General features: G+C 40.5%; 1 protein-coding gene and 1 long non-coding RNA gene across 5 annotated transcripts; one reads left to right on the top strand and one right to left on the bottom strand.

The window, feature by feature from the left end:
• Positions 1 to 38757: 38757 nt before the first annotated feature.
• On the bottom strand, positions 38758 to 118274 carry RB1CC1 (RB1 inducible coiled-coil 1). 4 transcript variants are annotated; one of them, XM_077352421.1, is made up of 25 exons: positions 117979 to 118274; positions 106900 to 107021; positions 105409 to 105583; positions 103732 to 103861; positions 102927 to 103053; positions 102679 to 102849; positions 101159 to 101361; positions 97417 to 97852; positions 92897 to 93067; positions 87949 to 88133; positions 84954 to 85140; positions 84752 to 84833; positions 84383 to 84444; positions 83278 to 83381; positions 82391 to 82517; positions 72511 to 74414; positions 62744 to 62897; positions 61313 to 61421; positions 60979 to 61219; positions 59058 to 59112; positions 54663 to 54710; positions 47800 to 47858; positions 43562 to 43698; positions 40821 to 40891; positions 38758 to 39987 (listed from the first exon to the last, which is right to left on the bottom strand). In XM_077352421.1, exons 4-25 carry the CDS (start codon positions 103800 to 103802, stop codon positions 39910 to 39912), a joined length of 4782 nt encoding a protein of 1593 aa, XP_077208536.1. In that variant the 5' UTR covers positions 103803 to 103861; positions 105409 to 105583; positions 106900 to 107021; positions 117979 to 118274; the 3' UTR covers positions 38758 to 39909. The 4 variants fall into 4 exon arrangements, with proteins under 4 accessions (XP_077208536.1, XP_077208537.1, XP_077208538.1 ...); XM_077352422.1 differs by having other exon boundaries at positions 105526 to 105583; XM_077352423.1 differs by having other exon boundaries at positions 43571 to 43698; positions 117979 to 118273.
• Positions 118181 to 126664, top strand: LOC143844787 (uncharacterized). The gene is made up of 2 exons (XR_013234131.1): positions 118181 to 118306; positions 118864 to 126664. It is a non-coding gene; the product is annotated as an uncharacterized LOC143844787 (long non-coding RNA).
• Positions 126665 to 139735: the final 13071 nt, after the last annotated feature.

Below are 139735 nucleotides of genomic sequence, written 5' to 3'. Positions count from 1 at the left end.
GCCGCTGCCTGCTTAGCAGACTTAGTCTTCTTTGGTAGTTTTCCCATTCAAGTACCAACCCTGCTTAGCTTCTGACAAAATCAGACTAGTCTGGCTTATTAGGATTCTTCCTATTTACTACCTATTCATTCATGTATACCAATATGACAAAGATAGTGAGATTTTGCTGGAAACAAAATATACTCTAGATCCGTCTAAAAATGTAAAGTGATGCGATAGCTGCAGCCAATCCTAGAATGACAAGAATTTACTAAGGAAAACACTATGGAGCCTAAGACTCCACTTTAAATAACTTTTGCTATGTTTTTAATAGCCCCAAGAGCTAAAGAGATTTTTGAAATTTATTTTCTGTTATTGTACAAAGCTTATCTCTGCTTAGAGCATTTTGGTATATGTCTTCTGAAGGTATTTCAAGAAGTGACACATAGACATCACTTGGGAAAAGGAGGCCGCTTTCTTAATCCCACCCAGTCCTGACAAGATGAAATCCTATTCTAGGGCACACCAACAGGTCCTATCTGGAAGAAGTCACAAAGGACTTCCCCATTAATCTTTAAAAAAAGAAAAAATCCCCTAGCAACCATCCCTGCAAAAGGCTTTGAAAGAGCAACAAAGACAGAGAGTCTTAATCTCACCAATTTATGCTCCCCTTTAGTTAGGAAATAAGAAAAGTACATAGACATACGGTGTTCATAACTCATTTGATACATTTAGTAGTCATCAGATGATGTGTCAGAGAATTAACAACAAAAAACACTTGACATGGGTTTAGTTACTTTATTGACAATATTTGCAGTGGGCCTTTTTTCTTTTTGCACATTGGCATCCATTCATATGTTACTCGATATCATATATGTCAATTTCTGCATCGTTTTACCTTCTAGGTTGCTGATGTCAGTAATCATACTGTGATTTCTAAGATCCTAAGAGAGGCTAAATTCCCTTGTAACTATCACAAGGGTAAATCCAGCTCATTCTCCACACTACCACCAGCACACTCCAGCCCAGGGGTCATCGGGTCATCAAGCTGAAGGGATTTGGTGGCAAAACCATATGGAATCAAGACAGTGTAAAGAACCATCAGTTACTCGAGTCCTGTGCAGAAAGCTAGCCAGTCCCTAGGCATAACTCTATGTACTGGACCCCACAAATTAACCCAATGCCCTTCTCTCTTACTGGAAAATAAAGTTGTATCTTCAGAATCCCAGTCAAGCCCAGTATCCTTTACTACTCCCAAAGTATGTTCAGGAAAAAGTCCAAGACATCAGTAAACTTGTTAAGATCAAGACAACTGATTGGGAACATTATTACTTTCAGACCAGTCATAATCAGAACCATCTGCTTTCTCAGCAAGCACTCCTGTCGAACTATCTGGTTGGGATCACAACTCATGCAGACAGATCACCAGTCATTAGGCTCATCACGAGGATGTGTTGCAAGCTCAGGGAGCCCACTGATTAGGACAGCAAAGCAAATCTCCCAGGATGACTGAACACAATTAGATGGTTGCAGGATTTCACCTCCAATTGAGCATAAGGTGGAATTTAGGTCTTGATTGAAGTCCACTTTTGAAAAACAAATGAATAATTACCAGTTGGTTTCTAGTAGATTAATCTAGACCTAGAGACATTGGAGTGCATGGGATTTTACATATAAGATTGCTCGGACATGAGTGGAGTTGCTTTATGAAAGTATGGGTCTAAATTTGTATGATTATTTTTTTTCTTGCAGTAGCTGACACTGAGACAACCCACAGAGCTCTAGTCCCTCTCCCATCATCATGAATATGAATTATTGTAGATCGAGTGCAAAGAGCTACATATACTAGTCTTTTTAAAGGTGTTGAACATCACATCAAACAGTATAATTATGTCTTGTTGGTTCTCATACATTGCAATTCCTCAACTGTTTTAATAGTGTTATAGCTTTAATCCCATCAACTCTCTTTCATATCCAGTGTTTCAGTTCATACACCAAGGAGGAAAAACTAAGCTATATTCACTTCACATTTCCAACATGCTTTTTACATTTTTATTTTGCCTGAGTGGAAAGCTGTGGAAAGGTTCCGGAAAATCCCTCTTGACACATGATTTGTCCTGTTTCATAACTCTCCATGTTCCCTAGTCTCCATTGCCAACTTGAATAAAGTTATGAGGAAGTTGGGGAAGGAAAAAATGCTAAAATTTAACTCTTTAAAATCTGCTCCTACTGTTATTTCAAGTCCAGCTAAATCACATTCATGTTAATTTGTTTAACAAAGCCCTGGGGTGAATTTTAAGGAACATAGAGCATAGACTTCCTTCTTGACACTATGGTTAAAATCTGTTTCTTGGCTGGGCCACTTCTGGGACCAACTACAAGATATGCTGGAGATCAATAAGTGGATCTCTTTCTGTGTTTGTTGTTATACATAAATAGGTTTTTTTGGCGGGTGATCTTAAGGTTGCCAGGCCCCCCATAACTGCCAGCAGGGCATGGGGGTATGTATTCCAGGAGGGGGGAGGAGTGCCACAAATTAATGTGATGTGAAGGAAGAGATGTTGTGACGTTGTCACCTCAGTGACATTGGGGGCAATGCTCTGGTTTTGGGACAGAAACTGTGGTAGAATCAGCTTACCATAGAGTTTTGTCCATCCTTCTTCTGACATCACCAACATCACTTTCAGGTGATGTCAGCATATTGTATTAATTTGTGGCATTCTTACAGTTTGAAAGGGGTTTGGGAGGTTATGGGGGGAGAGATGCATCCTAAAACTAGGTGATCCCCACGCAGACCAGGGGATCTGGCAACCCTAGGTGATCTGGATCAGGCTCACAGCACTAGGAAAATGGATTCTATACCTTCCCCCTGGTTGCAGGTCTTTGTTGTTGTTGTTTTTGGCCTAATTGGAGGAACTGTTCAAGAGAATTTGGTAAGAAAAACAGAATGGAGAGAAAGTGGGCCACAGGCATCCAAGATCAGCTAAAATCAAGCCCCAGAACCCCCACCTGTAATGCTGGGGTCATTTGGCTCTGATCCTTGAGTGGCAGTAAAGATCAGTGTCAGCTGCCTTTTCCTGCTCTGCCACCAGATGGGTCCACGCAGTGGCCACTGCGGAACACACCTGAGCTGAGAGGCCCTTAGAATGTTGGTCCACATCACCACAGGGGCTGCTCCGTTGGTTTGCTCCTGGGCTATTTATTGCTGCTGCCCTGTAGTGCTTCCCCAAACAGAAATTGGTCTCCCCTTCCCTGTTGCTGCTACCCCCAATAAGGAAACTGAATGTAGGGGTTTTTTTGTGTGGCCTAATTGGAGGAACTGTTCAAGGGGAAGGGAGGATTTGGTAAGAAAAACAAAAAGGGGAGAAAGGGTTAAATCCCTTTGGCCAGCACAATGGATCAAGACAACACCCTCCAGCTGCTTTTAAATAAAAACATTGCGTGTGTGTGGGGGGGGGGGGACAATGATGAATTTTTAGTGTCCTGTCTATTCAGCCTGATTGAAAGATCTTCCAAACCATAAAACAGATGTCAAGAAAAAGTGTACTAGCTTTCTCCGCATAATGTTACTTTTCTGTGTATGGGGAACATCTAAGTTACGTGAGCCTAGCTAGCACATGATGTGATTCAGATCAGGCAACAGGTTTACGACCAAATTGATGACAAGGTCTATAAATGACTGGGATGTTGTGTATTCTTTTGGGAGGCTCCTGAAAACCTTCTGGAGAAACAGGGAAAGCAACATTAATATGGGTTACTGTTTCCCATTTATTCATTTATTACATTTTCATCCAAGCCTTCTTTTAAGGAGCTTGAAAACAAAATGTATTTTCCCACCTTCCTTTTATCTTCATAACAACTCTAGTATGTGAGGGTTATAAATGAATGGCCAAGAGTTATACAGTGAACTGTGTAGCCGAATGGTTCCTCATTTCCTGCATGCTAGCCAGGACACCAAACTGGCTCTGATGGACAATGACTTTGATTAGTAGCTCTATCTTCTGTAATCCTACACATTCATTCTTTGATTCCCCTTCCCCTCCCACACACCAGTTTCAGCTTAGGTGGATCAAGCTCTGCTGATGGTAAGAAGGTGTTTCAGTTGTTCTTTTCTTATCTCACTATGCTCGCTGATTTTTACACATGAGAGTCCCAACATAGCACCAATACTGATTTTAATGTATATTGCTTGCATGCTCACTAAAGACTAGTGCACTGAATATCATCTCTGATATCTGATCACCATAATTAAATATTAAATATATGCCATAATTGCATGCTAGGATGATATGCATTCAGATGCCAACAAATCAAGTAATTAGATGTAGGTCTTTTAAAAAGTCATTGTATCTGATCTGAACAATGGAATGGATATTTAATAATCCTGTCCTTTTTGAGATCTGCCTGTTATTCTGGTACCTGGTTGTTCACAGAGGTCAGAAGAATGGTAGGAAAGAGAGAATTGACAGGCAACGGCCCAACAAGATGGGTCTTGCAAACTTTTCAATTTGCCCCCTTTCATTGTACTCCCCAAATTGTGTGGGACCCTCAAGAACAATATAGGAGGCCCAATGGGAGGGAGGTCAGTAGGAGGATGAATTGGTAGGAATCACACTTAAATAGTGAAGACTAGTGCTAAAGTAGAAAATGCCAAAGCAGGATTAAAGGTAAACATCAAGAAGACAAAAGTAATTATTACTGGGGAATTACACAAATTTGATGATGAAGAAACTGAAATTGGATTTTCTATTCCTTGGTTCCATCTTCAGCCATGAGCGCAGCTGCAGTTAAGAAATGAAAAGGAGACAGACTGGCAAGAGCAGCCATGTAGGATCTAGGAAAACATTCTTACATGTAAGCATTCCCTGTTACTATTTATGGGTATGAAAGATGGAGAATGAAGAAAGCTGACAGGAAGAAATTGGGTTCATTTTAAGTGTGGTACTGGAGAGGAATTTTACAGGTATTGCGGACCACCAAAAATTAAAGAAGTGGATTGTAGATCAAATCAAACTTGAACTTTACATGGCCTGGGTCCTACTTATCTGCAAGACCACTTATCTGATTATGCCCCCCCCCCAGGGCTCTTTGCTTTGTAGGTATGAATTTACTGGTTATCCTGAGCCTCCGGGACATACGCCTAACCTTGGCCAAGGCCAGGGCTTTTTCGGACCTGGCCCCAACCTGGTGGAATGAGCTCCCAGAAGAGCTAAGGGCCCGGTCAGAGTTGTCAGCTTTCCGCAGGGCCTGCAAGACGGAGCTCTTCCACCAGGCATATGGTTGAGGCCAGAGTGGGACCCGGTGCTGTCAGCTAAGAATCTGTAGCTGAAGCCAACTAAGTTTCTTACTCCCAGATAGAGGGTGATAGACCCATGCTGAATGGAGAGGAGAGTGGGTGTGTATTTTATTGTATGCCATCTTGATATTATGTTATTGTTATAATTGTTTAATGGGGGGTTTTAGGGATATTTTCTTGTTTTATGGATTTGGTAACCAAATCCATAGTTTTGGTAACCTCCGCGAGATATTTGAGAGTGGTGGTATATAAACAAACAAACAAACTCTCTCCAGAAGCTAAATGAGAACACTGAGGCTATCATACTTTGGTCTCATTATGAGAAAAGTTACTGGAAAAGACATTAAAGCTAGGAAAAGTTGAAGGCAGCAGAACTAAAGGAAGCTCAAACATGAGATGGATTGATTCAATAAAGGAATCCATGACCTCGTTTGCAAAACATGAGAATGGCTGTTAACAATAGGATGTTTTAGAGGTTATTCATTCACAGAGTCACCATAAGTCAGAAGTAAATTGACAGCACTTAATCCACACACTTCCTTTTAAAGTTGGAAGCACCCTTCCTTCTTCAAAATGTGGCAGGATACTATGTAACGACAATGGCACTTTCCAATCAGGAGTTACACAGATGAAGATTGCACTACAAAGTCTGCCTTTCCCAAGTGACTACACCAATAATATTGTTAGCTAAGTGCTCTGCGGAGGACTTTGTTTCCATATAAGCAGTGAATTTACTGTTTAATTAAATTATACTATTCTGTGATACAACATATTAAACACAGGAAGACAAGCGGTACTGAAGATGGGAGGGGAGCAAAAAGCAGATTTTTGTCCTTTCAGATGACAAGTAGTTCTGTAGGGTGCTCAAACACCCAACAGTTCAACTTATATCCAGTTCACTGGTCGTGAACTGGGAGCTGATTTTTCACTGGCAGGTTTAATGTTCATAGACTCAATTTTGGCTGTTCAGCAGGTTGTTTCACTCTATTCCTTCCTGTGGGGTTTTTTTTGTTGTCCTTTTAGCATCACTGCGCTACTCATCAGGCAATTCTTTAATTCAGGGACCCCTTTGAGCCTTTGGACTCCTTGGAGATCCTGACAATTCTCCTTGGGTACAGTCATCTAATAGCTGCTGCAGCAGGTTGTGTTAGAACTTGTGTGCCTTTCTGTTCAACTTGATCAGGAAAACCTTCCATTTTTAAAAAGTTTGCTTCCCTTCTCAGTTTATTGGGGAAATGCATGCATTCAACCAGTCCTTTTCATTGATATGGATGAGGAAACCTCATAGCACATATCAGGTTCAGACACATACATACAACTAGTGCAAAATCCTAACCAGAAAATAGCAGTGGATAAATCTACCTTACCCCATCTAGCAATCACTTTACCCTGAAAAAATAAGAGGGTGATTCTGGTTTTGAATGTACTGTAACTCACTTTTTATGAAAGTATGCAATTTAATGAGATTTGTTCAAATATGAGATTTGTTCAAATATAAATTGGTTCCATGCCTGTAATTGGATTCATTAATAAGTAACTTGGCTTAAGCTAAGCATGAAAGGAAAAGCCATCTTGGTATGAAGGAACATAATAATTCTGAGATACAAGGCCACAATTTATACAGCTTTGCATTGGATGCAATACTGTATATACTATCTACCAATAGATGGCAGTGATCCTCCAGTTTGCTGCAATCTAAGCAGAAGTCAGGTATGCTCAAGTGGTCCATTGCATGACTTGCAGTCAAGATGTTTTTCTTACCAATAATTTCATGTATTTATGCATTTCTGCACATATTGGTAGACTCATTCTTTGCAGATACAGAAAAACAACCTAATACCAGGCCTTAGATGGATGTAACCTTCAGTTTAAAATTTGATGGCTTGGAATGTTTCATGCTTCACTTCTGCACTGAATTAGTTGAACAATGCAATCACATCACCCTTTCCAGGACACCTATGCATTTTTTAATGTTATCTCTTATCCACCTCTTCCAGCAATGGAATGAACAGACCTATAGAGCAACTACAGAAGAAAGGCAGGAGTTTACATCATGGCCATGCAGTTGAATAACAAGTGGATACTGTATTTAGGCTGACTTATTGTACATATAAAGTCTTCATAATAGCATATATGGTTCAGAAACAGCCTGCAGAAAAATGGTATGGATTTCCAGCTTTCTGTCTCACATCCATATATAATTAATTTAAAGCTTGTACTTGTAATATTCTGTTCAACAGCCAGAATACCTTTGTATAGCTCAATCCCATCAGAGCTGGGTAGCTAATTATGGTACTTGGATGGGAGACCACCAAGTGAGAGCAAGGCAGTAGCAACTCACCGCTGCCAATCTTGAAAATCCCATGGTTCCCGTGAGTTTGTTGTCACTTGACAACACACAATTATTATTAATATATTCTGTCTACTTCATTCTTTGTATAGATGCTGACTCATAAATAGACCCACTAACTTCATTATTAAAACACTACAAGCATAACAATAAGTAAGGAGGAGAAAGTCTATCTTTAATTGTCTACCAAACAATACAAGGTGTCAGAAGTTAAGCAATTTTGATGAAATAGTTAACTTACCCAAAGCATTGATGGAGCCACTGAAAGAATGAAGCATGCAGTATGGATGGGCTTCTTTCAAGAAGATTATGAAATCTTATACAGTGCAAAGGAAATGGCCCTTGACCTGGGAAATTGATGGTGTGTAATCTGGGAATTCCAGTCATCTGAAGAATTGTGAAAGAAGTGATTGTGTACAACCTATCAGGGGTGATGCACTTATGATAAGTCAAAACTGCAAATACATGTGAGGGTAAAATATTTGCAAGAGCAAGTGTCATCAGCTATGCTGGGCAAACAATGAGTTTCAACTGTCTAGATTGTTAGTGCCCTAACTTTGCCCTCTGAGATACCATAAAAAGATACCACATGGGATGACTGTAATTAAGGATGTCCACAGTGGAGAGGCTGGTCAGTTATTTAAATCCATAAATATAAATAAATAATAAATAAAATAAACTCAGCCCTATATCTGAGTTCAGACTTACTATTGTGATATTACAGTGCAAAGCTTGTTCTGCTTCAGAAAGTGGTGGGGAGCTCAGTTTTATCTGCAGTTTTCTTCCTACAGTTCCACCCAGGCTTTTGGGGAGGCTCAGAAGACTGAAGAGGGGAGGAGGAGGTAAAAATTATGTTCATGAACTCACTGATATTCTAAGATTTATGAATAAAAATTGCTTCAAACACTTTTTTTCAGCATGACTCAAAAAGAGTCTATGTTTCTACTAGTGGACTTCATTAAAAATATTAGTATGACAATTATTCTTTGAGCAGCAGTTTTATGATTACAGATAGTCTTATCTGTAGTTATTTCCAAGAGCTCATTCCTTTGAATATAGTAATTCATGACTGAAAAGTTTTCTCCAAAGATCATTCACTACGTAATTGGACCATTTGCATCCAAAGTCTTGGAGAGTATCAGAACATTCCTATCTCTAGGTATGAGAAATGAGAGTGGGGAAACATTAGTCAAATGTCTGCTAGTAATTTTAAATTCCAGTAATCTGATGTTTCAGTGCCAGATGGGTACAGGAACCTATATGTGTGTGCAGAAGTATGCAAATCCCACTTCTGCTGGAGGATTTTTTTTCTGATTGGAGACTGTAGAATCTTGGAGAGGCCCATAAAATCTGTGTGGGACCTGTTGAGCCAGTGTAATTGGTCAGTAAAGGTATGTGTCTTACCTAGCAATTAGCAGCAATCCAGGGAATTAAGAAGGATCTCTTCCACTAATTGAAAACATGACGTGGGGTATTTCAGAGAACAGTATACCTACAGGTGGTATTTCTGTTCTTACATATTGTTGAACAAAACAATGGAATGATGTCATCTTGGGTTAGGGTTGTCAACTTCCAGGTCATAGCTAGAGTTCTCAAAAAATTACAACCAATCTCCAGACTACAAAGATCAGTTTCCCTGGAGAAATGGCAGCTTTGGAGGGTGGACGCTATTGGCAACATTTCCTGCTGAGCTCAAAACTGCCTTCTCCAAACTCCACCTCCCAATTTCCAGAAAACTCCCAACCCAGAATTGGCAACTCTATTTGGAGTGTTAAATTTGTGTGTACAATATAATTCTCTGTTCAATACTGGCTGCACCCATCAGAAATGGTGTTTGTTTTCCAGCTATTTTTTTTCAGCTCGGATACACCAAATGTGCATACCTAGTGCACATAAGGGTTATCTCCTTGAATGGGAGACCTCTCTTTGTCTTAACCTGGGTGCTGCCCCTTGACCATTTCTTTCTCTCAGTACTCTTGGTTCTATACCAGTGGTCCCCAACCTTTTTATCACCAGGGACCGGTCAACGCTTGACAATTTTACTGAGACCCGGGGGGGGGGTAGTCTTTTGCCAAGGGACATCACCACTGCCGCCTGAGCCCCTGCTCCACTTGCTTTCCTGCCGGTGCCCCTGACTTCCTGCCGCCCACTGAGCGGCACTGAATTCTTCTCATTAGTATCATAAATTCCAGGAATCTCTGATCTAGAAACACTAGATGATTATGTTGCTTAAAGATTTTTGTTGCTATATGAAGAAAAGTTGGTTCTTATATGCCACTTTTCTCTACCCAATGGAGTCTCAAAGCAGCTTACAATCACCCTCACTTTCCTCTCCCCACAACAGACACCCTATGAGGTGGGTGAGGCTGAGAGACCCCTGATATTACAGCTTAGTCAGAACAGCTTTATCAGTGCTGTGGTGAAGCCAAGGTCACCCAGCTGGTTGCATGTGGGGGAGCACAGAATCAAACCAGGCTTGCCAGATTATAAGTCCGCACTCCTAACCACTACACCAAGGTGTCAAAATTGTGACACTTTTGAGGTAACAGTTTGATTTTATCCTTGCAGTTTTTTTCAAAACTATATATCATGTGCATTCAGTTACAGATGAATACTCATCAAGCAGCATTTGAAATCTGAATGCAGAATGCAGCAGAAGTTGTAATGAAACAATCACAGGTGACAGGTCAGAGGAATTAACTAGGTTATTTAGGTTTAACTGTATTGCCTAAAGGCAAGAATTAATTTCTGTGACTAATTTTAATTATTCCATCATGAGTAAAGTGGTTTAAAGCTGTCAGCAACATATATCTGGCATGTTAAAATTATATACAGCTTCAAATAATATAAACCTATTAACAGAAAACACACAAAATAATCATTAATGTCAGTATTACAAGCATATAATCTCATTCTGACATTTAAAAATATATGAGTGTCATTATAAACTCAGCTGACAGCTGAGTCAGGTGGTACATCAAGAAAACCATAATTTAAGCTTTTATTTCCCACTGACCCATCATATCTTGATGAAATTTAAGATGTTATTTTGTATTTGAAATTCTCAAATAACTCTGAAATGGCAATAAATCATGTCTCTTTTCTCCTTCAATATGAATGGGAGTTTTTAACCTAAAAGTTTTCCACAAAGCTGTCTCTGAAAGATGTCAATCTGTCAGGAACGCTTCTACTTTAATAATTGTATAATGCACAACCCAAAGTTTACAGTTTTCCATCTGAAAAGAAGTATGATAAAACCTGTGGTCTTTGATCAGGTGCAATAATTGATGTGTTTTGGAATTGATCAGTTTTATTTGCTAGAGAAGAAAGAAACTTAGTTTTCAAAGATTAAAAATTACCTTGACTATGAGATAAAACTTGCATAGAATATATTTGGGTGTATCCCATGTGTATATGTTAATTGTCATCAAGTCACTTCTGACTTATGGGAATCCTATGACTTAATGTCCTCCAAAATGTTCCATCATGTTAACAGTCTTGCTGAGATCAACAGCTTCCTTTATAGTCAATCCATCTCAAGTTGGATTTTCTTTTTTCCTGCTGCCTTCAACTTTCTTAGAATTATTATCTTTCTTCTCATGTTCCATGTATTGGAATATGCAAGATCTGTCCATGATTAAACAGAATATGAAGAATATTCTACAGGGCACATTGGAGAAGATGTATACTTGGCATATTTAGACTATGCATTTTCTTGGTATTTTCAAATAACTTCCTTCTATGTCTTGATTGGCTCCGTTGGAAATTTCCTGTTCCTTTGAACATACTTTCTCCCTGTTTGCTTTCAGATAAAGAACTAAATTATTCCATTAGACAGTTAGGAATCTTTCTCTCCTCTCTGATTTACGAAGTTGTTTGTCATCTTTAAGTAGCTACACCATTGCATATTTAAACTCTGTCAACAGGGCTATGGTCCCAGCATGTGTATTCACAATAAAGATAGGAAAAGAAAAGAAGAATCTGAAAATGGCAGTTTCCTGCAACATTCAGCATAATTACCAACTGCATAGGCCTACTGAAGGCAATTATCTAAGCTGGAAGAAGAGAATTAAAAGTCATCTACAGGACTGCAGCATGTTGTTAGAAACCCCAACTGGGAGATGACTGGCAGTCAACACAAAGGATGTGGGATTCTGATAACGAGAAGCTAAGAGGAGTCCTAATCAAAGGTTTGACCAATAGAGACATTTTTAGGGTCATTCAAATACAAACAGCAAGAGCAGTATGGTCTAAGTTGGTGGTCCCCAACCACTGGGCCGCAGCTCCCTCTCCCCGCCCCCGCAAAAGCGGCCAATTATCTTGCGGCCTGGCAAACTTCGTTTTGTGGGAGAGGGGGGGGGAGAGGGAAGCAGGGCCGCGTGTGCATGTTTGTGGCCACGCATGCCACAAACGTGCATGTACAGACCTGCCGTGCATATGTGGCATGCGCGGCCGCGTGATCGCCCTCCCCACCACTGCCGGTCCGCAGCCTTAGAAAGGTTGAGGACCACTGGTCTAAGTTACAGAGGCTATATGTTCATCCCTCTCTTAAAAGCGTCTAGTATGCTGGGGGGCTATTCTACTGGGTCATGAATCTCATAAACTGAACCAGTTTGTCTGAGCCCTAAAAATTAGTGATGGTCCATGATTCATGAACTAGGCAGACCATGAACCACAAACTAAATTGAACTGCATTTTCCTGGTTTGAGCCCATTCCTACTCCTGACTGTTGAAGCTCAATAATTCTATTTGAATCCTCTATCACTCAAGGTTCTCAGATCATGTTAAAATATTAACCATTTACTTTCTATCACACCACATTTCCCCCCAACCTCTTAAAAAAAACAAACTACCTCTTCATTCTATGGGAGCAAAACCAAGGATGGGATGGACTGAACAATGCTGTGCAATATCAATTCTGGTTGTACCCAGAAACAAGATTGTGACACTTTAAGAATACCTTGATCTCTTCGGTGAAAATCATAGGGATCTGTGTAACTTTCCCCATTTTTTGCTCGCACTGAAGTGAAGAGCATCTGCTAGGGCTGGGGGTTTGTCATGGCAGGCAATCTGCTAAGACTATAAAAGAGGAAGGGTCAAAACCATGACTAAGTCGGGTAACTAAGCAGGAATGGACTTACACACAGTCATACTTTGTTGTTATATGTTCTACGTGTTCAATGTAAGTGCAAATCTGAATGTCTGATTTGTCTAGAAATTGCTTTGCCCTTCACAGATATCCTGCCAAGAAGCATTGGAGCTGAAGAGTCAACCATAAATTTCTGTAATACAGGATCTTTTTCACCAGTCACACCTACTGTAAGGCATAGAGTCTATATTCTAATGGAAATAGGAGGCTGCAAAGAATAAAGATGAATAATCTTCAATAGTAGTCTTATCTTATCCTCAACATTCATCACAGTGAGTACTACTTGTCTATGAGAGTTCACACTGCAATATATCTATTTGCTTAGATGGAATCATTTTGACTATGGTGTAGGTGCAAAGCCTCTGCAAGGCAAGGAAATGAAATGAAAACTCACCTCCACAGTTGTTGAATACTGCAATAGTTTTCAAGATGGATGGCAAGCAGGCAAAGAGCCTGGACCTTCAGCTCACAGCTAACTTCAAATATGATCTGTTTTCCTATATTTACCATGACATGGCATCTCTACCACTAAATGTTCTTTGCCTACTAACAGTATAGTTAATCTAACCCATCTAACAGTACAATACTGAGTTGTAAGTCTGTTGAAGTCAAGGATTCAAGAGTGTGACCCACTTTAGGATTGCACTGTAATACAGCTCCCCTTTTGGAAATCATTTCTGCTCTGTGAGACTAAATTGTTGGCTGTTGTAGTCTGTTGAAGGTGCTGCTTCAAATTTTCACATATGTTTTTTATGCACCAAAGCCTTTTTTTCTGAGAATACATGGGAAAAATCTGGAAGTTGACCGTGGTTTAGTAAACACATAGGCTGCCCATAAAATATTTGTGATTTCACTCACAATGTTTGAATATTTCTAATATTGTTATGAAAAATGTTGGTTGCCAACAAACATTCCTTCTTATAAACTTATTTGTAGAAACATTCATAAGAGCCACATTCAACTAAAGAATGAGAATTAACTCAAAAACAAACTTACTTCAGAATGACGTAACATTGATCTCCCCTACTCTACTATCCCCTTAACAGCCACTTTGTGAGGGAGGTTAGGTTGAGAGATTGTGACAAGGATCACTGAGAGAGCCTCCCAGGCACAGCAGGGATTCAAACCCAACTGTCCCAGGTCCCAATCCAACACTTTAACTGCTACATCATGCTGGCACTTTGACAGAGTATCAATATTCATGCATTCAGTCACTGGCCCAGTGATGCTGCATTTATATTCATTAGGATTTATTACAAACCATGACAGCCCCCACCTGTTTATTTTTCTCATAGGTAAGAGTTTCCCTTAATTTTTCTTTCCCTTTTGTAACTGAGCCACCCTAGTTATTTGTTTTCTTCTTTCCTGAAGAATTCTGGCTGTCTTACCCTGTCACAGTGTAATTTTTTGGCTCTTTGCTCAGCCCAGGAAAATGAGAAATGGAATGGGAGCCTCCTTTAACTTAGGTGACTTAAATGGTACTCAAGAAGTTTTTATATTCCAAATCAACAAAATATTTTATTCAGCACAGAGGGGGGAAGTCAGGTGCAAACAATGGTAAAATTTCTAACGTTACTTAATATACATAAAATCAGTACCTAAATAGACGTTTAGTTCTTATAGTCCAGGCTAATAAGAGTTTCTTAAGTTATTCAGCTGAGAGACTTTTGTTCCAGTTTTTCCCAAACACTCCAGCACATTTTCTTTAGTATTCTCTAACTCTTGGTTTCCAGAAGGCTGGTACACTCTTTCCAGTATATTAAACCCTTCTCTTGAAAAACCAGTACTTGCTTTTGATTCCTACCATGTTATAGATACTTGCTAGCTGACCTTGGTCCAGTCACACACATCTCCCAGGATTTTTGAAGATGAAATGGAGAAAATGAGAATAATGTGAGCTACTTTGGATCTTAATTGAGGAGAAAGGTGGAGTATAAATGAAGTAGATAATACAATGCATACTTATTTAATATTTGATCAAATTTTTCTTCTCTACTTTTGGGATAGACAAGACACCCAGTGAGGGTGTGTAAACAGAACAGCAGGGGGCAAAACCAAATAACCGTGAAGGGAAGGGAAGCAAATTAAGAGCTTTCACTTTTGGAAATGAATGAGTCACAAGACTCACCAAGTTAAGGACGGAGGCACCAAGACCTAGCACAAGATAGGAATCAAGTGGAAGACAATGATGAGCAGTTTCACAGACAACACAAAGGTCAAGCAGTATGAGGACAGAATAGACAGTAAGGATATCTCATTGATTTTTGTTCACAAGCCCTTGTACAGGCAGTGAAATGATGCTCTATGGTGCGATGGAATCCAGAACACACTCCCTGAGTACAGCAATGAAACACAGCAATTCTCTTTGGTGGCCAGATCCATGATGCACACTGCCTTTATGTGCCAACTCACAATCCTTCCTCTGTCCCTGTTGAACTGAAACTACATCAACACACCTCTAAATGTTGTTAGTTGCGAAGTTGTGTATGACCCATTGTGACCCTATGGATAATGATCCTCTAGGCCTACTGTCCTCTACCATTCCCCAGAGTCCATTTAAGTTTGCACCGACTGCTTCAATGACTCCATCCAGCCACTCATTCTCTGTCGTCCCCTTCTTCTTTTGCCCTCAATTGTTCCCAGCATTAGGCTCTTCTCCAGGGAGTCCTTCCTTCTCATGAGGTGGCCAAAATATTTGAGCTTCATCTTCAGGATCTGGCCTTCTAAAGAGCAGTCAGGGTTGATCTCCTCTAGGACTGACCGGTTTGTTCGCCTTGCAGTCCAAGGGACTCGCAAGAGTCTTCTCCAGCACCAGAGTTCAAAAGCCTCAATTCTTCAATGCTCAGCCTTCCTTATGGTCCAACTTTCACAGCCATACATTGCAACTGGGAAGACCATAGCCTTGACTAGACGCACTTTAGTTGGCAGGGTGATGTCTCTGCTTTTTAGGATGCTGTCTAGATTTGCCATAGCTTTCCTCCCCAGGAGCAAGCATCTTTTAATTTCTTTGCTGCAGTCCCCATCTGCAGTGATCTTGGAGCCCAGGAAAATAAAACTCTGTCACTATCTCCATTTCTTCCCCATCTATTTGCCAGGAATTGAGAGGGTCAGATGCCATGATCTTAGTTTTCTTGATGTTGAGTTTCAAGCCAACTTTCAAAGGCTTTAGCATAGTTAATGAAGCAGAAATAGATATTTTTCTGGAACTCCTTAGCTTTCTCCATGATCCAGCGTATGTTGGCAATTTTATCTCTGCCTCTTCGAAATCCTGCTGTACTTCTGGAAGTTCTTGGTCCACATATTGCTGGAGCCTAGCTTGTAGGATTTTGAGCATAACTTTGCTAGCATGGGAAATATGGAGGAGTAATTATTTGCCTTCAATATATTCAAATATGGTTACTTCTCCAGTATGGGTTAACTATTGTCATTATTTTAAAGATCAAGATCCTTAAAATTTGAATTGTGATTACCTGGAGTGGGCTGTGGCAGCAGGGCTGGCTAAATAGGTGACAGGTGAACCACAGAGAAGAGCCTACTTTCCAGATCCTTCTGGGTGCTCTGCCCCTCTACCCTCAGCTGACCCCAGGCACCTGATTGGCTGACCTGGGCTGCTGCCTGAGCCAGCCCACTTGGCTTCTTACTGCAGCTTGCTCCTCATCCCATGGCCATGAAAGTGGCCCCAGGTCAGTCTGGGGCTGTAATTTCTAAGGACATGTACATTCTATAAGTTTTGTTCTGTTTAAATAGTTCGATTCCAGATATATTCTAGATCATTTGGTTTAACTATGGTGCTTCAGCAGTCTAACCTGATGGGCTTGGAGTTTTGGCAGCAGTGAGAGTGGGTGTGGGTGGGTGGGGGAGGGAGGGAATAGGAAGCTTACACTTTTTTACATAAAACCCATTTCAAACTGAGATGAAGTATTTGCTGGACTGACATTACATATATTACTGTACCAATTGTAAACACAAACACACCCACTCATATCATTTTATGTGCCCCAGGAAATCTAGTAGAATCAATACAAGTAAGAGAGATGCTTTGGCAGCCCAGTACTTAGCATGGTGACAGCAGCAAATAGAATAGTAGCTTAATATAAGTCACTCTACATCTGACATTTGATATCCAGGTTGGATCTAGGAGCTCAACTGGAACAGCAGCCGGTAAAGGACACTTGACTGCATCTCCACAGCAGTTTGTCTTTCATCCCATTTCACGCAAAGCCTCAATTGAATGCAGAGCTTCATTTGCACATGAAACATTGTTTGTATGGATATGAGCACTACCATTCGGTCTCACACATAAGCAGCCTGACCCAAAAACCACAATGATGGAGAAACGTTCAAACCCTTTTAATGCCTACCATATGCATAGCTTAGTTAGACTATTCAGTTCCAGGAGTTAAATTGTTGTTATATGCTATGAAATCCATAAAGCAGAGCTGCCCAGGATCTCACATTACTGGATCATAAGAATAAAAGGAAGAAAATAACCCTTGCCTAAAGCTAATGGTGGAGAGTGCCCTCATGTTGCTACTGACTTAGGGCAACCTCACAGGGTTTCAAGACCAGAGGCATTTAGGGGATGATTTGCCACCTGCCTTTGTGTTGTGACCCCAGCATTTTTTTTTTGTAGTCTTCCATTCAAATACTAACCAGGGCCAACTCTGCTTAGCTTCCAAGATCTCGGGGGGGGGGGTGTACCCGAAGGTTCCACTGCTACACCCAGCCTGGCCTCGCCCTACACTGAAGTCAGTGTCCATGGGCAGCACCCACCACCGTCTTCTACCTCCCACTGCTTATTTGATGACGAGAAGCCACAATCAACCTGCTCTGCTCCACACCTGCAGCAGCTCCAGGTCAAAATTTAAGCCCAACCCAACCAGCTTTGGGTTTTGCATTGTTGCAGCCTTCCAATGGCCTGTCAGGGACCAACACTTTTTGGCTGGGAGGGTGGGCGGCTGCTTGCCTCTCCACCCTGTGCATCTCTTCTACCAGCTGGTCAGCCCACCTTGCATGTCTCCTCCACCAGTCAGCCACTGAGGGACCTGAGGAAGGGCCAATGGCCAACTTGAGTCCTCCTGCAGCCCTCAAGTGTTGCTAGGATATGCTACCATATCAAATTAGACCTTTCAAATTGAGGTTAGAAATTCTTTCAGAATAGTCCTCATCCAAATGCCTGCTTGAACTTGGAAGTTCTTGATTACCTGGCCTTTTTCAAAAGTAGGACCTAGTGAACTAGAAATCCTTCAATCTGGATTGAGGCCATGGTGTAGCACGAGGAGGAAAATTTCAGAAGAACCTGGGGGAATATTGTTTGACCTTTGGGGGGGACAGTCTCAGAGAGAGTAAATATCACTCATCCCTTGGCTCTTTCAGGTTGGGAAAATAGTGTGAGTCAAGGCTGAAGCCTCTTCCATATGTACCATGCTCCCAATTTGAATCACGCTGTTATGATGCTGCTTTGGAATGGAGTTTCTGTAGGACCTCACAACCACCCTATGTCTACATGTCCCAACAGTGATCACAGGTTACATGTACTGTGTAGTTCAGGCCTGAACATAAACATTTAAGAGGATTTGAAAATTCAGAAGTTTTACAATGTACTTTTTTTAGATATTTTAAGACTACATTTCTGAATTGCTTCTGAAAACACTCAACCACTTTCTGTCAAATCAAGGTAGACCAATATATATTTAATTCTTTGAAGTTAACTTCAAAAGAATGAAAGTCCAGTGGACTGGTACTATGATCTATCTGTTCAGGAATATTCCTGTTTTAAAAACAACCAGCCCATTTTTAACTTTTCACCAGACATTTTCAGTTGTCTTTCTACAACTACCTGATAATTTTCTCATTCAAACCTGTGGTTACAAAATTACAGCCATTGAATGTATTTTACATAATAAGGTTCACTAGACCATGGCATATTGGGTCAACTATTGTATGGGGGGGAGGAGAGATTGTTTTATTTATTTTCTGCATAGTGAAGATGTGAGTTGTGCTTTTATTTCATGCATTCAAGGCAAACAAATAATATATTCAAATTGTAGGAATCCTGCAGCTGACTTGCTGAGTTATGTAAGATTTGTCATTTTGTGAACTTGGCACATAGAATAAAGCCCCAGACGATTTATAAAGACATGTCAAAATAGTGACGTTTTACCTTTGAAGGACTATTAACATCCCATGGAGGAATCTATGGGATACTGGCAGTTCTGCTGGGACAGTGTTGTTTCTATAGAAAGAAAATTAATTGAGAGGAAAACATCTGCTTTGGTGCGAGCCTTTTACAGCTGTTTGGTGTGTTATTTTATCTCATGGCAGTTTCTGGGTCAAAAGGGTTTGTGCCTTCCTTTGCGACTTCTTCTTGTACTAGAGAGCCAAAAGACCAGGATGAAAGAAGGCTGCTTTGCAATTTGGATCTGCTTGAAGTGCAAAAGAAAATCCTGATTTGGCTGAGCTGCCACAACAGGTGCCGGCATTGTCTGGAATCCCACAATGTCCTATGAGAGCAGCGGATATTCTTCCGTCTCAGCCGTTCCATCCAGGCATGGAGCAGAGCCAAGCAGCAGCTTAATTTAGATCCACTAGAGATGACAATTTACACATATTCAAAACAGCTCCCCTCCCTTTTGCCATGAAGATTTTGTATAAGAAATTTTGGAAATGAAATTCAAATTTGTGTTTGGAATATAGCATTTTGTACCTCAAAAGTAAAATGTGTATACGCTGTAATGTGATTGTTTTGATTTTGGCAGGCTTGAAATAGGGTTTTGTTAACTCTCAATAGCTGACTACCATTTACTTATTGCCCACAGTTCCTCCATGGAGCTCAAGGCAGCATTTATAGTGCTCCCCTCCACCATTTTATGTGCATAACAGTGGTGTAAGGAAGGTTAGGTTGACAGACCTGCTGATTCTTTAGTGTCAAATGCAGTACATGATTTTTCAAAGAGTCTTCTGGGGAACCCCAAATTAATTGGGAGTTTACCTGCAGTTCCTCAATGAAAAGACAAGCTTCCCCAAAGGACAGTTTGCTTCCTGATTTTCCATTTCACAAGTGAATGATGGATGCCTTCTAGTGACAGGTGTCTTCACTACTGAACTACACAACTGAACTGTTGCTGAGGATCCATGTTTGGATTGCCAGATTTGTATTGGAGCCATAGTGCAGGAAAGGGGTTGTTAATACTCCCTCCTCCATTGGAAATATCTTATCCTGGACTTCAGTCAAGCATACTGTGGATATCTCATTTCCCTCCCCCGCCCTTGGTTCTTCCTAGGTTTAAGACAACTTACAAGAGGTCTTGTCAATTGGAAAACCAACACAGAGGAAGAGGCGCTAAATCTCAACCTTTCCTAGCACCATAATCCTAATCCATTTTACACATATCATAGCTACTTTTGGTAACTTAATCATCCATCTGGTAATTTTGGAACATCAATACCCAGCATAATGTGGGGTTTGTCATTCAGTTCACAGTTGGTAAAATATATGAAGCAGGGGCTAGCAGACTTTTCTTCTGCTTCTGACTAATAAAATATTTCAAATTACCTCTTAGCAACCAGCAGGAATTGAGGGGACTTGCAAGGAGAGAGGAAACAGGACACCTTGCCAACATTGCATAGAAAGTGAAGTCATTATGCTGTGATGTCCAGGTGATGTTCTGATGTTTGAGCTAAAACTCGATGGTAAAACATCTTCTACCATAGAAATTTTGCCTAAATACCAGAAGACCACCTGGATGTTGCTGGCATGATGAAGTCACTTCCTGTGTGACATCAGCTACATGGTCTCCCATTAGCCAACTGAGCGGTGACAGGGGTTGGGGCTTGGCAGCAGGGGAACCCTGCCTCTACCAGTGAGGCTGGCAACCCTACCGTGGTATATTATCAAATTTTATTCCATCCTACAAATAGAACATGGATTAGGAAAAGCACCAGTATTGAAGCTATTAAGCAAGCAGCACAGAGACAAATCTTAAGAAATATAGTTGATTGATTCATTGAGCAATGTAACGTACCTTTGGTTTATTGTCTGATCATATCATTGAAAGCAGAAAAAGAAAAGGGTTATGAACCATTTCATTACTGGTTTCACAGATGTATAGAAATATAAATAAGAGTGTGCATTTATGATTCTATTTACAAAACATTGAAATGTGTACAATGCATATCAACAGTATACATACGCACAAAGAAAAAAAAGCTTCAAAATGAAAGCCTGAACTAGATATGTTTGTATTATTTCCACACGTTTTCTAAGGTAGGAAAGAACAGAGTCTGAAAAACAGCATAGTGGTTAAGAGCAGTAGACTCTAATATGGGGGAACCAGGTTTGCTTCTCTACTCTACCACATGCAGCCAGCTGGGTGACCTTGGGCTTGCCACAGCACTGATAATAAAGCTGTTCTGACAGAGCAGTAATATCAGGACTCTCTCTGCCTCACCTCCCTCACAGGGTTTCTGTTGTGGAGAGAGGAAAGGGAAGGCAATTGTAAACCACTTTGAGACTCCTTTGGGTAGAGAAAAGGGGCATATAAGAACCAACTCTTTCTTCCTCTTCCTCTTCCTCTTCCTCTTCCTCTTCCTCTTCCTCTTCCTCTTCCTCTTCCTCTTCCTCTTCCTCTTCCTCTTCTTGTGGGGAGAGAAAAGGAAGGGGATTGTAAATTGCTTTGAGACTCCTTAAGGTAAAGAAAAGTGGGGCATAAAAACCAACTCTCCTGCCTGTGAAGACCTGGAAGTGATGGCAAAGCCACAATGCAGTGCTCTAGGAATCCTACAAATCTCTCAAAATTAGGGGCATTTCATCTGCATTGCAATGTGGCTATGACATCACCCCCATATTTCACAAAAGCAATGTTTCAATGCAAGCAACATTGTTTCCTTCCCCCATTTCCATCCTGCTGCTTGGCTGAAAGCAGTGTGTTTTTTTTTTTGGGGTGGGGGGGAGTCCCCACTGCCAAAGCAGAACATGTGCACTGAAAAAGTAGCAACTATTGAAAAAGGCAACTGAATGAATGAACAAATAGCAGAAATCATCTTCATTGCCACAGGATTGGGGCTGAAGCAAAGAAAAAGAACAATAGTGAAACATCAGCAACGAAACAATCATTATCAGTAGCCAAGTTTAGGGGTCTTGGGTGAATGGTAAGTCCCTGGCCCTCTGTGTGTAGATAAAATGAAAACATAATTTGTTTGTAAAGAAACATGCTTGGAAGCGGTCATCAAATGTTCCTATGAAGGGGTGAAAGGGATTGAGTTTGTGACATTTGCAATTAATGGAATGCTGATCATGAAAGTTGTCTACCCTAGCTTTTGGAGAACTTCTTTTGTGAAATTAAACACTGTCTGGCTACACGGACCAATTGCCTGACTCACTTGGAAGCAGAGGACATCTTTGTGCTCAGCAGTTAAAATGCCCCTGATTATAAAACAAGACTCCCACAAGCTGCCTTCAACAGAAATTGGACAAGCAACTGGTCCAGCTGTTTCAAGATTATCTTTGGCTGTCTTAGCTGAAATAGGAATGATGTGTGTCCAACAAAGAACCTCAATAGTACCAAGGTTGTATATCACAGTTGTCTTGTTCACTACTGGATTATACAAATTTAGCTATGTGGATGCCTAAATCTAGGCTTCCTAATAAACACAACTGAATAAATACATTTCTAGCTGAAACCTTCAAAGGGGTGTCTTTCAGTGATGAACCTTTCTAATCAAATGGAAACAGCTGGATCTTCTTATCACTTGAGATTGTGTTATCAAGTAATTCACCTCCTAGTTTTCTGTGGAGAGGTGATTGATTACAGCAGCATAATGGCCAATAACTTGTGTATGGATCCTAACAGACTGTTGGAAAAGGTACCCTGTAAAAGTTCCTAAGAGCCAAATCCTGGGACATACTCTCTGCAAGCTGGGACTGTGGCTTACTTTCTTCACTTGATGGTCCTTCCATATCTCCACAAGGGCCCTCAAAGAAAATGAATTGAAAACAGTGATTTCTTATAACTACCACATTTCTATAGACAAGCCCAAGTGTCTATGAAATGTTCGCTTCAGAAATGTACAAGCTAAATAAGAGTAGTTCTTGAATTCAGAAGCTCAATATTTGAAAATTGTCTTTAAATAAATAATGGCCATCTTCCTTTTTACTGTTGCAAAGCATCATGCTATATTTTCAGAACTGAAGGGTGTGTGCGTGCGTGTGTGTGTGTGTGGGGGGGTATTTGCTTAAGTAGCAAGGTGATAGTGTCCTTGAAAAATCTATTGAGGGGATCTTGGAAGGCCATTGCAGAATGCATTCAAATGGGTAGCCATGTTGGTCTGAAGTAGTGCTTGCACTCAAAAGCTCACACCCTGAATAAATCTTTGTAGGTCTTATAGGTGCTACTGGACTCTGATTATATTGCAGAATGTGTTAAACAGATAAGAACCCATGTTACTTTTGATGCAGGCAAGGGCTTTTGCAGATTTTCCTAACCACAAATATTTCTGTTGGAAGAAACAGCTACCGCTTTCTACATGGAAATGCTGCAAATTTAGAAGTCTGATTTAAAACAAAACACAAAATGAGTATTCTAAGTGGGGAAGTATACCTGGTCAATGACCTTGCTGCAGATATTGGTCCCACAGACTGTAGTACCCATTAAGCCTAAAAGATAGCCTTACAAAATTGGACCGCTTTTGGAACAATTCCAAATTCATTTGGTTTTTACTTTTGGGTCATGTTGGATATTTAATCAGGAAGAGAAAGTCAGTTTACAAGTTGGACATAACATTAGATTAGACAAAGATTAGACATAAATATTGCTATTTATAGAAAAATGATATAACTTTAATTTAGATGCTTTTTTCAAATGTATACCATATGTTCAGATAAATTGCTAATATTAATAAACTTATGGGCTTTAAAGGAACCTCTTAATCCTTCAGTTTATGTCTCTTTGGCTCATTGGACTGTATGGATTTTCTGCACATTCCCTATAGATGAAATCTTGTTGGTCTTCAAGGCACTTTTAGGTCCCATTACATATGCACATATTACTGCAGTTTTTCAGAGCAGTAAAACTTTAATCTGGACTTCAGATTCTGTGCCACCTTTATGCAGCATTCATCCTCCTCTGGTGTATTTATTCTGCAACTACAGTTTTTAAAATGCACTTTTCTAAATCAGGGTGGAACTTCACTTGTGACATGTGAGGTGGTATCGAATTTTTTTAAAAATTTACATATGCAATGAAAGTGAGGAAAAACACCCATGCATCATAGGCCTAGATTTGAATCTAGATGTTCACAAACAAGGCGACAGAAAATAAAAATTACTGTGCTCTCATTGATGGTTTATATCACATCCCAAGAAATCACACTAGTTTATAATTTAACATGTGTACTATTTCAAGTGTCTCTGATGTGCACTGATGTCTGTATTTTAGTTAGTCACTACCTAAACACTCAGCTTTCTCTTTCTGCCATCAAACCTATCAAATTAACAAAAGCTTATATTCTTGGCTTTCCATCTTTGTCTTTAAAAGCATAAATATAAATGCCAGAAAGAAACTAGTTTGTGCAGCTTTAGTTACTAAGGGTGAAGCGCCACATGTGACACTGGGTCTATAATTTAATTCCAATAAACAGTTCATAGAGCCTCTTGTGGCGCAGAGTGGTAAGGCAGCAGACATGTATTCTGAAGCTATGTCCATGAGGCTGGGAGTTCAATCCCAGAAGCTGGCTCAAGGTTGACTCAGCCTTCCATCCTTCTGAGGTCGGTAAAATGAGTACCCAGCTTGCTGGGGGGTAAACGGTAATGACTGGGGAAGGCACTGGCAAACCACCCCGTATTGAGTCTGCCATGAAAACGCTAGAGGGCATCACCCCAAGGGTCAGACCTTTAAACAGTTCATATAAATTAAGCTAAGAGTAAGGGGTGTTTTAGCTCATGCCATTTCACTGACTGAGTTTGAGTTAGGTCCAGGCTCAATGGAGAGATAGCCATTTCCTCTTCTGATGATGTGCACCATTTACATTGGGAACAATACAATTTTTTTAGAACATTGAACCTATAAACTGTAAATGGGGATGTCCAGGGAACTTAACTATTCCTTACCCTCCTGAATCTTCCTGTGTGTGCCTCACACCTCTAAACTTGTGATGAGAGTTAGGCAAGTTCCTTCTCTTGCAAGTTCCTTCTCTTGCAAGTTCCTTCTCTTGTTACATCTTCCTTTTTCCATACCTATCTTCCTTACACGATCTCTCATCCTTGGACCCCAATTGCAACCTTCAAAGGACTTTTTTTGTGGCCTATTTGACTTTATAATCCTTTATTTAAGGTTTTCTCTGAAAGTACTGGTATTCCCAACATATTCTTATGAGAACACATCCAAACTCCTTTCTCTAACCTTGTTGCAACTCACTGCCTGATCTTAACAAGATTATTTAGTGGCAGGCATAATGCCTTTCTAATGCTAGACTGGATGGCCTTTTAAAATCACAATTCAAAAGGCAGTAATACTTGAAAGGTAAATCAGACATTCTTATGTCTTGTTGAAATAATTGACCAGTGCTTTGAAAGAACAAAAAGGCACCACAGCACTGAAGCAGCACCTGGACTGGCCACAAGGACTGTTCCAGGTATGGTGGATGGGATTCATTGTACAAAGAACCTTAAAATCTGTGTCATTTTGAGTAGGCTCTTCAAAGGCTGTCACTTGTACATCTTCTCCCAGATACCTGACCTGCATAGCACTACTTCACTGCTTATGTCTTCCTAGTCACCAGTCTATTTTCTGTCCATTTTTCTTTTTCCTTTCTCCACTCTGATTTATTAACACATACTAGCTTCTTTTCATCTTAAGTCATAGCAGCTCCAAATGCATCAGAAGGACTAATATTCACTTGCTCATCTTCTAACACTGTATATGGTATTAAATGCCAACAATGCCCCTCAGTTTTCTACATAGGACAAACAGGTCAAACTCTCTGCCAAAGAATTAATGGACATCAGTCTGACATCAAAAACTACAGGACTAAAAAACCTGCAGGGGAACACTTCCAAGACATTCAATAAGGGACCTCAGAATAGCTGTTTTATAGCAAAGGAAATTCAAGAATTAGACCTATCGGCGGCCTTTGACATCGTGGACCACGAACTGTTGGTCCATCGCCTGGCCGGTACGGGGATATGGGGCACAGCCTTGTGCTGGATACGCTCCTTCCTCCAGAACCGGTCCCAGAGGGTTGCTGTGGGGGAAGAGCTCTCGCGGCCCTATAGACTCCCTTGCGGGGTCCCTCAGGGTGCGGTCCTCTCCCCCACATTGTTTAACATCTTTATGCGCCCTCTGGCCCAGCTGGTACGGAGCTTTGGGCTGGGTTGCCATCAGTACGCTGATGACACCCAGCTCTATCTCCTAATGGACGGTCACCCGAACTCCCCCCCGGAACCATTTGCCAGATGTTTGGAAGCAGTGACAGAATGGTTCGAGCAGAGTCGCCTGAAACTCAACCCCTCCAAGACGGAGGTCCTGTGGCTGGGGGGAAGGGGGCAGGAACAGATAGCGCGTTTACCCACCCTAGCAGGGGTGCAACTTACCATCGTGCCCCAAGCTAGGAATTTGGGTGTGACCATTGATGCCTCCCTGACTATGGAGGCTCAGGTCAAGAGAGTAGCGGGCCAGGCATTTTTCTACCTTCGCCAGGCCTGGCTACTAGCGCCCTACCTGTCCCCTGACCACTTGGCCACAGTGATCCATGCGACAGTCACCTCCAGAATAGATTTCTGTAACTCGCTCTACGCAGGCCTACCCTTGTCCCTGATCCGGAAACTACAGCTGGTACAAAATGCAGCTGCCAGGGTCCTCACTGGAACATCTTGGAGGGCCCACATCCAGCCGGTGCTGAGGCAGCTGCATTGGCTGCCAATTGCTGCCCGGATCCGGTTCAAGGTTTTGGTTTTAACCTTCAAGGCCATACGCGGGTTGGGACCCACATACCTGAGGGACCGCCTACCGCTCTATGCCCCCCGCAGGGCCTTACACTCTGCGGGTGAGAACCTGTTGGTCATCCCCGGCCCGAAGGAAGCGCGCCTAGCCTCGACCAGGGCCAGGGCTTTTTCAGTCCTGGCCCCTACCTGGTGGAATGAGCTCCCGGGTGATCTGCGGGCCCTGCGGGATTTGTCACCTTTCCGCAGGGCTTGTAAAACGGAGCTCTTCCACCAGGTCTATGGTTGAGGCTGGGGTCAGCAAATCAGGGACATCGCTCCCCCCCTAGGAGTTGGAGTGTACGCTACTCCCCTATCCTTTCCTCTTCACCTCTTAATAATTGGGGGAGGGATGGGATTTTTAGCCGCCATGTTAGTAGAGTGATGTTTTAATGGGAATTTTAATGGGATTAGTTGTTGTGACCCGCCTCGAGCCTATCGGGAGAGGTGGGAAATAAATCTAATAATAATAATAATAATAATAATAATAAAAAGAACAGACTAGAAAGAAATAACTTGCAGAAATGCAAGTTATCATAACACTCAAAACAATGGCATACCCTGGACTCAACAAGGACATAGATTTTTTATCTCACTATGCATGCTAACCTCACACAACTCTTATATCCACATTTCTTACAATCCCCTTCATTTATTTTATTTTGGATAATGTGACTGTAATGTGATGTTAGTAATATGTAATGTAATTTGGAATTTAATTCTCTGGTCTCAGGAAAAAAATAACTTGCCAGCACAGCTTGTCAGTTGCTGGAATGCTTCCATGCTTGGATGGAGACGGATGGGGCAAGCAACTAGTCTCTTTAATTATTTCTTTTCACAACTGGGGAAGTATCTGCCATTAATTACTAACATGGACAGTTTTATTTCTCCAATGTTTTTTGTGAACTATAACTGAACTCAAAAGGACTGATTAGCTGTTTTAGCAAAGAATTATCATATGGCATAATATGGCTTAATTTGGATATTATGACAGAGTTTACTAATTTGCCACAATTTACTTATATCTGTACTTTATATCTGTACTAGGGGCAAAGCCCGTTGTCTCCAAGAATACAATGGGCGCTAGAGTTTGGCAGTGGGAAGAGGAAGGGGAGGAGTTGACCAGTCTGTAAGGGCATGGGGTTGTCATGTGTGTTGTGTGGGAGGTTGTGGTGGCATGGTGGCAAATGAGGCCATGGGTGTGGAGATATGGGTGTCAAGAACCTGTGGTGTGGAATGTTCGTTGATTGTGGGAGAGGACTGACCATTGGGAATTGTGGCACAGTGGTTACAGATGAGCTTTCCAGAGCCATGTCCTCAGATATGTGAAGGGAAAATCAGACTGGAGACTCTTCTTAGGGGAAGATTACATGGCAACCAATTCCCCCCAGTTCTGCGTCATTTCCCTTCTTGTGTGAATTAGGCCACATTCACCAAAATGCCCCTCTGCCCTAATACACATAGGGTAGTCACAGTACACAGGTGTCCACCCTGTTCCTTCTGTCTCCCATATTTTCACTGTTGGTAAAATGTTATGTGCCCACATGCTTCTTTCATGGTTGCTCCTTAGAAGAACGGATTTTTGTACCCTATTGCTTACTACCCAAAGGAGTCTCAAAGCGGTTTACAAACACCTTTTCCATTTGTGTCTCCACAATAGTCAACCTGTGAGGTATGTAGGGTTGTGAGAGATCTGAGAGAACTGGGAATGGGTCGTAGTGACCCAGCAGGCCTCAGGTGTCTCAAAGCATTTTCCAATCGTCTTCCCCTTCTCTCCCCATAGCAGACTCCCCATGAGGGAGGTGGGGTAGCGAGCCTCACAGGGAAGCTGGCAACCCTAAGAGGAAGACTGTCTGTGTACAGCAGTCGTGACCTTAGTAAGTTTTTTAATACTGTGTTTTTATTTGCCAGGCCAAGGTTATTTGCCAGTTACTATTTCAGTTACGATGTGTCTCCAGACATTTACTTGTTCTCTATTTAGTTTCAGGCTGTAAATATTTATTTAGATCTTCCTGCACTTTCCAGACTCACAGGACTGATGCTGGTCTTCCTGTCTGCACCCCAGAATACAAACAGTTGCTGGTAAGGGCTGGCCATAACCCATAGGCCAGGAGGGACACACCTGCACCACTCCCTACCAACTGCAGGGAAAAATGGCTCATTTGAAGGCTGGACTCTGAGGCATTGTACGATTTTGAAGTGCCACCTCCAAACCTCCAGGAATATTTCCAACCCAGGGGTAGCCAACCTACAGGTGTGGCCTGGAGAGCTCCTGGAATTACAGCTCACCTGCAGAGTATAAAGATCAGCTCCCCAGGCAGAAAGGGCTACTTTGGACAGGGTTGTGGTAGAGAAGAAACATTTAAGGCTTCTCACACAGGTTGTTGTTGAATTGAAAGACTTGAGGCCTACTGCACAGGGTTGTTGTGCAGATGAAACAGGAGACAAAAGAGCCAGCTTCCTCTGCAGAATAACGCTGTGTAGTGGCCTCAAATCTGCAGAGTATTGCAAAGAAGAAAGACACATGGCTTGGCTGTGTCTAACCCCTGGTCAGAGTACTATTTTAAGTGAGAAGGGGCTTTTCTGTGGCCTCCCTGTCAGCCAACTCTTTGGCAGAAGGGGAAAGTTCCCCCCCCCCTCAAAAGGAAGGCCCTCAGGCTCCCCTGCGTTGCTCTAGGAAAGGCCTCCATCCCTCAGTCAGGGCGTGTCAGAGGCTCCTTCGCAGCAGGCCTGAATTGGGGGGGGGGGAGGGGGAGCACTCTGCAGCCTCCGGCCAGCTCTGTCAGGGTTCTGAGGCAATTCACAGTTGGACATGACAGTTAGGACAGCCTTGGGGTGAAAAGGGCTGGCGCAGCCTGTCCAAGCCTTTGTTCTCATCCCCCTTGACAGCCCTACTGACCTCCTCTCCCTTTGGTGGTCAGGAGCAGACTGGCAGCCAGACTGGGCTGGTTGAATGGAATTTTGGTCTGTCCTGGTGAGGGGCCAATAGGAAGGCACTTTACGCGCCTCCCCATTGGCTGCTTGGCCCTGGATGGACACTCGGAGGGCCCAATCAGGAGCCGCTTTGCGGCTCCTGATTGGGCCCTCTGAGTTTTTATCCTGGACAGGGTCCGCCCTAACTCCTCCCCAGGTGGCCTTACTCTTTTATTTAATAGGACCCTGTCCTATTTAAAGATGCTTTTGATCTTTGTTCCATTTAGTCTGAGGAAGAATCATTGCCCCTTCCTTCTCATCCATGTAGAAATAATACTGTCCAGCACAGCATGGAATGTATTAAAGACTTTGTGGATCTGGGGGGAAAGGTAAAGGACCTGGGAGTGCAGGTTGTGTTTTCATCAGTTCTTCCTGTAAGTGGCCATGGCTTAGGAAGAGAGAGAAAAATCATGCAAGCAACTGACTGGCTACATCAATGGTGTTGTCGGGGAAGGTTTGGATTTCTGGATCATGGTCTATGATGCCAATATGAGGGGTTACTATCAGGAGATGGTGTGTACCTCACAAGGGAATTAAAAAGCATTTTTGGGAGAACCCTTGCACACCTGGTGAGGAGGGCTTTAAACTAAATCCAAAGGGGGAGTGAGACATAAATGGCAAAAACTGAAGATGAGAAGATTGCAAATCTACAAGGAATGGCACACAACCAGGGAACTACTAACAAGGAAATTCAAAAACCAAAACTATAGGGCACACAAAGGATGGATTATGATGTCTCTACACTAATGCACGGAGTATGGGAAACAAGCAGAAGGAACTAGTAGTCCTAATAGAGGAAGGAGACTATGACCTAATAGGAGTAACATAAACTTGGTGGTATAATACTCACTATTGGAATACTGAGGTGTACAATCTATTCAAAAGGGACAGACAAGTAAAGAAGGGGGGAGGTGTAGCAATATATGTTAAGAATCTTTATACTTGTGAATACAGGTACCTGAGTATGAAAGTTCAGTTGAGTATTTGGGTAAATATAAAAGTAGGAAATGAGAATGATATTATTGTGGGGTCTGCTATAGACCACCAAGTCAGGACTTGGATGATATACTCCTAGACAAAATTACACAATTCTCACAACAGAGGGGATGGGAATGGTGGCCTAGGATCACTATCGGATCTATAAACATCTAGTTTCTTTAAATTTAACAAATTTTTCTGGGCTAGATGAATTGCATCAAAGGGTACTAAAAGAAATTGCAGATGTCATCTCTGAACCTATGTCCATTATTTTTGACATTTCTTGGAGAACAGGTGAGGTGCCAGATGATTGGAGGTGGATGAATGTTGTCCCCACCTTCAAGAAAAGGAAAAAGGAGGATCCGAGTAACTACCGACCTGTCAGCCTGACATCTGTAACTGGCAAAAGTTTGGAACAAATAATCAAACACTCGGTCCTAGAGCAGCTGGAACAGAGAGCTGTGATTTCTAAGACTCAGCACAGGTTTCTCAAGAACAAGTCACCTCTTTTTCTGAGAAAGTGACTACCTTGCTGGATCAGGGGAATGCTGTGGGCATAGTTTATCTGGATTTCAGTAAAGCTTTTGATAAAGTTCCACATGATATTATTGTTGACAAGTTGGTAAAATGTGGTATGGATCCTAATTCTGTCAGGTGGATTGATAACTGGTTCACAGAGCATACCCAAAGGGTACATGTTAATGGCGCAGCATTCTCTTAGAGAGTGACAAGTGGGATGCTTCAGGGATCTGTGCTGGGGCCTGTGTTGTTCAACATATTTATAAATGATTTGGATGAGGGATTAGAAGGGATACTTATTAAATTTGTGGACAATACTGAACTGGGAGGGGTAGCAAACACAACAGAAGACAGAATCAGTATACAGGATTTTGATAGGCTTAAGAAGTGGGCTAAACAGAATAAAATGAAATTCAATATGGACAAATATAAAGTTCTGCATTTAGGTAGGAAAAATCATATATACCAATATAGGATGGGGAGACTTGCCTTGGCAGTAGTATGTGCAAAAAGGATCTTAGTAGACCATACATTGACCGTGAGTCAGCAGCGTGACTCCGTGGCTAAAAAAGCAAATGGGATTTGGGGTTGTATCAAACGGAGTATCATGTCCACATCACGGGAGGTGATGGTACCACTTTGCTCTGCTCTGGTTTGGCCTCATTTGAAATATTGTGTTCAGTTTTGGGCACCACAGTTGAAGAGGGATGTAGACAAACTGGGGTGTGTCCAGAGGAGGGCAACAAAGAGGGTGAGGGATTTGGACTCCAAGAGGCATAAGGAAAGGTGGGGGAGCTTGGTCTGTTTAGCATGGAGAGGAGACAACTGAGAGGAGATCTGATAAGCATCTTTAAAAGGCTGCCATGTAGAGGATGGAGCAGAGTTGTTCTCTCTTGCCCGGAAAGATGGACCAGAGCCAATGGGATGAAATTATTTAGAAGGATGTAATTCTGCTTAGAATGAAACATCAGGAAGTAGCAGTTAGTATTTTAATGAACCCCTCAAACTTTTTTTTAAAAAAACTTCACTACATAAGGTATTCCATCTACAAGGGCTCAGACAAATAGCTGGAAAATCAGTACTCTGTCTATAAAAGGCGTGTGTTCATGGAATGTGAACAAGGTGCCATTGACAAAGAAAAATAAAACTCTCAATAAAACAAACATGGAGTGGAAAGAAAGTTGCTTTTATTATGACATTTGGACAGCTGTTGCGTGTCAAGGAAATGCATTTTGTCAGTAAGCAGAACCATGCTATAAGCTAATTCTGTCACAAGTAATTTTAGCTATGTACTGCCAAAAATAGGAAGCACTTGTAAGAGGACTGATCCTTTGTATCAAGAAGAACCCATAGGGCTACTGGCTGCCATAAGAAATACCATATTTTAATATCAGAAACTTTGAGCAACGCTTAAAAAAAAATGGCCCAAACAGGCACACAGCATTTACTACTACATTAAAATTAAAATGTGTGTGCCAATAAAGTTTACGTTCCTTTTTCTAAAGAGTCTTGCTGGTGGCCTGAAAACAGTCACTTTAGTCTGCACAGTGGTTTTCATACTGTTTTATGATTTCTTTAATGAAATGACCACTACAGGTAGACAAATTTTCTGAAACGCTTCTTATATTATTGATGGTAGTGGTGTGTTCTAGGGAAGAGTTTACCAAGGACTATAGTTAGGACAACAAGCTAGATCAATGTCCCACAGGAACAAAGAAAACACTTGATAACTTTCCCCTATCATTTTCCCCTTTCAAAATGCTTTTTACATTGCCATCAACTTTCAACACTTTGAAGACACATATGGAGTTAACCAGAACTCAAACCTTTCCCAATAAACTAGTGAGATTTCAAAGCATTTCACTTGGGCAGCCTCACACCTGTAGTTATTTCCCACTCTCTTGTTTTCAGGCCACTTCTGGAGAAACTCAATAAAAAAGCTAACAATAATAAATGGTTGATATTTTCATTTTCTTCCCTATTCACAGCAGAAGCATTTCTTGACATGTTGATAAGGATCAGAAATGTATCATACTCATGTATATGACAATCACAACTGCTGTACAAAATGCATAGTCCTAGTTCAGATGCTTTGAAGAACAAGTTTACTCCATGCAGTTAGAACCTGCTTTACAGAACAGCTGAAGACTGTTACATGAAAAAAGAACTTGTCTAAAGGCAGAAGGACAGTCGTTGATTAGCAGCATATATAGCAGCAATTAAATCAGTAACATGAAAAAACAAAACAGAACTGGTATAAATAAAGGTGGACATTTGCAGCCACACCTGCAGTCGATATGCATTAACTTTTTCTTTCCATTTGGTCAGGTACTGAATGATTCAGTTACCCTGAAGTGACTAAACCCACCACAGGGCCTTTTGGTCACGTGTATGATCACCCCACTGTATTCTGGGCTTACTGTCTAGTAGGACAACTGTTTTGGGGTATTCTGAATTTAATGGTAAGAATATTGGCCTCAATGTATAGGTGCCCCATCATGGACCTAGTTCTGAGCAGATTGGATTAGTTTCAACCAAGTCCATAATACGTATTTTCTGTTTTTGTGTTCCATAAGATGCAGTTAAGCATGTTCTATATATAAAGATTCTGAAGAATAGTAACACATATTAGAAAATATCTGGGAGAATTCTGAAGTGCTCTTATGACAACACCTCATGTTTTGTTTTTTGTTTTTAACAAAGATTGTGTTCAGGTAACAAGTTGTCTATACAAAGGTATTAGAAAGAGTCACAACATCTATATTTAGGTTGCCCAAATCTTTGCTTTACAAAATGTCAGGAGGAATTTTGGAGAGCTCTCATGCCTATGCCTCTGATCCAATGCCCAAGGACAGATTGTACTCAGTGAATGAGCTGTGATATCAACGAGGCAAGAATTCCATGCAGAAGGAGGTGACATCTTGCACTAAGTTCACAACAAGGGGACAAGATCCTTCTAAAAACAGTGAGGTCCAGAAAAGACTACAGAGTATTTTCTTTTGTGAATTTCTACTTTGTGAGTCATGAAGTATGATGCACAGACACACGACTACTAGCTGTGCTTGAGAATCAAGGGGTACAAAAATACAAAAATTAGTTTCAAAGCCAGATAAGCCCTGGCTTTGCCAAAGCACACCACCCACTCTTAGTTCTTTGGTCTGCAAAGCCTGATTTGGCTGTGGTAAAGATTAATAGGGTAAAGCACTCAATAAATCTGGTAACAAAAGAAATTCGTATCACAGTTACCTCATAGTTAGCTCTCTACTCACTATTTTGAGTTAACCTTGAACAAAGATTTACCTTGTGTTATGGTCAGCAAAACTATATCAGAGTCATCATAACAAGGACTGAACCCTAGGGCTATTACGATGCATCATCGGTGATACTAATGTCACAGCAAATGCTTGCAATTTGAACCGGAAGAAAAAAGAGATCATAGAATGAAGAGGACTTGACCCTGTATCATGACCATGAAAGTTGTTTTTAGCACCAGCAACTAAAACCCTCAACAAGACCTCTACGATGAAGAGGTTTTTTTAACCTTTGATAGGATAGAAATAGGGATACAAAGACAATTGCCATGCATACTACACTTCTGTACTGCCTAAAACAAGAGGCAAGGGGCCCAGCAGAGTACTATCTATGGTCCAGAAGTTGTCACTTTGTTCAGTATTGCATTGTCATAAATGTGCACTCCTGCTTTTTTGAGAGGTGTTCCACAATGGAAGATGCTGTAAAAGTTGAAAAACAACACCTTAAGACACAAAAATTGACAGAAGACCAAAAACCCGAAGGTGATTATAAGGTAAGACATCATACAAGTTTAAGGGAGAAAAAGCCACATGCCAGAGGCAAAATGCAAGATATTGTATACACAGGGCACAAAAGAAAGGGTAGGCACTTCTTGGATGATAAGGCAAGTAGGATTGACCTCAGAAATAGAAGCAAGCACAGAGAGGAAGAAGAAACAAAAGAAAACGAAAGATTTCCTTAATAGAACTAAAACAGTAGATATGAGAAAGATGAATAATAGACTCCTCTCCTGAAACAAGGTCACTTTGGAAAGAGCACCTCAGCTGACAAAACAATGCTACTTCCGGAGGCCTATTGACACTCATGATCCAGAGATTACAGAAGACCAAGAGAAGTCTTTTCTTTGATTCTGATTAGACCTTGTAAAAAGGCAGGGGGCAGAGTTTTGGGAGGATTGGCTCTGTTCCATGTTCTTCATCAGATAAGGTCTTGTATGTTTAGTTGTTCCACTTAGAGAATCATCATCATCATCACTTCTAATAAAATATGACCTGGGGAGTCTAACTTGCCACAGCAGAACAATTGAAGGCTATGGCAAATTAGACTCCCTAGGCTGTGTGGAACAACTAATCACATCTTATCTGATGAGGAACATGAAACAGAGCCAATCTGTGGAAACTCTGTCCCCTACATTTTAAAAAGGTCTAACCAAAATAAGAGACTTTTCTGCAAGTTTTCTTTCATGAACTTTGTTTCATATTCAGTAATAGCACATATATGCACCAAACCTGCATTTTTGTCATAGCAGCTGAATCTCCAACCTGAAGACTAAAACTCACATTTCAATAGTTTCATTGCACGATGTGTTATCTGTCCAAGAAAATCTTATTATGCATAGTGGAGGTTATGTACATTTAGACCAGATGTTAAAAAATTATTAAATGATATACGTATATGCAAGCAGACAAACAGCTCTGAGCAAATAGCACTTTTGACTTCTGATGCATTTAAAATATGATTTGCGATTTAATAGGGGACCACTGCAGAAATGTGCATATGTGTGTGTATATCAACAAATCAATGCCTTCTAAGCTTCTTTAGAAAAACAAAACCTGTAAATTATTTTCACTTGCTCCTATGAAATTGGTAGATTGTGCCTTGCTTGCTTTCATACAACTTGCTTGTGGACTTTCTCCTAGATCTTATGAGAGTGCACACATAAAACATCTACACAAAACAGACATCTCCACTGGAACTGTTGGGAAGAATAGATCCTAATTTCTTTGTAGAGCAGTATTCAGATAGGAATGCTTGGTAGAGAATGGGTAGAGAACCCAATGTGATGAAATCAGCCTCACTCATTGGCTTACACTGCAAGGACAAGGTGATGTGGGACTGCTCTGAGCAAGACCAACCTTTGACAAACTCACACTGGAATGCTAGGAGGAAGGCAATCTTTCTCTCCATGATACTGGTCCAGAACATCATATTACTCTTTCCTGCTTTCCTCTTCCTGTGAAATCAAAACTGCCAAGAAGCAAACACCTCCTTTAGTATTCAAATATCTCATCCCATCTTGTAACCGGTTAGCTGGACTAGTGCACTGGAGCACACCATTGATCCGCCTAATGTAGATCATAAATGTGAAATGTGAATAAATTAATGTGACACGCTCCTCTTGCTTCGTCAGATAAAGAATTTAATTCAGTATAGTCACAAATAGGATGGGGGTGAACAAACAAAATGCCATGAAATTGCCCTGGCTGTGCTCCCCAAACTGAGGTCCCTCCCCTGGACCTTTCATTGACTTTTGTCCAGTTTGATTTGGAGTTCAGCTGGCAGCTGTTTTAGGGTGACAGGAGACGCATGTGAATGCCCTGTTGCCAGTTTACAGTGACTACAAGCCATTTCCACATGCTGGTTCACTTCTCTTGGAAGCAAAATGGACTGGCGCAAACTAAACTGGTTTATTTCAGGGGTTGGAGGGAGCATCAGGATACAGGGACACCCTGAACTGGAATTTTCCATTCTGTGCCCTAGTCACAAACTTCTGTCACATACCTCAGCATCAAAAGTTAGTTTCTAAGATTGTGGTACAGTGCACTGCTCTTTCAGCCTCTTAAAAGTAAATAAACATGCATATGGAGGATCGAGTGATATTTTAAAATAAAAATTTAACATTCATCTTAATTTACATTTTAGGAATCTTACCTCAAGTATTGCTGCTATCTCTTACTTCCAACCACCCAGTTATTATTGTGCAGCTATGGAAATATAATATAACCTCTAATCCCTTAGCCCTTCTTAAAGAAACAAACAAAAAAACTGAATGCTTGAGAAAACCACAGAGAATTAGCGAAAAGCCAGAAGATAATCTAAACAATTTAATCTCATAACAACACTAAATTTGACTGAGACAGGTTGGACCAACATCATCCAGTGAACTTTAATTACCATTTTTTGATATTTTGTTTTGAAGAGACTAATAAACTTGAGCTAATTAGCAACCAACTTTGTCCAAAGAGGAAAAAGTTACCAACTACTTTCAGACAAGTGACTGACAAGTATAAAACTGCACAGAAATGACATACTCAAAATGGAAAGTAGCTATTGGGCAGTTTAGTATATCTTCCGTCTTTGTGCGTGCACTGTTTATTCAAATTATGAAAATAACAGATCTGGTTTTGTTGTTGTGGAGCCTGATGAAATAAGGTGGCATTACATAGCAATCATACTTCCATAAGCTAGCCAGACTGCATATCTAGCAACTATGTAAACTAAATATTTTTCAGATGACTGTTCAGAATCATTACTGAATGTTAGGGTTTTGTTTGACAGAATTTCCATTTTAGATACACACCAAGGTTATAAAATGAAACAGATGACAGATATTCCTGAAAAACCAAGGCCATTATTAAATGTCTATTCTAAAAGTATGACTTAATGAGTTAATACTTAAACAGTTACTTCCTAAAGTTCTTCTGAGAGGTTGGTATAAGCAATGAACAAAGTTCCATAAGTGGCTGGCTTTTCAGTAGAGTTTAATTAGGAACACACAATCCATTTGAGAAAAAATTGGGACATGACGTTTAATAACTGGCTTCAGACGTTGTGAGAATTGCTCCCAAGTTGGATGTCCATGTGCTTTGAATTTTTGACTTTCAATTGCTATATACTTACACTTACAAGCCTTCCTGTTCAGACATCACAATGAACTTCCAAGCATACAACATTTGCTTTAAGCACTTGTCACACTACTGGAAACATGGCTTCACGTTCACTGTTGTACTTATTTTATCTCAGCGTTCTTCTGAATTGTGGCAGCACATCTGAACCATTATGTATCTGTTTACAGAACTGCTGAAAATTCCCCATCTTCCTTCAAGCACAGTACAGCATAGGGGGATGATTCCTCCACCCAATTCTTGTGAAGTATGCTAGAATGAGCGTGTAACTGACCTGAAGTCAACTGGAGAACAGAGATTCAAACAAGACCAAGTCCATCACTTCCAACTATTACATTATGCTGGTGCTTACAGCAAAAGAAATGCAACAACAGACGCAGATACTTTTTTATCTTTCCAACTCCAAGCACCATTCAGTTATAAACCTAAGCAGAAAAAAAGTATATCTGAAACTGACCCAAACTTTATCCGAGTACAAGATTCCTAGGAACAAGGGGAAACCAGTATACTCTCTAATAATTGTTCCATAACACAAAATAACAAGGTACAATTAGAATGACAGTTTCCAAGACAAGAAAAAATTTAGAACAGTCGTTTGCCTTGTCCCAAGTAATTTAAGCCATTTTATTTATATGTTTTGCTGTGCAAACATGAACTGTCATTGAAATTATTACCTCAACCATACACTGAAAACTATAGAATGCTGTTTCTTTTGGAATAATACAGGCATTTTATATTCATAAAAATTGTTATACATTTAAATTTTATATTTACAAGAACAGTCTTGAATAGAACTGCTGTCCAACACTGGTGTTTAAAAAGCATGCAGACCATTCAAACATTTACAGTTTCAAATCTTTATTGTTTTAAAATTCTACATGTCTTTTACAATACAATAATTTGTTACTTAAATGACCTTTTTATAGTTAATGTACAATGAATTTTTTTCCTCCTGAATCTTGGCCATGAAATACAATTTCATCAATATGATTTTTCTGAATAGATTAATACAAGACTTTTTCTGCGGTTTGGGGAAGGCCCTAATGCTTTATTGAAAGACAAGAGCACAGCTACTTCCCATCAAAATCTGTGATCAAATGTTCAAAAGTTATTTTGAAGACTGCAGATTTACATATGACTGATTCATTATCAGCCTATCAAATGAATTCTTCTTCTGTGTCTTTTATACTAAAGGGCTTTTTAATGCAATGAAGCAAGTGCAGTTGTTACCTTTCATTTACTGAGGCAAACTCATGTTGAAGAAAATTATGATTATCCACATGCAATGAACACTCCTCTTTAAATAACTGATGGATTTATACTTATTATAAAGAACTTGTTAAAGAGTGCAAGTACTTTGATAATGATTTCACCAAAGGACGAATGCTGGTAATAATGGTAGCTAACATTTAAACAGCTAATAAGAACTAATGTATATTTAACAGGCAATTAACATGGCTATTAAACAAGCCATGATAAAAAAAAAAAGATTTGCCCTTTCAGAAAAATGAACTCATTTGGTCCACATGTCTAAAGTTATCCGGGTAAAAAACTGGAACAGTTGGGCCAGACATTTTGATGAAATTCTTGCTTCTAAAAATAACACGTTAAAAAGGGGAGGGGGAATGCGTATTGGGAAGCATTGTCATGTGACCTCAGTATAAAAAGATGATGGCCTGCTACTTGGAGTGATAAATGAGCACTGAAGGCCAAGCCAGAAAAAATGGTGATGAGCTGAGTTTCCATCATGTGTTATACTTTCTTGTTCCATGGCACTGCTTTTACTCTGTAGAACTTTGTACCTAGTGGAACTTTAAATCTGTTTTGTGCCTGAGCAAAAAACAAAGAAACAAAAAGTGTTATTTAGAATGATGTAGCAGAACCAGACTTCAAAGATTACATAAATCTTTCCAAACCTTAGCTGCTGTTTTTGATGGCTTTGTTTGAAGCTGATCTCCTAGTCCAGTTATTCATGCACAAGAACATCTTCACTTTCTGTGCTACTTTGTACTAGCACAATGGTAGCTAACTATAAACCAAATGGCCTTGCACAGCCTCAGTGGCCAGTTATTCTGAGAAGCAAGTGAATTTGTGCATGCAAGGATAAAGACTGCTCTCTGGAGGTGCATACAGCTAGAGCCATCTAAAAGAAGGAGAAGTCTAAAGAAATGAAGTCCTAAAAAGGGAGAGATGGAAACCAGATAACTCTTTTTGAACAGCAACTGATGGAAATCACCATAGTTTTGTGATGCCTTGCTTCTTGATAAACATTAGGTGAGTAGCTATAGGCAAGATCCTCAATAAATTTTCCAGGTAGCTTCCTTGAGATAAAATAATATCCATCCATATTTATATAATGTATTTTTAGTCATCAAAGTTGTTCAAGAATGATTTCATTAATAAACAGCAGTAGAGGTGGCTAAACTGGACTATTTTATAAAATATGGAAGTGGAATAAGGAGAAAAATCAGAGCTGAACTGAAAGTGAAGTCTGAATTTATTAATTTCAGATTACTCTGTTACTCCTGCTCAATAGCACTGCAGCCACAAAAAATGGTCCCAAGTAAATCTGGAGCCACTGCTTACTCCTGCACCATGCTTTTAAAAAGGATTCAGATACAACTCAACAAGAAAAAAATCAATTTTCAGTGAATTTTCCTTACCTTTTTAGCCTGACAATATTCCTTTTCCATTACTTTTCCTAGCACCCATGGTCTTCTAGATGCACCTGAAGCTACATGAAAAATACCCATTACTTGTGGCATGATTAATGTGCAAAAAATACTTTAAAAGCAAGATGAAAATTGTCTGTGACAAGGTTAACAGCCTCTTTTAGATTTTGAAAAATATATATATAGTCTGAGATTAATGTTAAACCAGGAAAAACATGCACCCTTCACAGAAGTACATATTTTGCAGAACACAAAACTTCTCAGTCCTGGCCCTCACATGGTGGAATGAGCTCCCTGAAGAGATCACAGGCCCCTGCTCAAACTCCCATAATTACGCAGGGCCTGTAAAAGGGAGCTCCTCCATCAAGCATTTGCTTAAGGCCAACCGACCCCCCCCACTTAAGGGCTCTGTCTAAGTTACGTTTCCTGTTGAAATATTGTTCTAGTTGATATGTTATGATTGTTATATTTGTTATATTTGTTAATTAATTAATTAATTATTTAATAGTTGGATTTATATACTGCTGTTCGCTAAAAGGTCTCATGGCGGTTCACAATAAAATAAAATCAAAGTAAAATTACATAAAACCCCATAAATACCCCATTATTATAATAAAAAGATGTCATTCTATTCTATAACTCTCCCCACTTTCCCCGCTTGTTCAGAGAAAGGTTGGATGTTAATTCTGTAAGAAAGAGAGGAGAGAAAAACTTGCTTAGGGATCTTGGATGGAACCCAGGCTCTGCCCTGGCCTCAACCAAAGGCCTGGCAGAAGAGCTCTGTCTTACAGGCCCTGCGGAAAGATGGTAGTTCCGACAGGGCGCTTAGCTCCTCCGGGAGCTCATTCCACCAGGTTGCGGCCAGGACCAAAAAGGCCCTGGCCCTGGTCGAGGCCAGGCGAACGTCCCGGGTGCCCGGGACAGTCAGTAGATTCATACCCGCAGAGTGGAGAGCCCTGCAGGGGGCATAAGCAACCAAACGGTCCCGCAGGTAAGTAGGACCCAAGCCGCGTATGGCCTTAAATGGCCTTAAACACCTTAAACTTGACCCGGAAACAGATTGGTAACCAATGGAGATGACGGAGTACCGTCTGAATATGGGCCCTCCAAGGTGTCCTAGTGAGGACCCTAGCTGCCGCATTTTGTACTAGCTGTAACTTCCGGATCAAAGTCAAGGGTAGGCCTGCATAGAACGAGTTACAGTAGTCTAGTCTGGAAGTGACCGTTGCATGGATCACAGTGGCTAGGTGTTCTGAGGATAGGTAGGGCGCTAGTAGCCGGGACTGGCGAAGATGAAAAAAGGCCGTCTGGGCTACTTTCATAACTTGAGCCTCCATAGACAGGGAGGCGTCAAAAGTCACTCCCAAGTTTCTGACCACTGGTGTAGATGTTAATTGTACACCATTCAGGCATGGGAGGCGCACTTCCTGGTCCTACCCTCTTCTGCCCAGCCACAGGACCTCTGTCTTGGAGGGGTTGAGTTTCAGGAGACTCTGCCTGAGCCATCCAGCCACTGCTTCCAAACAACTGGAGAATGTATCTGGGGGGGGGGAGTCTGGCCATCCGTCCATTAGGAGATAGAGCTGGGTGTCATCCGCATATTGGTGGCACCCTAGCCCATAACCCCGAACCAACTGGGCCAGAGGGCACATGTAGATGTTGAACAACGTGCGGGAGATTACCGCCCCCTGTGGAACCTCACAAGGGAGCTCGCAGGGATCCGATATTTCATCCCCCACTGCCACCCTCTGCGTCCGGTTCCGGAGGAAGGAGGCCAGCCATTGCAGTGCAGTCCCCCTAAATCCGGTCCCGGCGAGGCGGTGAACAAATAGCTCGTGGACAACCACATCAAATGTGGCCGACAGATCTAATAACATGAGAATGGCGGACCCGCCTCAATCCAGCTGGTGTTGGATATCATCATTATGATGTGGCCATTATAATGTTCTATGTAATTTACCCTATGACGTTATATGTAAACCACCCAGAGCCATATGGAAGGGTGGTATAAAAATCTAAATAAATAAATACATAAATATAATAGCATGAGGCAATTATCTATGCTTGGAAGATCCCGCCCACCAAAAATATTTATTGCATTTATAGACTGCCTCTCCTCTACAACAGGGTTCAAGTGATCTTGCATCAATTTTAGTATATATTTAAAACAGCAAAAGTCAACAAATTAAAATAAAATCCAATCATAACTTAAATTGTTTAACAAGTGTTCACAGAACAGCACTAGAAGGTATTGGCTTTGAACGTGAATCTCTGGATTCAAACTTTTGTGTTCTAGGCCAGGGGTCCCCAACCTTTTTGAGGCTGGGGACCAGCGGCAGCAGGAAGAGTGATTTCCCTGCCGCGCACGCACCTTTTTTTTGGCCGTGCAAGCGCATTGTGTGTGTGCAGCCCTGCTTCCCTCTCCCCCCTCCCACAGTAAGAAGCTTGTCGGGCCGCAAGCTTGAGGCCTGGGAAGTTTCTTACTGCGGGGGAGGGGCGGAGAGAGGGAGCCGTGGCCCGGCACCGGTCCGCAGCCTGGTGGTTGGGGACCACTGTTCTAGGCTAACTTGGAATTACTTGCAGAATGTTATTCTGTTTTACAATTAAATATAACTTGAACAGTTTTTATTTACATATATATGCATACTCACACATAATAATTATGATATTAATAATTAAATCTTAAGAATATTCCAAATGCATGAGATCACATGTATTCGTATGACACTTACCACACTCACCTGGTTTGAGGTCCAGTGCAGCGAGAGATTCTGAGTGCAGGAAATACAAAGTTGGGCTAACAGTAAATAATACATAGTTGTCATGCCGTTCATCCAAAATAATGAGAACCAAATCGCCAACCTGAAAACTGGATAAAAAGCAAACACACAGAAATGATGTCTGAATCATTGGTTGTGCCATGGATATCCACTCTTGAGAAAAAACTTTGCTCATATGGTCTATCCAAACAGTTAATACTGTCTCTGGGTTTCAACCGAGCAAAGGAAACGATAAAACAAAGAATCCTAGATATCCATCGCCAACAGGATTTCAATCAAGTAAAAAATCCACTTTTTCCAATGCCTCCACTTAATAATTTGAGGCCATTACCTTATTTATCTAATCTTGTTTTCCCAGAACATAGGAGATCATTTACTCTCTTACAATATAACATGCTCCCATCCGCTTTTAGGGAAGGCTTATTAAAAAAAATACCCATCTATGATCGTTTATGCATCTGCCAGGATGGGAGCATTGAGACATCTGAACATGTATAACTACAATGTAGGCTATACGATCAATTCAGGGTCGAATTTATATCTTCCCTACAGAATAAGCCCAACTCAGAGGCAATCACAGACATGTTGTCAGACAAAAGCATAGAAATAACTTCTGTTGTGGCCAGATTTGCTTGGAGAGCAATCAAAACAAGGAAGAGCTGGTTGGATTCGGAGCAACTTAGGTAGAGATAGTCTGAATTGCTTGAGATAATGCTTGTGAGTTTTAAAACCAGAATGATTCTTATAACTGGAATGTTTTTATCTTTTATAATATTTAATTTATCAATGTTTCTTTTATCTTGTTAATGCCAGATGTTTTTATGTACCTTGTAATTTGACTACTGGTCTAGTACCGTAATAATAAAGAGAGACACACAAAAAGAGAATGCTTTGAGGGACTTATTGATTCACTTTTGGTGCAGTATTAAACAGATCTGCTTCATGACTGTCACAGAATCTTCTATCATTGTATCCTTAACACTATTTCACTCCCTTATATATTTGGGAAACAGCCTCCTGGGAGGAGACTGTCCAGGGCCTTGCCCATCCAGGTCCACCCTGACTGGCCCTCCCCCTCCAGCTCCCATCCTCCCTCCTTGCCTGCTAGAAGCCTTGTGGCTACAGCCTCCATTGTTGCCCACGAGGAGAGAGGCAGCAACAGATCTTTGCAGCCCGCAGGCATACTCCTGCAGGGAGGGAGCTGGGCGGGGGGATTTGCAGCCTCCCTACGGGTCACAAAGCCCTGTTGCCACCAGTGGGGGGGAGCTTTCTACTCACTTTAGGCCACTTTAGCCTCCCTCTCACGCCTCCCTGCCTGTCGCCCCTTTCAAAGCCCATTTTTAAAATGGGCTTTGATACTAGTCTATTATAAACAGACAGTTATACTGTGAACTGTAAACAGACAAGCTTTACTGCAAGATGAGAGTCACAAAAAAATTTAGGTTGGATGCTGCAGATCTGTTCTGCTATTGGATTTTGCTCTGATACCCAATACAAGCCCCCCCCCCCCCCAATTCAGGAACTTTTCTGTGAGGCTTTGCTGTGATGGGGATGGGGATAATATGAGAGTATTGAGGATAGTGTGATCTGTATTTTACAAGCAACCACCATCCTCAGACAGGCTGTGATTAAGCTTGAAGCAGAGGAGTAAAATGAGGTTTGGCATGATGTTGTATGCCTTGAATTCTCTGCTGTCTTGGTTATTAGTCTGGAAAACAAGAGGGAAGCCTGCAAGACTTGCAAGGAGCGAGAATCCCATCTCACTTGAATGTTCACTTGAACACTGAATGAAGAACTGCCTTGTCCACTTGAACCTCACATCTTGCTGGCAAATTCAAAGCTTAGTGATGTACAAACATGTTTGCTAACAACCCAGTGACATCTCTGCAGATCTTGGTCAAAGGCATTCCATCCAGGAAAGCGGCAAAATAAGCCATTGCCCTAGTGAAATGAGCATGAGTGTTCAATGGGTATGGCAATCTTGCCCTATTATAACACTCCATCATGGTCCTGACAATCCATCAAGTCTAAGATGACTTCTCCTACCTCTCTTGGGGCATCTAAAACCAACAAACCGGACTCTACCCCTGCAAAACTCCTGGGTTCTCTTGAAGTAAAATAATAATGCTCTCCTAACAACAAAATAATGCAACAAGCACTTCATTCTCAGAACCTGGTGCAAGAAAAAACATGGGAAACCAATATCTTGGGATAAATGGAACCCAGAAACTACTTTAGGAAGAAATTAAGACTACAGCATAGGATTACCCTTTCAGGAAAGAACTTCAAAAAGGAGGGACCTATCTAAAGAGCTGTTAGCTCACTGACTGTCCAGCATCTAAGAAACATAGTTTCATAGAAAGATCTGCCAAAGAACATGTAGTAAGACTTGAGGATTAACTGTGCTAACACAACAAACAGAGCAGTGGAATTGGCTTCCCAAGCAGGTGGTGAGCCCTTCCTCCCTGGAGGTTTTTTAAACTGTGACTGGACAGATACTTATCATGGATGCTTTTAGCTGATCCTGCATTGAGCATGGGGTTGGACTTGATGGCCTGTATGGCCCCTTCCAACTCTAGAATTCTATGAGACTACTAGAGTATTAAAGGATCACAGGGTGGGCTGAGATTACCTAGCTCCTTAAGAACCCACAAAGGATAGGAGAAAACTTATAGCAGCCTGATGAACCTTCAAAGAACAAAATTATGAGCCCTTATCTTTTCTGTGTAATACTAATCAAATATATCTTTCAAACATGTGCCACCAGGCAATATGTCCCTCTTATAACACCAAAGGGGAAATTGCCTCCATTTATACATATAGGATTTCTTAGTGTTAGGCTTGCATGACTGAACTCCTTAGAAAATATTAGGTCTCAGTCTGAAGCATCTAAACCAGTGGTTCTCAACCTGGGGGTCGGGAACAACCCTTTTACAGGGGTCGTGGCAGGGCGAGCAGCTTGGCGGGGGGGGGGGGGCTGCCACTGTTACCACTCCTTCTGAAGGCGCCCGCCAATTTATATACAATTTATAACCAATATAAATACAATCATGAACAATCTTCATGCCATTGGTCAGTTTCGTTTTAATTTCTGTGAAAGAACACTTGCATAATTTTCTGGTTGGGAATCACCACAACATGAGAAATTGTACTAAAGGGTTGCAGCATTAGGAAGGTTGAGAACCACTGATCTTAACCATCAGGACGTGGTTCAGACTGCAATGAATCACTTGATTGATGCTGATTAAATAAGGTTGGTTTGGTAGGGGAAGGAACTGGCCCCAGGATCGGAAATTATTTGATGAGCCCAAACGGGTTCTACCAGAATTATGTTTGATCTTTCCCTCCTGGCTTTCTCTATTTCCCTGATAAAGAGAGGGAACACAGGAAACACATAAAACAGGAATCACTGGACAAAATCTGCCCAACTGCAGCTGGAGATTTCTAATTTTCATTTATTACTGTTCCTCTCTCTACACACACACACACACACACACACACACACACACAATTAAACAAAGAATCCTGCCAATGAATAAGTTGATTTCAAATTTGGCTTCATTAAATTATACTATAAAACTTTTTAAAAGTCTCATGCAGGCAGACACATGTGACCTGCTCATTAATCCCACCACATAAATTCTCTGCCTATGTGAACCTGCTGTGTGCCTCTTTCTAAAGCAAATCTGCATTGCTCACTAGGTCATTTGAGTTGCTTCTTCCTGCTCTACAGCATATCCATCTGGTTTGTGAGCAAACAATTTAGGAATTTTCAGATATACCAACATCTTAAATGCTCAAGATGCTTTCCTTATAGCAGATATAGACTTCAGTATTTGGTTATATGCAATTTACAAGCAAATCTGAATGGCTTAATGTCTCTTAACATACTACAGGTAAGGAATTTTCCAACAAACACTTTAATCATACAATGTAGCTTCCACTCAATACTTTTAAAAAACAAAGCAAGCAACCAGAGGAAGATCTGTCAACTCTACTTTAATAATGTCATACAAGCTTAGATGAAACAAAAGGAAGAGTATGAATCTCATGAAAAGCTTTCAAACATGTTAAGAGAATAATATGAAATAGATATAGTGATTAATTCTTTTAAAAAGTACCCACAGACAAAGAAGAATCTAAACAGAATGAAACACTTTCATTTAACGTTCATCAAAATAAATACTTACTCTCTGATAGCTATTTTTTCAGAGTGTCTTAGTGACACTGAAGACATGCTTTGAGACATCTGTAAAAAGAAGAAAGCATACTTATTATCCTATTTTGTCTACATTAGCGTTTTAACATTGGTAAAGCGGGACACCATTACACACTCTACCCGCAAACTCTCAACTGAACAAAGTAACTTCAAGTTGTTCCCATGTTGTTTGCTTCATTCATATAAATATGTCTATTAATTCTGATTTCAGTAAGTATTTTTAAAGGCCAGGTCACACGCATGCATACGTATAATTTGATTATTTATGTCCTATCTGCATTTTTAAATCTGTCATGACACATTTTGTAGTGCCTCATAGGGACCATATCCAGCTTTGACTCATTTACATGGGCTTCCAATTTATCTCTGATCACAACTCAAGGTGCTGGGGTTGACTTCTAAAGTCTTATATCATTCTAGACCAGCATACCTTGAGGACTGCTTACTCCCACATGAACCTACCTGACTGCTACTGTCATCTTCTGAGGTCCTGTTTTGGGTGTCCTTGCTTTATAAAGTTAGGTGGGTGGGCAAACCATGTGAGGGCCTTCCCAGCCATGGCACCAAAACTACAACTCTTTAGGGATATTTTTGTCTGTCTTTCACTAGCAGATAATTTCACTAGTGATCTGCCTTCCTGTGTTATATTTTAATTACTGTTTTCCATGCTTTTATAAATATTTAGTTTAGTCCAAGTTTTAAATTGTTTTTATAATTCAAATGTGTTTTTATCATTCTTATTTTAGCTGTACAGGTGGCTCTGATATGGCAGAAAAATGGAACATCAATTTTATCGATCAATAATAAATACATATCACAGCACATGTGGGAACCAGTTCTAAATCCTTGCTTATTCTGAACAGATGAACGTTGGGGGATACTGATCATGGTTTAATTTGTGGTAACTCCATAGACAATTTTAACAAGTGCAAAACTTGGAAAGGGGATAGGAAACTGCACTGGATCCCATCATTTATCATTTAGACAACAACAGGCTGCCCTCACATTTTCCATTCACTGTGTAATTCCTGCCAGGTACCCTGAAATGCTTTGGGGGATTTCCCTATTTTCTTCTAACTTCCCCAGAGAAGTGTCAGAAAGTAATTCTATGCTTTCCTGGAAACATCTATTAAAATGTTAATTTATTATGACCTCATCTCTGACCAGGCAGTTATGAAATATTAGACCTCGTTAGCTAGTGCAATGTTGTGCAGGGATGGATTCCACAATCCATTTACAGATTATACTGATGGGTGCAGATCTTTCTGGCATTCCCCTATACCAGGCTTTCCTTTCCAGCCCTGGCAAAGTTTACTCCTGGGATAGTGGAATCCTCAGACTAACGGGCACATGCAGGAGGGAAGCTGCAGAGGGGAGGGCAAAAAGGACAAACTTGCCCCTTCTGCCATATTTGTCAGTAAAGTTTTCCTGAAAGAAGGGAGTGATTTTACTTCCTCCCCACTACATCCTCTAAACCTGAAGGTCTGTACAAGAAGTTCCTTTTTGGGCACTCTTTTTTTTAACAGTACAATCCCAATTTGAGTACATATGGTCTGAATGGCAGATAATGTTCTCTCGTCCAAAATGTTGGAAAGGGGAGCCTATAAATTAAAATAAGTTCTACACTGTATGACTGCTAGTACCACAAGATCATTTGTTTGGTGTCATTATCTCCTTTTCATCTTTTAAATATTCCCAAGAGCCAAGGGTGCTGCACATGAATGTCAATGTAAATGACACACAAGAACTTCCCCTATGGGAAGAGCCATTTCTAAAGAAACAGCGTAGTGAAAAAAGACAAACCAGCATCAGTAACACAGTTAAGAATCTATTCGCTCTTCATAAGCTAGTCCCTCAGGCTTTAAAAAGGCTTCATGTAGCCTTTTAAGTACAACAGATCCTGGATTACTGGTAGACAGGACTGAATGAAAATTCAAAATGGTGTTTAAATGTCTTTAAACTTTTTACTGGGGAGGAGCAGCGTTGCAGAACTCTCATGGGAAAGAAGGTGGCTTGATTTAATATTTTAGCAGGTATCTAATCATCACCTATTATAACATGAGGATGCTAGCATGCCTTTCAGAAGAACCAACGGGGAGTTCTCCAGACCTAATGTTTTCTTCCAGTATTGATCTGTCTTACAGAATATAGTTTTAGGATTATTGTACCCAAGAAAAATGACTCTAGAAGAAAAAAGCTTTTTTGGGGTACCCAAGTTTTTACTATGTGAAGGAGTCTCAAAACAGCTTACAATGACCTTCATTTCCTCTCCAAACAACAGCTCTGAAAGAGCTGTGACTGCCCAAGGTCATGCAGATGGCTGCATGTGGAGGAGGAGTGGGGAATCAAGCCCCGTTCCCCAGATTAGAGGCTGCCGCTTTTAACCATTACACCATGCAGGCTTTTTAGAGCGGTGGTTCTCAACCTGGGAGTCAGGACCCCTTTGGGGGTTGAACAACCCTTTCACATGGGTTGTGGCAGGGCAAGCAGTTTGGCCGGGAGGGGCACCATCCCCACAACAGCCTTGCGGGGTAGATGGAGATAGGGCATTCGGCCTGTCTGGAGCAGCGGAAAACAGCAAGATCAGCATGGTGGAACAAGAGGTTGAACTGAACTTAGAAACCCTGGGAAAAAACCAATTTATATGCAATCATGAACAATGGATCTTCATGCCATTGGTCAGTTTTAGTTTAATTTCTGTGAAAGAATGCTTGCATAATTTTATGGTTGGGGGTCACCACAACATGAGGAACTGTATTAAAGGATTGCGACATTAGGAAAGTTGAGAACTGAGTGATCAGTAAATGATAATGTTCTTTTAATCATATATGCAATAGTCCTTGACTTTAAAAACCTGGAGCGCTAAACAGCAAACAAAAGCTATTATGAAAATCAGACATTTTTCTGCATTCACTAGATCACAGCTGCACTTAATGCATTAACAATCTTGTCACTATATTTACAGTAATCAGCATCAATTAAAATTTACACTTCTGGCCATGTAAAGCAAAGAGCAGAAAAAGCTACCACTCCACCCTTCCTGTTTGTTAGGATAGGTCAATTAGAAAATATGATTTTCATGAAGTGACTGAGTTGATCCTAGATACTGTGAGCAGGTTTTTATAAAACTCAAACATGAATATGGTGCCTATATGACATTCCCCATTCTTTTTAGAATCACTGCCTTTATAGCAACTTATTTAGCATCTTCAGTGTTCAGTCATAAAGATCACATCACTGAAAAACTGAGCACAGGTGATTTGCCTGCTTATTGCACCAGATAGATAAGAATAGGCCCCTAAAATAGAATCTGATCAATGGAAAACTGAACCGAAATCCTCAGATTCACAATACATCTGGAGACTGAGCTGAGAACACACTTCACAACTCTTCCTTGTTATAAACATCTGACATATAATCAGAGCATTGTTGTTGTGACGTAAATAAAAGGTTTTACAGACAATATCTTGAATAGAGTTACCAGATGTCCTCTTTTTAGAGAATTTTTTTTCTCTTTTCCTGGCATCTATTTAACAAAATCTTTTAAACAAAATGAATAAAATGTCCTCTTTCTGGGTTGGAAAGTTAGGAATATTCCCCATCAGTAGCAATTAGGGATTAGCTGATCCAGAATACAGTGGCCAGGATCCTCACAGCCACACCATGGAGATCCCACGCCTGGCCCATTGTATATCAACTGCAATGGTTGCCAGTCGAATTCTAGATCAGGCTAAAGGTTCAGGTAATTAACTTCAAGGCCATACGTGGTCAGGGCCCAGTGTACCTGAGGGACCACCTCCCTGCCTATGCCCCCAAAAGAGCTCTATGCTTCAATGCCACCAACTGGCTAATGGTCCCTGGCCCTTAAGAAGTCCACCTGGCCTCAACCAGGGCCAGGGCCTTCTCTGTCCTGGCCCCCATCTGGTGGAACGAGCTCCCAGATGAGATCAGGGCCCTGACGGAGATAAAGCAGTTCCGCAGGGCCTGCAAAAGGGAGCTCCTCCACCAGACATTTGGCTGAGGCCAGACACAACCAATAAACGCCAGCAAGCCCCCCCCCCCTCCGAAATCCACCAAGATTCCTGGACCTATTGTATTATTACTATTTAATGTTATACAGTTACTTTGTTATTATCAGTTAATATTATTAATGTTATAATGTTATACTGTTATATTGTTATACTGTGATACTGTTATTAATTACTGTATGTTTTTAATGAAGACTGTTTCATGTATTGTTGATTAGTTTAATGTAAACCGCCCTGAGCCTTCGGGGAGGGCGGTATATAAATCTAATAAATAAATAAATAAATAAATAAATAAATAAATAACTAGATTAATTTGGTATATACCTGCAGGATCTCTGAATCAACAATTCGAATTTGATATTTAGATACATAATCCCTCCCTCTCTTCTGCTGTTATAAAGGTTACTAGAACGTAGCCATCTGTGATCTGGGTACCTGACCAACTTAGGTGAAAGCCTATTGTAAGCCTGTTAGCTTGGATCCTATGCCTTACTTCCCCTTGCACTGAGCCCTGTACATTCAAAGGATGGTTCATGGACATGTTCCTTGGTGCTCGGCAGTTTTGGCTCATGAAAGGACAGTGATCTTGCATTAGTGGAAACATTTAGTGCCCAAAGAACATGCTCTGGAACAGAGGACTGCCCTGCAATGACCCAAATTCCAACCCCTAGACTGCTTGTTGGGCGACCCTGGGCCCATCACTGTTTTGCAAAGAACTACTGTGATGATAAAACAGATGAGGGGAGAATCACAGATAGCACCTGAACTCCTTGGAGGAAGGTCTGGATAAAGATGCACTACATAAACAAACAAGCTCTAGGATCTGAACCCAAGCCCTTTGCTGGCTAGGATAAGATCATACAACCAATAATCTGCCATCCTTCTTTCCTTGCTTAAAAAAAATCTACTTTGGATGTTGATTCTCTGATCATCTATGCCTTAACTTTCTTGAAGATAGTTTATTATAAGCTGTTCATAGTAAGCTTAGGACATGGCAACATCCAAGATCCTTAAACGATTCTGGGATGTCCAAAAGAGTTGCATTTAGTCACCCCTTCTAGTTAATCTGCACATAGACTACTATGAATGTCCAAAAGATTATTTGTATATCATTATCAAAGGTAGATTGAAGTGGGTAGCCGTGTTGGTCTGGAGCAGCAGAACAAATTTTGAGTCCAGTGGCACCTTTAAGACCAACAAAATTTTATTCAAGTTATGAGCGCTTGTGTGCATGCACACTTTCTCAGAGATATTGGATCTGAGGAAACTCATAGCTTGAATAAAATTTTGTTGGTCTTAAAGGTGCTACCAGACTCTACATTCATTATCAAAGATATGCAGCAATTCTACTCTCAGAACAGCACAAAAGTCAAAGTAGCAACTGAGGGGGAAACCAACCATAGAACCTGGCAGACACCTAAATAAACACGAATCCTGTGGAAGTTTAAAATGCTAACAACTTTTTATTGTAGCTTAAACTTACATGAAATAAACTCCACTTTGTCAAATGTGTATAACAAACCTTCACTAGGCAGACATGTACATTCAATGTTATAAACAAAAAATGTAAACTTTAGGGTCGAAGAGCCTTGAAATGCAAGAAATACCAGTTGATATATATGTCATCAAGAATCTATAAGGTACTAATTGGTGATCATGTCTCCCTGGTTTTGCTAAGGTATGTCTGAGTTATTTCACGTCATTAGGAGATGGTGTTACACTTCCTGATGAACTCTTACTTGGTGGTTTCATGATGGAGCCTTCCTCCAAACCAGGGACAACTGGTTTAGCCAAATATGGCTGTGCTTGTTAAGTCCTATTGTTATATTCTCTGTTGATATTTTTTTACAGGGTGCAGTCCTTGGCTTTGTGCCTCTGCGGTTTTAGAAGCTATTCTAGGTTGGGAGATTTTTTTTTTTGGCTACTCTTCCCTGTCCAGCTCAGGACGGCTCACAACATGTTTAAAACAAGTTACATTCATAATACTTTATTAAACAGATTTTTCAATATATACGCTTACAGAGGTGGCTACTTGATGTTGAGAGGGTTTAGTAGATTGGATGTATTCTCAGGTAGGGAGGCCAGTATTTTAAGATGAACAGTTTTGAACAGTTGTCTGGAAGCAAGGAAAGGCTGGCCAAGACATGTGCGAGAAAGTCACTGGTGGCCTGTTGTCCCCTCTTTGGGGCACATCTTGAAGAAATTCATACAGTACTTCAAAAATAGCATAATAGCTTAGGAGCACAGCTTCCTGGAACTTTGGAAAAGAGTTGGAACTGCAAGTTTAACCCTTGCAGTAGGCATGCATGAAAACACCAGTTCTGCATGGCCCTCCATCTCTTGCTTTGCTCTCACCATTGAAAAGGTTAGTCAAGTATATGTACTAATTTGTGTGCTCTGTATGACTGATTGTTGTTCTGAAGCTTTAGCAAAGAGAAATATGGCTTAAAATTGAATTGATCAAATTATAAATTGCCTTATGAACAATGGATATGGCCAGAGCTATACTTCCTGAGAATTTGTCAAATCTAAATACTGGTACTTACATGCTAGTAGAAAATTTCAACAGAGATCAAATTCTTAAAACATGCTTCTTCCTGAAGTGATATAGAAAACTTAGGCCTATCTATACTCATGGAAACAAGTTTACCAGACAGAATTGTCCTAACATTCATTCTTCCTGGGAGAAATTTCTGCTCATCACCACATTTGTCAGGCAACATATTTTGAGGCTGCAAAGTGCTAGTTTCTATTTGACTATATTTTTGTTTTTGAACAGTGTTTATCATTACATAAATGTGCTTACCAATCTTTGATTAAGTCTCTTATTTTCCTCTTCTTTCAACTGCAGTGTCTAAAAATGGAAAGCACACAAAATCTTTAATTTTTAAAACCTTAAAAATGGTTCGCTATATATTAATACTATACCTGTTTACACAGGATTTCAATAAAGATACGTTTTTTAAATACCAGAAAATACCACATAGAAATTATGGCCTTAATCCACCATGCCAGATGAAAGCTTATAAACCCTACCACACTGAGTGAGAACTAGCTTCTGATATGTTAGTAACAATAAATGCATGGACAGTTTGGACCACCTATATATCAGGAACCCAATTTCCATAAGAATTTTTTCCACACCGGCTGGCAGAGCAGTCAACCATGGTAAGAAATCCTCAGAATTCTACATGTTTGCGGCCTCAAGAGCCATCTATATATGTGTACTATGATGGAACTGAATCTGAAGAACTTGTCATGTGAAATTGTCTCACAGTTGATGGCAGAAATCTGAGAACTGCATATAAAATGCCACATATCAAGTTGGTACTATGGGACAGCAGCCACTTGTGAGTATGCATGTTTGTCAGGAGGACAATTCCATCTTCTGCTCTTATTCTCAATTCTGAAGTCAGGCTCCCTATTTCTCTAAATCTGAGCTGAAAAACCTGCACCATGTATACTGGAAGTCAGTGCCTAAAATATGGATAAAATTATGTATCTATCCCAAAATAGGTATTTTCACACATTTTTTTAAAAAAAAGGAATATTAATGTAGTAACATCTGTGAGTTTCTATGGGGGAAAACCCCCTTCAAGGATCGCTGCCTTGTTGTGGCAAGGGGGCTTGCGTAGTTCAGTGAAGCTATGAGCTATGCCGTGCAGGGCCACCCAAGACGGACAGGTCATAGCTGAGGGCTCTGACAAAAGGTGATCCACTGGAGAAGGAAATGGCAAACCACTCCAGTATCTTTGCCATGAAAACTCTATGGACAGTTCCAATAGGCATAACGATATGACGCTGGAAGATGAGCCCCTCAGGTCGGAAGGTGTCCAATATGCTACTGGGGATGAGCAGACGGCTAGTACGAGTAGCGCCAGAATGAATGAAGCGGCTGGGCCAAAGCCGAAAGGACGCTCAGTTGTGGAAGTAACTGGTGGCAAAAAGACAGTCCGATGCTGTAAAGATTTTTATTCCATAGGAACCTGGAACGTCAGATCCATGAATCAAGGCAAGCTGGACGTGGTTAAACAAGAAATGACAAGACTGAACATCGACATTTTAGGAATCAGTGAACTAAAATGGACAGGAATGGGTGAATTTAATTCAGATGACCATCAGGTATACTACTGTGGACAAGAATCTCGCAGAAGAAATGGAGTAGCCTTCATAATCAATAAGCGAGTAGGAAAAGCAGTCTTGGGATACAATCCCCAAAATGACAGAATGATCTCAGTTCGAATCCAAGGCAAACCATTCAACATCACAGTGATCCAGGTCTACGCCCCAACCACTGCTGCTGAAGAGGATGAAGTTGATCAGTTCTATGAAGCCCTACAACACCTTCTAGAAGCAACGCCCAAAAATGATGTGCTTATCATCATGGGGGATTGGAATGCTAAAGTAGGAAGCCAAAAGATAACTGGGATAACAGGCAAGTTTGGTCTTGGAGTACAAAATGAAGCAGGGCACATGCTGGTAGAATTTTGTCAAGAGAATACAATGGTCATAGCAAACACTCTTTTCCAGCAACCCAAGAGACGACTCTACACATGGACATCACCAGACGGTCAACACAGAAATCAGATTGACTATGTGCTCTGCAGCCAAAGATGGAAAAGTTCTATCCAGTCAATAAAAACAAGACCAGGAGCTGATTGTGGTTCAGATCATGAGCTTCTTGTTGCAAAATTTAGGCTTAAATTGAAGAAAGTAGGGAAAAGCACTAGGCCACTCAGGTATGAACTAAATCATATCCCCGACGAATACACAGTGGAGGTGACAAATAGATTTAAGGAATTAGATCTGATAGACAGAGTGCCTGAAGAACTATGGATGGAGGTTCGCAACATTGTACAAGAGGTAGCAACTAAAACCATCCCAAAGAAAAAGAAATGCAAGAAATCAAAATGGCTGTCTGAGGAAGCTTTACAAATAGCTAAGGAGAGAAGGGAAGTGAAAGGCAAGGGAGAAAGAGAAAGATACACCCAACTGAATGCAGAATTCCAGAGAAAAGCTAGAAGAGATAAGAATGCCTTCTTAAATGAACAGTGCAAACAAATAGAAGAAAACAATAGAATCGGGAGGACCAGAGATCTTTTCAAGAAAATTGGAGATATGAAGAGAACGTTTCATGCAAAGATAGGTATGATAAGGGACCAAAATGGTAGGGACCTCACAGAAGCAGAAGAGATTAAACAAAGGTGGCAAAATTATACAGAAGAACTATACAAGAGCGAGCTTAACATCCCTGATAATCACAATGGGGTAGTGACTGACCTGGAGCCAGACATCCTGGAATGTGAAGTCAAATGGGCCTTAGGAAGTCTGAGTAACAATAAAGCTAGTGGTGGTGACAGCATTCCAGTTGAACTATTCAAAATCTTAAAGGATGATGCAGTAAAAGTGCTACACTCAATATGCCAGCAAATTTGGAAAACTCAACAATGGCCACAGGATTGGAAAAGGTCAGTTTACATTCCAATTCCAAAGAAGGGCAATGCCAAAGAATGTTCAAACTACCGCACCATTGCACTAATTTCTCATGCTAGCAAAGTTATGCTCAAAATCCTACAAGCTAGGCTCCAGCAATATGTGGACCGAGAACTTCCAGAAGTACAGGCAGGATTTCGAAGAGGCAGAGGAACTAGAGATCAAATTGCCAACATACGCTGGATCATGGAGAAAGCTAGGGAGTACCAGAAGAACGTCTACTTCTGCTTCATTGACTATGCTAAAGCCTTTGATTGTGTGGAACACAACAAATTGTGGCAAGTTCTTAAAGAGATGGGAATACCAGAGCATCTTATTTGTCTCTTGAGAAATTTATATGCAGGTCAAGAAGCAACAGTGAGAACTGAACATGGAATCACTGACTGGTTCAAAATTGAGAAAGGAGTTCGGCAAGGCTGTATACTGTCGCCTTGCCTATTTAACTTGTATGCAGAGCACATCATGAGAAATGCGGGATTAGAGGAGTCACAAATTGGGATCAAGATTGCAGGGAGAAATATCAACAACCTCAGATATGCAGATGATACCACTCTAATGGCAGAAAGTGAAGAGGAACTAAAGAGCCTGTTGATGCGGGTGAAGGAGGAGAGTGCGAAAGTTGGCTTGAAACTCAACATCAAGAAAACAAAGATCATGGCATCCGGCCCTCTCAATTCCTGGCAAATAGAAGGGGAAGAAATGGAGATAGTGACAGATTTTATTTTCCTGGGCTCCAAGATCACTGCAGATGGGGACTGCAGCAAAGAAATTAAAAGACGCTTGCTCCTGGGGAGGAAAGCTATGGCAAATCTAGACAGCATCCTAAAAAGCAGAGACATCACCCTGCCAACAAAAGTGCGTTTAGTCAAGGCTATGGTCTTCCCAGTTGCAATGTATGGCTGCGAAAGTTGGACCATAAGGAAGGCCGAGCGTCAAAGAATTGAGGCTTTTGAACTCTGGTGCTGGAGAAGACTCTTGCGAGTCCCTTGGACTGCAAGGCGAACAAACCGGTCAGTCCTAGAGGAGATCAGCCCTGACTGCTCTTTAGAAGGCCAGATCCTGAAGATGAAACTCAAATATTTTGGCCACCTCATGAGAAGGAAGGACTCCCTGGAGAAGAGCCTAATGCTGGGAGCTATCGAGGGCAAAAGAAGAAGGGGACGACAGAGAATGAGGTGGCTGGATGGAGTCACTGAAGCAGTAGGTGCAAACTTAAATGGACTCCAGGGAATGGTAGAGGACAGGAAGGCCTGGAGGATCATTGTCCATGGGGTCGCGATGGGTCGGACACGACTTCGCACATAACAACAACAACAATGGGGGAAAAAAGTGATTTAGCTGTAAATATTGGAATGCAACAGACAGAAACCCATGCAAAGTGCCCTCCCCTTAAGTTGTTGATATCTCTAAACAGGGAATAGACACTTCAGTTGGAGGGAATTTTCATTTGAGAGTCCTCCCAAAAAAGGGAGCAAAAATGTAGAGGAATAGAACTACCCCTTGCTGTGCCTTTCTTACTGATCCAGTGGTTAGCCATCAAAGGAAATGACAGTTCCCATATAATTCAGGCCACTTTGCTACTACTAAGAACAAACATTCACTATGATAATTGCATCAGCAATTAGATGAGAATACATTCATACATTAACATGCATACTGAGAAATCATAACAAGCTTCACAAACACTTAACAGGAGAGAATTACTCACTTTTTCTAACAACATGATCTTTTGTTTTTCTTCAGACAACATCTGAGCATTTTCACTAAAAAAAAAAAAAAGTCAAATTGTGAACAAGCATGTCTTTGGTTACTTGGCACAATCTTGGATCCAGAAATCTAAAAGTAGTAATGCACTGGTGGAATGGATCATTGCTGTTTGCTCCTTTTTTAGTAGCTTTCTTTTTCTCCCCAAAAGCCTGAGGACTGGGGAAGCCTTGAATACAACATGTAACATGGTACAGACAGACTGCAGCACAAAGGAACAACTGGAAATGGAGTTTAAAATGAACATCAATATTAAATTACTTGACATTCCAGGCGAAGTTTTTCTAAATTTATTGGATGTGCCACATATGCCACACTATCTATTTATTTATTGTATTTATATATAACAAGTTTCAGCAACTGATAACATTTTATATGATATTGTCTGATCATTTGTATAGTCGTGTATATTTCCCAAGCCTCCAAGTGATCTGGGATCTGAATCACCTTGTCTTTTATATAGATGTTTTGTTATGATTATGCCAATAAAGGTATTTGATTGATTGATTGATTTCCCAAGTGGTGGCATGGTTGCATTATACAAGGGTTTTTTTCTCGCTGCGAATTTAACCACTGTTCTCATACTAGATAAACTTGCTACGGACTTTAATCCAATCTGTAATCTAAACCAGGCTGGCCACTTGATAATACAGCTTTATATTTGGAATTGCCACCCACACCCATTTTCCATCTTGAAGAACTCTTTATCGTTGGTTGCTGCTCAATATACATTTATTTACCTGTCTTTTGCCACTCTGACAAAATTCTTTCTTCTAAATATATTGGCAACATTTCAAATAAGAAGTTTAACTTTGGAAGTATATTCATTTTTATTGCTGAAATTCTGTCCAACCACGAGATTCTTAACTTTTTCCATCTGGATAGAGCTGCTTGAATTACTTTCTTGGTCTTCTGATAATAATTCTTAAAATGGTAATTTTGTCTAGTCACATTTTCCCCCAGGTACTTACATAGTCATTTGTATTAGCAACACGTGATTGGTGAGACATTGTGAGACAATGTATCTCCATGTACTGGGATAAAGCATGGCAATCTGAGAGGGGGCCTTCCTGGCATCAAAACTGTAGAACTCTTCCTAGGAGTATTTGTCCCTTTCTGATGCTATTTATTTATTATTTTCTTTATATCCCACCACTCCCATAACATGGCTCATGGTGGATTGCAATCATAAATACACATTAAAACCCCCTAAAACAATAATAAAATTTTTATAAAAATCCTCCCCCCCGGGCCAGTGATAGCCTCCCCGCCAATATAACAGACCATATGATGGCATAGTGCCTTGGGGGCAATTCCAGGGTGCCTGATGACCTGGCTAGTCAGTGAGGGGCCCAGATCTAACCCACCCTGGTCTCAACCAAAGACCTGGTGGAAAAGCTCCATCTTGCAAGCCCTGCTGTCTTCCACTAGAGGGTGAAGCCTTTCATTTTGTGTTTCCTTAGTAATCCTTCATAGGTCCTATGTTTTAATTATTGTTCTCTATGCTTTTATATACGTATATTTGTTCTGGTTTTAATTGTTTTTATGATTTTATAATGCTGGTTTTAACAGACAGCTGTCTTGATGACCTGGATGGAGCAGAAAGGTGGAGTACAAATTTTGTAAATAAATATATAAAACACGGTAACTGATGATTCTTAATTGTTCTCATACCGTGGCACTATATATTGGGGAAAGAAGGCATATTTACAAAATGTGCATAGCAGGATTTGGGGGTGATCAACTTCCCCAACTACTTCCATGTGCTTTTCTACTGGTTCTAATCCAATGTTTAACTCCAAGTGCCTGATTTGTTCACTAGCATTCGGAAATATATACATTTGAACAAAACCTACTCAACTTACTTTACAGCCATCATGCTGGTTTCCATTGCAGAATCCATTTTTCCTTCTTCAGGTGCATCTGAAGTCAATCGTTCAGTGTCTGCTGTGAAATCTGCTGCACAAGCTCCAGAAGGTTCTGAAGTAGGAGCTAAGTAAGCTGATGGAATAGAACTACTACTTCTCAACTTATTAACTTCTTCTTCAAGTTTCTTCTTTTCTTCAAGTAAACGAGCTCGATCTTCAGAAAGAGTTTCTATCAGATCTAAGGCAAGCAAAGATTATAATTGAATATTCAGATAAACTGCAAAACAATTATTTGGATTTCACTTACATGAACTTACAATATTGTACCTACCCTTATCCCTTTCTTGCTGTTGTGTAACCATTTTTAATTTATCACTAAGATCATTTATTATATTTTCTTTTTTCATTTTTTCTCTTGTTAGAACAGTGTTGAAGGTAGTCTGGAAATACAAATATAATACTATTTTCAATCACACAAATATGAAGCATTGAAATAAAAATGTTGACTTCTACAACTTCCAAATTCAAACTAAAGCAGCTAAGAAAGCAAGCTACATTATTAACTACTTGAAACATTAGTCAGGAAATCTTTAATAAAGATTGTACTTAATAAAAAGGAATGCATCGCAATTTATATCTTCTCCAAAGCTGTATCACTGATCTGTCATTAATAGAGCATCATGACGTGTAGGAATCAGAAATCCACTGTTGTCAATGTCTCCTTTGGACATCACAAATACTTCTGAAATTACATTATTTACATTATTATTTATCTTAAATATGGAAAAGTAAAAATGTGTATTCAACACGGTAAAAATGAATGGGTGAGAAACATGAATCCTTAATTAATAAAAAATTAATAACAGCAGTGATTAGTTAGGTGTTCCCTCTAATGAAGCCAATGTTTACAGGGAGGGATGGTCATGAACTGCATCACGAACAAAGGGTGATAACAAATTTTTGGTGATTCGTGGTTTGCAAACTGCAGAGTAGCCTTGAACTTTCATGAGTTCTGATGCAATTTGTGGTGGTTCATGAAATGCAGAAATCAGGGGTTTAAATGGCTCAAAGCCATTTAAAGCTCTGCTTTTTGCTCTTCACAAAAAACAGCTGAGGTCACCGTTGTTCAAGTGTTTGAACTAAATGGCTTGGAGACTTTTAATCATTGCTTTCTGCTCCCTGTGAAAAGTGGCAGGAAGTAGAAAGCAGGAGTTTAAATGGCTCTGAGCCATTTAACCCCTTTCTACTTACCACCATGGTGGGCAAAAAGCAGGGGTTTAAATAACTCAAGCATTAATACAAATTGGCTTGGTTAACAAACTGGCATATCAGTTTCTGATTCAGCCATGAACCACAAAACTGTAGTCCATGCCTATCCCTATTTATGATCTAAGACTAGCTGTATTAGCCTTTGAAGGTAGTCATTCCTTTACAGATGAAACTAACAGGATACCATCAACATCTTCTGGAATTTTGAGGGATGACTTCTACTACTCAGCCTAGACCCCCCCCCCCAAGAAAAAAAGCAGCAGTTCCACGTTATTTTAATCCCCTTTGACTCCAAGAAGTACAGTATTTGCTGGCGTATAAGACTACTTTTTCCCTCTGAAAAAAATGCCTCCATGTGGGGGGGTCGTCCTATACGCCGGGTGCACTTCAGTTGGGATAGACATAGCTGCCCATAGTGGCCCATAGTACTGTATTTTGAGTGGAAATGTTGGGGGGCCGGCAAATACGGTATGCATAATCAAGTCCATTTTACCTGCTGTTCTGCAGTGAGTGATGTTCGAATGTTTTGCATTTCCTCATTTTTTCTCTTCTCATGTTCTTCAAGCTGCTCCAAAAACTTCTGTTTCTCCTCCTGGAGTTTTTCTTGAAGTTCAGCAACCAAGCTTGATGCAGATGATTCAGACGAACTTTAAATATAATCAAACAACTCAATATATCTAAACATACAGAGACAAAACCTCAATTTACCCCTTTAGCAGAGTAATCCTAAACAAGATTATTCCAAACAGAGTTATATAAGGTCCACTGAAATCTGCAGGCTTCAAAGGGTATAAACTCTATTTAGGATTGCATTGTAAATGCAGTCTATAGACATGCATAGTTTAAAGTACAACTGATAGTTTTATTTATTTATAATTTAATGACAAGAGGCTTGCTCAAGACCATCTACAAATTTATTACTGAGTTTGTATTCACACTTTCTATCTTGTGGTCTGAGTGGGTCTCAGATTAATGACTTTCTATCTACTCAGCTAGCTTCAGAAGAGATGTTGCCATTAAGTGCAATCACCTCATCTCCTAGTAACCTTGTATTAAATCAATATGGTGTCAAACTAGTGGCAATAAGAAAAACAGTTTTGTAAGAAATCAAAGATACATATCCACAAGCCAGATAAGTCAAAAGGAAATCCTCTTCATGTGAAAGACAATTCTGAAGTATCTGCTACTGATAGCTTTCCTACTCAAAGAACACAGCTCTGTCTAAGTAAAGCACTGCACATTTATGACCCTACAAAAGATACAAAATATTAAATGTTTACCAAAATGTGTGTCAATCTAGATATTTAAGGCAAATGACTGCAAACTAGGATAACCTGAAACAACCAGGAATAATTTACACACTTTTTGGTCCTTCCATCTATGTTGGGATCTCCCCGGAGAAGGGAGGTTGTGGGCCTGTGGACATCACACCAGCCCATGCTCTCAACGCCTCTAGTTGGGTTGGTGAATTAGGTTGGGAGAGTATCCGCCATGTTATGGGTTTTTAAGTCTTTTAATGGGGTTTTAAGACTATGTTATCCGCCACGAGACCAATGGGCTCGTGGCGGGATACAAATTGAAGAAATAAATAAAAAAATGAATCTTTTTTTTTTTAGGTGGAGGGCCCAAATTTCCAGCACAACTGCTGGTGCCTCCATTCAAACATCCCCTCATCCCAAGTTTCAAAAAGATTGAACCAGGGAGTCTAATTCTATGAGCCTCCTAAGGTGTCCTCATCCTCCATTATTTCCAATGGAAGAGGGGGAAATCGCTAAAAAGCAGAGACTGAAGATAAACTAGAGCCTCTGCAGTAGGGGGGGGGAGGATTTTTGCAGAACCAGTACCACTGCATCAATGCCAGCTCAACAAATTCAAGCAAGGATTTCTTTGCAAGCCTAGAACAGTCAGTGTGTGTATAGAGTGCCCAACAGAACCAATGCCACTCCAGCAAATCCAAGATTTTTGTCCCCAAGCCCAGTGTACTCAGTGCATGTCCAGAGTATTGAGCTGTATCAGTGTAATGTACTAGTGTCCAGCAAAACTCAGCACTTTCCCTTAAATGCTTCCTTTTTACACTCCATTGAAAACAATGGAAGCTTGGGTACCATCTTTGAGCACTCTGTACATGCACTTATTCTGCTGGGTATTCTGTACGTTTGCTGGCTTTCATTTCAATACCCATTTGCTTGGATTTGTTGAGGTGGCATTGTCACCGTGGCACTTGTTCTTCTGGGTACTCTGTACATGCACTGGATTTGCAGGGCTGGGAAAAATCCCACTACCTTCAGTTTCCACTGGTTTGACATCAGTCCTTTTTCTTTTCTTCTTCTTCTTCTTCTTTTTTTGATGTTTTCCCACTACCACTGGAAATAAGGCAGGATGGGGGCACTTTTTTTTGGGGGGGGGGCATAAAATTAGTCTCCCAGTCCAATATTTTTGAAATTTGGAAGGTCTTTTGAGGGGAGCAGCAGAAGCTACACTGAAATTTTGGTGCCTCTACCTCAAAAAACAGCCCCTCCTTTAAACCCCTGGGTAACTCAGATGGATTCCCCATTGGCAATAATGATCCCATAGGGATTTCGGGGGGGGGGGACCCAAACTTGAATCCCATATTAGTAGTGGAATTCAAGTTTCTGGCTGAATTACAATTGGGGGGGGGGTTCAATACATTAAAATCCAAAAAAATCCCCACCAACTTTTGAGTATACCCATAGACTGTTCACTACTGAATTTCATGTGTGATTAAAGTGAAATCAATCAAATAATTTCAGCTTGTTCCTCCTCAGTAAAATTATCCTCTCAAAAGGCAGTATCAAAAGGCAGCTCATTGACTGTATCTTCTGTTATAATTCAACACATTTCCTTCAGGAATCTTATTGCAAAATTTGGTGTTCAGGAACAATTTAATCCTGCACATTAGATATTATGTTCAAACAATATCATGGCATTCAAAGGGAAGAGAACTTGGCATGACCACACTTATCACATGTTGACGTGTCCATGACTTATAAACTGCCTTGATCCTATCAGGTGAAAATGTACTATTTTGTTTTAAAACCAAGTATTTTAAGCAAATGAATGCTATCTTATGCAACCACTTGAGAGAAAATACTCCGTCAGTACAAGAAAAAACTAATTAAATGTTCATCTGTACACTAAAGGCTGTTGCACATTAGCTTCTTTCAATAACATTAACAAAAAACTCTGTTCAACTACAATGCCTGTAAATTTAATTATATTAATACATGATGATAATTAATGTCGCAGTGATATATGTCTCTACAGTGGTCCCTCACGGTACTACAAACACACCTGAGAACAGGAAGAATTGCCTGATTGATTTCTTCTTCTATTGCTGCATTTGCCCTTAAGATTCTGACTTATCTGTCTTTTCCTTGTCATTTTTCACCACCTTCAATAGATTACTTAGATCCATTCATAGTTACATAAAAATAATGTTCTTAACTTCTAGCATACTGTTTCTGGAGCTTCCTTCATCATGTATACTGCTTGTACCTAATCCAGAGCTGATTAAGAAAGACATTTGCCCATTAATGGGTACTGCTTTACAAGTTTCCTTAATGGCATTTCTGAGTTAAAGTTCCCAGGCCTGTGGTCACTTCCTGAGAGGAGACATTATTTATTTAGTTGATTTCTACACCACCCTTCCATATGGCTCAGGGTGGTTTACATACAACATCATAGGGGGATACATGGAACGAGTCAACATACAACATAGTCAATATACAACAACAACAATCCAACAGTGGTTCTAAACCACAACTTCAGTGAACCCAACAATAACAACATAACAAGAACAGAAATGTAGCTGAACCCCCTAGAGAGGTCAGACTGCTTCAGGCCATGGAAGGGATGTTTGAGGGGGGACCTGTGGTCGCTCTCAGACAAATGAGCAATCCCACATAAGTTTCTCTGAAATTCTGATCTGAAACATTCATCACTGATGTATCTAACACTTCAGACAGAAAAACTCTAGAACAGAAGTCTGACTTTATATATATATATATATATATATATATATATATATATATATATATATATATATATATATATATATATATATATATATATATATAATCTTCTCTAAAGAATGCTGCAAGGTACAAGTTAACCTTGCAAACAAAGAAAGTTCTTGCAGCTAAAGCAAGACCATAAGTTGACTGTGGTGCAGACTACGAATTGTTAATACTGAAAATAAGAATAAAGCTGAAAAAAGACACCAAAACATTCCTAGTGCCAAAGTACAATTTAAACATCATTCCTGAACAGTTTAAATACCATATAAAGAAGAGATCTGAAAGACTAAATTCAAGTGAATGTGAACCAAAAGAACAATAGGTTGAAACCGGAGATTATCAAGGAAGAATGTACAAAGACCAAAATAAAGAGGTTTGATTGATGACTGATGAAACTGATGAGAAACAAAAGTAAAAGGTAGTAAAACCAGAAATCTAAAGGCAGTGTTCCAGCCATTCTAACATGTAGACAAAGAACTATCAAAATAACCAGTGTAAAGAAATAGAAGAGATCAACAAAAAAGGAAGAACATGAAAACACATTAACTGAACAGTGCAAAGAAACAGAAAAGATAGGAATAATACACTGAAGAACTATGCAGAAAAGATGAAAGAATGACAGATTCCATCAAAGAAGTAACTCTGGAAAAAGAATGTATAATTTTAGGAAGTAAACTGACAGCTCTAATGAGAACAATTGGGAGAAACAAGTCTCCAGGAGAAGATGGGATATCAGAGCTATTTCAAGCTCCAGAAATAAAGTCAATCAAAATCTTAACAAGAATGAAAACTGGTAGAATTTTAATATGCAGATCACATCACATCACTGGTACAGAATAGTGAAGATCTGAAATAACTACTGATGAACGTTAAAGTGGATTTTGTCAAAGCAGGATTATAAACTGAACAAGAACAAAAGTTATGACTACTGTGGAATTCCACATCTTAAAGGTTGATGATGAAACAAACTGTCAAAGATTTTTTTTATTGCTTGGCTCCTTCACCAACCAAATGGGAGACCACAATCAAGAAATTAGGAGACTGACACTTGGAAGGGCAGTCAGAAATGAGCTAACAAGAACCTTACGTGTAAGGATGCATCATTGGTAGCCAAGATAACTCATACCATAGTATTTCTTGTTGCTATATAAGGCTGTGAAAGTTAGACAATGAAGACAACTGACAGGAAGAACATTTTCATTAGAAATGTGGTCTTCGAGGGCTGTATTACAGACAACATATAATGAATCATTATAAAGACAAATAAGTAGGTTCTAGATCAAACGGGAAGGGTGGCATGTAAAGTTGTTATTATTACAAATCAAGCCTGTACTCTCCCTAGAAGCTAAAATGACTAAACTAAGGCTGTCATTATGAGAAGACAAGAGTCACTGAAAAAGGCAATAATGTTATGCAAACTTGAAAGCAGCAGGAAAAGAGGAAGACCCAACGTGAAAGGGACCTGAGCAAGCATGTTAATAGGGAGTTTCAACGATTATTAATTTATAGGATGGCTGTAAATCAGAAACAAGTTGACAGCACTTAATACACATGCACATGCACATACACATGTCTGAAGGCTTCAAACAGCTTCTTCTGGTCTAACAGCAAGGCCTTGGTCATATAACCGGAGAGCGGGACCTACAATGTTGTCATCTTGTGTCCCTGCTCTCTAAACAGATTCTATTAAACTCCTCCTAGCTGAAGAGATCCTGGATTTGTGCTAAAGTCTTGGCTCAATTGCGAACTAAATAATTATCAATAAAGGAAATCCCTTAAGTTTAAACACTTATTACCGTACACGTGTTCAGTCCAAGTGCACCACAGCTGCAGTGCCGGTAGACAGAGTGGTTGTTACCCCCTTCCCGATGCAAAAATCACACCACCATTACAGGAAATGGGAGATCAACATGCCCAATCTTTATCTCTGTCTTCCCTTACCATACTCAGTTATCTCTAACACACCTGGTCAATGCACAGAAGATGGACTAAAAGTGATGCTAGAGGTGGGCATAAGTCTCTTGCTCAGTGCAACGTCTTTAGGGCTGGGCATGAACGTGAAAATTTAGGTTCAGTTCAGAGTTTGGGGTACCCCTGACCCAAAAGGCCAAAAAATGGTTGCCAGCCATTTCACCGATAAGTTTCATTTATCCTGACTTCAAAATGGGGTGTGTGGGAGAAAACATTGTTTAAATGGCTGCCAGCTATTTAAACCTAACAGTATACAGGTGGACCTGTCAAATTATTAGGTTTAAATGACTGGAAGCCATTTCACTGATCAATTTCACTCCCTCCCAACTTTGAAGCAGGTAAAAGTTAGACCTATTTATGGATTTTTTGGCAGCTTCAAACTGTACTTGCTTGCTCCAAACTGCACAGGTTACATGCTAAACATTTAAAACATTTTGCAGGTAATGGAGTTTTTGTTCTAATTTCTGCTGTTTAAGACAGCCAGTCATTTTCCTAATGAGAGTATCATCTTGAAGGTTTCCAACAGCAGCTACTCACTGAGGAATTTTAAGGGTCAAAAGCTGAAATTAGGGATCACTAGTTCACTGCCACATAATTCAAGCTGCAGTTTACTAGAGTTGGAAGTAATAAATACATTGTTATAACATTTCAAACAAATTGTTGTACTGTACTATGAAAGTTCAAATGTAAACCACCCTGAGCCATGAGGGAAGGTGGTGTGTGTGTGTGTGTGTATGAGAATGCTGAGTAACTCCAGTCTGAATCCACTTATATTCCAATGGAGTTAACTCTGCATAGGATTTCACTGTTACGTTATATGGTCTAAGGTTTAATACTGATGAACATCTGCAATGGCACTGAGATGAAGGAACTTACTATTGCACGTGGCCCTGTCAAACTTCACTAAATAAGTATTATTCCTGTATCTGGATAGTGTATTTAGCATTCCATTTCTTTACTCTTTTGTTCTAAGCCTACGTATGTGAATACATACAATTGTTATGATTCAGAAGTGGTTGCTTAGATATCTAGGATTCTTTTTTTTTTTGCAGAACCTTCCACATGGTTGCTACTAAGTGATTGATGATACTCAAGTATAGCACCTGGGGATGTAGTAACAAGGGGCAAATAAGACAAATTGCCCCTCCACGCACACACACAGACACGTATGCATGCAAACATACACAGAGTTCTTGAGTGACCCTAGGAGCAGCTGTTAGGAAGTGAGATTCAGGAATGGGCAAAATATAAGATAACATCCATTCCATGAACACTGCTCCATCTGCACTTGTTCAGATCCAAGCCAAGATTTTAATTAAATAATTTAAAAAGTTTCCAGGAGGCTAAATTATGGAAAGCTAAATATGTGTCTCAGATGAAGTCTTGCAACACTCTGAAGGCTAAAAGATTTATTGCAGTACAACTCTCATGGGCTACAGCCCACTTTGTCAGATGCAATCTTCTATATATCAAAGTTAAATAAGGATATATCAATGTTCTTTGTTTTTATTCTTTTAAAATATGTTCACTGTTGTATTGTTTCATTTCCCATTGCTTTTAACGAGCAGTACATTTGTTTTCCATCCAATCTGGATGACATTTTCAGGGATTGTATCCTAGGCATACAGGAAAAGTGGTTCTGATTTTATAGGCCATTTTTATCTTCAGGAACAGTGAGTGGTAGACATTTGACTCTTAGAAGACAGCAGTGTTAAAAGCAGGAACAAGGAGTTATTTGGCACCTCAAGAAAGACAGGAATATTTTCACAGCTGGTGCAGGTTTGCAGTACTCAAGGCAGAGAGACAACTTACGTAGGGAATGGGGGGCAGCACTGCATGGTATCCTTAGAAGAGCAAAAGCAGAGCAGAGAACCAGATGGAGCTAGGATCTGGGAGCCCTAAGAAAGGCAGATAGCATGGTAGAGTAGGTGCAAAGCGATATTGTTCCAATACTGGACCGGATCCAGTCACTTTTTCACTGAACCATGCTTCCTTATTATAGCCCCAGTCAAGCATGCCTTTTGTTCATGCAGGATCTCATGACCTTCTGCATGGTCTGTTGGGTGATTAAAGGGGGACTTTCTCTCCTCCTTTCTTCACCAAAGGAAAATGCATTGGCTCCAACATCATGAATGCTAGCATTTAGTAGAAAACAAACATTGAATAATAGTGCTTGGTGGAAACTGTGTGCATGTACTGCGGTGAATGATACACACAGGTATTGACTAATGATTCATAATGTGAATATCACAAGTAACATGCATGAGCTGTATATGTATTGCAAATAATCACTAAAGACATTGACATCAATACACTTAACAGCCTTTATGCAGAATTAACCAAAAGACTAAAACTAATATTAAAAGGAAAATGAATAGGGTAAACCTTGTACTAAGTACACAGAAACTCATTCTTCTACACTAGGAAAAAAATATCACATTCTCACTCAGATGTACACCATTCACCGAGCAGCTATCCAATTTGCAAAGCACCAGAATGAATGTGGAAGTTTTCAGTTTTAAACAGAACACAACTAGTTCAGGCAAAGAAGGTTGATAACTATACAGAATCAATAGCCTTACTGTTTTGTTCTCACTGGGAATATGACAGTTTCACGCAGCCGCAGTCTCTAAGTCAAACCCAGTGCCAGAATAATAAGTATTAATTAACACATATTATTGTTATCATCCTGATTCATTTTCATTATAATGATTTCGGATTTGGGTAGGCTGTACATGTGTCTACCCTTGACCCTGAACCAGAGACAGCAACAGGTCCCAAACGCAGCAGTACAGGTTCTCACCAGAACACCATAGAGAGCTCACATCCAGCCAGTACTCAGGCAGCTGCAATGGCTCCTGACTGAATTCCGTATCAGGTTCAAGGTTTTGGTATTACCTTTTAAGGCAACTTGTGACTTGGGCCCACATATCTGAAGGACTGCCTAGCTGACTATGCTGCCCCGGTAGAGCATTGCACCCCGCCAATTCCAACCAGCTGGTAGACTTTGGTACCAGAGACATACGCTTGGCTTCAACCAGGGTCTTTTCGGTCCTGACTCCAGCCTGGTGGAATGAGCTCCTGGAAGATTGGTGGACCCTTCAGGAGTTTTTACAGTTCTTAAGAGCCTGCAAAATGAAGCCCTTCTGCCAGGCATTTGGTTGGGGGAAATGAATGATCCACGGTATAATATCTTATTGGCCACCTCCCGGAAGAGCTTCCCCCTGGAACAAATAAGATCTGAAGGATTTAACTTCTGCAAGCAGGCTGTGCTGATAATCAGAATTCTACCTATCTTATAATTTTAACTGCTATTGTTTTATGATTAATGTTTTAATGTATTTATTATGCTGTAAACAGCCCAAAGCCGGTACCTGGGAGGCGCAGTTATATAAATCCAAATATAAAAAAACAGTCTAATGCATTCTAATCCTATCAGTGTACATCTGTTTAGTAGAAAAAATGAACAAATTAGAACAAAGCAGCAAAATCATTTTAAATCCAAATTATTTTAAATGTAGTGATGTAGTGATAAAATCAAAACAAAATAACCCCTCCCCCCACAAAAAAAAACACGCCACATGGCTGGGAGCCATCAGCTTCATTTTACAAGCATATAGTTATAGAGATCAAGATGTGAACTATTTATTTAATTGGTATTATCACTGGATTCTTCTTTAACTTCCTTATGACTGACACAAATAGAATTAAATTGAAAGTTATATAGGGAGGGTACGGTTTGTATCAAAATTCCCCGACAGCTATGACTGTAGCGGAGTGGATGACAAGACTTTCAGATTTTTGGCATGTTTCATATTAGCACACTATTCTTCTGAAGACACTTGCCAAAAAATTACAACCATTAGAAAATAAGGATACTCCAACCTCAAAATTGTGTTTAATCAATTCAAGAGCAACAAACTCCCAAGAAGCAAACAGAAGAGTCAAATGCTTTTTGCAATCGCAACATGTCTTTGCCAGCCTGACTACCAAAGTTAAGGACCAAAGAATGAATATGCTGAATACACACAAACTAAACTATGTGGGGATGGAATTGTAGACTGAGAGAGGATAAAGATATCTGAAGAGAAAGATAGTGGCTAGCTGAAGTGATGACTATGGACTGTGGCAATTGAGAAACTTCACCCATAGTTTAAGATGATGCTCACTCCACTGACTGGAAACATATGTATTCATCATTGTTGATTTATTTTATTTCAATCATATGAAGATAAATTAATTCATACAGTACCTCTGATTAACCTGCATCTCAAGTTTCTGAATTTTCTCCAAAAGTTCTTTTTCAACAGCTTCCCTATGTAACTCAAATTCTTTCAGGGCAATTCGTACTGCATCATCTTTTTCACAACTGAGCTTCTCAACAAGCAGCTTCCTGTCTTCCTCATGGTTAGTGACTAGCAGCTGTTTCTCTTCTTCATACTTATTAATAGTGGCTTCATATTTTTTTTGCTGTTCACACAGGGCCAAATTCTCCTCTTTTTGCTTCTCCAGGGCAGTCACTGCCAATTCTAGCTTACCCTGCAATTCTGTTATTTGTTCTTCCAACCTTTTTTCAGCTTCAAAAGCTTTCTGATGCAAAGAAGTTACTTTGTTCAACTCTGTTTTAAGCAAATTTGTTTCTGCTTCATGCCTGCCAATTAATTCTGAAATGCACTGATCTTTCTCAATAGTCATTAAAGTTCTTAGCTCTGCTAATCCTATCTGATAGCCCTCATCATTAATTTGTATTAGATGGTTCAATTTATCAATCTCTTTTCTTAAAATGCCAGTTTCCTCGTCAATAACAGATTTTAAGTTGTCTTGCTGCTGAGTTTTGCTTTCTTCTAAGAGTAGTTTCATTTCATCTGTTTCTGCTTCTTTCAGAGCAAGTTCAACTTCCAATTTGCATCTCAAGTCAGACAGTTCAGAAACCTTATGTTTAAGTTCCTCAATCTGTTTTTCTTTTTCTTGGACATCTACAGCATTGGACTCCTGCATTTGTTCAAGTCGGCATTGATTTTCCTTTTTTAACTTCTCTAAACAAACACCGTGTTCAGCCATTAGCACTTCAAATTCTTGTGTATGTCTGACCTGAAGATTGGCTTCTAGCTCCTTCAGATGTTCTTGCTCCAAACTCTGAAGTTCCGCCCTCAAAAGCTGCATTTTTTCATCAGTTTCTATATGAAGTTTTTTCAAACTTTCTAATACACCTTCACGAGATTCCCTTAATTCTTTCATTTCACAATATTGATTCTTCATTTGGTATTCCAGTTCAAGCAGCCTCTGATCTTTTTCATTCTGTAAACATACAACAGCTTCCTTTTCATTCTTTACTATTGCAAATTCATCATCTTTATTATGCAAAGTATCTTCAAGACTCTTCAGGTCTAGCTTTAATTTTGTAATCTTTTTTTTGTTCTCCTCACCATCTTCAACTAAGATATTCATTCTGCTTTCATACTCCATTTTTACAGACTGCAGTTCTTTTTGATGCTTTTCTTTTAGTGTCTTTTCAAGAGACAGTTTTACTTTTTCTATAATGTTTCGTATTTCTACTGAAGTACATTTTAAAGAACTAGAAAAGTCACACTGTTCTTTTTCTACAAATGTTCTAAAGTGACAAAGGTCTTCTTTGAAGTTTCTTAAATTTAACTGAGATTCCTGGGCAGCAACTCTATATTTCTCCATGTAAACATTTACAGCAGAATTTTCTAGGGCTGCTTGTTTTGCACAAACATTTGTGTCTTGCATCCGCCTATTATCTATTGCATTGATAACTGAGGAATACAGAGACTCCACCATCATTTCTGGACTTTGTGGATCACCTGGGGATGCTGGATTTTCTTCTATTATAAATTCATTAACTGCTGACATAAAATCAGATTCTGGACTTTCTGCCAGTGAGTCCAAGTCTAATGATCCTTGTTTCAGAGCATGCTCTATACTTGGATGAGCAATTGTTTCAAAGTCAAATGTATGAGCATCAATACTGTCTGGAGACAATTCTTCTATTGGAGCAGGGGGGCACTCAGGAGGGCAAAGAGGACCATGAAGGCTAAGTGATGGAGGCGTTCTAGGAGAGGTAGCAATTGTTCCTGTTGTACTTTCCATCCTTGGGGTAATAACAGTCTGTGGGGAAGCTTGACTGTAGGAAGCCTAAAACATATATAAAAATGCATGGTTAGCAAACCAGTTCTTTATAATCGATTACCAACATACAAGGTCATGTGCAAGAAATTACACATTGTGCTCTATGCCAACAGTAGCTGTTCTTCAAGATTTCGTCTCTAAATATACAAAAGCAAGCATTCTCATAAGTAGTGGAAAGGATACTGCCTAAAGAAGTGGGGAGGAGTGGAACCCCAACACATGCCGGCTAACCTTTATGCATTAGTCCTCTACACCAGAGGTCCCCAACCCCCGGTCCGGGGACCAGGACCGGTCCATGGATCAGTCGGTACTGGACCGTGGATCCTCCTCGTCCTCCTCCCTGGCTGCTGCCTCGGGGGTTGCCCTGCCACTCTGCCACCGGCTCACCTTTGGTGTTTTCCAGCGGCCGCCAAGGCTGGGGCTCCCCTTCGGTGTGGCACTGCGCAGCTGCTGCTGGCAGCGCCCCCCAGTGGGCGGTGGGAAGTCAGGAGCACTGGCGGGAAAGCAAGCGGAGCAAGGGCTCAGGCAGCGGCAGCGACACCCCTCGGCAAAAGACTACCTTCCCTCCCCGGGCTTCAGTAAAACTGTCAAGCGTTGACCAGTCCCTGGTGATAAAAAGGTTGGGGACCACTGCTCTACACCATGGCTAGGAAAAATTTCCACTTGCATACCTTATCTTTAATCAATTCATTAGACTATTGCTTCAATTTTTGCCAAGGGCTGATTCACTTGTTACAAAGTTCACATGGTAGCCCTGTGGCTGCATCAGGAGCTTTGGATAAGATGTGCACGAAGTTCTGTGCTAAGAACTCAGTCCGAGGCATGAACTTGGATCAGGACCACAGCTTGTGCGGAGAGGGGACTCAGACCTCCCACTTCATACCTTTTTCTCCGCACTGGGGAGCTGTTATGTATTGAAAGCTATATGTAAGATTTCCCAGCAGAGCAAATCACAGCTTCCAGAGCCATTTCAAGATCAAAACAACAACCACAGCAGTGTAAGTGGAGGCTTAATTTCTCTTTTCCTGTGCACTATCATCCAAAATGAACCAGACTCCCAATGTGAATAAGAACTGTTCTCAGAATTGGACTTCATCGGTTGACAGTCTATCTGTCCTTCATGGAGGCTTTGTAACATGTGAATCAGGCCTAAAGCAACAAGCCAGAAACCCAGTTTTAATACTTGCAGCACCAATCTAGGATGCTGAACTACAAACTAGTGCACAGCCATCCTTTATAACAAATACCCATAACCCTGTAAATACAAATATGGTCTCAGAAAAACTCAAAACAATTTGCTGGTTTACCTATTTTAGTGGTCCAAGAAAAAAACTCTTATAGGAAGCAAAATATGAAACTCTACAAGACTGTATAATGAATAAAAATACTAAAACAAAATATTTTTAAAAACAGGTTTTCCCCTGGACTTAAGTCTCTCCATATGTTGTTTCCTTGAGAAGAAGCTGTAAAAAAAGTAGTCAAAGCCCCCCTGATGAGGTGACAAGGATGTGGATTCACAACAGATGCTTAGGGAAGAAAAACCCAAAGGCATCTCTTAGGTGAAAATTCCAACATATCCAATATCTATCTTGAGTTCATGCTGTGAAATATTATGACAAAGGGGATCCATGATTTGGAAAAAATATCCAATGCTGAGATTTAAAGATCCAGCTTATCTAGTATTTCTGTGAAATAATCTAGGGAATAGCTAATAGAGATTTCAACAAAATTGTGTAGGAAAGAGGCTGCTGGCAGTAGGTGACATGAACACATATTTAGCAAAGATTTATTTCAGCATGGACATATTTGGCAAATAATTAATTAAGACACAATGGACAGATAAAACCAGGAAAGAAGTGATCTTAAATTAAAGGTCTATTCCTAGTTGCTGTGATCTCTAACACAATCTGAAGTTATGATCTTGATAAAGAAATTAACAAATTTGTGTTTATTTGCATATCATACAGAAAACATACAATCACCATTACATTTAATACTTTATGAATATAAAGGCAATAGATTGGATCCACATATGATTTCTGGGAACAAAAAGGGAAGGCTGCTGTTCTACCCTTCTGTGGCAGACCTCTGGCTCCTTTCTTATATTGCTTCTGGTGCTTCCCCAGGAACAGCATTTCAGGGGTTATTTGGGGCTGCAAGAAGGCAAGGAAATGGACTTTGCACAAAGTATTTCTGCCAATTGAAAGGATTACTATCTGCATCTAATTAATCTACAAATTGTACAAAATCTTTTCAAATCCCACCAACGCCCTATAGAGGCAAACATAAAAAATAGTGGAACAAGTACACATGTACTTTATACTTTGTAAAGCTCACTAGAATTCTGTCTTGATTATATCATTGATAGTACCTTTTTGAGATGGAACTACCAATATGAGATAGCTTTACTACATCTACTGCATGCCTGAATAAGCCTACCTGAGCTGACAAGTAGTGTATTTACCCTGCCATATACAAAGCTAGTTCTGAATAGTTCTTACTAAAATAAATATCAGCTTAATCCATCCAATGGTTCATTCAGGCACATGAAAGATCTGGCCACTGTGGTGCATACTCTGATTACATCTAGATTAGATCACTCTATATGGCCTGTCCTTGAAAAGTGCTTTGAAACTTCAATTTGTTAAGAATGCTACAGCCAGAATATTGACTGGAGTTGGTCATAGGGACCATATAACTCAAGTACTGGCCCATTGACACTGGCTCTCAATTTGCTTCCAGGCACAATTCAAGGTTTAGGACCAAAATACTGGAAGGGTTGCTTATTATACTGGAAGGGTTGCTTATTCCCTTATGAACTCACTTAACCGCTATAGTCATCTTCATAAGCTCTTTTAGGTCCTCTCACCTTCTGAAATTAGGCAGGTGGCAACCCAGGGAGGGCCTTCTTAGGCACAGAAACTCTGGAACTCTGCCTCAAGGAGATTTGTCTGTCCACTTCTGCTGCCATCTTCTGCCAGTTGGTAAAGACTTCTTTGTTTTGCTTGGCATTCCCTCAGTGATCCCTCCTTGCTGTTTTTATGTCTTTGTTTGCAATTGCAACATTGCAACAATGTTGATGTGGGTGTGTTTAAATATTACAATGTGCGAGTTCTTCCACAAGGAGATCCTCATGTATTTATACAAAAGACTGGAACAGGAAGTTCTAATAACTCACATCAGAGCGACCTAAGATTGAAAAACTTGATTATGCCATAAAGGTAAAGGTATCCCCTGTGCAAGCACCGAGTCATGCCTGACCCTTGAGGTGACGCCCTCTAGCGTTTTCATGGCAGACTCAATACGGGGTGGTTTGCCAGTGCCTTCCCCAGTCATTACCGTTTACTCCCCAGCAGCAAGCTGGGTACTCATTTTACCGACCTCGGAAGGATGGAAGGCTGAGTCAACCTTGAGCCGGCTGCTGGGATTGAACTCCCAACCTCATGGGCAAAGGTTTCAGATGGCTGCCTTACCACTCTGCGCCACAAGAGGCTCTAATTATGCCCTACCTTTGGCCAACAAACAGGCTTATTAGATAATGGAAACTCAGTTGATGTCTTTAACCAAGTGATGGGATTATTAGATAATGGAAACTCGGTTGATCTTGTTTCCCTGAATTTCAGTAAGGTTTTTGACAAGGTTCCCCATGATGCTCTGATGGTTAAACCGGAGGATGGCAGACTGGAAAACAACACCCAAAAGTGGTTGTCAATGGTATTTAATCAGATTGGAGAGAGGTGAGCAGTGGGGTGCCACAGGGCTTGGAACTAGGCCCAGTACTATTCAATGTTTTTATCAATTATCTGGATGAGGGGGCAGGGGGCAGTTCAGCAATGAAATCAACTGTCTAAGGAGGCCTGCATGACCTCTTTCAACTCTATAATTCTATTATTTTAACTATTTTTGGTTACTTGTCTGAAGCAAATGTTGCTGGTTCATATTTAAAAAATCCTGTTTCACAAAGGCAGAGTACCTGAACTGAGCTCACTGAATAAAGTAGGAAATTTTCCTTTTCAATCTGGACCATCTGGTCAATGAAACTCCACAACACTCCGATGGGGGGGGGGGCACTGTCTCTAAGTTTGTTTCTATGTATTCTTTGAAAATGAAGTGAATGACTGGCCACCCTATAGTTCTCAGCTGCCACTACTGATTACTTGTGGGAAAAGTAAAAACACATGTTAATAGGCAATTTTATGCTACTGTTAAAATAATGTATTTATATGCTTAATAAATTGGTTACATTTGTAAATTTAACCAGTTTTGTGCAGCATCTGTCGTGTTACTGATAAGATGTCATTATGTCTGGTGTCTGGAAAATATCCCTATCATTTACGTGTTTCTTGAATCTCTAAACCCCACCCCTCCCTGTACCCCACTCTACACCAGACTGGCAAACACCAGAATAGTTAAGAGTCAACAGTTTTCACTGATTATTGCTTGTATTTTTTCAATTTGGATTAGTTGTCTTAATGATAACAAAAAAGTACAATTGCAGTAGCTTAAAAACTGCACTTCTCTCATTTGATTGCAAGGAGGAAGACACTTGGTTTTTGTTCCAGGTTAGAGTCTACTGGCACCTTTAAGACCAATTAAGTTTTATTCAAGTTAGGAGATTTTGTTGGCATGCACACTTCCTCAGATACAATGTCATGAAATGGAAGTTATCTGTTCATACTTACAGGCAAAGTGTGAGAGAAAATTAACATACAGCATAATGAAAATGGTTAACAGATTACAGAGTTAAATAGGAACAGAACAAGATAGCATCTACAACAACATGCCATCACAGAATCTAATGGTGAACAGCTACCATCTTCCCAACCCAACAATGAACAGGATGCTGACCACCGCATGCCAACACTGCAAGAAAAGAAACTCCACATGGAACACTCCTGATGGTCGCAATACCATGATGGATCACTACATAGGATGCTTTTGCTATAGGGTCCAAACCGATGTAAACAACACCCTGGATAGCAGAATATCAGTCATGCTGAAAGAAAAGTCACAGACAGTCTCAGAAACAATCCACATCTTTAACCCGCTCCTAGCGGAGCGGATTAAATAATTCGGTAAGGGCCCCGAGGGCGGGCCCTGTCCGTGATGAGGAAGGGTGCCGATAGGCCCCTTCCCCCAGACTGACAATCGGCGGGCCCAATCTGATTGGGCAATCCGATTGTCAGTCCGGCGGCAAGGGACCAGTCGCGCGGTTCGCAATTGGTCCCTTGCTGACGGACTGACTAATCAGGAGGTGCAAAGCGACCATGCAAAGCAGCTCCTGATCCACCCCCATTCCACCTCGGCCGAATGCGCCCGCACGCCGTCATTACCTCCTTTGCCTTCTGGGCGGCTGGTCGCTGCAGTGCCGACCGCCCAGGAAAGCCCGGCCGCCGTCGTCCTCGCCCCAACTTGCTTCCTTGCTGGCGGCCTGACGCGATGGAGGCGCAAAGCGCCTCCGATGCGGCAGGCCGCCGCCCAGGGAGCCCCTGGCATCGGAGTACACGCCGCCTACATCAAGAAAATGGCCGCCAGCAGAAGACGCCGCCCGGGAGCCCGCCCGCTCACCGGTAAGCCACCTTTTACTCTGCCCCAGCCTGCTAGTGCCCATTGTATTTTGGATACAATGGGCTTTTTTACTAGTATATATATATATTATAATAAAAGAGGCAAAGTAGAAGCCGTAGTTATTCTGAATAGATCAGACTACATCCAGGAGGCTCAGAGACAACTCTCAAATACTACCTTTTACAGCTGGACTCAGACCTCAGACAGGAATACAAAAAAGAACTACATAAGATCATAAAGGAATTACCCCTGCACATTCAAGAAAGGAAAGCCTTTCACACAAATCAAAGGAACCTAGACCAGGTACCATCTATCTTCTACCCAAAAAATACAAATCTGGCAACCCAGGGCATCCTGTTGTCTCAGGCAAAGGCATTATCACCATGGGCATATCTGGATATACTCTGTTCTGAGACCCTATACCATCAATGTCCCTAGTTATGTTTGTGACACTACAGACTTTCTCAGGAAAAGACTAAATATAGTCTTTGAAAAACCTTTCAGAGAATGCTCTTTTGGCTACCATGGATATGGAATCTCTATATAACATCATCCCACATGAAGACTGATTGCAAGCCAGAAGAAATACAATTTCTGAAAATACCCCAGGTAATTCTGCCACCAAATGGTACCATTCTGTTCTCACCCACAACCACTTCAGATTTGGTGACAACTTGTTCCTTCAGGTCAATGGTTCCTTCAGCATGGCACCGCAGAACGCCAATATCTTTATGACATTTGGAACAAAGCTTCCTGAACTCCCACCCACTCACATATATCTGTGATTTATGACAGTTTGATTGTCTGGACCCTTGGTAAAGAAGGGGGGGGATCCTTTCTTGCCTAGACAGCCCCTCAATCTCAAACAACTCTTCACACACAATCATACAACATCTAATTTGAACGTGAACACTGGTACCAGAGCTTGCAACAAAACCAGATGTCAACTTTGCTGTCACATACATCCAGACAACACAATCACTGGACTCAACAACATCAACTGCACCATCGAAGACTTATTCATGTGCTCATCTTCTAACATTTCATATGCCATCAAATGCAAACAATGCCCTTTCATTCTCTGCATAGGACAAACTCTATGCCAAAGGATAAATGGACACAAATCTGACATCAGAAACCACAAGACTAATAAACCTGTGGGAGAATACTTCAGCCTTCCAAGGCATTCAATAGATGACTTCAAGATAGGCTTTTTATTTAAAAGGTACTTCAAGAACAGAATGGAAAAGGAAATCGTTGAAATGCAAGTTATTCCTATGCTGAGAACAATGAAATCCTCACTATATATGCTGACCTACACTCTTAACAATCCCTTAGAAAGGCCAAGTCCTCTGTATTTTTAATTATCACTTAATTGGAATAACTGATTTGAACAAGTAGATTGTAATGTAATGGAACTATGACTAGTATAATGCAATGCAGTTTGAAATGGGGTGTGTGTGTGTATTCTTTTCTCTGGTCTGCGAAGATGATACCCCAAAATGCTTCCAAGCCTGAGAGGATAGGCAGGGGGCAGAAGGGAAAGGTCTCAGCTGACTGCTGTCAACAACTGATTATCTAGTCACACATTATTCTCTTAGTGTGGACATATTTGTTGTACACAGAATGCTTCCCATGCAATTCAATTTCAATAGAAGACACACAAATCCTAATTGCTGTTTTTTCCTATTTAACTCTGGAATCTGTTAACGATTTTCATTATGTTGTATGTTAATTTACTCTCACACTTTGCCTATAAGTATGAACTGATTAGGTCCATTCCAACATTGTATCTAAGGAAGCTCATGCCTTGAATAAATATTGGTTGGTCTTAAAGGTGCCATTAGACACAAATTTTGTTGTATCTGAGGAAGTGTGCATGCACATGAAAGCTCATACCTTGAATAAAACTTGGTTGGTATAAAAATTTCACTAATTTTGTTTTGCTACTTCAGACCAACTCAGCTACCCACTGGAATATGTTTTGTACCCTGCTTGTTTCAAAGTGGCTTAAAATGGCCTACCCTTTGTCTCCACAACAGACACCCTTGTTAGGTAGGTGAGGCAAATGGAGCTCTGAGAAAACTATGACTGGTCCAAAGTCACCCAACTGCCTGCATGTTAAGGAGCCAGGAATCAAACCCAGTTCTCCAGATCAGAGGCCACTACTCTTAACTACTACACCAAGTCTGCCTTTTATAATTGCTAGCTCTTGGTTTTGCTTTTGTTATCTAGGCTAGATATTTCTACAGCAAAATTAACAGAAACAGCAACATTCTCAATTATAAATGTATTTCCTAAAAATAACTCTGATTTCAATTTACCACTAAATTCAGCTTCCAAGTGGCTGTGATTACAATTGCAATGCTATAAGCTTACTTCTGCATAGAGCCACATGCATAGCCCAAAGATACCTTTTGTTCATTCAGCAGATCTGTAATGGTCTGTGACATTTCATCCAAACTTTGTGCTGCTTTGACCAGGTTATGCAGAGCAAGTACATGCTGGTGCAGAGGTTCAAAATCACAAAGTATGGGAACCCTGAAAATGAAAAAAAAATGAAAATAGGTTACATAAATGTTATAAAGTAACTGAAAGCATTCTAGAATACATGTAAAGAGCATCTCTTTGCACTTTGGAGTTTAAATGCACACACTTAAACTGGCTTTTCTCAGTATGCAAATGTTGAAGTTGGAAGAAGGTGCTGTCAGAAAGCCTTGATGCCCCAGAAAATTCTTTAAAAGCATTTCTTTATAATTTTTAAAGTTTATTTGTGTGAAAATTTAATATTCTATGTGAGCTAAATATCGACTTGGAATTGCAATATTTTACTCTTTTTAAACAGAGGCTAGATAGCCATCTGGGGGAGAGGCTGATTCTGTGAAGGTTCAAGGGGGTGGCAGGTTACAGTGGAAGAGCGATAGGGTTGTGAGTGTCCTGCAAAGTGCAGGGTATTAGACTAGATGACCCATGAGGTCCCTTCAAACTGTATTATTCTATGATTATATGATTTAAGAGGATGCATTATTAATACTAACCATGAAAGAGATTGAGACTATAAACAATCTGAAGGTGAATGAAAATAATTTATTTCAGAGATGTTTCCTCCATCTTGTCTAGCAGTTCAGTCATAAACATCATTTTCATCTTAACAAACATGATTTGAAAAGTGTGAATTTGACCTACTAGTTAAAAAAAATTAAATTGTTTGAGTTTTTCCAATAAATACTCTAGAAAGGAACATCCCAAAGTAGAAATGGCCCTTTTATTATTTGAATCACTTGAGTGCATTTATTCTTACCTGAGTAATGGCTGGACTTCTGAAGGACAAAAGGACTGTAGAAACTGCAGATCAGATAACGAGATATCAGGAAGTTCACTATCAAATCTGCGAGGTTTCCGAGTCTATATAAAAAACAATTTGTACATATTATAGATTTGAATGTAAAAACACGAATTATTAAACGCCACAAATAGCCTGCAAGTACCAGACAGTTACCTAGAAATACAGCTTAACTGCTTGTTTATAAGGACCCTTTAAAAATATTTTGTTTTAAAAAACAAGACAGTGCTATAAAAAGGAATACAAGAAAAAGGATCATACAACCACACTACACACAACCAAGTATATAGAACAGAAAACAACTTCTCCCCAACATCCTCTTCTTTACAGTCTCCAGAACATTCTCGAACAGTCCCCACTGCAAACACTCCAAATTTCAAAAGTCACAATGGATGTACTCTACTACATTATTAATTTCATCATCACCACATATTCCATATTACCTATCTCATCAATTCTAGACACTAGCTGTAGCTTTTAATACAACCTTTTTCAAAAGAAAAACTCACAATAAAAAAACATATAAATCCACTTCCTTATACCTTTTTATTTGAAATTTATCCTTATTCTGCTTCTGCATTGTAATTAGGGGTGTGCCTTCGGCTAATCTGAGCCAAATAAACACCCAAAAAGTACCCCAGTATTCGAGGGGGAATTAAATCAGCCAGATTTTATTTTTTGCTATTTTGTGGTTATCCTAAACGGCTGAGCCCCCCCCCCCCCCCCAAAAAAAAAAATTGGGATTTTTCGTGACCATCAGAGAGCTGCAAGTGAAGTGCATTTAAAGGGCTCTAAGTCCCTTTAGTTTATGGCACAAAAATGCTACCCTGCAACAAGGAACAGTCAAGAAATTCTCCCTATGGAATTTGACATTGGGGAAACACTACGACTAACTATCATTGCATTAATACAAAGGCAAAGTAATGATTCTGTGACTTCATCTCTGGACTAAGCTATCAAAAGGATTGAAAATGATAAATATGACAACAAATGCAACAGACTTAGCTTCATACCTTCCCCAAAACCAAAATAAATGTCTTGTCTAGAAATAACAAATACTTACACAAAATGATGGAGGCCAGGCCTCAAGACCTCTAAACAAGCGATTTCTTAGAAAAGACTTCCCTGTACAAAAAAAGTTATCTTTTTAAATCTTTGTTCACATGTGAAACAATCTAGAGGAATGGAAATTTTAACTTGGAAAGGGGCACACTGATATATGGTATGAAATAAAGCAATTGTAATATAAGTACTGTCTTCTATCCATATATAAACCAGCCTCCAAATCTAGAAAGAAAAGTAACAACAGGAAAAACACTTTGCCAAAAATTTGGGAAGAATACTACTCAAACAAGTATATAACTTATACTGGTGCCTCTGCAAGTACATTAAGTTTAAGAACTGTAATTTACAGAATAATACAGATACTTACTAAATAATTTTCCAAAAGTTTCCCTTTTGGCTTTTTCTGCGTCATAAAGGTGTTTCCCATCTTTTATTAAAGCACCGGCCCACTAGAAGAAAAAGACCTGTGTGTTTATAGATGACTAGATATGAACACAAAGAAAGGGACAAAACATCTCATCCAGTTATTCATGGGTGTGCAATCTAGATTTCTCATTCAAACTGCTTACCTCCCTGTAGTGTTTTACAAACATTTTCCGCCTTACAACTTCAACAACAGCCAAACAATACATCTGAGGGACATTACTGAGCTTCTCTACTATCTTCACTCGTTCTAGCAGCTCTGTTACGAGACGGAGCAAGGCCTGCAGTTTCTCTCCATCTTGGTCAGCATGAAGCATCACAAAGCAGCACCACCTAAAAAGAATAAAGTCTCAACATAGCATAACATAGCATTGATAAGATGAAATATTTTAAAGAAGGCTTCATAATTTTCTCAGATGAGTTCCACATATTCAGATCTTTATCAAAACATTGTAGTTGTTACGAATGCCTGCGGAAAGTTCACACAAATTAAATATATTTTCATTATTCTGCTTCTGTAGTTTAAAAAAATGTTCTAGAAGTTAAACTTTGCATCCAATACCAAATTCTGTCCTATGAATAATCCATACAGCCCTGATTATGATCAACATCACATTAATATGATAAAGACTAAAGACAGTCGGCAACCCAAATGTCCAGGTTAAGGATGGACATGAACTGGCTCACGAGCTAAAGTCTGACACACTTTGGCTGGTTTGTGGTATGCAGCTCCTAGCGACTCACTCCGCCAGGAACCTGGGTGTGATTCTGGATGCTTCCCTTACAATGGAAGCCTAGGTCACAAAGGCAGCACGGCTGGCATTTTACGACCTCCACCAATCCAAACTACTAATGCCCTACCTGGAACCAGAGCATCTAGCCACAATGATCCATGTGATGGTCACCTCTAGACTGGACTTCTGCAACTCGCTCCACGTAAGCCTACCCTTATCCTTGATCCTCATGGCTCATGAATCAGTCACACCATGAACCATTAACTGAACCACATTTTCTCAGTTCATACCCAACCCTAGTCCTGGTGACACAAATCTAAATAAAGTCTTGTAAATCATCAATAATAGACCAGGGAACCTATGGGTATATCATGGACAAGGACTCTCTCATTTCCTACCTGCTATATCATTTCTTGAAGAAAGCAATTACTTTTGTTTACACATGAGAGACAATGTCCAGACCCAGATGAGTCCCACGGTCTCCAGAATCAATTTTTTCCATAGTTGAAATACAGCAAAAAAAACTGCCTGCAATAGTGTTTTCTACTGATGGATAGCTGGATCCAACCCAAAGTACAATCCCATGCACTTTCTAAATGTCAATTATGAAACAGTTTTCTCCTTTGTATTTTGTGGTAGACAGAATTCAGACTAAACTGATGGGTCCTAAGAAAACCTGAACAGTCTTGGTAACTAAGTCCTAGAAAATCCTAGAAACTGCATAAATATACTAACTGGCAGTCTTCAAGCAAAGGTTGGATACACACTTTTCTTGGATGCTTTAGGATGCTTTGGACAGATCCTGCGTTGAGCAGGGGGTTGGACTAGATGGCCTGTATGGCCCCTTCCAATTCTATGATTCTGTGATTCTGTGACTAACATTAAACTTAGCTTTAACAGTACTTCAAATATTTAAAAACATGACTTAAGAAATACAGGTCTATAAAATCTGAAAAGACAATCATTTCCTGTTTTCTTCTCTTAAACCTACCAATTTTTAATAAACCCACCAAAACAGAGTCTTGAAATATCTAAGTCTGTTCTGGTGATGTGTTCTAAGAGAACAGCTAGTCACAAAGTAATTGGTTTCTACCCCTTCCCCCATTATTTCTCTGCTAAAGAATATTATCAGAAACAGAACACAGTAAAAGTTAAACACTTTACAGCACACTGTTTGCAATGAGAGATCTGATCCCATGCTTAACGTTGCCTAGACTACACCTCCAGTTCATTATTGTTGTTGTTATTATTATTATTATTCGATTTATTTCCTGCTTCTCCCCACAGGCTCGAGGCGGGTTTCAATAATCTCAACCCCATTAAGATCCCCATTAAAACTTTAATACCAACATGATGGCAAAAAACCCATCCCTCCCCATACTAATATCGGAGATAATGGAAGAGTGCAATGTACACTTCCTGACTCCCGGGGGGGGGGGGTGATGTCCCAAGTTCGCTGACACCAGCCTCAACCATACACCTAGTGGAAGAGCTCCGTTTTGCAGGCCCTGCGGAAAGCTGACAAATCCCACAGGGTCCGCAGCTCACCCGATTTGAACAATTTCCTGATACCAACTGCCATCCTTTCATCTTTTCAGCAAGATTATAAATCTTAAAATACTATCCTGAATTCCGAAATGCAGTCCATACTGTACAGTTTCAATTCATAAAGGAAATGAATGTATGCTTCACAATCATCTAGGACTTACAAAACCCCGGGTTGTACCCTACAACTCTGTGGCATTTTCCTTTAACACAGGGAACCTTCTTCCAACCAAAGAGTTCCCTCTACTGGGAAAAGAGCCTCTTGCACAGGAGAAAAGTGCAGCAAAATATGGCAGTAGCATAAAACCCAATATTTGAGGTCTATTGGAAACATCCTATTTCTTACAACATCCATTGGAATTTTCACTGATTTGTGAATTGTAAGTGAAAAAGTACTATTTTTTTATCATAACTTGCTTACATATTTTGACTATGGAGCTTTTGGCTTTCTCTTTTCTACTACTACATTTAGAATTCCCAGTTATACCTCAGAAAATTCTTTTGCGACTTGGGAGACAGTGCCTGTGAAGGGTAGAGGCTCAGTAGGGATGTGATACCATTGAGTCCACCCTCTGCAACTGTTTTCCTCAGGGGAAATTATCTATGTAGATCAGTTATAATACTGGGAGAACTCTAGGCTCCACCTGGAGGCTAGAAACCCTAATTGTATTAGATAGTATTTAGACTCCACATAAGGTAGTTCGCATGAATTAATCTACATCGTTATTCTTCGTGCCAGAATCTTCAAATTTCTATTTTAGTCGTTTTTAGAACAGAAGCTATAAGAGGCAAAGCTGACCAAAATACAGGGGGAAAGGGAATATAATAAATATAATAAATAAAGTACTGAAAAAGCACTTACTTCAGTCGGACTTGTAAGTTATTTGCAAGTTCTTGTTTGGCAGTAGTACATTTCTGTTTAATATCTAAAAGTTTCCTGTGATTAGTTAACATAATCATCAATTGATTTGCATGACTTAAACACAAATCAGGTAACACAGAAGGATCTTTCAAGTTCTCCGCTCTCTTCTGATTAGCCAAAAATCCCTATAAGGAAACAGAAGTTTAAAATATACGGGCCTGCACATTAGTAATTTGACACACATAAAACCAAAAGCCAAGATGTTCAGAATGGGAGGGAAAAAAATCACTTACAGAATACATGTTTGAAAACACAGAAGTGCTCATAGCCAATGTCAATTATGTGTTCTCTTTTAAATATCAAATTAAAACAATCTGGATGAATGTACGCATTCAAATGTGTGGAAAGTTATCTAGATTGGGGAATCAAGGGACACTGATACAAAACAAATCTTTGCAAATGTTTAATAGCCTCTGCACACTCAAAATGACATACTACTTTTCAGATCGTCTAGCACTCCTTGCAGATAGGGATAATGGTCTATTACTGACAATCTGAAGTGGATGCTGGACAACTTCAAGGCTTCCTGGATGAAGTGGATAGTTTGGATCCTTTTCTACCTGGGTTCAGGCCTGGTTATGGGACTGAAATGGCCCTGGTTTCTCTGATCAATGCTGGTAAAATTGAAGAGGACAGGGAGTGCAATCCTGTTGATTCTTCTGAACCTGTATGCAGCTTTCAACATCATAATAGCATTCTGAACTGCCTTTTGAGTTGGGACTATGAGTCACCATTGTGAAGTGGTGGTCCTGCCTGGAAGTTGGGTTTCAGATAGTGGTACTGGGAAATCCTGCTCAGCCCCTTGGCTTCTGGAGTTCTGCAATGTTCTGTTTTGTGCCCCTTGCTTTTTAACATCTATATGAAACCATTGAGTGAGGACAATCAGATGGATTGTCACCCATATATGGATTCCATCCCAAAGAGGCTGTGAAAATCTTGACCAAACTTGAAATCTGTAATGCATTTTCTGAAATAAAACTCAGAATAAAGTTGCTTGAAGCATATTGTTTTTATTGGAGAATCATAAGCAATATTCATTAGAGATAAGTCTTTCTATGCATTGACATTGAGTGTGGTCAACACCTTAATTTAAATTGATATTCTTAGTGACCCAAGGTCTTCAGAGTCCCAGAGCACAGGTTCTTTTTGCAGTCAGAGGAGTCACAACTTTGTTCTGAATTTTATTTCAGAAAATGTATTACAGCTTTTTAGTTGAAGTTACAAATTCCAAGTTTATTGTTGACCATTACACAGAAACTTCTTATTGTTTAGACCTAGAACTGTGTATCCTCTTAATTTTACTGACTGTGGAAATCTTGAAGCCGTGTGTAAGACAGTTTTGGAATGAATGAGAGCTAAATAAGATGAAATGTCATTCCAACCATATGGAAGTGCTATTGGGTGGTTGGAAGGGCTAACCTAGGAACTGAGACACTTGTGTCCTGTTCTGGATAGTTGCATTCTTCCCAAAGGAGCAGGCGTGTCCCCTCGGAATGCTCCTAGATCCAGGCATCCTACTGTATAAGATGCTTTCCACTAGATTGGGCTGTTAACCTAGCTACAGAATTCCCTAGGTAAAAAAAATATCTTGCCACTGTGATGCATGAACTGTTAACATCCAGATTAATTACTGTAATGAGCTATATGTGGGGATGCCTTTTCAGAGTATCTGGAAACCTTAACAGATGCACAATATTGTAGTTAGAATGTTGGCTGGACTGGGCTTTAGGGACCATATAATTCCACTCTTGTTCTGCCTGCATTGGCTTCCAAATTTGCTACCCAGCCCAGTTTAGAGTACTAGGTACCTTTAAAACCCTTTACAACTTAGGACCAGCATACCTTTAAAGACTGACTACTCTCATAGGAGCCTACCTAATTTTTACAGTCATTTTCAGAAGCCATGCTCCAGGGGGCCTGTTCATCTGAGGTTAGATAAGTGACAGAACTTTCTTTCTTATGGCACCAAACTGTGGAATTCCTTCCCCAGGGAGATTCATTGCTGCAATCACTGCTTTCTGCCAGAGGGTGAAGCTTTGCTTTGTTTGGCTTTCCCTTGCTGATCTTCTTTCCTTTTCAGTATTAATTTTCTATTTGACAGATTACTCCTAAAGTTGATTTTAATGCCTTATTTAAAATGTTACACCTTGAGGGGCCCTAACTAGGTAGGAAAGCAGGATTGTGTACGTTTTAAATATAAAAATATAAGAATATAGCTTTATGTTAAATCCTGACTTCCCAGGATAAATGCCAACTTTATATGTCCTTGTTCTCTTAATGACTTTATCCTGTGGTATTTTATGCCTGAAATGTGATTTTATTTATATCACTTTGAATAATTTTTAGAAAAGTGACTCATAAGAGCAGAATTTTAAGAAAAATGGAAAAGTAATTTTATATCTCCTTTGTTTATTAAAAATGGTATTTGTATAAACATTTCCGTATTTCATCTGGATCCATGAATGTCCAAAACTAGGTGACACAGGAAACTAATCTGATAGTATCTTAAATTGCAGGTGTGACAACAAAGACTAATCCTCAATTTTAATGTCACCATTATTTTAATCAAAACAATAGCATAGTTGTTCCACATAGACTATATAAAAGGTGAACATAGCTGGTAAGACAGCTGGCTCATAACTGGTTTGCCAAGTGATTATATGTGTTTATCTTTAGTATCATTTCATCAGATGTTCTGAAGACAAGAGATCTTAGAAGGAAAGGGGATACAGCGCCAGGTACATACTTTAAATCAGTGGTCCTTTTGCCGAGGGACGTCACTGCCGCCACCTGAGCCCCTACTTCACTTGCTTTCCCGCCAGCGCCCCTGACTTCCCGTCACCCGCTGGGGGATCCTGCCAGCAGCAGCTGTGCAGTGCCACGCAGTGCCACATCGAGGGAGAACCCCAGCCATGGTGGCCGCTGGAAAGCACCAAAGGTGAGCCAGCGGCAGAGTGGCAGGGCAGCCTCCGAGGCAGCAGCCGGGGAGGATAAGGAGGAGCCGCGGCCCAGTACCAACTGATCCACGGACTGGTACTGGTCCCCGGACCAGGGGTTGGGGACCACTGCTTTAAATGACCAAGTTCCAAGATAGAATACTTGGTATCTCTAGGAAAAAAGGATCTCCGAGAGGTAAACAGAATAATCACTGCCTTGGAAATACATATATAGTACTGGTTGAGGTACAGCAGTTATCTGATTCAGAAAATAAAAGTGGTTTCAAATGGTTGTAGTAATAGAATAAAGACAAGCAACCATTCTTATTTTCAGTAGGAAACATAATTACATAATCCTATTTGAAAGCTTTGCACTGGATTTAAGAATTTAGTGAAACTATTCCGATCATGCATTGCCACCTACTGACCATACTGATCCAATAAAACTCAGTGAGTTAAAAAAACAAAATGATGGCATTTTTTTCTGCTGTAATCAAACACAACTGGTACCCAGCTTCTATGTGAAAAAACATTTCCCCCTTCAAAAATCAGAACTGCTGAAAATGTTATACTTTGTCAAGAGGGTGTTTCAAATTTCATTTTGCTGATCTTTTCAACCATTAAGTAAATGAAGACTCAAACTGAGCAGTGTTATACTAAGTGAAGTTACTATCCTGAAATTATACTCCAAAATGACTTTGGTCAGGATTCAAATACCTGTACAACTCATTCTATATGCTCTAAGTTCCAAAATCAGTCTACGATATGGAGGAAAGGGGGAAACACATTCTGCAGTTTAAAGGGGGGGGGAGTCAAACATTCCATAACATGTTCAAAGTCTTCCTAATCTTCTCCGTATCATTCCAATTTCAGTATATGTGCTGCCAAAACACGAAGTCTTGAGCATACCAAAAATAGCTGTGTGGATTCCACCAAAAGGTTGGATTCATTCAACATTTTCACTAAATCACATGAAGTTTCCTTTCTTATTGTAGCTCTAGTCTCACATGCAAATCCAATGATCCCCACCATGGCTTTTTCAGCAGTCCAAGAACCTTGCCTTCTATGTCACCAGCATGCTAGACCAGATTTATGTTCTTTCTCAGGAAAGGAAGTTGTATGGCAGGCCCACAGCCAGAGTAGGTTGTATGGGAGGCTCACAGCCAGAAATTTTTGTTTGTGTGTGTGCATGAGTACATAGGTAATCAGCCATCATTTACATTCTCTGCTTTACTTCAACATGATCTTACACATGCATGCACCCTACTTTGCAGGAATTTTTAAAAAACAGGACTCTTCAGGTCTGCTAATAGCGAATTTCGTTCTAGTCCACTACATAGAGAATTCACATCTAGAAGATTTATGACAGGACTGACACCCTTTTACCCTCAACTCCTTTTTCACACAGAAAATTTATACTTGAGAGACTTGTGACAGATTTGACATCAGTCCTGAGTATTGTTTGGAGGGAGATGGAAAATGACTGATGGGGCCCAGTCCCTTTTGGACCACTGTGGCTATGGGCCTGTTGTATGGGTACAAAAGCAGTCTGATCACCTTCTCTGAATCAAAGATGTGCTGAATTTTTAGCTCAAAAATATAATTAGGTTTAGAGTTTTGTTTGAATGTCTTCTGGTACATAGCTGCATTTAATAGGAATAACAGTATAGGATTTTCTCACTAACACAGAAACAAACCCTCTGTATATGAAAATAATCATATCCTATTTTAACAATTTTGCTGACAATGCTAGTTACCACAGAATTCATTCATCACCTTCCCCTCCAACCTATTTTAACCTCAAGAAAAACCTATATATCCAGGAAGAATATACACTGCCAGCCTAAATAATAGTTTAATAGTAAATTAGAAAAGAGACTGAAGTTACAAGAATAAAATTAAAGTAGCTTATATGGCATACACTCATCATTTACATAAAAAACAGTGTTTACCTGAGCAAGTTCTTTTTGTTCATTAACCAACCTGCTACAACTAGCTATCATCTGGTCCAAGGCGTAAAGCCTGTCTTCAAGCCCCTTAATGGCCTTCATGTTCTGATTATCTAATTTGGCAATAGTTTGTCGACATTCTGCCAAAAAGGGCTGAATAATCCTTGGGTCAAGCTGTAAGACAAAATAATATATATATTAATTTTTATCTTATGTGTGTTGTAAATAAAAATCCTAATAAGGATAAAAGGTCATACATTAAATGAATACATCAATCTTAAACTGGCACATTTTTTTAAAAAAATAGGGGCCTTTTAAGCCTTCAGATTGTGTGTTTTCTTCTAATAATGACAGCTATATTTATATTTACTATTGGTTGGCCACTATTTTTGCAAAGAAGCTAGAAACCATCTAGCTGACAGCATAGGATACAAAAATAGAGTATGTTTATTTAAGTCAGGCTTGGTAGATTTACAGATTCCAACCATGTATCTTCATATATTTCACCAAGTGACAGGGAAAACCTGGGCAACCTATCTGAATCAGCTGACAGGATTTGACAAGCACAGTTCAGAAGGCACACTTTTAATCTGTGGATTAGTTCAATCTGCCTATGTTAACATAACGTTATACTATGCAACGTATTTCCAAAAAAGTCAGTTGCATGCATGTACAAACGCACAAAGACGAGATGTCTGCAAAGATACCAGTCACTGAATCTACTTCCAAAATCCAAAACCATAAAAAAGAAATCAAAGCAGAAAAAACATTTCAAATGGTCATCTATTGGCTGGCCCAGATTACATCAAAAGTATTGCTTATGTTTTAATAGGGACCTGGCTTCTGACATTTATTTATTGATATACCGCCCTCCCCAAAGGCTCTGGGCGGTTTACAGGAAACAAGAAAAAGATACAGATATCATTTATGTTAACAACTAGGTGGTAACAACAATAATATTAACATAATAACAATAACATTAAAGAATGGTGGAAACTGCAAAAGAGCCTCAGCTCAACTCTTACTGAGACCCAGTGGGTTGGGCAGATTCATCGCAGTCATAGTGGGGGGGGGGGTTGGGGGCCAATTGGAAGCAACGGTTTAGGTCGACCTCAACCAAATGCCTGGTGGAGGAGCTCCCTTTTGCAGGCCCTGAAGAACTGTTCAGGTACCTTATATTGTAACATTATAACATAATACCATTATTATATATTATATATTATATGGCATTATAACATAATACCAGAGTTACTACAAAACAGGGGAAACATTATTTAGGTCTGTAATGATGTCTTCTTCACTTTCTTTTGAATTTTACTAAAACAGAAATGGACATGTATATTTGGCATTAAGTATACACAAGCAATTGTTATTCTAGATGTCTGGTTATCACATATGAAGTAATCAGCACTGAAGTCCATTCATGCAATATGTATTGGTGTATTTGGTGTAGAAAAAAAATTAAATAAATAAAACAAATACTATAATAGAGGTCAATAAAAGAGAGCCAGTTTGGTGTAGTGGTTAGGAGTGCGGACTTCTAATCTGGCATGCCGGGTTCGATTCTGCACTCCCCCACATGCAGCCAGCTGGGTGACCTTGGGCTCGCCACGGCACTGATAAAACTGTTCTGACCGAGCAGTGATATCGGGGCCCTCTCAGCCTTACCCACCCCACAGGGTGTCTGTTGTGGGGAGAGGAATGGGAAGGCGACTGTAAGCCGTTTTGAGCCTCCTTCGGGTAGGGAAAAGCGGCATATAAGAACCAACTCTTCTTCTTCTTCTAAAAACAGAATAAGTTGTGTCAACACCAACAACCTTTGAAAAAGTTAAGTGAATTAAAGACTCAAACAGTGTGATGTTTATCACATGTTAAGAAAAATCCAACAGCATACATATTTTAAAAGATATTAGGTAGCCAATAAAGAAGCTCAGATTCATACATTAGTGATAAAATGTGTGAGAAATACATCTGTACAAAGCATCAAGTTTACTTAGTACTTGCTTTACCTTCCCTTTGCAAGTCACAAATAAGGAAAAATGTACAAAGTAAATAAAAATTATAATATTAGTTAAATTCTTCATTTCTTATTTATTGCTTGAAGATTCTAAGAATTTATGAAAGAAAATATTTTTGCCCAGTTTAGTAAATAACCTCATTCACTACATTCATCAAAATAACATTCAATCACTGGTTATGGAAAACCCTTCAAGAAGAGTTTTCACTGCGACAAAGAGATTCATGTTCCCAATCCAGGCTACAATGAGGTCAAGTGTTAAATAATGAATAATTCAACTTGTTTTATAATATTCTTCATTTGCCTTAGACTTTCTCATTGATTGTGACTTGACACTGTGTAAACACTTCTCTTGCTTACTTCCCTTTGCAAGAGGCACATTTGCAGTTTTCTTGCATAAATCAACTTGCCTACGTTGGTTTTTCTGCTTGTGACATAACAGCATATATTCAGATATTAGTCTTCTTTTAACTTGGTTCACAATATACTTACTGTGCAAGCAAAACAAGCATATCGCATAGTCAACTTCTTTACACTAGTGCTATAATGTCTATGTAATCCTCACAGACCAGAGACTGGCATAGATATGATGTGCACAATTTATAGAAGACTCTGTAAAGTGAGACTGCCAATTTACTATGTGACCTGATTTTAGTTTTAAAAGGGCAGCTGAAACATTCCCTCCGTACATCTGAAAACAATATCTGAGGAAATAGCAGTTATAATAAAACCTAGTTGATACAGATAGCACACATATGTTATTGGAAAACAAGAGATGACTAGGAGCATCTTTATCACCAAAGTTCTGGCAAAAAAAAACTGTATACATGTGCATTTATTTCAATACATTTTAAAGGAGTTTTTTTCATAAAATAGCTTATTAATGGCATATTTTTGAACAAGCATAATGGTAGGAAGAGGAAGGGGAGGCAAGAACCAGAGAGTCCCTTGCACAAGCCGATAGCACTTCAACTCACAAAGGAGGACTCAATTTCTCCAGCTGCAAGCTCTAACACCTCTCATGCTACTCCACAGGCACAGTAGCAGCATGCATATATGCATGTGTGCCCCCTGCTGTTCAGTATTCACTCAAATATTTCAACTGTTGTGACCAGTTTGAGTGTTGGAATCCAGCTGTAAAAACTGGCAGAAACTTGGGGGGGGGGGTGACAAGTCATCAAGCTCAAGCAGAGTACTTCCATAATTATGTACACTTGGATCTGGTTAAAATATGACTATGGCTTCCGAACTCACATCTAGATAGAATGTTGCCCCAAAAGGACACATAGGGATTCAGCCATGTGCCTCTGTATGGCAGAAAACCCGGAACAATTCCAAGATGGGATGGAGTCTCTCAAAGAGAAGTTATAAATTCTCCAGTCAAAAAGAAAAAAAAAACTCTTCCAACTTGCACTTCTCCTTGGATGGGAACAAGCAATGGAAGAATAAGCTTTTACCTCAGGGCCTGCATCTCATCCATGTGTCACGGAAAATGGGAGAAAGTCCCTATTAAGAGAATTAAGGCGATGCTGAACTTTAAACTACTGCAACTCCAAGTTATACTAGACTGTTCTATTTAAACATCACTTTGAATAAGTACTGAGTTTAGGGAAAGGGGACAGTTTTCAACCTGTGCTTGAACAGACCATTTGTATTCTTTTAATTTATTAAACTTCCTTAATCTTGGAATGTTCTAAACCTGATTTCTGTAAACACCATACATATTTGGCCTCATTAGCTAAAGTACAGGAACAGGGATCCTCAGCAGGTAAAGTCATTATTCCTGGAGCACAATCGCTCAAAAGTACAAAGTTGCAGCAGACCATTCCCACATTGGCTTGCAGAAATGAAGCAGGCATTAGGGAAAGGCTCAAAAAGCCAACACCAATCTACAGCGCTTAGATGTGCAACTCCATCCAGGACAAGAGACTCTCAGAGTTGCTGGATGTAGCTGATGATACGCGATTTTTGGTAACACCTCTCCCCCCCCCCCCCGCCTTCCAAAGAGTATGGGAAAAGGAGCAATGGTGTTGAGTGGAAACAATGGATTGCAACAGGATTTTCCCAACATCTTGGAGACCAGTCTGAAAGGGAGTCTTATGAATCTTCACAGCACAGACTGAATTGAAAAGGTGACAGAAAACCCCCAGTAAATTACTGTTCTGTAAAACTCACCCATTATGACAAAATGGTCTGATCTGTCTATGGGCAAAGGGAAGGGAATTCAGTATGATGCCTTTTCATCTTCAATAAAGATGGGCAAAAAAGCCATTTCATTCATGACCAGTCCAGTCTTGATTCCTCTGCAAACCACAAGTTTCTTCTTTTCAAGGAAAAGAGGGGACAGAAAGCTGCACCACTATGGCTACCAGATGACCTGACTCAGAGTTCCAGCTAAGAACTTCTTACTATATTGCTAACAGAAATATCTTCCTTTAAAGATTGAAAGCCACAATCCAACAAATCAGAACAAGATGCCATGAAATTCTTTAATGTGTTAACTTACTCGGTTCATTGAATCAAAACATTTCCTGACCAAGGATTCAACATCATTAGGTCTGTCTTGAACATTTATCCAGTCTAGCAGGGAGACATTGAAAGAAGGCAGATCACTCTCTCCCAGCTCTGCTGACGTTTCACTGTCATGGACTGAAGGATTTTGATTGGCTTCCTTATTTTCACTTATTTTCTCAGAAACTGTGCCATCTAGGTTTGAACGTTCTACTGATTTGCAACATGAGGACAGGAGTGATTGTTTGTTCATTTTAGACATGTCAGGAGAAAGCACCACTTCAGCTGACTTCTCATTCTCAGTGTCTTCACCTTCTGTCCCTTCATGTTCAGCAGAAGAATCCAGCCGTTCCAAACATTCCCTGTAACTATGTCTGGTTAGGCACTCCAGCAGTGGGATCTTAGCCATTATGGAAACAGCAGCCCCTAAACTTGGAAAAAGAACATACAAAAATGCTAAGTATAAAACAGAAACAAATGAATAGTGGCATTCATAATACAATTTTAATTGCTGTCATTTGTTTTGTTTTTCAAAAGATGGATACTTCTTCCATTTTAAAATGAAAGACTGGCTCCAAACATGTCCTTACAAGAATTAAGCACTTCCAGTCATGTAAAATACAAAAAGGGAGGGGGGGTCCTTCACTGAGTTCCCCTTTCTATTTCAGTCACCAGTGCTCAGGATAACTTTTCAGAGGTCTGCAGTAGAAAGAGGAAGGGAATGTCCTATAAGCAAAGCACTTCTGACAATTTGTTGTTTCCATGATGAAAAACATCAGATTCGCTAACTTTTGGCTATAAAAGGGTTACATGCATACATGAAACATTAGGAAGAGTTAAGAGCCAACAGCAGAGTTCTGTTTCCTAAACAGATTTTTTCTATCTCCTGTTTGCAGAAGCAGACTCACTAGCCAAGTTCAGGTAAGTTTATCAGAGTTTGGGAGCTATGCAGAGACAGCTAGTCTGTGCTTGGACAGCAGACCACCATAGAAGACTGGTTCCCACATGTAGGAAGGCAGTGACAAACCACCTCTGATCATCTCATGCCTGGAGTGCCCTTTGGATTAGCACGTTCTTGTGACTTCTTGAAGGAACTACTGGAACATATGGGGAATCAGCAGATGAAGGGAATTGCAAAAAATAAGAGATGTCCAACCCCACATACCATGCATAAGTGGAAGTTCTTTGCATTCATACAAAGAACTGCCTGAAGCCTTAAATTTTATCAAATTGTTTATCAAATGATTTAAAAATAGATGAAACTTTTATACATGTCACTATTGCAAAGCAATACAAATGATCAGTACAATGCAAGTGAAATGTTTTTTGTACATAAAAAACTACTTTTCCTTGAAAAAAATATTCAGACAAATTTAGTCACGCACACAAACTGTTGTGCAGAATCAATTATGAAATATACATCTATCTTTACATCCACATGACACTAGCTATATTAATCTTCAGCTGAAGAAACTGATATGTATTTGGGGCATCTCCCATTTTCCAGTCCACTGTTTCAACTGACAAAACAACAGTTGAACTGATGTCTTGCTTCCAGACCACAGCTTGGTTTACATGCTCATTCACTGAAGAAAAAATCTCAGTATTTAAAAAGCAACGTTTCCAGTTACCTGCATTCATTAAATAATTTAATTCAGGCCTCATCCCAGAAGTTTGTTTCTGGTACAGACACTTTCTGCATCCCTCAATACTTTAATTGCTAATTCTCTATCCCTGGGTAAATGGAGAGTGTGATTCCTGAAGTCTCTTTGCTACGTCCAGCAAAGCAAACCACTGTATCACATCCTGCTATTACAGAGATAGGTTTCCTTTGGTTTCATGCCGCAGCATATACATGTGACATTTGGATGTGCCTGCCTTCATTACTTTACTTTTGATTGCGGAGATGTAACGGCACCAAAACAAATGTATGTCATGTCTAAAGACCATAGGACAGTATAACACAAGCCTAGCAAAGGATTCCTCATCTTTTGCCTTTACTAAACAGGGTTTGGTATTTGCACTTGGACTTCAACCAGCAACTTTTTTTTTTTTTTTTGCCTGCAGGAGGATCTTTAACAAGATAATTTGAGAGGAAAGATGCTAAGTCTGCCTTGTTACCAGGCACATCTAGAAAGCCAGTCGAGTTTGTAAGAATTCAAACTGAATTTTTCCATTACTCTGCTGTGTGACAGTGTTTCAAGTGTCTCCTCCTCATATCAGCCTTAACTGGTTTGTCTTTGTAAGATGGAGGAGCCTTCCCATGAAATTCCATAAATGAATCTGCAAGCTCATTCAAGTTGCTAACTCCAACAGACTTCCCAAACAATACGAGGCTTTGGCTGTCTATCCAGAGTAGTATCTGCACAGTGGAACTGTGAACTTCATTTTTGTACAAGCATTACAATAGACAATCAATATACCCATGTTTGGTATTATCTGGATTATCCCTTGGCATACTGAGGAGAGATTTTGTGAATATTGCTTATTGCAAAATCCTTTGCATTAGTGATAGCTGAGAACATATTAGGAGAAAGATGTTTTTAAAATCTTTTAAAATCTAATTATCAACATCCCATGGAAGCTCTGAAGCAAATACGCTGAATTCCTGCAGTACAACCAAGCTAGAGTGGTTTCACTGTGAATCATTTTACAATAACTTCCAATCATAAGAACTCCTTCACTTCAGTTGCTATGCAGTGGCTTTTGCAATTCCTGATATCAACTATTGCATTTAGTCACTCCTCACTGTGATCAGAAGCAACTAGGCTTTAATGTAAAGGGAATGGAAATTCAACTATCTTTCATGAACTTTCAGCTCAGTCAAGTATGTATAGCTTCAATCCAAAGTGTGGCTTTTCCACATCCAAAAACTTTGGAAAAATGGTTTGCCCACATTTCTTCAGAAATACTTTATCAACATTATTTAGCATGTATCTGAAAAACGGTTATAGTCAATAACTTTAAATGGGCATCTTAATGTAAATTAGAAAATACACGGCATATTATTAAATTGACATTCGTGCAGGGATATAAGATCTACACTTTATCTTCACAGCACTTTCTCAATGTGCATTTTCCACAGAAAGTTATCTAAAAAACAATTCAGAATTTTCAGAACAGAACTACTGAAAATGAATTAGCATTGTTCTTTAATATGTCCTAAAACCCATTTAGATGAGTTGCCCCTAAGCCTGTTTCCACCAGCAAAAAGCACTTTTGCCAGATCCTGTTCCACTACAAGTCACCACAGTGCAACCATGATTGTTCCAGGAGGTTTCCCAGTAGGAATGATGAACAACTGAAAGATGGGATTTGTTCTGTGAGTGAAGTTCCAGTCCTGGTACTCTAGATCCAATCCAATTCTGAAACCTGAACCTCAAGTTTCTTAGTAACTAACCACATAGTGGGTGTTCATCTACAGAAAGCTTTGCTAAAAAATTAAACCCATTGTTATGGAGAAATTGTATCAAACACACTAAAGGCAGAATATATTGCAAAATAGCTTCTACATATCTGTATAGAAATGAAACTAAGTCATCTCAGGGGAAAAATTTGCATTCTTAAGAGTACAAACCCGATTTATTATTTCAACTGGCATCCAAACCCCACAAATGAGAACTGGTACTGAGTTAAATAAAATGTACTAAAAATATACAAAATCATAAAACCTTAGTTTTGAGTAAAGTGACTGTGTAGAGGTAGCTTCTTATTGATGAGTCTAATGGCAAACCTACTGTGTAAGTTTCAGCTTAATTTCATCTATGGACTGCAGGTAATTTGAATATGCATTTTCAAACTTGAAAAGCAGCTTTTGGTAGGAATATGTGCAATCTTCCAAATTTGCCATTATGGCAGCCCAGCCTTGGTGCTGAAGATGCTCATCATGGACCAGACCTTCACAGAAGGAACAAAGTTTCTTGGCAATCTCATACATTTCCTGCATAATAAGACAAACAAATTAAAAATGAGGTTGACTCTTCAGTCATTCATATTTTACTTGTTGCAAAACTGACACAAAATGGCTGAAATTTCCAGAAGATGAAATACAGAATATTGAAAACAAACTTCTACTAAATACTCATTATGTAGAAGAATTTGATTCTTAGGAGTTAAGGGCTTTGCCCATAGAATACATAAAGAAGTGTATATAAGTGGTTCTTATATGCCACTTTTCTCTACCCGAAGGAGGCTCAAAGTGGCTTACAATCGCCTTCCCACAACACATACCCTTGGGGGTAGGTGCAGCTGAGAGAGCCCTGATATTACCGCTCGGTCAGAACAGCCTTATCAGTGCCATGGCGAGCCCAAGGTCACCCAGCTGGCTGCATGTGGGAGAGCACAGAATCAAACCCGGCTCGCCAGATTAGAAGTCCGCACTCCTAACCGCTACACCAAAAGAACTACCAGAATCTCAGGAGCAATGTCCTTTCCAGTGTTTGCGGTGAGATATTAGGGCATTAGGAGAAAGAGAGGGAATGAGAGAGGAAGTAGCACATAGTAACGGTGCAGATGTAAGAAACGAGTTCAGTTACAGCAGGCAAATCATTTATACTTGTATTGATAATTCACATCCACTGAACTTCCAAGAAGTTCTTGCTTTGCAAGACAATATGTAACTGCTTATTTGGACCCTGCCTACTTTTTAAAAATGGGAGTTTCTTCATACACTGCTCAACGAAGTTCTTTTAAAAAATCCAAACAGCAAATTAGCATTTGTAAAAAGGCAAAGGTTCATTATGTCCAAAGTATAGCTACATACTATACATAATGTTAGTATATATAATTAATAATAGAACTGTTAATATTACATTCTGCTATGTATTGGATGATTTTATTCCCAACATCAGCACATTATTACTTAGTATGATTATAATCCTGGTTTCGTATGATTTCTGAACTAAGTATGGGTTAGGTGATTGTTCAAATGTGGGACACCCTGCTAATTACAGTCAATTAAGACCTGTCATACCATCTGAAACCAGGGTTTGAACCTGGTTTGTTAACCACATTTAAGTTGAACTACATTTTCGCCTTGCTGCAACTTTACATACTTCTTGGGCTACCCCGGGTCAGATCAGCTTTAAATCAAAGCCCACTTTTGCTTTTCATTACCATTTAATGGATAAAGTCAACATGTGCCAAAGCAAAATGTGGATTCCAGTGACTGTCTGCAAGGTAGCCACAGTTTGCCTGCACAGAATTATGTTCATCTGTTTGAATGCAGTTAAGTGTTAAAGATTCTGATGTTGCTTACCACAGCAAGCTGTGTCCGTGAAGCTACCGTGTGAAAAACCGCAGGCATCATAAGAGATTCTTCAACTTTTAATTCCATCTCATTTTCTGCTGAAAACGTTGTTTTGGGGATAGCTGGAGGACGTTCACATAAGATCATTTCTTTGTTGAAGAGAAAAATTGGGTTTGTGTCCTGTATTAAAATAAAACATTATTTCCCCTTTTCTTTTCAGACCTTGCCACAAGAATGAAAGCAAAATTAATACTTACCGTTCCAGCGCTGTAACTGCAAACTTTCCTGTCAGCTGCCATGCACTCCCCTCCATTGACAACCAGCACCTGATGTTGAATAGCAATCTTGTACTTGGTTTGAATTGCTTGTTTAAGGTCTGCAACACTAAGATGATAAAAAGGTTGTTTTATCCACTGGTATTTTGCAGAAATTTTAAGCCTCATCTATATACATCTTTAAAGGCAAAGTCCAGATAAAATTCCAGTTAAGGACCCAAACTTATCAGTGGCAAGAAGGGACTGCACCTTGTTTCTTCAACAGTACACTGACATTATATTGTCAGTAGTTTTGGTAGAATCAGAAGACAATCGCTTTGTCTTCTTGTCTTAAAAAAGCTACCAGTAGGAGATGAAAAATCTCAAGCAAAGCTCTACCAATATTTATGGTATATCAACTATGTAAAGAACAAAAGAGAAGTGCACTTATCCCACAGTTGTGGATGCTCTTCAAGTACTACAAACATTCTAAAATTATATAAGCACCTTCTGACAATAGCTTTGTTTTAAGTTCCAATTCCAGACATCGAGTTGTAACTAGCAATCCATCATCAGAAGATCCTGATGAGTATGGAGCTTCAAGTTTTCCCCCTCCTCCCAAACAGTAATTTCAAACCCTAGAAAAGTTGATTGCTATCAAAAGGTACTTATAGCTGTAGCCTTACAACTTTTATATAGTGCTTGGAAAACATCAATAGCTTATAACTTGTAGATAAAGGATAAGTCAGTCTTGCTGGAGTTAACATAGCAACAGACTTCATATAAAAATCAGGTGACAATTTCTTACTTTTGTACTGCAAGTTCTGTATCAAAGGTAAGGGTGGTTCCAGTGTTGACCAGAAATACATATAACTTCATGGTGACTTCTTTAGGATCCTAAAGTTTTTACCTTTGACTGTCCGATTATTATTTAGGACCTGTAAAGAAATCAAGGCATTGGTTTCATGAGCACATAATAAAACCACTGTCAACTTTTAAAGCAGAACTTAAGGCACAAATCAGAATTTCTGTGCAAAGAACTAAGAAATCTAGATGCATTGTTATCTCCCTAGTGTACACCCGTCATAAAACAATGGAGTTGGAAGGGACCTCCAGGGCAATCTAGTCCAACCCCCTGCACAATGCTGGAAACTCACAACTGCCTGCCCACCCACAGTGACCCCAATTCCATGCTCAGATGATGCGACCCCAAAAGAAAACCCGAAATCCAACTGGCAATCCACATATTCCCTGGCCATGCAAGAAGGGCCCCAAGAGCCAAGCACTGACACAACCCTTCCTACCCAGTCACTGATCTAATATATGCACATGGAATGGTGAGTGTGCCTTTACAAAGAGTGATGACTGCATCCTAGGGTCTGCAAATGATCAGAGTCTGGTGTGCTGCTCCAAATCCAGCAAATGGAATGAAGTTGCAGCACTTATGAGGGCATTAAGTAGCCAGTTTACTTGGCCTCTTTAATCCAAGTCTTCTTGTAGTTTGTGATGGCAGCCCATGTCAAAGGATTCCCCCTCCTCCCCCTATCACCACAAACACAGCCAAAGCAACTATCAGCCTTCACTTCTGCTATAGAACAAGGTGACCTACTATTCAAGGACTGACAGACCCATAATTTTATGGAGATGTGAGTGGCTTATGAAAGGTTCTGTATAATGCTGTCCCTGGTGGCATCCATTGACTTTACAAGCTTACTTGCATGCCCCTAAGACTCTACAGCCTCTTTCCATGCACAGAGCCACAAGATGGGATTATCCCCTAGATATCTCTATAGACTTCTGGAAGTGTCTGGGACATGTACAAATTATGCCATTATTTGCCACCCTGTCAGGTTTCTCTCCCCTTTGCAGCCTTTACACAGGTAAACTATTGTCCACTTGTGCAGTGGTGGCTGCCAGACAAGGACTTGCAGGGGCACTTCACTTTCCCCTTTATTCCTCCTCCCCACAGTATTTCCTCTCCTCCTCCTGGCAACCTCCATATTCTCACCTTTTCCTACTTCTTTTTCTCCTTCCTGCCCACTCTTCTATCCCTGTCTTTGGCTATCCTGGTATTTATTTACTTCATTCATACCCCACCTTTCTCTACAATGAAGACCTAAAGCAGCTTACATCATTCTCCTCTTATTCATTTTATCATCATAATGTAACATGTGTGTAATTGTGTGTAAATGATGCAACAGCACCCAGTGAGTTTCCACACCAGAGTGGGGATTCAAACTCAGAAGTCCACCCACTACAACACACTGCCTGTTGTGGTGTAGCTGGTTTTGAATTGTAGCATGCAATTAGGCCTGAATAAGTCATGCAAGTCACTTAATGTTGCTGCCACACCTGGCTGCAATGTGTTCTCCCTCAAAGGTCAGAACAGCCCTGGAAAAGTCCTGACTTCACTCTATCTCTTTCTACCCATCTCTTTCTGTGAGACCAAGGCTGGAATGCTAACAATACTGTTGTGACTACCTACCAGCTGCTACTGAGATGATTCATTTCTTAAAGCCACAGGCATTGCTTCTATTTTGGTTTGTAACCAACACCCCCAGCTTGTATGTATGTGTTTTAAGATTTGTTTGTTGTTGCAAACCTGGGCTTTTCTCAGGACTGTAGAAACATCGGTCTTGTCTGTCCAAAGTCTCAAAAATCTATAATAAAACAAAGTAAAGAAACAGAAACTGCAGTCAGCCTTTAAAAATTATACACACACAAGCTTCAAAGCCCGTTCCTAAGAACAGGCCTTGAAAGGGTCCCCTCCCCGGCCAGGCAGCTTAAGGTAGCTTTGGGCCACAGCTTGTGGCCGGATCAAGTAGGGTGGGACACACAGGCGAGGGCTGGCCAGCTCGGTAGCTCCTTAACAGGGAGTCAGCAGGCCGGGAGTCCCTCATTAGCAGGCCCAGCCTAGCAGGCTGGGAGGCCCTCCACCATGACCCTTTGCCCAGGGCCTCTGCCCTTATCTGCTGCTAGCTCCAGGCACTGAGGTGCATCTGAGAGTAAAGAGGCTAGAGGGCAGGGCCAATCAGGGTGCAGACAGCAAAGCTGTTTGCACCTTGATTGGCTTATATATATATATATAAGTCTGGCTGCCAGTGTTGAGATGATGGCATTCCTTGCAGCCACTCGTCTTACCTCTGCAGATATGGGCAAGGGGAGCAGGGCTTCAATGGAAGATACCAGGGATCATATAGGAACACATGGGGTTCACCAGTTACAGAGAAGCCTCTTGTGTATTACCCTGTTTACTGAATGAAACAAAATCTATCCTACTGTACCCTCTCTCTTTTTGAGTGGAAGGAGAATTTGCACCAGAGGAGAGAAGGAACAGGGAAAAGGGTGGAAAGGGGGGTGGGAAGATACAGAAAGTGTCTCTTCCTCCTTCAGCCATACCCCTTCACCCAATCAGAATTTTTTATGGTTCCACTTGTAACATTCTAATTTAGTTTTAGTTAAGTCTATCACCTTAGTACTGATTTACAAAGCTGCTATTTTTCACATAACTAATGAACTGGCTACAGGTGACAGAATTTTTTCTTCTAGAATAAACTTAAATATTAAAATTCAGATTTATGAATTACTGCAAAACCTAAACAATATTTTGAAAGAATTTTGAGTAAAATTATTTAAAATTGATTACAATCAATGGCAGAAACCACAAACTTGGTAACTATCATTTCAATTAATTTGCCTTCTTCTGAAGAGCAGATGCTAAGAAACAAACAGATTTTTCCCCTCCATAGGGCCACTGTGAGGTATTATGTAATTCTTCCATTACATCCTACTTCAAACGCTTAATTGAGTGATTACTGCCCTGTTTGAACATCAGGAGAGAGTTGTTTTATTTCAAATAAAAAGCATCAGCCCAGCAAGTCTTTAAAAAATGTAGGACAAACCCAAAAAATAAGCTTTGAAGCATAGTTGACAAGCCTTAACCTGAGTCTATACTTCCCTAAAGGGAAAAAGATACCTTCAGGTACTGCATGGAGATAAAAGGGTCTTTCCAAGAAGCTGGATTGCAAAACCTCTTCTTTTCCTCCTCTGATTTTGGCAAGATAATGAAATTTCTATTAAACACAGAGCATCAGAGACCTGTAAGTGGGAGGAAAAACAATGTAATTACTTTTTCAGTAAAGAGCTTGCCCAGAACAAAGTTGTTTCTTGTTTTCATATTAAAGCCAAGTGTGTGCGCATGCACCCACAGAGTCAAATTCTAAGTTACTTAAGTATGCTAATCCTGTTGTCTTCTAGATTCCTATTTGTAGGCATAAGGATCACCCAGAGGAACAGCACAACCCTAGTCAATATCACACTTGTCAGCATCAACTTCTGCACCTGAAATTCAAAAACTCTACCTGAAGACATTCTCACCTCAAGAACATACGTGCTGAGATGAAGGTCCACACACAAGGAGCAGGCACGCAGGAAGTTGATAAAGCACTGAATTAGAACACCAAAGGATACAAACAAGGCCATACAGTGCTTAAAAGGTAATACAAGAACACTGTTTTGGCTGGAAACAACATAAGCCAAAAAAAAAAAAAAAAGAATAAAGTGGACAAGTGAGGACCTACAAGAAACTTGGGAGAGAGTACATCCCTCCTTATTCTCAGTTAGAAAGGGATGAAGAGGGAAGGAAGCATTCTTCCCCTTTCCTTATGCGTCAAAGTAACATCACTGTCAATCTACTCCCTTCTCTGTTAAGCTTCCCACCTATTTTCCTCCTTTCTCCTATTTCCTTTGTCAACCTACCTCCTATTTCACTCTTTTCTCCTATTCCCCTTTTCTGTTAATGATTCCTTCGGATTCCCCCCTCCACCCTCTTTTTGTCCCTAGGAAGTCACTACAAGGCCCACATGGAAGTTGTTCTTCCCACCATTCCTCCTTCCTTTATTGGTGTACAAGCTCCACTGTTACATATCCATCTAATCTTTTAATATTAGTGGGATTAGCCTAGCAATACAACTTGTTTTCTTGCTAAAGTTGGATGGGGGGGGGGAGAGAATTAATGACAGGGAAAGTTTTAAATGCTATATGTGTATCTGAATGTTGTTTAAAGTTTTAAAAGGTGCATGTCCTCAGGAGGGAATGCTGTGTTCAACTAAGAAATGTGTCTTTCTTTGCACAGATGACTGTTTCATGAGAATCAAACCCCCCGCTTCACCGTCTTCAGCTCTGTGGCACTTCTGCAAACCAGCAGCCTGGTGTATGTTTTGTTCACAGTGTCTCCTCCCAGCATTTGAACAACCGACTGGGAGGAGACAAGCAGCAGGGTAAGGGAGCTGAAACTGGAAGTGCAGGAGATGGGCTGAGCTGTGGCAGGGACAACACTCAGCTAACCTCCATGCCCGGCTCACAGCCGGATGTCATGCCAAGGGGAGGGCCTTCTGGACATGCCAAGCAACTCAATCCCCCAGCAAGAAAAGGAGCACTCTTTTTACCCCTCTGGGACTTCACAGACGATCAGCTACGAGGGAAGAGGAGGGTGTCATCCTATCCAGCCCAACCCTGCTCAACCTGGTCCCAGCACTCGCTCTTTCCCATTTGCTTACTCTGCCCCAGGGGCTGGAGGAGAGTTGCCAACTTCCAAACCTCCCGGCTCCAGATGCACTCTGATTCTGATTAAATATTTACTTGTGCAAAAGAGGAGGCACTTCCCAAATGAACATGGCATCTCCTCCTAAGAGCACACATCTTTTAAACAATGCACACACAATATTTCAAACTTTCCCTGTCACTAATTTCCTCCCAGCACCACTCATCCAACCTTAGCTAGACTCATTCCATTTCTAAACACACAGAGAAATTTACAAGATGGAAAAAGTAAGCAATACTTTTCGACAGTTTGTACACTGAAGGGGTGAAACCACTAATGTTCTATTGCTTACCCGCTAGTAAATTCAGCTTCAAAAATCTCTACTTACAATTTCAGAAAACACACCCAGCAAAACAACTGATAATAAGAGGAGACCAACAAAATCACAACAAAAATTTTAGCGCTGCAATACTATCCTGTTTTTCTTATTAATACTCAGAAAACTGAAGAGGAAAGATGGCACAGAGTACAGACACAGGATTCGAAGTAAAACCCTGCCAACGTGACTGCAGTGAAAGTAGGAAGTTAGCCGTACATGCATAAAGGCCAAAGAGAAAGGTCATAAAGAAAGGTTAATCATGTCAGGTACCACAAAATGTCAGCTGAGGATGTTTTCATTTTGTTAAACACAAATTTCCATTTCTTAGTTATTTTCTTTATAACATGGGCTTTTTGTAATGAGGATATGTTATCAAGAACAAAAACTTTTGTGGGATTTTATCCATCCAATCTTGGTTTTGGGTATTAGACCTGACCAGGCAAGCCTGATCCCAGCAGATCTCAGAAGCTAAACAAGGTCAGCCCTGGCTAACACTTGGAATGGTGACCTCCAAGGAATACAAAATGAAAAAAGGAACACAACCCAACCTTAACAGGTAGGAACTCATAAGTTGAGCTGTACAATAAAATAATGTAAAAATGTTGATTATTTATTATAGTGTACAATTAAAAATAGAATAAAACTACATAAAAACTATATAGAACTAACAGCACATAAGACCAAACGTGTTTTGACCCTACTGGGTCTTCCTCAATGGACAGAACTGTGACAATACACTCCATATAAAATATTTATACTAAACTCATTATAAAGTGTAGATGAGTGGTCAAATGGGATCTGTAAATTATGGCTCCAACCAATATATGTAAATTTTAGACTTTTTGGAGACCACCTCCTATGACATATGCCTAGGGTCACCACTCCTCGCTATTATATAATTCTGTGCTGAGAGTGTATCCCATGTGCATCAGAAAAAAAAGCACATGCCATACAAGAAATGACAAATAAATATTTGAGTATTAGCCTAGATTTTCAATCTTTGGCAAACATTAATTTAATAGTTATCAGATATAGAGAAAAATGCTAGTAAACTTTTGGAATTGCAGCAATGTGACTAACACAATAATTAAAAGGCAGTTTGCAGGTCAGTGCCATCTGTGGCATCATATTCCACAACTCTGTGCCCTTACACAATTAAACCACAAGTGTAGATACTTTTCTTTGTCTTCTCCACAAAACCGACAACTGGAATCACTTTAAAAGATTTTAGCTATTCTCTTAATACCATTGATGGATCATTTTGCATATATTTTCTGCTGAGAATGCAAAGCAATTATCTGGAGAAAACCTAGCCACAGAACAAACTTCTTCCATTACCACCTGCTATAACTACAGGTACTTACAAACTAAGATAGTCTATTTAGCATCACCGCTATTAAAAGCTTTGATACCTATTATTTTACTTCTGTTTAAGCTTATTTTTTAAAAAAATTGTCTATCAACTAACCTTAGTTATCTAAGGAAAGAGAAGAACTGCAGTTTATCTTTAATAGAAACCTTACATAACTTTGTTAAAAATGACAGAAACTTAATCTGCTTTTTTAAAGTCACTTCTTTTTCACAAGCCTTTGATTAAAGTATGCTTTTGCTGCCATTACAGTTAATGCATTAAAAATACCTGGTCAATATCTGATTGCTGAAGCACTAACTCTAGTCATGCCTACCTTCTATCTCCCACAGACCTGGAGATCAAATATTTTTTTCTTCTATGCCAAAACACACTTTTAAGTACAGGCAAGTTTTTAATTACTAACAAAAAACAAATTCTGCATTTTCTCCCAAATTGTGGTGGGTCTTGTTCTGGAATACAAAGCCTGATGCATAGTACTAGATTCCACATTTCTACTTAATTAGTGGAGGTACTTTACTCCAGCGGAAGAGGCAATCCGCCAATGGAACAGATCCATGGGATCCAACTCATTATGTTGCTATTGTTAGTATGGTCAGTATTTTGATATGGTTCAGCAGAATTATTTACTTTTTCATTATAATTTTAGTGTGTGAAGCCATTTACTAAAGTTATACTATAAACTACTCGCTCATATATGAAGACTTGCACATTTAAAAGACATCTTTAAACTACAATATTTTCACCACATTACAGTTTTTGTTCCATTTTAGGCTATGCAAAAGTTAATGTTATTTCTGCTGTATATATAAAATGCTGCACTCTCCACATATGATTTGATTTTGCCTCCACCAGCCTTTCAAGCTGCAAATCTCTGCCAGGCTCAATTATGCTGCTTAAAGAGACAGCATTGCAATTTATTCATTCATTCATTTGATTTTTAGATCACCACTGTCAGCACCAAGATTAAGTCTCCTGACATAAACAACACAGAATAGGTAGGATGTATCCTATTCTTACATAGGTATATACTATCTATATCCACTGGATTAAATTATATCAGGAAAAATAGCTGACCCAGACATTGAACTCAATGGAGAACCACTATGTCCCCCAAAGAGTACTAAGATCTAACAATCAAGACTTCCAGCCCCACAGAGGCAAAATTGGACTCAACCAGGGCCAGGGCCTTTTCAGCCCTGGCCCCAGCCTAGTGAAATGCTCTACCGAGGGAGATCAGGGTCCTGTGGACCTCAAACAGTTCCACTGGGCCTGCAAGGTGGAGCTGTTCCACCAGATATATGGCTGAGGCCTAGAAATTACATAAAGAACATGGCCTTCCTGCCTAAAATCTACTTACCAAATAAATACTTTAAGAACTTTTATTAGTCCTATCCCCTCACCTCAGTTCAGTTTTCTTTAGTGTTATTTATTTATTTATTTAATTATCATACTTCTATACCGCCCTCCCCGGAGGCTCAGGGCGGTTTACATTATAACAAAGAACAATACATAAAACAGTCTGTAGAACATGTATAAGTGATAGCTAATAATTGTAACCAAATAACAACACGGTATAACAGTAAACAATATAGTAATACAAACAGGTCCAGGGCTTATTGATGGGATTCTGAGGTGGGGGGGAGCAGGGGCCCTTGGTCGCTGATTGATTACGTCTGGTGTCGGCCAAATGCCTGGTGGAGGAGCTCCTTTTTGCAGGCCCTGCGGAACTGTTTAAGCTCCGTCAGGGCCCTGATCTCCTCTGGGAGCTCGTTCCACCAGGTAGGGGCCAGGACAGAGAATGCTCTGGCCCTGGTCGAGACCAGGCGGACTTCTTTAGGGCCAGGGATCCTTAGCTGATTGGAGGCAGTAGAGCGCAGAGCTCTTTTGGGGGCATAGGCGGGGAGGCGGTCCCTCAGGTACCGCCTGAGGGATTATATGAGGAGGCTTTTTGGTGTTTTAAAATTTTTAATGTAGTTTATTGTATGCTTAACTTATATATTTTAAACATTGTATTTGAATTTGTTGCCATCTGCACTGAGCTGCTAGGGAAGGGCAGAATACAAGTATAAATATAAATAAATAATTCTGTCTCTCTCTTCCCTGTGCTATAGGCAAACTCACAACACAACACCAATGGTATACAAATTCAAGCTTGTACAAGACTCTTTCATAATTTCAACCCTATCTAAAGAAACCAGAATCACACAAGTAATAATTTTAGTAATGGGAATGAAAGGACAATTAGCACAAAAGGAGAATCCTTTGCATGAACAGTTAAACAACTTTTTGCTTTCAAATTGTAGCTGACTTATGGCTACCTCATGTGATTTTCAAGGCATGATACATTCAGAGGCGGTTTTGCCATTGCCTGGCTCCCTGCCATGACCCTGGTATTCCTTGGTGGGCTCCCTTTCAAATACTGACCAGGGCTGACAATGCTTCGCTTCTGAGATTTGACAAGATCAGGCTAGCCTGGGCTATCCAAGTCAAGGCAGGCATAGTGCAGATTTATATAAAAGCATTATGGTGCTAACAGTGTAATCCTAAACAGAGTTGTGCCCTTCTATACCTATTGACATTAATGGCTTGACAAGCGTGCAACTGTATTTAGGATTATATTGTGGAAGTTTTGGGAAACGTACTGTTCATCTAGTTGGGTTGTCCTGTCTTTGCTGCTCCAGCTGTAAAGAGCTCAGATTCTTAGAAGCTGTTTGTCTCTGAGATAATAAAGTAGGATACTTATAATAGGACTGAGAGCAGAAGGACACAATGAATAAGTTGTATTTATTTCTGGATAGTCCAGGCTAGTCTGATCGCAAAAGTTAAATAGGGTCATCCCTAGTGAATATCTGGATTGGAGACGTCACGGTCTCTATGCAGGAATGGTAAAACACCACTGAATGTCTTTTGCCTGGAAAACCTGTTGGGGTCACCATTGACAGCAACAAACAAAATAAAACACAGAATGGCCACTTCCAAAATACTGTGTCCAGTTCTGGTCATTTCATAAACAAGTACACCAGAATGGGAAAAGAAATGATAAAGGGGCTGGATACCTTCAGTATGAAGAAAGGCTAAAACATAGAGCTTTTTATTTGAGGGAAGAAGGATACATGATATAGATTTAAAGCATCATGAATTCCAGAGGGGAACGCTGCAGTCAAAATAACTAAGTCTTGTGGCACCCTAAATGCTAAGAAATTTATTGTGGTATAAGCTCTTGTGAGGCAGAGTCTATTATGTTCAGTCGACAGAGAGAACTACAAATAGAACAGTAAATATGAGAGAGAATTATTAGAAAGAGGCTCAACGATTTCATTTCCCAGGACATCAATGTGCTATATTATATGGCAAAGCACAGTTGAAAACAAGATCCAGTCAAAAGAATAAATGTTTCAATCAGAATTAATACCAGCTCCTGAAAAATTAGCAGAGTAGGATCAGGAGCATACAAAAATCAGTAAAGAACAACTACTTTTGTAGTAGGTTAAATGCCTGATCCCTATTGAGCCCAAATCTGAAAGTACCAAATCTGCATATAAATTCCAACTTAGTAGCTTCTTGCTGGAACTTCTCTGAAAGTTTTCACCAAAGTAGTACAACCATTAAGTTTATTATTTATTTGCTGTCAAGTTGCAACCAATTTATGGAGATCCTGTGGGCTTTCAAGGACAGAAATGTTACTTATTTATATTTCACCTCCCGATTGGCCCCTCCACTTGTCGGTCCGGGAACAAGGGGCCAATCGTTGCCCCCCCCATCCCGAACTGCGCCCACCCCCAGACCCCTTAGCCTTTTATTTATACCGCAGAGCGGTGTAAAGATGTCATCTCCATTTAAATTCAGGCATACTTGTGCTTACTTCTGGGCAAGCAGTCAGAAGCACAGAGCTGTTCTGTATATGTGGCCAGCCCTTGATGCTGGTGCTTCAACAGTGGCCCATAGGCTGTAGTTTGGATGCTCTTGCTTTTTTCCATTTAATGTTACTGTTGTTAGGACATCCTAGAATATGGAAAGGCAAATCTTTCTACAAACCCAAGAAAAGCCCAAATTTTCAGAAAAAATCAAAAAATTAAGAAAACATCACAATTACATAAATGAAATTAAAAATACAGAAGCAGTACCTAAAATATAACAAATTTATTCAGTGATTTTTGCTTGGCAATCACAATTCATCTGGCAGTAAGAAGCAGGGCCCTTTCCAGGGCTTTTCTGGTCTCACTAGGAACAGCAATTACCAGGCAGCTTACTACCACCCATCTTGCATGGCTCATCCTGGCTGCTTAACAGCAGCCACACCATGAAAGCCAGTGTGGTGTCCCTCCATGAGTCCTTGCAGATTCATACTGTGGAAATGGGTCCAGACTAATTGATATCATACAACTGAGTCCACCACAGCCAACAGATGCAACCTGGCCCAAAGATTGGCACCAGAGTTATTGTGGGAAGAGGCTGCCATGTGATAGAAATTATGGAAAGCTAAAGCCAGGAGGTAGATAAAGGAACACTGGAGAGTAGGTGAGAAGAAACTGGACTGCTGAGCAGCCAGGACCACACAACTGAGCCATAGTTTTCCTAGATAGAAGCTGCTAGGGAAGGAGAGAAGGGACACAACAGTGGGATGGAGGTAGTCTGGCTGGTGGGTGGGAAGTTCAGGAAAAATGGAAAACCTATGGGGGCTTTTGCAGGAGAAATGAACCCTCCAAGTCCCTGTAGATTGTCTGCTTCTATTTCTTAAGAGGGGAATCTGATCTGTCATTTTCTATTCGTACTACACTACTCTATCCCTCAAAGCCACCAGTCAGGTCACAATGTTGTCTTTTGTATGTCTGTATTTTTCCCGTCTATTTGTTCAATTTCCCACTACCCATCCCTTCCTGCCCTAGTGCATCATTGGTACCACAAGATAGCTGAAATCCTCTCTCTTAGAAGCCTTATTTTTAAGTTTGTGCTCATTCATAGCCAGCAAACATCCAGGCAGATAAACCCACTATTGCATCAGTGCATGGCAGTAATTGCTCTCTTTCTGTACCTAGAACTATGGGAATCCTATGAGCTCTTCCAACCAACACTACGAGGCATTATTTTTGTGACATCATCTCTGTGTTCCCATAGTAGCACATGGAAGCCTACCAGATGACCTTGAGCCAGTCTCTCTATCTCAGCCTAATCTACCTCACAGGCTTGTTGTCGGGGGATGAAATAGAGAATGGGAAAACAATGCTTCAGGCCAATTTAAATCCTCACTGAACATAAAAGTGCTGTATAAATATCCACTTAAAACAAATAATTACTTGCATAAAGATATGGCATTTGTACTTTTAAATTACATAAATATGCAAAGTATTATAATTTATACAATACGCAATAAACAATGCATTTTGATTAAAACAGTTTGTGTTATGAAAACAGTAAAGTAACTGTTATCTTCACAGATAAGTAATGTGCGTATTCAGGCATGTACTAGGCATATTCAATTTTCCTGCCAAAAATATTTGGGTTTTCCCAAGAAACTATTTCTAAGCTTTGCCCATAGCTCTGAAATCTCATGAAATTTTACACTTATGGGCACCTGGACAATAAGGTACATTAGAGTCTGATGGGAGCACCTACAAGTGTATACAACTATACACTTGTACCCACGTGCCAAACACTGCAACACTAGCAAATTAACAAAAACACAAATGGTTATTCATAATTTTTCAGACTTCAGTTATTTTTTCCTAGTTCCAAAATATGACATATTGGATTGATATTGTTTTGCCCATCAAGACCACAGGAAAACAGATTTACCAACTCTAAAAATTAGGACTACAATAGTCATGGGGACCAATGAAAAGGAACAGAGATGGGAACTCAAATACACTATGCATTTATTTTTAAGATTTGAACAAGTTGCCACCACCTCATCCATGATACATGCAATACAAGGTCCATATCAACCTATGTACAGGATTTCTGTGATGATTAGCAGAGCAAAAAGAGGATGATTCACTATACAATACAAATAAGATACATAAATTCTTAAATTCAGGAAAGCTATTTTCTCCCTCTTTTTCCAGACAGTTTAGGTTATTATCATATTATCATATCACTGAAAACACAATGGCAAACCCAATGGCAAAAATAAAATATAAATAAATAAATAAATTCTAAACTACATATACAGCATATAGAATAAGAGTTTTAAAAGTACTTCAAGAGAACTCACAAATTTACCAGATGTTAACGCCCACTACCATGGATAAAGTATGCTATTATGGATAATACTAATATGGAGGAGTAAACTTCCGACAGGCTATGCCAAAAAATTTTACTATACAAATATCTGAACATAAACCACATTTCAAGATTACAGACACAACTCAGGCAACCTATCAAAAAGAGATTACAATATAGTTCATGTTTGTTGTAGCAATACTTTGAAGTACTTCTAAACTTCTATCTTAACAACAATAACGAACTCCTGAAGATGTTACGAAAATTAAAGAGCCTCAACAAAAAACTATATGTTCAATCATAACCTCCCAACCCCACATACCAAGCAATAGTTCAGTACTTATATTGTCCATCTATTAATACACCTATAATTCACTACTGTTGCAACATAACAGTTTCAAATAAAAATTGTATCATTTAATTTGAAAATTAACACTTAAGCAATTAAATAATTATTCTGTGTAAAAACTGATAAGAATGCACCTTGAACAACCTTCTCAAGTATGTTCCTCATAAAAACATCAATACTTATCTGGGGCCATTATACATGAACTACAAGTGTTGAAAGTTATGGACATTTAAATATCTGAGTCAACAAGGCTTCTCAAAGCTAGTAACAAGACAGCCTTAACAACTGCCATATCCCTCAGGATGAAAAATGTCTCAATAACTCATACCTTTCACCAGAAAAAAATATTACAAATATGATATTTATGACATCACTGAAACCATTACTGTCGTCCAACCTTTTTATGTCACGTGCAGCCTAGCCTACATATCTCACAAACCCATCAACTTCCACCTACACTACAGTCAATACAATTATTCTGATTGAAATTGCAAGAGACCACAACCTGTTCCTTGTCATTTTCCTGCCAAATGACTTTTAGTTTTCTTTCCACAAGAGGTAAGTGGGACAGCATGTCTTGCCCAAGCCATTCGGTATGCAAACAGAATTCTTTCGTTTGAGTGCATACTTAAGTAATGCAATGACAGGCCTTGACCCAGACGACAAACCTCAACGTGGGCCACACCCATTCAACTTCAGCAGCAGGCCAACATGACCCAGGTGGAACCTGACATTTGTACACAGAATGCCGCGGAATACAGGAGGCAGGAAGGCATCTGTGGAACGAGAAACTTGGCTCTTGCCTGCAGAAACCAAGCCTTCCTGCCACACCGCACTGCGCGGAGGAGAACAGAAGGCATCCATTCCAGACCCACGGTGCCTGCTTTTAATAACAAGGTGCTGTAGGCGGGCCTGCCCAAGCGCACACGGGCTGAGTCATCCCCCTCGGAGTAACTTCGGGAACGGAGTCGGCCCACTTGCCTGGGCGCATCCGGGGCCTGGAGCCTCCGCAGCTGCCCGCCTCTCAACCCGCGGAGCCCCCTCGGTCGCCCAGAGGAGACGCTCGCCCTCGGCGCCGCCGACACCCGGCAGAGTTGGCCTCCCTCGAGGAACTCTCCGACGCTCCCCGCGCAGAAGGGCGGGCGCTGGTGGCCCGGTGTCGGCGGCTGCCCCCACGCTACCCGCCCGACTCACCCGCAGGAGGCCGCAAGAACAGCAGCAACAGCTGGGCGGCCCCGCGCACCATCCCGCGCCGGTGACCGGCGGCCGCGGCAGAAGCTCCTCCTCCTCCTCCTCGCTGCGGACTACAGGGCAGTGTCAGGCCAGCCCCGGAGGAGAGAGGCGGAAGGCGCGGGCCGGGCGGCGCGGCGGGGCTGCCAGGAGGGCGCGGGAAGGGGGACGCAGGCCGGAAGAAGGGGCGGGGGACACTCCGGCGGCTTCTCGGGCCCCCGCTCGCCTGGTGCAACCCTGACTGCCGCTGTTTGTTATTGTCGTCACTCGCCTGCGCCGCAATGCCTGCCGGGTAAGTCACTGGCCGGATGAGCGGCGAGAGGAAAACCATAGAGAGGAGAAGGCAGGTAGAGCGACATCAAAGAGGGCGGGGGGAAGCCGCGAAGTCGCAATTGCTGCTGGACCCCCTGTGATGAGTTGGGGTTCCGAGGTGGCGGGGAAGGCGCTTAGGGGGTGGAGGTAGGTCTTTCCCTTATTAGGACGTTGCCTAGGTAACAGAGAGGGGAGTGAAAGTATTTTGCTGGGCGGGGTTTGTTCCCACATTTTCCCCAGACTAGTGCTTCGGTCCTGTAGCAGAAGAAGAAGAAAAGTTTTGTTTTTATACCCCACTTTTTCTCTAGCGGAAGGAGTCACAGCGGCTTACAATCGCCTTCCCTTCCTCTCTTCCCCACCAGTCACCCCGTGAGGTAGGCCGGGCCTGATGTTACTGCTCTGTGAGTTGCGGTTAGTCGGGCGTCCCAAAACACCTTTTTGTTTTTGCTGCCCTGGACAAACAGCCACCTCTGCATCGCATGTACATTGTAGTATTTTATTTATTTGAGTACTTTTATCTCACTTATCTCCACTTAGTGCATTCTCAAAGCTGACTACAATATAAGAAAAACCCAGATCATCAAATGCACCACATCTATTTGTCAAGGTCCTGAAAAACGAGGAGGCCCAGGTGATTCCTCCCTTCTTTTTTATAGGCAGTTTCCTGGAAGGTTTCAAGAGCTGAAGAAGAGAAGAAGCATAGATGGTCTGTCTCAATGGCAGTAGCCTTTTGCTGAGCTAAGACAACAATCCTAAACAGGTCTGTTCAGTAGACCTGGCAGCAGACTGTGGTGCGTCCACTCCTTAAAATAAATAAATAAATAACAGTACTCCGAATGCAAGAGAGTTGAATGCCTACCATTCAGTCTCAAATGTTCCATTCTTGAGCAAGATAATTGAACAAGTGGTGGCTGGGCAGTTTTAGGGATTCCTGAATGAAGTCAATTGTTAAGATCCATTCCACTCTAATGTCAGGCGTGGTTATGGGACTGGAATAGCTTTGGTTGCCCTGGTGGATGACATTCACTGGGAAATAGACTGGGAAAGTGTAGCTCTGTTAAATCTCCTGGACCTCTCAATGGTTTGACCAAGGTATCCTGGACTGCCTTTCAGAGTTGGGCCCGGGAGGCACTGTTCTTCAGTGGTTTCATTCTTGTCTTGAAGATAGGTTTCAGAGTGTGGTGCCAGGGGATTGCTGCTCTGTCCCTTGGCCTCTGGCTTATGGGGTTTTCCATGGTTCCATCCCCCCCTCATTCCTTTAAACATGTATATTGAGCCACGTACATTAAGCCACTGGGAGAGGTCATCTGGAGATTTGAGCTGTCTTGCCACCAGTGTGCAACTGACACTAAGCTCTAACTTGCACTTTCAGGGCTAACAAACTGGAACTTAATCCTGACAAAACACAGGTGCCTCTGGGTAGGGAGTCTAATCTAGGAAATTGGATACCTCCTATTTTGTATGTTATTGCATGTTGGAAATAGCTCTCTGTGCGATGCCTCCTGACTTGTGAGACTGTAAACAGGAACTCTCTTTATCATAGAGTTAGTGAGAGAGACAGGAACACTGACCACTTACCTTTGATCTCATTGACCTGTCCCTAAAGGGTAATTTCCTGTTTCCCCAGTCTTTCTCTTCTCCATCCGTCAAGCCTGCAATATGATAGAAAGGAGATACTTCAAGCATCTCTCTTCATGCATCTATTTAGATTACAATAGGAACCTCATTTTACCTCTAAGTATGTACAATTAAGTTCTCTAATAAATAGTTCTTATATTAGTTAAACACCACATAGGGGAACATGCCTTTCTTTCTCTCTTGTTTTCTGACTGCATGCACTCTGCCCACACTTTGTTTACATCCCATACAAAGGCACTTTGCTAACTTTTGGGATATTAAGACTTTACCAATACTTGATCTAGGAAATGGTATCTCTCCTATTTTGTATGCTGTTGCATGTTCCCTAAAGGAACAAGTTCATATTTTGGGTGTGCTCCTGGACCCGGGCCTTCTGTTAGATAACAGGTGGCAGCAGTAGCCATGGGTGATTTATAGCATCAGCTTTGGATAAGCCAGCTGTGGCTTTTCCGGGGAAGGGTTTTGCCACTGTGGTTCATGCCCTCGTAACATCTAAATTGGATTACCATGATGCGCTTCACAAGCGTTTGCCCTTGAAGACTGTTTGGAAGCTAGTTAGTCTGCTTCAGCAGCAAGTGCGGCTTACAAATCCAAATCAATATATAAATAAGATTAGTACAGAATCCATAGGAACCATATAATTCCAATCTTTTTCCATCTACACTTGCTTCCAATTTGCTTCTGGGTCCAAGTCAAGATGCTGGTGTTAACCTTTAAAGCCCTATACATCCTGGGGCCAGCATATTTTAAGGACTGCTGACCTGCATGTCAATTCCAATCTTCTTTGGAGGCACTGCAGTGCAAGTCCTTGCCATCTCAGGCTAAACAGGTTGCAGCCCCCCAAAAGGGTCATGGTGCCAAAACTTTGGATTCTCTTCCCAAGAAGATCCGTCTGGTCTCTCTATTTTGCCAACTTGTGAAGACTGTTTTGTTTATGTGTTTTTAACCTTGTTCCTTAGTTTTGATGTTCTCTGTGTTATTTTACATAATACTTTATTTTAAATATATTTTTTAATGTTGATATGTTTGATATCATGACCCTGGGGGCTATTTGGGTAGAAAGGCAGCACAGAAATGTTTTAAATAAATATATAAATGGGTCTTACTCTGAGGAATGGATTGCTAGGTTTACACTGTCAAATCTCTCAAATGCTCCCTTTCTCTTTCATTTACACATGGATGTACTACCCAGAAACAAACAGCAGAGCAGTATAGGACAGGCCCTTGGGCCCAGCATCAAGATTCACCATGGGTGGATCAGGATGGGACTGGGGCAGAAAGATGTAGTCAGGATAGACTTAACAGTCAGGTCAAAAGAAGCTCAAAGCATGTGGAGGCAGTGAGCAAGCCTGGGTGGAAGAACAACTGCTTTGGGGGCCCTGGTGTTTCAAGGCAGGTCCAGGAACAAAGAGGAGGGTGGAGCTTAGCTGAAGGGGCACGTGATGCTGGGACTAAAAAAGGAGGAAGGGGGAAGGGGGAAGAGGCTGGCAAAAGAAGAAGGGAGGACTAAGAGGCAGATTACAATGCCGTAGCTCTTCCTCTTTAATGCTGAGATAGGGGAAGTGGACCACACCTTCAGGTGCCTGGATTGGTAAATCAAGCAACCTACATAAGGAAACATTGACTAGACTCATGATTTCAAAACCCAATGGAATGCTAGTACAATGTTCCTCTGCCTCCAGAGGCTGTGCTCCTTAGATTAAAGGCTGCTTCCTCTTGGGGTATGAAAACCCACTTCTATCACATAAACAAACCATGTCGCAAGAATTTTCACTACCCAGTCATGCTCTGCTTGCAGCTGCTCTTGTCCCCCATCTTCCCCCAACCCCATCACATCTGTACAAAACTAGGCACAATAGATACCATGCTGGGACTCTCCCATCCCCTTTTCTTCCTTATTTAAGCCAGGCTGTTACGCTCCCAATGCAGCTAAGCAGGGAAACAGGAAAAAAGCTAATGTAAAGGGTTAAGAGTACATGGAAGCAAACTGGCCTGTGCAACTTAACTTTGCCACATAATGAAGGAAAGTAGAGACATCCCTAAAACTAGGGTAAAGCCTGTTGCACCCAGGAATACAATGGATAACAATACACTAATAAAGAAAAAAGAGGGGAAAACCCCCCCACTTTATCATGACATTTCCAGCACTTACAAGTGTACAGAAGAATAAAGAAAAGATTTCAAATACCTTGTTCCCCCTTCCCTTTGCTTCTCCTTTCCCTTACCCAATCTTCTTAAGGGGATCTCATATCGAGGCTTACTACACCTTGTTGTTCCCGTAGACTTATATTCTGTCCAGTTAGACTTTGGCATAGAAAGTGCAGTTGTACTCTTTTCCGCAGAATATTCACCGATGAATCTTGAGGCAGTTGCACCTCCTGGACTCGGCGCACACGCGCATGCGCGGACTTGCCGTGCGTGCGTGTTTGCGCCCCCGCTGGACACAAACGCGCATGTGCGGCAAGTCTGCCCGTGTGTGTTTGCACCGCCAGCATGCCGGTGCCCGCGGCTCCCTCTCCCCGCCCCTCCAGGCCGCAAGGAAATCGGCCGCCGAAGCGGCCGATTAGCTTGCGGCCCGGCAAGCTTCTCTTCCCGCCCCCTCCCAAAGCAAGAAACTTGCTGGGAAGAGGGAGCCGCGGCCCAGCGCCGAGGCCTTTGCGGCCCGCCACTGGGCCACGGCCCGGGGGTTGGGGACCACTGCTATACAGTCCTAGGCAAAAGTGAAAGTCTGTTTAGTCCGACGTTCTTCAGTGTAGAATGAAAAAAAAACAAGACCAAAAAAAAGCACAAAGATTAAAAACAGGGCAGCTCAAAACTAAAGCACTTGAACAGAAACTTTTCAGCAAGTTGAATTTAGTATAGCCAAAAAAGGTGAACAATCTAACAGGCCCATGGCTGGTCAGATCTGTTGCATGGGTTCAACGGTGGGATGTTTGAAGCCCAGTAGGTGTTGTATAGTTTTGGTCGACCTCAACCAAATGCCGGATGGAGGAGCTCCCTTTTGCAATCCCTGCGGAACTGTTTTAGTTCTGTTAGGGCTCTGATCTCCTCTGGGAGTTCGTTCTACCAGGTGAGGATCAGGACAGAAAAGGCTGTGGCCCTGGCTGTGGTCAAGTGGATTTCCTTGGGGCTAGGGATCTATAGCCAGTTGGAGGTGGCAGAGCGCAGGGCTCTTTGAGGGGCGTAGGCAGAGAAGTGCTCCTTCAGGTACACTGGACCCAGACTGCATATGACCTTGAAAGTAATTACCAAGACCTTAAGCCTGATCCAGAATTTGATTCTGTATATCTCTTTTTTAAAAAGCTTTGGGAATATCTGCACCTGGAGAGCTTGGTGGGTGGGCCATGGTGTAAAAATCAACAGCAAGTCAATTGTGGCATGATATGGGGAGTCTGGACTGTCATCTCAGCTCTTGTCCTTTCTGGCCTACATGAGGCAAAGCCACCATTGTAGTAGTAAAGATGGGAGGAGGGAGTGAAAGGAGGGCAGAGGCTGCAGATGGTTACGCCACTTCTGGGGGTGTGATAAAAAGACCTATCCCTGTGTCATTAAACAATAATAAAGAATGTTTTCAAACAATATCCTTTCTTGAGTTTTCTTTTAGTTTATTTAATTCCAAGGACATCAGCCGGAAGGGTTTTCCAGATATAATCCATTTTCTGCTATCTTTTCCTGATTGGCAAGTCCTCAATACAAGTAGTAATATAAATTGGTCAATGGCTCAAAATGGTATGGAGATCCTGGTCCAAAAAGACGAGGTCCCCGTTCTGGCTGACATCCTTGGAATGAAATAAACGACAAGAAAACTCAAGAAAGGACATTGTTTGGAAACATTGTAATTTAATGCCATAGGTATAGGTATTTATGCTTGCTCTGAGTTATCTGAGACTGTCCTGTGTTTATCCTGTTGTCACTTCTGGGTGTGTGGTGGGAAGGCGAGGCCACCTGACATCACTTCTGGGGGGTCTCGAGCCTGAAAATTTATTCCATGGGCTCCTCCATGGTTAAACAGTTGATAAGGGCTGGGTTAGAGTATCAGACCCAGTTTGAAACTGCTCTGCCAAGGAAGCTTGCAGCATGACCCGGGATGAGTCACACACACTCAATCTAGCATATCTCATAAGATCATTGTGGAGATAAAATGGAGGAAAAGAGGACAGCGTAAGCCATGGGTCCCCACTGAGGACAAAAAAGTATACATGAAATAAATAAGAATATGACTCAAGAGCATCCAGGGAAGTGTGGGTGATCAGGCAAAGGAGGACATAAATCAAAGTGCAGGAGTCTTTGTTGTTAGCCTAGTGATAGATAAAAGTGAGATAATCCCCCTCCTTTATCATCCTCAGTGTCAGCAGTGCATCTATACAAGCTGTCCATGTTTTTTTTTTACTCTATTTGTTTCCTGCATGACTCTGGAGCAATTGTCAACTAGTTCTTTGGCAGTCACAGTAAACAAGCACCCAGGGAGCATACAATGGAGTTCTGGGGGGAATTTGTTTGTCTGTTTTGCGAGTGCCAAATGAAGTCTGTTTGCTGACACAATCAACAGAGAAAGAATCATGGCCATGACAGCAATGGTCTTGCTTCGTTTTTATAGCTGCTTGCCACAAATTCTGATTTTATCTCAGTGTTTTCTATTCTGTATGAGTAGGAAATGTTTTCTTTTAAAAAGAAGTAATTCCATGTTCTTCAAAAGCAGCTGACCAAATAACATCACATTTCTAGACTGTCCTTTGCACCAGGGGAGGGAGGACTGAACAAGTGATTAATGTGCAGCTTCAGGCGTACCTGAATAATATCAGATTTGCCCAAGCTTCACATTTTTCTTGTTTGTAATGAGCCATGAGTGGTGGCTTGTGTTGAAGATCTGTGCTGGCTGAACTCTAAACCTCTAAAACTTGCAACAACAAAAAGCACATTTAGTGTAGCTGTGGAGTCATATTGACAATAATTGTTTAAATTATACTAGAAATCAGGCATGGTTTTTCAAATATTTATACACCTGCTGAATGTTACTCTGGAAGAAAGGGTCTTGAAGTGCTCCTTCTGAAGAGTAAGGATTCTAATTTAGCAGAATGAATCCATGTCATGTAGCTGGATCCTTCCCAAAATCTCTGCTGACTGAAGAATTGCCATCTGCAGAGTGTGACAGCTCTGCCTTGCCTCTCCTGCTCCAGAACAAAATGCCTTAAACACTGCCTAGTATGCACAGTAGGCAGTGGCACAGCCTCTACTGTTGGTGGAATGTGTTTGATTGGCATACCCTGTGAAAACACTTCCTTGCTTTACTCAGTGATGTACTCTGGTCAGCCCTGATTCAGACATAGGCATGCACCTAAGAAGCCCTAAGCATCTTATTTGCTTTCCTATATCATATCACTTAATTCCTGGCAAGAAGTATACTTCATTAATATTTTAGGAGCATTATCTGTGAGTAGAGGGATAGTTGTTAGCTATCTTATTGCTAGAATTTTGTGTTCTGTGGAGTAGGGTTTTTACTGTGTTTTATGTCTGATGTAACCCACCTCGAGTCATTCAAAAGAGGCGGGCTAAAAATTGAATAAATAAATACGAGTCTAGTACACAGATGATACTAATAAAAATTTTTTGCTTCTATTGTCATTTTATTATAGCTTAATTATGTTACATACATTTAAAGTTGATAAACTCAACAGAAAGAGTTACCATCTGTTACTGATACATAATTAAGATAAGCCAGGATCCTAAGGATAGCTAGCTAGCTGTTCTACTTGATAAGGTAGCACATTCATGGATAACTTATGAAACCATGCAAAGTTATGTATTTATACTTTAACACCTTTATTGCAACTTTCTTTGTCCCCCCCCCCACTTTGGCCTAACGTGCCCCCCTCCAAATGCTGCTCCTGGGAGGTAGGGAGCAACCAGGAATGGCCATGGGGGAGCAGGAGTAATGTTGGATTGCAATGGGAAAGAAATGAGCAAAGAAGCACCCATGAATTGCTGCTCCTGAAGCACAGAGGGATCTAGAAATAGAACTGTGTGGGAGGGGGTGTTTTGTACTACAGCAGAAGGGTTGAGAAGGTTAGTCTCTCTGGGTAGAATTTCCATTCATGGAAAAACACTGAGATACAACCTCTAAACTTTATATTGCTTAGTTTAAAAACTGCTGGTATTATAAATATGACTACCATAGTTATCTTGCTCTCTCAGCCTTTTTAAGGAACATGTGTATTTTGTTTGGTAACCAAGAGACACTTGATCAAACTCTGGCCTTTGTGTTTTCAATTGATAACTCCATTTTTTGCTCTTCCCAGAAGGCCAAGGGCACCTGACACCGCCTCCTTTTAAATCTGCAGATCTGTTCAGCATTTTACACAGAATACTTAAAATGAAGGCTTAAGAATTATTTCTTCTCCCCCCTTTTTAAAAAATCCATCCTGAAGAAGAGTTCTGGAGAACTGTCTTGTTTGTTTTATTTATGTTGTTTAGCAGAGAGGCTTAGGGCAGTTTACACAGTGTAAGTCAGTTCATTCAGTAGGATAGGAGATCCAATAAGCAAAGTAAAAGGATTAGGACTGCAGAAATGAAAACCAAGTAAGAAGCAGGAACAAAGCATGGGTATTAACATGGTATATTAAATGATGCACAGTTTGTATATTTGAAAGTTTATACACTGTTTGGTGTTATTTCGGTTGGGCCTAATAAAATATATGATATGGATTTTGTGTGGGAATTTTTCTTTGGACTAATGCAGCTACATGCAACCTCCTATTTCAAAATACACATTTCTCATATTAAATAACAGCAAATTGCAGTACTTAGAAACTACCACTAGAGGATGCCTCAAACCAAAACTTTCATTCTGATTTTTTTCAGTTTTCCTCAGCCACTTACATAAATAATGGATTTATGTTAAAATATAGGCACCAAAACACATTCAGTATCTCCTCTACTTATTTGAAATGAAAGATACTGTCATGGTATAACATCCTCTTGGAAGCCAGACCCACTGAAACTGGTAGTTTATGAATGCAATAAAACATGACCGACCACCATAAATATCTTTATGAGATCAAAGTGGCATATTTCCTTCACTGGTATAGTATTTTTCCTAGATTCATGTAATTTTAAACATAGACTGTTATAAATTTTAGCAGTTTATGTTTCAATAGATTCTGAACAAAGAAAATTTGATGAGAAAAATGTATAATTCTGGAACAACTTTGCTGGAGCAAGCCTTTCATAATATGCAATATTATTGTGCGCTGGACTTATACCTGCTTTTTTTCCTTATTCCCCAAATATCTAGTTGCCTTAATTAGTTTAATCCACACTTTGCAGCAAGACTATGAAATATATCTCAAGCACTGCAGCGCAGTAAAGGTAAAGGTATCCCTTGTGCAAGCACCGAGTCGTGTCTGACCCTTGGGGTGACGCCCTCTAGCGTTTTCACGGCAGACTTAATACGGGGTGGTTTGCCAGTGCCTTTCCCAGTCATTACCGTTTACCCCCTAGCAAGCAAGCTGGGTACTCATTTTACCAACCTCGGAAGGATGGAAGGCTGAGTCAACCTTGCAGTACAATGCAGATTTTTTAGTGAATGGAAATATGTAAACACCTTTAGTATCTTGAAAACAGGATCAAGAGTGACTATGTTTCATCTGTTACACACAAATCCTAACAAATCAGCAAATTCAGATATCTAGTAACTGTATTTCAATCAAATCTGTTATGATCCAATTATATAAAATATCTTAAACAGAATGCTGACTTAGGTCAACTGGCACTAAAAAACTTTTTCTACGTTCAAGTAGCCCAGTATTTCTCAGTGAACTTAAAAGCTTACAAGACCCTAATAATACCTTGCACTTCACATGGATCTCAGATTTAGACCGTATGTTTATACCCCACTCTTCCTATGGAGCTCAGGGTGGGCAACAGAACAATAGTATACAGTAGTGAGAGCATAAACCTAAAAATCATCTCTGCAATTTTACAGTTGAATTTAGGGTGTTTCAGAATTGATGAAAGTTCATAGTCTGAGGAAGAGTGCTTGCACTCGAAAGCTCATTCCTTGAATAAATCTTTGTTGGTCTTAACGGTGCCACTGGACTCAGAGTAGGTCTTCCTCAGTTCTCAGCAGCAGGGCCAGCACTTCTTGTTCTCTCCGGGCCTTGCCCATATACCTGGTGGAACAGCTCTGTCTTACAAGCCCTGCACAACTGGAGAGAACAAGGTCTGGCAGGGTCCTGATCTCTTTTCACAGAGCATTTCACCAAGCTGGGGCCAAGGCAGAAAAGGTCCTGGTCGAGGCCAATTTCACCTCCTTTAGGTCAGGGGTCCTAAGCAGATTTTGATCCATTGATCTTAATGTTCTTTAGTTCCTGGGTCCAATAGAACAGCTTAAGAATATTCAATCCATCTTTTTTTCACAAAACGCTAACTTTGCCACCATGTATTGCCTCTGCTGTAGTATAACTCAAACCTGGCTCCCCAACATTTTCAATGTTTATCTGGAAGACCATAAAAAACATATTTGTAGATTAGTTTAAAATACCTCCGTTCATACTGCGTCATCGGGAAAAGGACTCAGTTTGTCAAGAAGGCATGACATTGTGGTTGTTAAAATGAGGCATTTGGAATTATATAAAACGGAAAACGTAACTTCAAAAGGACTATTACTACTTACACAGAAAGAGTTTGGATATGATTGGAATGACCTTCAAAGAGATGGTAGGCAGAAATGTTATCCACTTTACCTCGGAATTAAATACACCACTGAATTTGAACTGCCTTTGTACTTTAACACAGTGGTCCCCAACCTTTTTGTCACTGGGGACCGGTCAACGCTTGACCATTTTACTGAGGCCGGGGTGGGGGGTAGTCTTTTGCCGAGGGACATCGCTGCTACCTGAGCCCCTGCTCCACTTGCTTTCCCGCCAGCGCCCCTGACTTCCCGCAGCCTGCTGGGGAGTGCTGCCATGAACAGCTGCGCAGTGCCACACCGAGGGGGAGCCCCAGCCATGGTGGCCGCTGGAGAGCACCAAAGGTGAGCCGCGGCCCAGTACCGACTGCTCTCCGGACCGGTACCGTTCCCCGGACCGGGGGTTGTGGACCACTGCTTTAACATATTAACAGTTCTTAAAATGAGACAGCAATATATAATTGTGCGCTGCAATGCATTACCAACAACTCAGATGAAAGGTCATTTTTTTCAAATAGCTTCAGACCAATTCTACTGTAGATGCCAAATGGCAGAGCTTGATTCATAATGTTCTTGTTTAGTGTCCAAAATATCAAGCAGAAAGAGATAAAATTCTGAGGAAAACTGATTTTGAAATATTCTTTTGTGATAATTTAAGACTAAGATTGTTTCTGAGCAGTTTATGTCAAAATTGTGTTATAGCAAACTTCTGCTTTCCTGTTTTTTTAAAGTCTTAAATTTTTAGGTGTGTGGCTTATGGACTGTTAAACTTTAATAAATGAAATGACATGATCTATGCTATATTTGTTAAATCTTTACAAAAAATCCTCTGCTATATTCTTTTCTCCAGGAATGAAAGATGAAGAGTTGGTTTTAAATCCCACTTTTTGCTACCCGAAGGACACTCAAAGTGGTTTACAATTGCCTTTCCTTCCTCTCTGCACAACAAACACCTTGTGAGGTAGGTGGGGGTCAGAGAGGTCACCCAGCTGGATGAGGAGTGGGGAATCCAACCCAGTTCTCCAGATTAGAAGCCACCACCCTTAACCACCTCTCCACACTGGCACAGGCACATGTCAGTCTCGGCACTCTACAAAATCCCGGGAGAACAAGAACAAGAACAATCTCTTCTTAAAGGCATACTAAAACAAAGCAATAAGGATGCCCAAGTAATTAAGTCTTAAAGCTAATAGGATGTTCAACCAGTGCCCAAGTAATCAAACTGTTACCACTATACCAAGGGTCATTTGAAAAAGAGAAGATAGAGCCCGAGGTCATTTACACAATGATTCCTTGGATGTTCATATATCTTATACATGAGATATATTTTGATTAAGCCACTGGACAGATTCTTTTTTCCTTTGTTGCTTCAGACTAACACGGATGCCCCATTTGGATCTATGCTTTTACGCCAGTTACTGCAGAAAACAGCCCAAGGATCAGTTGTGCTGGCAATCTGTTCCCACCTGGCATAACTTCAGACTGGCTTCTTGTTCAGCCCCCTTTAAACAGGGCTGCACTAGATGTGAATACCAAGACTAAAAGGTTCTGGGACTTGAATGTGTGTAGGGATCTCTTTAACTGTAATCTTGGGAGTAGCATCACTGGACTAATTCAGGAGTTTAGTTTTAAAGAAGCACCATAACTGTCTGTACTGGCTTTTCAGTGAAGCATCCTCACTGTTTTTTAAGTGTGCAGAGATCTCTGTATCTTTAGGTTTACAGAGGATTTTTCATCCTCTTAGGACCAACCAAAAAAATTGATGAACTGGATCTTTAAATGTTCACAGCAGGGATAGGCAATCCTTTAAAATACTGAAATAAGATTAATTATGACCATATGAATATTTATGTACTCCAAACCAAATTCCACTGGGTTTATGATTTCAACCTTGAAGCTTATAGTGTCAGACCATTGGACCACCCACTCCAATCTGAGTGGCAGGAGATTTTTGAGTCTCTCCCTACAGCTCATTCTTTCTAAAATAATGTGAAGCCCAATATAATAGCAACAAAGAATTGTCTAAAATCCTAGGAACCATTATAAAACATTCCAATGTGATTTAGAACAAAATTGACTATCAAATGAGAGCAGTATGAAAAGCAGGGACACATCAAAAGATGGTCAGCACTATTAAACAGTAGTGGGTCATTTAAATGCTTCCTTGAGTAAAAAGATGGTGTTTTTTCTCTAATGAAAAGAAGCATACTTGTTTCCATTTTGTATTTGAGGAAAACAAGTAAAGCACAGTCAAGGTGCTTAAAGATGCACAAGAAATCTTTAACGTGGAACTAAAATATGCTTTATGATGCCCTAATTCAGGCTGAAGAATTGGTTTTCTGTTATTTAATTGCTCTAGCAGCAACATTTGCCATTTGTGGTGCTTCTTTTCCTTGCTAGATACAGATCTAATCACCTGTGACAGGCTAACTTGATCTCTCTTCAGTGTATGTTGTTTCTGTTTTCACATATAGATCTGAGCCCAGAAAAGGCTCCAGGCTGCAATATCATGAAGAATGTTTGACTCATATTGGGGAGTAAATAGTTGACCTTACAAAGCATACAGATATCAGCTAACCAAAGGCAAAAACTGCAAAGTTTAGCGTATGGTTCACCTCTAAAAAATAAAAATATAAGAAAAGTTTGAATTAGCCATTACTCTGGCTATACATTGCTGAAGAGCAACATGTCATCAAGATAAGCCTAAGTAATATTAAACCATTTTCAGTCTGAGGACATTTTTAAAGGACAGCTGGGGAGATTGCAAAACTGATTCCACAGTTACGATTTTCTGGCATGTTTTCACTACATCAGATTTTAAATATAGACTCTGAATTTGCTCCTGGCATTCTGCATCTGTGGTTTTCTCCTGTCACTGGTCAGGACTCCGATCACGGCATTTGTTTTGCATTTTCTTGGGAGAATGGGTAGTCCTGCCTCCTGTCGTGCCTCCCTCCCTTTTTTGGGTCAATAATAATTTGCCCTGTAAAACAATATATATATTGTACACACACTCCACCCCTTATTTCCTGTGGCATTCAAATTACCCAAGCAAGGGAGCAGGGGATCTTGCATTGATGTGCACTCAATCACTATGCATATATGAAGACAAAGCATGTTGGCTGCCATTACACAACTATTTTTCAGCACAAAAGTTACAGAGTGCCCCGTTACACCTTAAATCATAATGTTTAGATGCTGGATGGGGTGGTGAGGGAGGCAGGGGTGTGGGGAGTCCTCATGTTTTACTTTTAAGTTTCTAGAGTGTCCTCAGAAAGCGGGCAGTATCATTACTACACATTCTCATTGTAACACAATCATTTGAAAATTAAAAATACAGAGGGGAGGGGGGAAATGGGGAGGAGAAGCAGATGGGGGAGTTGATATGTCATCACTTGAGGAGGACATGGAGGTAGCAGACTCAAATCCTGAGCATCCTCATTAAATAACAGTGAATTCCCTCACCGGGGGAGGGAGAAATCATATTTTCTGAGGATTTTCAAACCATGCAGCAAACAGGGAAACAGTCTGAGTCAAGACTGCACCCTGTACTCATGTAGCGCTAAAGATGCAACTTGGACATTTCCACCACAGAGAGAGGCAGAGACTGCACTGTGTATTTAGTTCATGTATCTCACTGCAAGAGGAATGTGCGAGTCATACCTTTGCATATTAGACTGGAAGTATGAAAACAAGCTTTTGTTTCCAATTATTTCCCTTAATTCCATAGATACCAACTCAAATGTAAGATTATCCTATTTACTCTTCATCTGTGGCCATTTTCCTTTGCATTTACATCTTTTTCATTTGCTTTCCTTTCCTTTTCCTTTCCCTTGGCTTTATAATAAATCTTCTATGTTCCCCATTTTCTGGCTGTTGGTTTTTGTAAGCTCTCAGCAATACTAGCCAATTTATAAATATAAATGATACCTGTGGGTGATGCATCCTCTGAATGTATTTTCAGTGATGTTCCTGTTTATTTAGCATATTTGTATGCCACCTCTTTAGAGTCCTGCTTGAGTCAGCTTAAGATTAAAAACCACATAGAGTGACAGCAATTGTGCTCAGATGAAAACGCTGGAGGGCGTCACCCCAAGGGTCAGACATGACTCGGTGCTTGCACAGGGGATACCTTTACCTTTACTTTGTGGTACAATTACTTTGACATAAATTCATGGAGGTCTTTAAAAATCCCAAATTCTCTTTTTTCTTTCAAAATGTCTAACTGAAATAGGTCTTTGACCAAAATGGTTGCTGGAACTAATTACCTGCTGCCTTGGTGCTCTTCCTTTGGAACATATGGTCATGCAGGCTAAATTGACTGAAGCTGGGGTTTTTTTACAGATCCCAAACATTGGGGCACATAGAGGACCAGCATGGGTCACATCATCTTCTACATGTTCTTATGGTTTTACCCATTTATCATCTGAATCTCAGTCTATAGACTACTGTCTTTATCTAATTCCTGCTTCCTTCAGGATACAGATTTCCAGATGATTTGATCTATGGTGATTTCCAGAATGTTCCCAGGTGCAGAACATAAACAGTATTAAAATCCAGGCTGTTCCAAGTCAGTCCCTGGATCAGTCCTTGAAATGTTGTTTCTGTGTGCCAGGAATTCTTTCCAGGAATAGGGGACAACCCTTTCTCCAGACACCACTACTTTAGCCAGCTTACACACAAGACAAACTTTGAGACAGGATCCCTCCAGTCTTCAGTCTCTGGAGGTTCAGGCTGGATTCAGAAACAGAGGAGGCATTAGAGATCATATTTCAAATTGACCTTGGTTATTGGAGCAATCATTCATGTCATATGCTATGTATGGATTCATCTGAAAAGTGGTGCTGGGGGAGAGTTTTACAGATACTGTGGACCATCACAAAGACAAATAAGTGGCTTCTAGAATAAATTAAGCTTGAACTCTCCCTAGATGCTAAAATTATGAAACTGAGGCTATCATGCTTTGGTCACATTATGAAAAGGCTAGTGTCACTGGAAAAGACACCCCCCCCCAGCAAACTGGGATATATAATGGGATTCTAAAATCTTGTTCAGTCACAGCTGCATTCTCTTCGATTTGGCTGGGCTGAAACTAATCTGTGACTGACAAAGCAGACAGTTTGGACAGTGTCACCGAAGGGACCCATCCAGCAAATCTTCTGTCTCCAGACACAGACATCCTGGTTTTGTATTTGTTTGCAGAACAAAACAAGCTCTTTCTACAGCTGAGTAATCAGACAACCACTAAACCGCTGTGTGGGAAGGTGTTTATTGTCCCTCTTAACTATTCCACTCACAAAGCAATGAGGGTCAGCCTCAGCTCTGACCCTGTTGTATGGGAAGATTGCAGTTGCTTAGCATCCAACTCAGTAGGGAGAGGTTGATTAAGTCTGCTGCTGGGTTGGCACAGGTTTTTTTTTTCCTTGGGTTGATACCTAATAAAAGTACAAAGCAATACAAAGTTTGCTTGCTTTAGGTTGGGGAAATGGCAACCTGAATAGAAGCATTTCTAAAAGCTGCAGACTTATCTCACTGTAGGTCACGGGTGGCCAAACTGTAGCTCTCCAGATGTCCATGGTAATTGTAGCCCACAGACATCTGGAAAGCCACAGTTTGGTCATCTTTGTTGTAGGTATTTTTATACCGGGATAGAAAAGTTATTCCTCTATCCTCACATCTCCCCTATGAGGGAGCTTCAACTGATAGGTGAATTGGGGTGTGTGTGATTTATTCAGACTCCACTTGAGTTCTGATAACACCAAAGTCAACGCATAATAAGATGTATTTTTCTGGTGTTGACCCACCCACTCTATTAATATTTTCTATTTTTAAAATCTCCTTTTTATGGTCTTATACTTCAGCTCATTTTTAAGATCCACCATGGAATTATAATTATCTTGGACGGTTGGTAGATTTCCTGTGATGTGAGCCCAACCGGTCCCTCTACCAGCAGGGCTAGAGCCCCTCGCCCAACAGCCATGAGTACTTCTAAGTTAACCGCCAAGGGCAAGCAAAATTTAATAGGTTTTCGTGGACCATGATGGGAGGGAAAAGTCAAACTTTCTTCTTCAACTTTTCTTTAACCTGGGAGGCTAACTGAGACCAACAAAATGGCATAAAATGGAGTTTGGAGTGGGGAGTAACCGAGTTGTATTGAAGACCTGGCAGGCCCAGACCAAGACCCCAATGAGATTTGGGGTCGTACCTCATGGATGAAAGGGCAAGACTACTTCCTGCTATCCCCTACATTGGGCAAGGAAATTATAGGACAGCAATAACCGGGAGAGAACTACCGGCATGCTGCACGGTGAATTTCAGCTGATCTGCTTTGTCTTGTTGTAAACTGCTGGCCACTCCCCTTCTTACCTGGCAGGCTTCTGGGTGCCTTGGGGAGCCATGGAGGTGGGAAAGTTGCAGCAGTGGTCAGGTGAGTGGCAAGAGCCCAGTGATGATGCCCCAAGTCCATCGAGGGGCTGCCTTAGACAATGCCTGCAGAGACACCAAGAGGGAGGCAAAAGCTTAAAGCCCCATGGGTCTTGGCAAAGTGATTGCTGCCAGATTGGAGAACTGCTGGGCTGGAATAGTTATGAGGATAGCAGTACAATGGCTGACCTCCTTTCTCCAGAACTGGACACAGAGGGTGGCAGTGGGGGAAGAGTTGTCTGCTCCCTTTATGCACCCCTGGGGGCGCTACAGTGGGCAATACTCTCCCCCACACTCTTCAGCATCTATATGATACCCAGCCCTATCTCCTGATGGGTGGATTATCAGACTTCCCCAGGAACATTTGCCAGATGTTTGGGAGCAGTGTCTGGATGGCTCAGGCAGAGTCGCCTGAAACTTAAACCTCCAAGATGGAGGTTGTATGGCTGGATAGAAGGGGGCAGGACCAGGAATTGCACCTCCCCTGTCTGGATGGGGTACAGCTTATGGCTGTGACTGTGGTCAGGAATTTGGGGCTGATCTTTGATTTCTTCTTATCTATAGAGGCAGAGATCATGAACGTAGCCCAAGCAGGATTTACAATCTGCACCAAGCTATGCTACTAGCACCCTACCTGTCCCAAGAACACTTGGCTATGCTAATCCAGGCAATACTTACTTCCAGATTAGACTTCAGTGATTCGCTCTACATGGACCTTCCCTTGTCTCTGACCCGGAAATTGCATTTGGTACAAAACACAGCTGCTAGGGTTCTCATGAGATCATCTTGGAGGGCTCATGTCCAGCCAATGCTGAGGCAGCTGCACTGGTTACCAATTAGCTTCTGGATCATGCTCAAGGTTCTGGTTCTTACATTTAAGGCCAGCCAAGGCCTGGGTCTTACATATCTGAGAGACTGCTGGTCTCCTAATGCTCCTCCACTCTGTGAGTATGAATCTGATGGTTGTCCTCTTTCCCCACGAGGCATGCCTGGCCTCAACTAGGGCCAGGGCATTTTCAGTCCTGGCCCTGAGCTGGTAGAAAGCCCCTGGAAGAACTGAGGGCCCTGGCTGCATATGATGGGGTGTTGTATTAAACTCAACCCTCTTAGCCATTAGACAACGCTGGCTTTCATGATGTCATGAAAATACAGAGTAGGAGCTGTAGCTGCATGCACTCACAGCATCTAACATCTATGTTCACTTCTTCAAACCATGACTGAAATCTTATACATGGCCTTCTCTCCTCTTACCAGGTTTCAGAAAGGGAAGAGGGTGACAAGGAAAACTCCAAAATCAGCCCAGGCTCTGGAAGGGTCTCATTTCAATTCAAAACCGATTAACAAAATTGGGTCTGGACACAGTTTTGGCACCAAAGGGGAGGAACCATGGCATGGAGGAAGTAAGTTGCTTGGGTCCCCTTTGGAGAGAAATGTGGGATGGAAATGTGTACCTGGGATATATACAACTCCCGTGGAAATGTTTTGGAGAGAATCCTATATATCTTGTGTTTTTCCTGGAAGCTTAGATAAGTTAGCAGTGATTCATTCACCTAAGATACTTTGTGAAGTAGTATTGTTTGGTTGTACAATTAATTTATTGTCTGGACATCAAACAGGCACCAGAACTGCATAGAATTGACTCTTCCATTCAGTATCACATGGAAAGCTTTATTGATTTCTTTGCTCTGCAGAGTATAATCATGAACACCCAAGGAACTAGTCAGCATATATGCTGGAGAACACAATAAAAAAGAACTCAATAAAATCAAAATTAAAAGCAATAAAAACAAAATGAAGAAAATCTTCACTTTGGATCCTAGGGGTCTTTCAGGTTGATCGACCAAATGTTATAAATCTTTAGGTTATGAAAGTAGACACATGAAAAATTCATGGTCAATTTTTCTGATTTCAGTTCATATCATGAGGGGTTGAGCAAAGAGCAGGATGCCAGCTGTGCAGACTGTGTGGCATGTACTTTTATACAACATATGGATGGAATTTGTGGTTTCTGATTGATGGGGTATCTGTTCTCTGTCAGCTGTTTTTCAGGCTTTCTGCAAAGCCTATTTAATGGAACTGTGGTCCCTTTTACAGGGTTTGCAGGACCACAAACCATGAACAAGTTTGGTTTGTGGAGGAACCTCCTGGATAGGCTAGGTTTATAATTCAATTCATGGTTCAGCCATGAACTATGAACTGCAGTTTTCCAGTTCATGCCCATCCCTACCACTGTCTACTTGCTCACATCATTTCCAGTATATAATTTGTATTCCCTTAATAAAGAAATATTGCAGATTCTCTGTACTTTCTTCCATCCTTTCTGTTGGGAGGAGCACAGAAGGGATCACCAAGTAATTAGAAAAATGTGCCATGTTTCCTTAACCAGGCAATCAGGCAAAAACCTCTAGACATTGCTTCAGATTGTTGGATTCAGGTTGGTACAGGACAGAGAATCAGTGGAGTAGAATCCACAATAAGGTTCACTCTTGGATAAATTAGGGAGAAAGTACCCACATGGTGCAAGGGAACAGTTAACCACCCAACATCATAATACTTATTTGCAAGGTTGGGTTATGCCATCCATTAGCTATTGACATAAATGAGTTTCATCAAATAGATGAACAGTAAATAAGGTTGCCAGATGGGACCTGAAGAACTCCTGATTTTACAACTGATCTCCAGACTAAAAGTCCCCCTGCTTTGGAGGATAGACTGTTGGCATTTTGCCATGCTGAGATCCTGCCCTCCCCCAAACCCCTCCCCTCTAGGTTTCACCCACAAAACTTCCAGGTATTTCCCAACTCTAGTAATGAAATAATGTGAATACAGATAACTAGGGATGGACACAAAACACAACAATGTGGTACACTCTCTTACATATACAGATCATTTGATTTTAAAATGTCCTCATTTTAAAAATGGAAACGTGGTGTATTAAAAAGTCTCTTTAGTAGTGAGTTGAAAACATGACACCATAGTAAATTAATGCTAGCACGTCCATTAGACACATCCAATACACATGCAGGTTACATACCAAGGAAACTTCTGCTAGTGTAGCAAACAGGCAGTGCTACTCCACAGATTCCATCTTATGCCTGCAGATTTCTAATGATCTCCCCAAGCACCCCACACTGTTCCTGGTGGGAGGGTATACCTACCCAGGAACTGCGTGCTGAAGAACATAAAATGTTTCAGCAAGGCAAACTCTTGTTATGTGAGCACAGCTATGCTAATGTACTTAAGACGGTTATTTATGCCTATTTATTAAAATGCCATAAATAGATCATCATCTTTCATTACGGCTAGCCTTGAAGATGTCAGAGTACAAATGGAAAACCTCCATAGACTCAGTTCACAGTTGTGTAGTTTATTAATCAAGATCTGATCGAAATTATGCCCATTTGATCTGGCAAGGTCATTGCAGATCTGAAAAGTCAGTGGAAATTTTATTTCAATTAGTTACCCTTCAGGAATTAATAAATCAGAACTCATTCTGATTGGATTTTGATTGGTTATGTTCCAAATGCACACCCATGCCATCCAGCATTCACCATTGGCATTCAGAACTCTGGAACAGTTTTTCTCCTAACATTTCTTTGTGAAATCCTTTAACTAGAGAACTGAATAAGTAAAACCTGCCAAAATGAAATCTAAAGAACATCACATTTTAGATAAGGTTTCAATATATGAGATTTGGTTTGGCGTCACAACAATCTGCATATTTTCTGGTTTGCAAAGATATCACCAGAAACATGGAGAATTTAACTAAAGCACATTTCCAGATTCTACCACAATGCCATTCATAGACAGTGCACTAATAAAGTATATCAGTCAACAGCACACATAAGGGAACAGAAATGAAAAGTTGTGTTATTCTTTCTTGTGTGTAGAAACTCTAATCTCTATTCTAAGAAGGAAATGAATAACAGTAGCAACAATGCTTGAATGTTTCACGGGTCCCACTATTAGCATTGTTTTATGAATATTTCCGAGTCCCACTTTAATGACTGGACAGCCTGTGAATTCAAATGTGCAACTTATTGTATTGTACAGCATTAGTTCTAAGGAGATTCTTCAGGCCCTCCCTCCTCACCAATCTCACATTGTCTCACTCAGAAAATATCACGGAAACGATGTCCTATTCAATGCAATGCCAATAGAAATGAGGAACAGACTGGAGCAACTTAACATTGCTTAACACATATCTAAGTGAATAAATCTCTTAACAGCCAAATATATTATTATGCAATAGTTTGGCATGCAGCACAAGGAAATGTGTGCCATATGTGCACCTAACAAGTAGCTGATGGGCACAGCAGTTGCCTTGTTCGTGTACGGAAAAAGCCACACATTTCCTTAACATATGGGGTGGGCCTTAAAATATATACACAGCAGAAATCTCGGGAAATAATTTCAGTAGTGCTATAGCATAACAACAGTTACTATATTTTATTTTTAAACTGTCAAAAAGCCCTCTGGTGACGTGGAAAAAACAGTGGCCATGAGGAGATAAGAGAAGAAAAACAGTAGTGATACTAGCAGGACTTTGCAAGACGCACACCTTCCCATTCAGATGCTCTTGAGTCTGTGCTCTTCCCAAAAAGATTCCAGAAAGGTGCATTTGAGAAAAGCATACAGAAGATGGGAAAGGATGACTGGAGC

The sequence above is a fragment of the Paroedura picta genome, chromosome 9, assembly GCF_049243985.1.
Source record: "Paroedura picta isolate Pp20150507F chromosome 9, Ppicta_v3.0, whole genome shotgun sequence".
NCBI classification, from domain to species: domain Eukaryota; kingdom Metazoa; phylum Chordata; class Lepidosauria; order Squamata; family Gekkonidae; genus Paroedura; species Paroedura picta.
Note: the sequence above shows the minus strand (reverse complement) of the source record. Positions and strands in the feature narration are given on the sequence as shown.

What these genes read in the sequence shown, in the direction of transcription:
- RB1CC1 (XM_077352421.1), bottom strand. Translation starts at nt 103,802, where the DNA reads ATGAAGTTATATGTATTTCTGGTCAACACTGGAACCACCCTTACCTTT. An exon ending in CACGGACACAGCTTGCTGTG is followed by an intron (nt 101,362 to 102,678) that starts GTAAGCAACATC and finishes CTTATTATGCAG; the next exon opens with GAAATGTATGAGATTGCCAA. An exon ending in GAGATGCAGGTTAATCAGAG is followed by an intron (nt 62,898 to 72,510) that starts GTACTGTATGAA and finishes TTATATTTAAAG; the next exon opens with TTCGTCTGAATCATCTGCAT.